Source organism: Cibotium barometz, chromosome 23, assembly GCF_041138505.1.
Source record: "Cibotium barometz isolate CiBa-2024 chromosome 23, ASM4113850v1, whole genome shotgun sequence".
In the NCBI taxonomy this organism is placed as follows: Eukaryota; Viridiplantae; Streptophyta; class Polypodiopsida; order Cyatheales; family Cibotiaceae; genus Cibotium; species Cibotium barometz.
In genome coordinates this window covers 55332089-55476267 of record NC_141068.1, presented here as the reverse complement: position 1 = coordinate 55476267, position 144179 = coordinate 55332089, and the positions used below count along the sequence as shown (strand labels likewise).

Here is a 144179-nt window from a genome sequence, read left to right as displayed (position 1 = left end):
TTTACCATGGAATCTTGACAATTGGTTGTGTAATGCCACCACCTTAATTCCAGCACAATTATATGATGCCAACACAGAAACTAACGAGCAAGACGGGTAAATTTGATTGTTTTTCCTTTTCGAACTTGAAAGAAAACCTTAATCAAACAAGATCTCTTCACTATTATTCTCATTGTTTTTGCCCTTAACACAAACACTTCTTTTGAAAGCCTTGTCTGCATGGTGTAAGGAGTTGTAAATTTGGATTGGTTTTCATTTTGTGAGATGATGGAAGGGCAAAAGTTACTTTACAAGTGGGTCCGCTGCCCGGCTTTGGCCAAAAGGCATTTTTTTTTCACCCATGGTATGAGGGTAACCATACCCAAGCTCACCAAGAAGCTCGAAACGAGCAGATGTATGTGTGATTCCCAATGGATTTCGAGATAGAGCTATGAGAGTAGCTGGTTCTCCCACAAGTGGTGGTGTGCATGGATTGATGCCTTTCTCGAACATTGTGGTGGTTCAAAAAGGACAAGGGTGGATTCACCTAAGTAAGTGATGCTCAAGAAAACTTGGTGTCTATATTGGGTAGATACGGCACATGCATGTTGACACATGCAAGTGGGTCTAGATGCGTCGAGTCGTATGATGACACTCCAATGTATCATTGAGGGGGAGTGTTGAGAGATGCGTTGCATGAGGGAAATGCTAAATTGTATGGGTGATGGGTTAGTAAGAACACCTCGCTAAAGAGGGGGTGTTAAAATATGTAAGCTTAGTTTATGCATGTGTGGGAAACCACCCTAGAGATGCAAGATATTGTGAAAAGATAAGAATGCCACATATGATATTGTATGGTGTGTGAATGTTGAGAGCCACATTCTCTTATGGTGTGTGAATGTTGAGAGCCACATTCTCTTATGTTGAGAGCCACATAAAAGAATGTGGAAAAGTGAGTGCCACATGGCATGATGATGTGTAAAGTGGGATAAGGCTAGAAGGCCTATATCATTATATGATTTACAACATATTGCAATAGAGCTATTGTTGAGTGTGCAATCTCTCTCTCTCACTCTCTCTCTAGTCATGGAGTTTCTTGTGTGGTTTAATCTACCTTAATCTTTATGCTTAATATATGTTTATCTACCATGATCAATCTCATATTAGGATTGTCAACATTTTGTAGATCTCTTTTAAGAGCAACAAGTAGAAGAAGATTTCATCCTTCCATCTCTATGTGTGCATTCTTTATTGTTGTGAGACTGTCTGTGTGCTTATAAGAGCTCAAGCTCTCTCTCCTCCCTCAATATTTTCATGGTATCAAGAGCTTGGTTCAAGCTAAGGAGCTCAGCGGAGCAAAGGAAGCTACGAAGACAAAGGACGCAATACATAGGTATAAGAGCATCATCATCTCTTTCCCTTTTTATTCTGGTACGACACCCCTTAGGTAGCTTTGGGAGCTACATGTCTCCGACTGAGAAGCTGTCTTTGTAGGTGCGGAGGTACTTATACTGTGCATTATACTTTGTATTAAAATATTTGGAATTGTCTCTATCTGAACTCTAGTTATTACATACAGCAATGCACTTTGGGTGTGCAGACAGTGATTATACATGTATTGTTGATTACAGGTGTATGTACGTGTACTCTAGTTATGTGTTTTGACATACATTTTGTGCATAAGTATTGTTATAGGAGGTATAAAGACCATATTAGGGAGTTTGAAAAAATCCCATTACTTTGGGAATTTTCTTTTCAATCTACTTTTTGGTGTCTTGGAGGATACCAATTCCAAATTTGTCGGAGAATGTGGATTTGGAACCTACGCTTCAAGGGCTTTCCAATGATATGTTACATGAGGGGGTTTTGACAAAGTCTTAAAAGAATTCACCATGCCCCCCATTTTTTGATTTTGCAAAATGGGAATTGGGATTTTTCCAAACTCCCTAATATGGTCTTTATAGCAAATATTGCTATCTTTTAGGTTGCATACAGAAATTATCGGTTTGTAAATTTTTGGTTGTTACAAGCAGAGATGTCTGACAACATTAACTAAATTATAAGTGAGAAGCTTGATGAAAACAACTTTCGTGCCGCGCGAAAGTTTAGAATGAACAAATTCCTGATGGGAAAAGTATTTTAGGACTATGTTGAAGAAGACAATGAGGAGCCTTTGGAATTGTGTGAAGAGAACTCTACTCAAGCATAGATAAAGGCATTTAAAGACTAGAACCAGGGTGCAAGAAAAGTTGTGTATTAGCTTTGAATCGGTGTGATAGACACTATAATAGGGTATATACATGATGCCAACACTCCAATAGTACTTGCATGGCAAAACCCAGTGAAGATGTTCCAGATAAATATAAAGTCAAGGAAGTTACATCTAGCTCAGGAGCTATATATAGTGGAGAAGAAGAACATGTCCATCAATGACTATGCATTGAAGATCAAGGGTATTGTTAAATCCCTTGGATCTATTAATATCTCAATGGAAGACAATGACTTGGTGAGAATCTATTTATATGGGCTTGGTAAAGAAAACAAGCCATTCAAGACCTCTATTGTTGTTGTAAACATCTCAGTGGAAGATAATTGAATGGGATTGGTAAAGAATACAATCTATTCAAGACCTCTATTAGTGTAATGCTCCCAACTTTTAGGATTTGGTGTGTATGTTAATAATAGAAGAGAAGTCTTTGGGTGAAGACTCTTCCTCCCATAGGCCTTGTACTCAAATTCAGGTAGAGGTAGAGGTCACTATTGAGGCCAAGGTGGTGGCCATTTTGGAAATTAGAATTATGAACAGCAATAGTCCAATTAGAATTATAAACATCAACAGTCCAATGATTCACAACAAATAGCAGTAGCTAACACACATAAGTGAAAGAAGCCAGTCTCAAGGCCAGGGGGGCCAGAGGCCAAGTAATTAGTAAAGATAGCAATCATGATCAGGTTCAAAGAATTGATTTTAATATGGCAAACTAGGTCACTTTGCAGGTAGAATGTCACAAGAAGTAGAGTGACATAAACAATGCAAGTTGTAGCAAAACAATTGTGCATCTTCAAGTGAGCATGCTAAAGATAGATGTGAGTATTTTTTTGTTATACAGCACATGTTGAATTCAGTGAGACTACAAATGTATCCACAAACAATGATGATCTATGGTATGTGGATTCATAAGCCTCTAACCACATTACCTATCATGATGAGTGGTTTGAGATGTCAAAAATTTAAAAAAACTAGGCTATGTAGAGACGGGGGATGACACAACTCATCCTATTGCTCACATTAGGAATGTGCCATTAGCTATACAAGATGGCAAGATGAGGTACTTGGTTGATGTACTTCATGTGCCTAGCATAACAAAGAATTTGGTTTCTCTTAGGCAAATGATTGAGCAGGGTTTGTAGGTACACTTTAACCCTAAGGGTTGCTATGTTAAGGACTTCAACAACAAATGCAAAGGGAAAAAGAGTGGACATAATGTTTACTTTAGATGTAAGCATGCCTAAGATGAAAGCTGCTATGTTTATATAAGGTACAGGTGTTGTGGCCAATAAGATATCTAGCACAAATGTATTCATCATGTGAATGAGTAGTGATTGAAGTCTATCTAGAATTCAAAAATTGTTACAGGTTTGCCAAAGATTAAGGTGTATGGAATGTATAAAGTATGTGAAGCATGTCAGTTTGGAAAGCAAACAAACAATGTTTCTAAATGACAAGAATGTGAGTAAGAAAGCACTTAATGTGGTGCACTCAAATGTATGGGGGCCGACAAAGATGGCATCAATGGGAGGATATCATTACTATGTATCTTTCATTGATGTGACCACACAAGGAAGGTGTGAGTCTATTTCATAAAAGAGAAAAGTAAAGTGTTTACTCACTTTCAATATTTCAGAATGTTGCCTGAAAAGCAAATAGGTTTGCAGGTTAAGTGCCAGTTAGATGGAGGAGAGGAGTACTCTTCAATGAGTTCATTGAGTACTTAAGGAAGCATGGAATTAAGAGAAAATTCAAATGCAGGTACACCACAGCAAAATGGTGTTGCTGAGAGGAGGAATAGGCACATTGTAGAGGTTTCTTGTGCATTGATGGTTGAGGAGAGCATGCCTCATTATTGGGCTGACGCAATTGTGATTACAATTTATATTTTATGAACAGGACGTGACTCTAGAGAAGAAGTATACTAGCAAAAACATTATAAATAGGATCCCCACAACATCAATGCACAGTGTGACTCTAGAGGAGAAGTATACTGGCAAAAAACCAAATTTGTCACACTTGAAAGTGTTTGGATGCATTACATATCTACACATTCTAGATGACCTACGTGGTAAGTTGGATATAAAGGCTAAAAATGTGTGTTTATTGGTTACTCCTTTGAGTAAAAGGAGTACAGATGCTATAACCATGCCACGCATGGTATCTTTGATGAGATGAGTGTCAGGCGTTTTTCTGAAAGGTGTTTTGGTCTTGTGTACATATGGATGCATGGCATGTGTGAAGACTTGGCCTTTGAATGCATTGGCAGATGTACAGGGTAGATGGTTTTGTTTTGAGCTTATACAGGTTTTTCCGGAACGTGGTCCACTGGAGGTGGTTTCAGCCATTCGATGGCTTTGAATGTGTGCGCGTCCAAGAAATAAATGAGCATTGGAAGGTTGTATTTGAAGGTGTGGAAGCATGGAGAGCAATTAAATATTGATGGGGCCAAGGTTGCCTTGAAATTGGTGTGAAATGTCAAGTTTGGATGGGCATATGCATGGTCCCGAAGGAGATGGCACAAAAGCATGGTGTGAAAAGGAATGTGATAGTGGCCATCCTTGAGGCTTTAAACAAAATAAAAAAATAATAATATTAACGTGGCCAACAAAGCAAAGACCACGTGGAGCTTTACCTTGCTGCCAGCATGAGCCTCTGGAAAGTTGGCGAAGAGTGGTGTCGACGTAGAAAGTGGCCGCCTTGCAAATGAACAGGCCTCTCTAGTGAGCAGCCGCCACAGCAGGTGACTGAACAGAGGGGCTGCCCTTGAAGCTGGCGGTGAAGAGCAAGAAGAGAAACGCGCTGGTGTGGAGCCGGGGGCTTCTCTGGCGAAGATCGTGGCTGCAGTGGTGGCTGGCGAAGGCAGAGGGTATGGTAGAAGGCTGGCGGTTGTGAGGAGAGTCGCCTACGAGACAACTGGTGCAGCTGCTGGCAACATCGAGGGAAGCCGCCTTTGAAGTGGGTAGCGCAAGGCAGGTGCTGGATGTTAGAGTGTTTGTTTTGGGTCGTCTCGGTGCTGCTGGTGAGAGCCGCCTTGGTCATGTTGCGAGAAGGCTGCTCTGGTGATTGTGCAGAGGGATAGTGCAGGGGAGTGGCCGCCTTGTGAAGAAGGAGGATGCTGCTCGAGTGATCGTGCAGAGGCTGGTGGGGCTGATAGCACGTCAAAGAGAAGAAGTTCAAGGAGCAGGTGGTGCTTAGGTTCGTTGTGAGGCTAGCAGAGGATTAGCACACACACACACACACACACACACACACACACACACACACAGAGAGGTGTTGGTGTAGCTGCTGCTGGCGACACACACAGAAGTGATGGGCTGCATAGAGAGTTGAGGGTTAGCTGGTGGGGCGCCCTCTGAAGAGAGAGTGGCCGGGTTCTTTCTGGTGTGATTGGCACAGCAAGCAAGCGAGAGGTTCGCAGTGATTGAGGATGTGGTGTATCCTCAGCAATGACAGGTCAGAGTGTTGATGTGTTTGTGTGGTTGTTGCATAGGCTTGGTCGTCAGACGCAAGGTTGAATTCCAGAGGCAGTGTGGCTGCGGTCGAATTCCCTTGTTGGCAGTAAATCCAGGCCTGAGTGTTTGTATGGTTGTGTGAGTAAGGCTTCTGTGTCGGGAGAAGCTTGTATACAATGTTGATTTGGAATTTAGTTGATGGGTGTTTACCTTGTCTATGGTGCCCCTGTTTTGTGCTGTCTTTATGGTGTGGGTGGTGTGGTGAACTGTGAGAGAAGTGTTCCAGCTTGTGTGGCTGGTGGTGCCCCCGTTTGTAGTTGTTGTATCGAAGTTGGGAGGTGAAGGGCTATAAAGGCATGGTCTTTTTTTCTTGTTTTCATCTCACAATGAGCAATTGGTATACTGCTATAAAAGACACGATTGTTGGGGAGATCAAGGTGCTTAATAAACATCACGTTAAACATGCTTTCATTGTTATGGAATTTTCTAAACAACTTGAATCATATGAAATAATCTTAGGATATGATTTCATGAGAGAAGTCAAGATGGTACACATGACTAGTCTAAGAACCATGTCTACCTCCAATTCGATGATTTAATCACATAAGGTTTGATCTTGTTTATTAGTCATGTACATCCTATGGGTTATTTGAAAATCATTTGACACCACCATCCATTCAGTTGTACCATTAAATTATTGTTATACTTGTAGAGAAGAGTTCGATGTAGGGAAGGATCCACCCTACACAATGGATGATGTGGAAAACAAGCCACAGAAGCTGAAGATGATCTAAATTGGATACACATGATGGCCATAATTGATAGTTGGGGAACAAGAAGGTCTACATGGGTTACACTTGATGGTGAAGAACTCCTAAAGGTTATACCATTACAAATGATCCATGCTCTACACTCTGATATTAAAGAGATCGGATATAGTGAGCTTAAAGCCATATGGGATGACTCTAACATAAGCACCGATGGTGATGAGTCTGAAATGGATACCAAAATCAACACCAACTCTATGAAAAACCATGACTAAAACACAACTGAAAATATCAAAAGAAACCTTAGGAAGTGAAATTAAAACATAAACTAGCAATTATAAAACCGAACTAAGTCCCGATCTAAAGAAAGGAATCAGCATTCTCAAAAAACCATGGAATATCTGAAAAAATGGTAGAGATGTAAACGATATGCAACCAATCATCATAAAAGGTTACAACAAGAAAGGAAGAATACTACCCAATGGCCACAATATGTTAGTACATTTGACGCACATTATAAGTTTATTAACAATTGGGGAGAGGAATTACAAAAAGTTATGTTTGCCACCCTCCTCCCACTAAGTTAATAGCTAAAATGGATATCGTTGATGAACCAAAGCTTAGTCATTCATCTAGGCAAAAGAAAAATAAAGAGATGGCCTAAAAGGAGAAGAAAGCATAAGCTACAACTAAACTAGCTAAAGGAGATAATAAGCCAACATTTGACTTACGCCCTACATCGACGCACTATAATTTTTTTTACAATTGGGATCACAAGTTAGTGTTTAATAATGCCACACAAAAACCAACAAGTGAGGTAGGAGGATTCTACAATGGCAAGGTTGAAGTTTAAAAAAAAGTAAACTTAGCTAAACCTTGGAAAGACCCTAAATGAGTCTTTATAGAAAAATACCTACCCAAAGTCAGGAAGCAAAACTCATTTCTCTCCTCAAGGAATATAAGGATTGCTTTGCATGGACTTACCACCATGACATAAAGGGAGTACCTATTGAGGTTGTGCAATACACAATCCCCATGTTATGCTAGACCTATCCACCACTAATGACTCTATCCTATGAATCCCAAGTTCACCAAAATTATTAAGCAAGAGATCAACAAGCTTATTGAATGTGGATTCATCTCTATGAGATTTAACACTCAGACTAGGTTTCACCAATTATGGTTTATATCCAAAAAGAATGGACATTTGAGATTATGTGTCAATCTCAAGAAGGTAAATGTGGTTACAAGAAGAGACCATTATCCTTGCCATATTCAGAACATGTTCTCGAACATTTAGCTTTTGGCAAGGAAGAATACAACATCTTAGATGTATACTTGGGATATAAGCAAATTTCTATTTCTCCTGAGGATCAAGCTAAGATTGCTTGTGTTATAGAACATGGTGTGTTCTCTTTTATAGAGTTATGCCATTTTGGTCTCACAACTATACCAGCCACATTCCAGTGACTTATCAATACTTCTATTAAGGATTTTCTAAGGAAGTTTCTTAAAGCTTTCTTAGATGATTTATGCATTCATTCATCATGGGAGGAGCATATATCTTATTTACATAAGGTATTTAAACAATTCACACTTTATTGCATATCCTTAAACCCTTTTAAGTGACAATTTTGGATAAAACATGGAGTCATCTTAGGGCATATAGTGTTTAAAAATGGAATCTCCATGGATGAGAGCAAGATAAAAATTATCTTAGAATTACCCCCACCTGCAAACTACACATGATTCCAAAGGTTTATGGGGTAAATAGGTTACTACAAATGGTTTATAATCTTCTATGGCAAGATTGCTCATTCATTGTAAAAGCTTCTCATTGTACGTGAGTGGACAAAAGAGTGCCAACATGGCTATGATACGTTAAAGCAAGCTCTGGCTAGCACTCCAATCTTGCGAGTGCTAAAGTGGGATATTGTATTCCATGTGCATATAGATGCTTCTAACTTTTCTATTGGATGCATCCTAGCTTAGCTAGGTGAGAACACAAACTAGACTATCCTATAAGTTTTGCTAGCTGACAATTGTGTGAGGCTGTGAAGATAAACCATACCACCATGAAACATAAAGGATTCACTATGGTGTATACGGTGAAGAAATTTTGGCATTACCTATTAGCTAATAATTTTGTTTTCTATGTTGACCATCAAGCATTATTATACCTTGTTAATAAACCATGCTCCATAGGGAGAATCACTAGGTGGTTGTTGATCCTTCTTGAATTGATTTTATAGTGGTTGTGAGACCTGGCAAAAAACATGTCATGGGGCTGAAATCTATCTCCTGTACTACCTAATGTGAAGAAGCACCAATTCGAGTAGATGATGATCTACCTCATGCTAGACTATTCAAGGTTGAAGCTATACTAGAGCTAGAGTGGAGTGGAAAAATTGTTAACTTTCTAGGTAATGGATTTCTAGAATTAAAAAAGATACATTTTAATAGCTACAAACTATGTCACAAAATGGGCCAAAGCAAGAGCCTCAAGGACGGCAACACTCTGGCCATCCTTTTTATGAGAATATTATTACCCATTTTGGGTTTCCTTTTGAAATGGTAAGTGACCAAAGAAAGCACTTTATAAATGATGTAATTAAATATCTTACCATAACATTCATGATTACACATCACAAATCCATGCCATACTACCACAAGCAAATGGTTAAGCTAAGAGCACCAACAAAGTCCTTATTTCCTAATTAAAACTATTGTGGCTCAATGCAATGATTGGGAATTTAAGCTCATTGTAGCTTTATGGGCATATCACACCTCTTAGAAAGTTGCAATTGCTTGCACAATATGTCAAGATGGTATATGGGGTTGAGGCACTAATACCTTGGAAATTAATGATACCTAGCTTAAGGGTAGCAATAGTTGAGAGACTTAAAGGTAATAATATGTTGAGGCAGAGACCGATTGTTCATTCTTAAACAACTTACTTACGAGAAAGAAAGATAGATTATTGTGCAAAACATGTTAACTGACAAGGATCATCCAAAAAATAGTTTGATAATAATCTCAAGATTAAAGAAATTAAGATTGGAGATATTATACTTATGTATGGGGTTCGTAGTAGCTAGCGAGAAAAAGAAGCTCAATATATACAAGGAAAGAACCCTTTAGAGTTTGTGAAATAATGCCCCAAGGTACCTTGCATGTTGAAACTCTAGATGGAGTTGAAATACTAGGTTTCCTTAATGGGAGTAAGTTCAAAAACTACTATGGCCCTCTCATCAAAGAAGCCTTGCAAGAAGCTACACATAATAAGAAAGTAGTCAAGGGAAAAGCCGAGTTAAAAATGATCCATGCTTGACAAGAAGAAAAAGAGTGATAAATCTGACAACAAAAACAACGAGAAGCTAGCCTCAAACTTATAGCACAAGCCTTGGTCGGAGAGGTTAAAGGGGGAATAGATGATCACATAGCACCTCTTCAAACACCCATAGAGTTGACTAGTCCTTATGGTAAAGTGTTCTATAGACTAAGTGCATTACTTGATACTAGAGATAATACCAATTTACTTTCTTTCAATGCATGAAACCAATTGGGAAAGACTTGACTCACACATACTTCTTTGAAAGTGAAAGGTATCAATGGTAGAAATACCAAGGTACTTGGAATACTATAAACTGACCTATATTATGAAACAAGCACTTAGTGAGAGACTCCTTGGTTATGCCTACAAGAACACTAAAGAAACCACTAATAGTTGGTCATAGGTGGATGAAAGATGTAAAGTGCACTATTGACCAATCACAAAAAAGCGTATCTCTATGGAGGAATTTTCCGCCCCCACTACTTAGCCCTCCTTTACACGCAGCTTGTCGCCTCTTACTTCATCGAGAATCACACAAGAAAACCTCACCATTGTCTAAACCTATAGAAATCTCTTCCACCTCATCATCCATTGATCAACTAACTCCTTTTCCCCCATGTTGTCAAAACCTCCTTATTATTAAAAGAACCAACCATCCCAATTTGCTAAAAATTAGCAATCCCAATCCATCTTCAAATGGGTTCCTAAAATTTCTTCCCTCTTCTTGACCAGGCTTGTCTTGTCCGGATCCGCGTCAGAATGCTCACTCAGGAGCAGGATCTTTTGCATTGTCCCCACAACATTCCTTGTGCACTCTGCACAAGCTTGGTGATTTGCTCTCGGACCCTCTGTTACCCTGCCCATTATTTTGGCTTCTACTTATGTTCTGGCTCGGCATTCTTGCATGTCACCGTCTTGACAAGTCCTTGCGATCTTGTCACACCCATCACTAGTATTGGCTTTTCTTACTGTTTTCCTACCCATTGATCCACTTTTACCATATTCACCACACTGCATCAGTTCTTGTTATAATATGGGGTAGTCATTTTGTCTATGCCCTGGGGCACTACAGTAGTAGTATCATATCAGCCCGACTCCCCTCTGTCCAAACCTTCCACCTCCTCTTCCATAGGGTCTGTTATTTTGAGGCCCGATGGCAACTTGGTTGATAGCTAGGACCTATTGTTACGGCTCATGGTGCTACCTTTCCACCATTGTCGGATTTCTATTCTAAGTGTTGTAAAAACACATGTCAATAGGGTGGTTGCTCTTTCCACATATAGCACATGGCTGCTACGTGCTTTTTATCTAACACTCTTTCTTTGTATGGCCTTGATTATTACACTTCGTGCACCAAACATTAGGTCTCAGTCCGGATCCTATGAGACCTTCGGTAAGCTTGGCTAGGGTGGCCTTCACTTCTTCTTGAACATCCACTGCCTGCTTCCTGCCTTTCTTCTTTCAAGGCTTTTACTCTTTGGCATCCAAATCCTCACTAGAATCTGATTCTAAGGTGTCTTCACCAGAATTTGACTTGGAAGTTTCTTTTTCCTTTTGTCCATCTTTTTCGTCTTGGGGTCCTTGCTTGTCTGCTTTAAGATCCCCTCGGCTTTGGTTTCTTCTGCCACCACTTGTTCAAAGCTGAGAGTCTCCAAATCATATGAAATTACCACCATTTGGAGCTTTTCTCTTAGTCCTCTCAAGAGCCACTGACTCAGTGTGGTTGGGGCAGGTTTGTTGGGTTGATCCAAATGCATTAGCAGTGCTCTAAATTCTACCGCATAATCCTCTATTGGCCTCTTCTTTTGAGTCAGCCTTTGTAGCTTTTCCAGTATTTCTGTGATGGTCTTATCTCTCTGAAATCTTTTCATGAAAGCCTTCTTTAATTCCTCAAACATTTGGAAGTGCTCCAAACCATATTTAGCATACCAGCTGGCTGCTCTGGTGACCTTGCCACCTAGAATTATTGCAAAGTACCCTGTATTTTGCGACAATGGAGCTCAAGTGGCCAAGAAGGTGTTCTCGAAGGCAAAGATGTGAGCATCTCTAGATCCTCCTCACTCTTGCCCTTAAATTTTGGGTATTTGAGAGACATCCTTCCCACAACTACCAGTTCTTCTTCTTCTTGATCTTCCTACCTCTTGTTTTAAAGCTCCTGGTGCTCTTCCTCTCCCTCCTAATTTCTTAGAGGTTTTTGATTCTACCATTCTTGATGGCACGCAATCCCTTCCGGAAGTCTTCTTGGATGATGTAGTCATCCTTCACTTCTTGAGGCCTCCAACTGCCTATGGTGGTACCGTATTTCCCTGAGCTTTCTTCATTCTCCATGCACTATCCATTGCACTCCTATGACTCCCTCGTGAACATACCCACCAACACAAGGACAAACGCACTTCCTCTCTTGATCTACCCGGACTAGCTTTTCTATTCAGACTTCATGTGCATAACTAGTCTCTACCTTCTTGGCGTACCATTCCCTAGAGCAGGATCGCCATATGTTGTTCCGGGCCACCTAGTCGTCGGCTTTTGAAGAGAGGTGACTAATGCAACTATACCCAATGCGATAAGCCAACACTAGTGCGTTGGAGGTGCCAGTCTGCCTAAGCTTGGGGAGTTAGTCATCATGACTACAAGTAGGTTAGGTCCTTCATGATTCTAGATAGGAGTTAACATCCAGACAGGAATGTGTAAATGTCTGGTCGACTTGCATGGTTTCAGACCACCTAGTAGGCTCCAGAGGAGACGCGACTAATGCAACTATGCCCTATGTGATAAGGTAATTGTTGAGATTCAAGCTTGATGTCAGCTTGTGCCAGTTGCACTATGTGCTGGCATGTTAGGTAGTAACATGTGTGAGACATAAATGACCATGTCCAGCTGGTCATAGTGTGTGGACAGTAGCTAGGGTTAGCTATGTGTGGACACAACACATGTAGTGTGTTGTAGCTTATGGATTATGGCTTTATGCATTGTGTGATAAGGGACATGGCTTCCCTCTATGGTTAGGGTTTGCTTAATACATTAGGGTTTGCTCCTCTGTGTGTGTCTCCTCTCCCTCTACCTGTTTTTCATCATGGTATCAGGGCCTGGTGCTTTCTATTAGGGTTTATGAGTGAGTGAGAGAAGAGGGAGAAGAAGCTATGAAGAAAAGCTACGAAGCTTGCCATTGGAGCTGTGAAGCTTGGAGCACATCAATTTTCACCAAATCTGAGAGCTTGGCCTACCGGGTAAGGAATACTAAACATCCTTGAGCGGATTGCATGTGCAAAAACACAAATAACATCAGATTTGAGTTGCCCAAAGTAAAGGAAAATTTTCTGTTTTGCAAGCTCTCCATTGAAGCTTGAGTGTGGTGAATGTATGAGGCAAATGGTTGCAAATCTAGCAAAGATTCATGTATTTGACAAAAGGGAATGTGTTGGCAACTCGTGCAAGCCCTAGAATGAATTTGGAGCAAGTTTAATGCATTGGAGTGATTGGAAAATTATTGTTTTGAAGCCCTCACAAAAACAGAGAATAGAGGTTCAATTTTGATACAATTGGAGCCGGTCTTTTGCAAAAATCAACACATTGGTGGATTGTGTGCATGCCTAGGAGTGTTGGGAACCTATATATGCCTTCAATAGCCACAACAAACTAGCTAATTCTCCTCTACAACAGGAGGCGCGGCCTGAAGGCCAGAAACAGGGTAGAAATCTCATCACATAGCAAAGTGGATGTTGAGATGGACGCATTGGTCCAGCCACCACTGCCGCTCGAGATTGCCACCTAGCCTTGCGCCAGCCTTGCCGTCTAGTGTATCCGTTGGGCAACAAACTCTTGGGCATGAATCCTCTTTCTTGTAACAACCTTGTAACTGATCTTGCCAATGGGTAGTACCTAGGCAGAGGAAAAAGAGGAAAGGGGAACTATCCAAGCGATACAGGATAGAGAGGAGAGGGGACAACTAGGTGTAATACGGCATTGTACTTTGGGCTAAGCCTTTGCTCTAGTGATACAAGTGATTTGTCTATACAATTCTCCATTTTCTATACGATATAAGTCTATTTGATTCCTAGTTTGTGTTAAGCACTTTCTTGTCTGGATATGTATTCTCACTGGGATCTGTATTCAGAGGCATTCATATCTCGACGTGACTCCTATCTGGAAATAGGATCAGGAGCCACGTCAGGAATCCTATCAGATGCAGAAACTGACCTCTGTGCTTACATGACTGACTCTCTTAGCCTAGGTAGATTGGTGGCACAACGCATCAGCATTAGTGATGAAAAACAGGTAGAGGGAAAGGAGACACACACACAGGAGCAAACCCTAACCATAGAGGGAAGCCATGTCCCTTCTCACACAATGCATAAAGCCATAATCCATAAGCTACAACACACTACATGTGTTGTGTCCACACACAGCTAACCCTAGCTATTGTCCACACACTATGACCAGCTGGACGTGGTCGTTTATGTCTCACACATGTTACTACCTAACATGCCAGCACATAGTGCAACTGGCACAAGCTGACATCGAGCTTGAATCTCAACAGCCCCTCTCAAGCTCATCAACCCATCGAAACTGCACGTCAATGGGCTTGGCATGTGGGGTACTTTTTCCCCTTTCCATTGTATCAATGGTCATCCCCACTACAAAAGCATGTGGCTCTGTCTGCTCTGGGATGATGGCATCATTCTCGAACACAATTTGCTCAAGCTCTCTTGGTCTTTTCCTTATCCCTTGACTACACTTCCACTCGTATATTGGTCTTCCTGTTGGTTTTGATCTAGAGTGTGCCCTCTCTCTTCTGCCAGGTAACTCCGTTGGCGAGGGGCACTCGCATTCTTACTCTATGCATGAGTTGTTGCCTCCTCACCCAAATCCTCACATCATAAGATCCCACCACTTCCTTGCACAACTTGAAATTCGGATGAGGGGCCTTTTCTTGTTGGCACTGATTCTACTGCCTGGGAGCTGCTTTACCCTTGTTTTTCTATCTGTGACCCATCTAACTGGTTCATAAATTTTTCAATATCATTCAAGTTAGATGGTCTCACCGCATCTGCCTGCATTGCAGCCTAAACCAAACTCCACATAAGAGTAAGGGCTCCTATGTTCCCTCTCTTCCTGGAGCCTTTATTGTAGGGCTTCATTTTCCCTTTTCTCCCTTTTGGCCTAGCCTTGGAAGTCTTCAATCATCTTATCTTTGTTCAGCACCTCTACAGCATGCACTTTCCTTAATGCCTCCACCTACTCTTATATTTTCTTGAGCTCACCCCTGATGCCTCCACCCACTCTTATCTCTTTTGCATGTGTTTTTCTTGTGGCATCCAGTTGTTCCTATCTGTTCTTTAGATCGGCATGGGCTATCATCAAAGTGATGTTCAGCTCATTGACAATCATTTCACCTCATCTTCCTCTTATGTTCTTGGCAGGGGTTATGGATTCTATTTCCCTCTGGAGGGCTTTTATTGTCAATCCATCATCCTGCCTTTGTTGCTCCTTGTGTTCTGCCACCAAACCATCCAGCTCTTTGATTTGGGCTCTAACAACGGCCTCATCACTTGCCCTTTCTTCTATCTTTTTTGTTGCCCAAGCATATAATCTCGCAACTTATCATCGGGGCCATTGATGATCCTTTGTACAATACCAGCTCCTCAGGCTACTCATGCATCCTCTCCCCATCACCTTTCATCAAGGTAAACCTTTTCTTCCATGTCTCCAGATCAATTTTTAGCTACTCATTATGTGCTTGTAGTTCCTTTTCTCTTTAATGGTGCCTGCCCCACTGTGTCCTACCTCCTTGTCCCCTTGGCTATGTGTAGCAATTTCCAGGGCTCTTGTAAGGTGAGTTCCTATCAGCTTTTCTTTGTCCATATTCTTATCTTACCCCTAGAAGAGAGCCATTTGCCTACAAGTGGGTGTGGGGGATTGCATTGCCGCTGTTAGCTTCTTCTGGTATTCACCCCGCGCCTCCTTTAGGTCTTCCACTGCATGGCTTTCCCATTGTTCCATCTTCTTTGCTTCCAGTTCGTACACTTCCAAAAACTCCTCGACTCCCAGGAGTTGCCAGTCTAGCTTCTGCGCCTTGACTGGCTCCACTTTGTCTTTGTCTACCTTGTCTAGCTCCACTTTGTCTTTGTCTACCTTGGCCTGCACCTCTCTTATGATCTTGATATGTTCTTCTCTAATTAAGAGGATCTGGCCCTCAGCCCTAGCTTGGCTTTCCTTGGCCATGTCTATCTCTTTTTTTAGCTACATGTTTACCTCTTCATTCCTTGCCATAACCCCTTTTATTATTCCCATTTCTCTTCTTATCTCTTCATTCTCTTTCTGGAGCCTAAGCAGTTGTCTTTGCATCTCCTCCATCCTACCTGCTTCCCTCCTTTTTCTATCCAACTTCTCCTACAGGGGTTCTTGTTGGATCCTCATGGCCTCGATGATGCCATCCTGTTCTCTGACCACTGCAACTTGGTAATCTCATTTAGTCCATTTGTCCTAAAATTTTGTAAATAATTGAGGCATCCCTACACCCAGCCCATTTCAAAGGACTCTAGAAAGTTTGCATGCCAAGGTGCAAGGAGCTCGGCTTGTGCTTGATCCAAGCACAAGGGTTCAGTGACCATGTTTCCTTATTGTGTTTGTCCCAGGTGTGCAGGCATTCTATGTCTGTGGCCTCCAATTGTGCTTGTTTAGGATGCATGTGTTCTGAGGCTAATGATCTTCCAGATTTTGTGTGAGAATGGACTTGTCAATGTCGGCAAAGTCCTCCTTCAACTGTTAGCTAATTTTTCCTTTGATTTCTTTCCCTTCTTCTTCTCTTGATTTCTTTCCCTTCTTCTTCTCTCCAAATTTGAAAGCCCTCTTTTTTCCAGACATTATTTGTTTGAAACTCCCTTCTCGCTAGGGTCTTGCCTCTGGCTCCTCCTTGTGCCCTGTGTCTTCTTTGTTGCTTGCCTCCTCCTTCTGGCTCTCCTCCTTTTGTGCAGCTCCTAGTTGTGCTTTAAAGAGTGCTATCCGGTAGGGGTTGATCTTTGTCTTGGTGTTTGGGCAGGCGACCTTTCCAATCTAGTCTTTCAGGTTGTTGTAGAGCACCTCTACCCAAGCCACCTTCATCCATGCCTCCGTTGCCTTCACCAGTTCGAAAGCTCTTCTCGACATGCAATATGGCTTGTGGATGAGATTGATCATCTCCACCATGAAGCACATACGCTTCTACCTGTCTTCATTTGGAGTTCCTATGATTTTAAATTCTTTGGCCTTACCTTCCAAAGGGCCAAACTCCTTGATCAAATCTTCTCTGTCTGTTGTTTTGAACTCTCCTTCCCCTTCTGCCAATAGCTTGAAGACCTTAGCCACATAGAGGGGGTTAAACACCCTCTTTTCACCCGACAAAAGCGTGATTGTGTTGGACTTTTGTAGTTTCTCCATGGCTTTGTAATTTTGCTATAGCTCCCCCCAGGGTAGCTCAGCAAAATCCTTTTAGCCCCATCCTCTCCAGCCATTTGGAGTGCTTATCCACCTCCTTGCATACAGTGGAGGATAGGGACTCGAATTCTAGCACCATGGTTCCTATTTCAGTTATGCAAGGGTTGAGCGTGAGAAGGTGAGGAAAAGAGAAAAGTTAAGTCGAGAGGGAATCAAGTGTGCGCAAAGAGTTTTCAAAAGGCGATTTGGAATCTAAGCTTTCGATGGAGAAGCATTCAGCCGTTGTCTACACATTCCCCAAGGGTGGCCATAATTGCTTCATACTTTCATGATTTCCCGAGATCCTTCTTGCTATCCGACCATTAGCGCCATGCACACTGTTCACAAGGCCATTAATGGCTAGCCTGATAATAAGTGATGGTGATGTGACGTTCCCCTTCACTTCCATGCACACTTTTTCTTGGCGAAAACCTCAACTTTCCCACCTACACCATGTTGCTACTATCTACCACCTGGCTTCTCGGTATCTGTACATATCATTATCATATTTACATATGGGAAATCTATTTTTGGGCTATTTTGTACCATTTTTTATTTCTCCGAAATCCTCTCCTTCTCCCTGCTCCTGGGTGGACTTGGATTTTGGTTCGTGAAATGTCTTTGGATCAGGACCTTGACTCCTTTATGGACACCCTTTTCTTTCATCCGTCATCGGATCAAGACCTTGATTCCTTTATGGACACCCTTTTCCTTCATCCATCTCATCGAATCATGACCTTGATTCCTTTCTGGATACCCTTTTCCTTTATCTGGAATCTTTCCATAATAGGGCTTCAGCTTGTACCCATTTACCAACTTCCTGATTTTTTCACCATTCTCCAGACTCGCTAGCTCAAAAGTTCCTATCCCCAGTTTCTTAACAATCCTGTATGGGCCCGTCCATCTCATTTTCAATTTTTCCAAGTGAGGTCCCATTCTTGATGTGAACAATAGGACATCATCTCCTTCCTTTTGAAGATCTTGAACTTTGCGTTCATGTCCACTTACAGCTTTCTTCTCCTTTGCATAGTTTCTGTTGTCCAAGCATTGTGCAATTTCTTTTCATCTAGCTTCAAGAGTTGTTTAATCTTGTGCATTTCTAATTCTTCCGGAGAGAACTTTTTAGTCCACTGCTATGACACTCTGTGTTAGGAACTTCATGGGCACTACTACTTGCAGTCCATACACCATGAGTGCAACTTCGTGTCCCAGTTATTCCTGTTCTCATTTATTGTCTTGATCAAGATTCCCTTGAAGATCTTATTGGTGGACTCTGCTTGCCCATTGGCTTGTGTGGGTAGTAAACTATCGACATCTTGTGTATTATCATGTGTTGCTCCATCAGTTTCTTGATCATTTCATTGATGAAGTGGCTCCCTTGGTCACTGACTATCTCTATAGGGCATCCGAATCTTGTCATTATGGTTTAAAGAAACTTTGATACGGATGACGCCTTGCAATCTCTAAGGGCCTTGGCCTCTATAAATTTTGTGCAATAATCAGTGGGCCACCACCAAGATGTATTTGTTTCCTACCTTCTGAGCATCTGGTTTGAAGGGGCCCCCGACGAAGTCCAGACCCCACTTCTAGAATGGCTCGAGTGGCATGACTGGGTTATGGAGCATTCTGTCTACATCACTTGGTTGCCCAGCCTCTGGCACATGTCGCACTCTTTTGCAAACTTATGTGCATCTTTTAATGGAGTTGGCCACCACCACAGACCTGTCTAGAATACCTTCCACCCTATAACCTCTCTGAAAAAATTTCCACCACTTATACCTTGGTTCACTTCTGCAAAGCACAACCTATTGCTCATGCTCGGGGACACATCTCCTCAGAATCTGGTCGATGCCCATCTTGTAGAGCTACCTAGCCCACCATGAATGACTTGCTCCGAAAAGTCAGCTTTTTTCTCTGATCTCTAGACATGTACTCCCAAAAGGACAAGTCAGAAAGGAATTGTAGCATTTCATCATACCAGTTGGGTCTCTCTTCTTTTATGAGGAAAAGCTGTGCATCTGGGAAATCATCTTCCACCCCCTCCTCTGGTTCTTCTCCTGTTTCTAGTCTTGACATGAGGCTTGTTCTTGGGAGTGTGCCTTATGTTAAACTCAAATTCTTGTAACAAGAGCATCCATCTGGGTAACTTTCCTGCTAGGTTTAGTTTGTTAGGTGCACGAGAGCTTTGTGATCTACATGAAATTTTGAACTTCTTGATGGAGTAGATCATTCCCAGTGACTCCTCCGTGGTGGAGTAGTTCTTTTCCAGCCTCTACCGGCTTGCATAATAGACTTGTCTGTACCATTCATTTTATGCTTCCTACATCAGAGCATTGCCAATGGCTACATTAGAGGCATCAACAAACACACAAGTCATAGTTGGGCTGCTGGAGGATGGGATCTGTTAACAATATCCTTTTGAGATTTCGGAATGCCTCTTGACAGGATCCGGACCAAACATATTCTACATCTTCACCATCATATTGTGCAAGGGACCAAATTAATCTACTATGCCATTTAATTAGCCCTAGGAATCTTGCAAGCTCTTTGGCATTCTTGGGCGACTGCAACCTTGGCCAAATCCATAGCAAGCCCTTCTACAAACACTATATGCCCTAAGAGGGATCCACTAGTTACAGTGAAGGCACACTTAGCTGGATTCAGGCTCAGTCTAGCCTTCTTGCACTTTTCCATGCACATTGTGAGGTGTGTTATGTGTTCTTGTTTCTTCCTGAACACACTAAAGTCATCCACAAACACCCTCATGAAGGTGTGTTTCCACAAACACCCTCATGAAGGTGTGTCATCCAACACCCTCATGAAGGCACACTTAGCTGGATTCAGGCTCAGTCTAGCCTTCCTGCACTCTTCCATGCACATTGTGAGGTGTGTTATGTGTTCTTGTTTCTTCTTGAACACACTAAAGTCGTCCACAAACACCCTCATGAAGGTGGTCAAATATTCATATAATATTTTCTAAAGCATCCTTTGGAATGTAGCAATAGCATTTTTCAGACCGAATGTCATCACATTGGAGACAAAGCCCCCCCATTCTGTCACAATATTTATCTTTTCTTTATCTTCCTGTGCCATTCGCACCTGGTTGTACCCATTGAACCCATCCAACAAAGAGTATGTTTCATGCCCAGCTCTACTGGATTCAGCAAGGAATCAATGAATGGTAATGGGAATAGATCTGATATAGTGGAAGCATTTAGCTTGTGGTAATCAATATAGACCCTAAGCTTCTCATTCTTTTTTGAAACAATGACTATCGATGTGACAGCACAGCCATTCCGCCCTATCCACATGATAAATGAACCCTACCTTTAATAATTTGTCAATCTCTTCCTTCACTTGTTTGGCATAGTTTGGGTTTATTCTTGATCTACTCTGCCTACTTTGGGTTTCCCCTTCATGTCAGAATAGTTCCAAGAAAATACATCCTTATAGGAATTAAGCAATTCTAGGAGTCTCCCTCTGAATTCTTGATTCAGCTTAGCACTAATTCTGACTATCTTGGGCTACTGATCGTCTCCTAGGTTCACCTCTTTGAGCTCATCTTCTTGAACTTTAATTTTCCTTTTCTTGAACTCAGCTTCCTCCTGCTTTAAGGCCACCATGGCTTTTTCCTATTCATCCTAGCATCATCTTCCTCTTTATGAGTGCTCTCTTCATTTAATATCACTTCAGGATGAGCCACCAGAACCTCTGGGTCGTACCTCTGCACAATCCTCTCTATGTCCACTTTAAACTATAGCAGATCTGGATTCTCCTTTAAGATCTACTCTTCTACTATCATCTTCCACCCCTTCTAGGTAGTTTAGGCCCTCTGCGTGCTTTGGTCGGCTTGCCCGGTTTAGCTTGTCTTTTCTTGCCTAAAATGTAGACTTTCTTTTTTCCTCTCCTGATCGTGATCTTGTCCGTCTCCCAGTTGTGCTTTATCCTTCAGCTCTCCTGAGCCACAATCTTTCTAGGAGCATGGGATATGCACTTGCTATTTTAGTCATCTTGAGAATAATGAACACAGCAGTGAAGGCACATCTTGCCACTTCTATATGTTCTCCTCTTATTATTTCGATAGGTCGGACCCTTCTCTGGTCAACCATGCGAATTTAGAATGGTGCGGACTGCATGTCAATAATCTCTAGCTTTTTAGCCAGGCTATCTAATATTATATTTACCCCTGACTCTCCGTCAAGAATGACCTTGTCAATGTCTCACCTCTGATTTTGATGGTTACTTCTGGAACAAACGTATCACAGTCCTTGACTGTCTCCACATTTCTGTCTTTAACTATGCAGGATGATCCAGTTCCTATGCTGGCATCTGCACCAAAGTCTCATTTGGCGCTATAGCCTGAAGTAGCTTATGCCTATAATTGGGAACCATATTTAACATTTGATCCAATGTGATATTCAATTTCATCTTGCTGAGATCCTCCCACAAGTCGTATTCCTTGCTGCTTTTCTCCTCATCATCTGGCGTGCCTTGAATTCTGTACATTCTTTTTCCTTTCTCTTTTTCTTTTCTTTCATGTTCCTGAATTCTTCCTGTCAATGTTCTTCTCTAGATTCCTTCTAGATTCCCTTCCTTTTTTTCTCTTGGGACACTTTTGCTACTCTCGCCTATAATTGGGCCCAGTTGGCGGTTTAGTATTGGCCCCAGTTGGTGGTTCAAGATTAGGTTCTTTCCTACGCTAATCTTTTCTCTTTTCTTGATCAAGTTTTCTCTATTTTCCTCAAGATACTCTCCCAGGGGGCAGGCTTTCCTGCATCGTCCTCACCATTCCTTGTGCGCTCTACACTAACTTGGTGATCTATTCTCGGACCTTTTACTACCCTTCCCACTGTTCTAGTTTCTTTTTCATTTCCTGCTCGGCATTCCTACCTGTCAACGTCTTGTGATCTTATCACAGCCAATCACTTCTGGTGGCTTCTCTTGTTCCTTTCCTACATCATGGCGGCCCACCTTCACCATATTGACAAACTGCATCATTTCCTACTGGGTTTTTTCTCCTTCTCTAGCCACTTCTTGCACTTATTAATGTAGTGACCATGTTTTCTCCAATAGTTGCATTTTCATTTTTTCTTTGTCTTGTCACCTACTTTGTTTGCAGGTTTACCCAATGAATCTTATTTCAGCTTGTAACTACCCTAAGGAAAGGATTTACCTTTGTCTCTTTGTTTTGACTGGCAACAAACGCTTGATGTCTTGTACGCATGACACAACTGTTTTACCTAGATTGCTCTTCTTACAAGAGCACAAAAACCAACTCCTTAAACTTTAAGGCATTTGGATTACCTTTCATCATGGGTCTAATGGTAGAAGCAAAACTTTGATATGAGTCCGGAAACGCATTCAAGATAGAAGGCACCAATGAACTGTTAGGGTATACTTTGTTGAGATGTCAAGCTCAACATGAGCTGACACTCTCACAAGGCCCCTGCGTGACAACTCGACATTTAAATCACTGGTGGATTTTGTAGCTAGCACCGACATATCTTCACCAAAGATTCCACAACTGGACTACACTGAATAGTCCACATCTACCTACTCCACTTTAGTGTGATGGACCGTTTGTATATACTCTAGTATGTGTGTTAGTCACTTTATCTCCTTTGTAGACCTCTTTTTGTAGCAGAAGAAAAAGAACAATTTTCAGCCTTTCACCTTGTGTGTTCTCCTCTAGGGTTTGTGAGAGTGTGTGTGTGTGCTTACAAGAGCTCAAGCTCCCTTGTCCCCTGCATCTTTTCATGGTATCAGAGCCTTGTTCATGCTAAGAGCTAAGCAACAACAAGCAAGAGAAGCACAGGAAGCGGTACGAGGGTAACAGCTTCATCTACTCTCCCCCCTTTGTGTTGGCTACTACACCCTTACTGGGAGCTCTTTGGGAGAGAGGCATCGGCCAACGAACTCTGATTGAGAAGCCTTCTTCACGAGAGCAAAGCTTAAGGGTAGCTATATTATCCTTTGGACGTAATTTTTTTGGCCAAAAACACATTTCGGGCACGTCTAGGTCTCTGTTTTTCAATTCACGAGCGTTCATAAGCACTACGGATAAGTTTCGATTCTCAATAGAATTCTATTTTTGGTACTGCAAGAAGGGAGATTGGTTGTGCAGACATTGTGGTATACTGTAAAAAGAGGTCTTATAGGTGCTATTGGGTGTATGTATGCAAGTTAAGGTTACTAGTTGTATAGTTTGGGTGTAGCATAGTATCGCTATAAAGAATACAACAATTTGTGTGCAAGTCAAACAAGAGTACTGTGTTTGGTGAGTTTGTGTTGCAAACAAGATGTCAAATGATGGAATTAACCAGATTGTTGCAGAGAAGCTTGACAAGAACAACTTCCATGCTTGGAGGTTTAGATTGACAATTTTTCTAATGGGAAAAGGCTATTGGGACTACATTGAAGGTGAACATGAGGAGGCACCGAAGATACAAGGATTGGAATAAGGAGCAAGGAAAGTCATGTATTGGCTTTCTATTAGCATATAAGACACCATGATTGGGCATATATAGGATCCAAGTCACCCAAGGAGGCATGAGACACCTTGGTGAAGCTGTATGAAACTAACACCAAGGTATGAAAGATTCAGTTGAAGAATGAGCTTCATATTGTGGAGAAGAAAAACATGTCTGTGATGATTATGCCTTGAAGATCAAGGGCATTGTGGAATCCCTTACATCTATTGGTGTTTCTGTTAATGATGATAATAAGGTGGAAGTATGTGTACGTGGTCTCAGACCACAATACAAGGCATTCAAGATGTCTATTCAGACTCAAGAAAACATTCCCAACTTTACAGATTTGGTATAAATGCTGATCATTGAAGAGAAGAATTTGGGTGAAGATCAACAGTCTTCACAAAACAAAAACAGTTTAGAGTAGCATGCCTTTTACACAAGTTCGGGTAGAGGACGACTGGACGTGGCCAAGGTGGTGGTCGAACATGTAATCAGAATTATGGTTAACAGTAGGAGCAATAGTCCCGTGAATCACAATAACAACACACAGGTTGAAGAGGCCAATTCAGAGGCAAGGGGGAAGTTAAAGAGGTCGTGGTGGTAATTGGCAAAGGCAGCATAATGATACACGAGGCTGTTTTTACTATGGTAAGCTTGGACATGTGCAGGCAAATTGCTATAAGAAATAGAATGACATGTGAAATGGAAAAGTATTGTAAAATAACTATACGTCCTCTAGTAAAAATAATGAGGATAATGAGAGGTTGTTTGTTATGCAACATGTAGTTAATGCTATGTCTAGAAATGATGTAGCATCACGTAAGGATGATGTATGGTATGTTGATTCAGGTGCTTCAAACCACATGACAAGTCATGGTGAGTGTTTCAAGGAAATGAAAAGTCTTGAAAGACCAAGTTTTTTTGAAACAGGGGATGACACTACTCATCTGATTGCCCATGTTGGAGATGTGCCATTTGTCTATGCAGGATGGTAAAGTGAAGTACCTTGTAGATATATTTCATGTTCTGAACATTACAAAGAATCTGGTTTCTATTGGCTAGATGATTAAGCAAGGTTTGTAGGTGCAGTTTAACCCTGATGGTTGTTATGTAGAAGACTTTAAAGATAAGTGCAGGTTGGTTGCAAAAGGGAACAAAGTGGGTAGAATGTTTGCACTAAATGTAAATATGCTTGAAGTGAGTGCTGCAATGTTTGCAAATGGTTCAGGAGTTATTGTAGATACAGACATTTGGCATAAGAGAATTGGGCATGTAAATGTGCAGAGCAGACTAAAAAAATTATGACAGGGTTACCTAAGTTTAGGGTTAAAGGTATGCAGAAAGTATGTGAAGCATGTCGATTTAGAAAGCAAACAAAGCATGTATTTCCACATGACAAAAATGTGAGCAAAAATATACTCGATGTTGTGCATTCAAATGTATGGGGTCCTGCGAAGACTATGTCTATGGGTGGCTGCAGGTACTATGTAACATTCCTTGTTGATGACCACACGAGAAAAGTATGGGTGTATTTCATGAAGGAGAAGAGTGAAGTTTTCACTCATTTTTAGAATTTCAGAGTGATGGGGCTGAAAAGCAAAAAGGAAAGCATGTGAAGTGCCTAAGGTCAGATGGAGGGGGAGAATACTTCTCTAATGAGTTCTCTGATTTCTTGTGGAAGAATGGCATTCAGAGATAGTTTACATGTAGATATGTGAAGCATGTCGATTTGGTAAGCAAAGAAAGCATGTATTTTCACATGACAAAAATGTGAGCAGTAACGTACTAGATGTTGTGCATTCATACATATGGGGTCCTGCGAATACTATGTTTATGGGTGGCTGCAGGTACTATGTAACATTTATTGATGACCACACGAGGAAAGCGTGGGTGTATTTCATGAAGGAAAAGAGCGAATTCTTCACTCATTTTTAGAATTTCATACTGATGCTAAAAAGAAGACATGAAAGCATCCGTATAGCTATTGGGCTGAGGCTCTGTCTATAGCAGTTTATATCATGAACATGACTCCTACTATAGCCATACATGATGTAACACTAAAGGAGAATTTTACTGGCAAGAAACCTAATTTATCTCACTTGAAAGTTTTTGGATGTATTGCATATGTGCATGTGAGTTGCATACTAAGCTGGATGGCAGAATAATGTGTGTTTATTGGGTATTCCCTTGAGCAAAAGAATATAGATGTTATAATCCTGCTACATGTGAATTGAGGGTAAGCAAGGATGTTGTATTTGATGAGATGAGTAGCTGGTATGCTGCTGAAAAAGATGTTGTTGGGGTTGATGTAAGTGGAAATGTGGTTGCACAGAATGCAAGTCAGCAATCACAGTCATTGAGTGGACCAGGAGAGTCCTCATGTAGCAGTTCTATTGATAGACCATGGAGTACAGTCCTGGAAATGTAGTTGGTACATTACATAAAGATAAAGATAAAGTGGTTGAGCCCCTTGGTATGCCTGATATTTATGTAGGGCATTCTCTTGTTGATGGAGAATCTAGTGGCTCGGAGATGAGCCTTGATGAGGATCTTAGGATTCCAGTAATGAGGACACCTGGTGTAAAGAAGGCTTTGGAAGCCATGAATGTAAAGTTATGAAGATCTAGAAGAGTCAAAAAACTTGTGCAAAGGTTGACGATGGTTATGTGACACATCACTATGCTTACATGGAAAAAAATTTGATGAGGCTATTGGAAATGTGTATTGGGAGAAAGCTATGGATGAGGAGATGGATGCATTGTATGGAAATGAGACGGGATTTGGTGCCATTTCTTAAAGGCAAGAAAGCTATTGGATGTAAGTGTGTGTATAAGGTGAAACATAATAGTGATGGTAGCATAAGCACGTAAAAGGCTAGATTCGTAGCCAAAGGATATGCACATACACATGGTATTGATTATTACGAGGAGACGATTGTCTCGGTTGCAAAGATGGTAACTGTGAGAGCTGTGATTAAGGTGGCTGCAGCTAAAGGCTGGTTTTTACATCCGATGGATGTAAAAAATGTGTTCTTACATGATGACTTACAAGAAGAAGTGTATATGGATCATCCACCTGGTTTTGAGGAGGATATAGGTCACCCAGAGTATGTATGTAAGCTTCGTAAGGTCTTGTATGGGTTGAAGCAAGCTCCACAATCATGGCATGACAAGATTGTTGAGTATCTTGTCACTATTAGTTTTCATATGGCAGATGCAGATTACTCTTTGTATGTACGTAAGAGTAATAAGGGTATTGTGATCGTCACCATCTATGTAGGTGATCTTATTGTTGGGGGTGACAACTTGGAAGATATTGAGCATGTGAAAAGTCTTCTCAAAAGGAAGTTTGACATGAAGGATTTGGGAGATCTGCGCTACTTTTTGGGCATTGAGGTCATTCACACACCTGATAGTATTTGGCTGTCACATAGATAATATATATCGGACATGTTATCCAAGTATGTGATGGCTAGTTGTAAGCCAATCTAAGTGCCATTAGATCAAAATGGCAAGCTCAGTGCAGATGTAGGTTATGTGTTGGAGGACCCCACTATGTACATGAAGATTGTGGGGGGAGTTCGATCTATGTCACGATCAGCAAGCCAGATTTGAGTTACAGTGTTGGCTTAGAGAGCTAGTTTACGCAGGTTCCACGCAAACCACATCTTGACAGTGTGCGATTCACACTTCGGTATATGAGGGCCACTGTTGATTATACATTGTTTTATGCAGCAAGTGTACCATCGGAGCTATATGGGTACACAGATGGAGATTGGGCAAGTAGCATCTCAGATAGGAGATCTACTAGTGAATTAATGTTTTCATTGGGGAGTGCTGCTGTGACATGGAGCAACAAGAAGCAACCCACACTTGCCTTGTCGAGTATAAAGGCAGATTATAGAGGAGCTACGGTGGCAGCGTGTGAGGTAGCTTGGTTACGCAAGTGATTTGGGGTTGAATGTGGAGAGAAAGGTTGTTATATTTTGTGACAATCTTAGCAGCCAAGAATCCAATTTTCCATGCGCGGACGAAACACATTGATGAGCGCATTTGCGAGGAACCCAGTGTTTCATGCTCGCACTAAGCACATTGAGGTGCATTACCACTATGTTAGGGAAAGACTCTCTATAGCAGAGATTAACTTGGTCTATGTGCCTACACATGACAACATGGCAGATTTATTCACGAAGGTTTTTTCCTCGTAAAAAGTTCGAAGCTATGCTTTAGGCTTACTGCCTTTTCAGAATTGATCGGCCGTACCCTGTACGTGTTTACATCATCACTCTAGGGGGGGGATTTGTAGCATTATATGGTAGTGATGTGTGTGAACACACTTAGGACCGCCGTGCCATTTTTTCCCTCGCCAAGATGTTTTTTTTCCTGTGCGTATGTACACCCTCTTATCCACACATTTTGGAGTGTGTACTTATCTTTTATATCTGAAACACATTTGTTCGTTCTAATCTAGTGAGTTTGTGTGCTCTTAAACTTCTCTATCTTGTGTGTGTGCATTGTTTTAACCCTAACCCTAATTCTAACATTATTTACGTAAGTTTTAAAATTCAAATAAACAAGAGATGCACACCTTCAATTAACACACCATATCATAGCATAGAAACAAGAAAATACTTATCAACACAAAGAGAAGAGCATTGGGTGCAATCTCCCCCTCGATGTGTGTGGCTCCTTCTCCCACACATAGTATTTATGTCATATTTATATTTTTAGCCTTTGAAGCCAATAATTACACCTTTTCCACTTTTAGCTTTTGGCTTACATATAAATCCTTGTCCAAAGCTTCAAAGCTTTACACATGCTAAAATCTTTGTGCAATAATAAATCAAATAGACTTATATATATACCGCTACTTGTGCACACACGTACATTAAATAATCTTGTGCACATACACACATAAAATCTAGCCATATGATAGGCTACAAATGATCAATTAAATGCTATTACAAAATATGATCTTGTGCACATACACACATAAAATCTAGCCATATGATAGGCTACAAATGATCAATTAAATGCTATTACAAAATATCACAATTAGCATATAATCTTCAACTTCACACCACTGCTCAATCCACCATCCGTATGGTACCTTAATTAGTACCCTCATACAATGTATCATTTCAAGCAGTACCCTTACACATCTCACTACCTATACTCATAGACATAATCCATGTTAGTTAAATGATCAATTAAACACATTAGTTAATCCCAACGTTGTCATGAGAAATAGGTAACCATAATATCAAATCACACGTACCCCCACTGGCACGACACACATGGACGTCTCTGATATAAAATGGAAAATATAATTCTTGATAACTCGAGAGTGATTTTCGTGATAAATGTATTCTCAAATGGTCATTGAATAAACCTTATTGTTAACCCCCATGAGTATATGAAACTTAAAAGTATTTGTAATAATTGAGGGCTTATGTTGAAGAAAAACATCCATAAGAAGAAAATATTTTTATTCTCATTAAGTGGCACCAAGTGGCAAGCATTATTTAGGTTGTTTACTATCATAAATAAAATCCTTGAGAGTCGTGTTCTATAACTCCACTTTCACATCTAGCCACATGAACAATACTTATTGCGGCTACAATTTCCATGGTGAGCATTTTCTTGAGTTGCACACAAGAACTCGAGCAAATGTTCCGCATGTTCATGTATCTAGTTTTGTGGTAGAGAAAAAGGTAAAAAATGTAGATATAGATTGCATGAAAGGTGATGGGAATATCATTCATTCAAATGAAACTTTCCATCATTCACACATAATGTGACAAAATGCAAAGAACAAGGTTAGATTTACTTAATAAAGGAGATTAGTCCAATGCTTGAAGATGACCAAACGAATCAATTTCCACTTGTATAGTCACTAATAGTAAAACTTCCAAGTATAGTCTTAGGCTTGCATAATCTCATAAGCTTAAATATCCAAACTGCATAAGCATGTACTTTGATGTTTGAGACATTTAGTTTTTCATTGATACAAATCTTCATGCATGTTATGTCGAGTAGGCAATTGTTTTAAATTTTAAACTTTAAGGAATATTATTTTGTTTTCACATCTATTTCCCAGTAGGACGTCTCCATATACTCAACATAAGCTAAAAGACATAAAGATCAAGTGATGTAATTCATACAAAGTGGCATGCATACTTGATAAAGAGTGAGTTCTTTTGTTATTGATAGATGTTTTAGTGTATAAAATTATGCTTATATATGTCTGCATTTTATGTACAACACAAGGTACAAATTTAATGTTTGCTTGTCGTCGCCGATAATTATTCTATAAAACTTTCTTTCGTGGTTTGTTAGCTTCACATCATCAAATCAAGGGGAAAAAATTTCAAGGATAAACATGTGGATCTCATGATGCTCTTAAGACCTCAATTTAGGACTTAGCATTATGTCAGGAGTGAGTGCGATTTGAGTGGTTTAATTTGAGAGAGAGAGAGAGAGAGAGAGAGAGAGAGAGAGAGAGAGAGGGGAAAAAGTTTGTAACAACATAAATATGCGTAGACATCATGTACACCTAAATGCCAAGGTGGCCATAATTGATTGCTCTCTTAGTGAGTACCTTAATCCTTTCATTTTATGTGATCATGAGATTTTATAATGGTCATGCCTTATATCTTAGGTGCTAGTAGCTACCCATATGATCACGAGATTTATAATGGTCATGCCTCACATCTTAGGTTCTAGCTACCTATAGAGCTATTGACTTCATGAGTGCCTTGATGGTTGACTTGTATGAACCACTTTTGTTGATACCTCAAGCTTGGGTAACCAACACTGTACCGTGTTTTGTTGATACCTCAAGCTTGGGTAACCAATAGTGTACCCTCTTTTGGACTTGGCATGTGTAAAGAAATTACTATCAATAAAACTTGCTACGCCAAGCCTTTCACAACTATGTGAAAGGCTTGGGTAACCAATAGTGTACCCTCTTGTGTACTTGGCATGTGTAAAGAAATTACTATCGATAAAACTTGCTACGCCAAGCCTTTCACAACTATGTGATCTAGAGTAGGCGAGGGAGGGGCTGATCCATTTGGGGTTAACGAAAATAGTCTATGTGCTCATGTAAAAACTTGCTATGCCAAGCCTTTCACAACTACGTAATCCAGAGAAGGTGGGGAGGGCTGATCCATTTGGTATATTGGGTTACTAAAACACTCTATGTGCTTAGGAAATAGTGAGAATCTTTCTTGTCCATTTATAAAGGCTACTCTAGTAGATTGGCCTTGTTGATGTGTAAGGAATGCTATCCTTAACATTTACACACTTTTGCAACCCACTATAAAATGGGAAAAGTCTGGCTTGATAACTAGTCATTACTGGACGAGCAATACCCCCCTCCATCCTAGTTTCATTTGCATGTGAGGATTCAACTTGTAAGTGGCCTTCGAGAGTTTATATATTAGAATGAGGGTATTGAAAAAAAAACTTACATTTATGGATTTCGGTTGGATGAGTAGTCTAATAGTTGCTTGTTCATGATTTTAGCTCATATGTGTTAGTGTTTGGACATCCCCTCCATCCAAGTTTCCCTTGCCTGTCAAAATTCAACTTGTAAGTACCCTTCGAGAGTTTATATATTAAAACGAGGGTATTGAAAAAAACTTACATCTGTGGATTTCGGTTGGATGGGCAGTCTAATATTTGCTTGTTTATCTTTTTAGCTCATATTATACTCATTGTGTTAGTGTGTGGACATCATTGGATATTATAACATTGGAAGGTTTGTGGGCCAAAACAATAATGTTCCCAATACTTGTTTTTAAGCAGCATTAATAACATGCTAGATTTAGTGCTTTTTTAAAGTGTAGTCAGCATGAAATGGTAAGCCTATAGTATGAATGAATATAGACAAAAGTGAAGGGAAAAGAAGGTAAAGACTAGACTTCTATTTTTGGTGGCTTCACTTGACATAATACAAAATGTGCATTGTTTGTTTTACTTAATGCAGTAATGGAAAGAACAACTTTAGGTCATACGTTGTCTATTTTGAGTGGTTTAACTATATTATTGATAGAATGGAAAGGAAAAAAAGAGACATACTCCATAGTTTAGTTTCACTTGGTATAGATTAAGAAGGGAAAAAAAGGTTAAATCTTGCTTGTTCATTCACTTGGCCACATATATAGGCACGGAATACTAGCCTTAGGATGTTTACACATTTGCAGCCCATAGTAAAACATGAATAATATAACATACGGATTGAGCAACTAGCTAGTGTTGAGAGTAATATCCCTCGTCCATCCAAGTTTGTTTCGCTTATCAAAAATTTAATGTGTAAAGGTTCTTTGAGCGTCTTTACCCTTGTAAGAAAATATCAACCAGACCCATGGATTTTAGTTGGAGTTGAGCAATGGTACTTGTGTCCATTTTAGCTCATATCATTATTAGTACCAGCGTCAATTCTTGATTTAAGGGTAATCATAGTTGCCCGAACCTTATCGTAAAGGTCTTTGCCATTCTCCCTTGGCTTGTGAGGGATGATTTGCAATTAATGTGTGGAAAGAACTGGTTGTTTTCACATTGAAGCGAAATCAAAATGGGCTCACAATTTTTAAATAGTATTAACATGCTAAATTTAGGATGCCTTACATAAGAGCAATGCACATGACATGGCAGACCTATAAAAAGCATGTATACAAAAAGTAAAGGGAAAGGTTAGGTAGACTCTAGATTGCTAAATATGGGTGGTTTAAGAGTCTTCATTCAACATAGATGTGCATGATGTAAGTGGTTTAACTATGGGTTAAGTAAGAAGAGAAAGTGTTGTAATTAACTATTTGTAGTGATGTTAATTAATTGGAGATAAGTGAGAAGAAACCTGATGTACAAGATAGGGTGGCTAATGTTGACTTAGATTTGCCTGATCTTTCATAGTTAGTGCCTTTTAATGTTCTGCAAAGACCGAATTAATGTGTAATTTAAGTCTTGGGATGCGCATTAATCGAGATCATTCTTGCCGTTGTAAACAGAAATATATTCGAAAAGGGGGCTCTCTTGAAAGAGTTCGCGGGAGCTCTCATAAAAGAGAAGACGGGACCCGAAGTAAAAAGTTCGCCTCCAGATTAAGATACGGTCGAGATCCCGCGCCCTCTCTCCTAATTTAATCTCTTACCCCTTTTGTCTTACGACGAGCTTCATAAGAGCTTCCTTAGTTTTGCTTGCTGCTGCAGGTCACGGCCACGCTGCAGAAGCCCTGTGTTTCTTCTAGGCTGTCGTGATGCATACCGCCTGCACATCTTGAATCTGGTATTTTTCTGCTCCTGAAGAGCTTTGCCTCTCTCTATCTCTGGGCCCACCTTCTTGCTGCGCAGGAGGAGAATGCTATGGTGCAGACACTCTGCTGTTGTTTCTAGGCTTTCCTGATGCACATCTCTCGCAGAGCTTGAAGGAAGACTCTTTACAAAGATCAACACTCATTGTCTAGGTCTCCTTGCCAGACCCTTCGCCATGGCCGACTTTTTTTTTAGGGTTTCTTCACTGTGACTGTTCTTCCCTGATGCTCCGTATCTTGTGGACAGCTTGAAGGAGTTAAACACATTGGTTACTCCGGGTTTTTAACTACGGTTTCTTTTCTAGGGTTTCCTTGCTGCGACTGTGTTTAAGGGCTTCCTGATGCATATCGTCTGCATATTTTGAAGGCGCAGCTCCTTCCTGCTGCCGCGGCCTGTGTTTTTGCCAAGGGTTTTATGCACGGCAGATCGACAGTGGCAAGCCTTTGTCGGCTGTCTTTTCGCTTCCCTGCTGTTAAGCTCGCATATCGGTCTTAATTGGTACGTGTCTTTTTGATTTTTGCTCATTCTATAGTTATTGCCCGTTGCACCTGTCTAACCGCCACTTCATTCATGGCTTCTCGCATGCCCGCATGTATCAAACTTCTTGATTTTTGCATTTGAATATGCTTAATTTGCATCATGAGCGTGCATGCAATGCGGTTATTAGCGTCAGCACTTGCTCTTGCATTTCCCATTATAGCTAACCATATATAATGTTGGGAAAACACTTTCTCTTGCATTTTGCACTTTAGGTAATGACACATAATGTCGGAAAATCCACCCAATGTGCACACAGTGTAAGGTTCTTTTGGCATTTTACTTATTAGTGCGTTCATTAGTAAGGATGAGAGTGTGTTCATTAGCGAGATTTATAATCTGTTCATCAGCCCCACTGGTGTGCAGAGGTAGACAGGATGAAGGAAGATGTCATAGACTTGATCAGTGATGGTGAGGACAGCTGTGAAGAATCTCCAGACAGGAAGTCTCCCCGGTCTAACAACGACCAGTCTGACGTAAAAAAAGATGCTGTATCCAGGCACGTTCAAGAAAAGGGGGGAAATCAGAGTATAAGAATGAAAGTGGAAGATGTTGCAACCAACCAACACAACACTGCACCCACATTTCTCGGTGCACCTCCTCTGCCCAGAAGTGCTGCAGGTGTACAAGGGAAACAGATAACTCGCCAGTTTTGGAAGGCAGGCGATTATGAAGTACAATCAACTATAGTCAGCGTCCTCCCAAGTACTGACTGCACTGTCTCTACTCTCTGAACATTTTACTTTTCGAACAATGTTTATAATGCTGTAGCCTTGAAGTTGTTTTTGACTGGGTTTACTTGCTTTACATTTGTAATTTTTTAACTTATTCTATGGTAGTGGGATCCTTCTTTTGTCCAAACTCAAGAGTGTCTTTCTTGTTCTGTTCCATGTGTAATATGTAGCTTTGAAATCAGCCATCTTTTTAATACTTGGTATATTTTAACAATCCTCCCATTAAAATGAAACAGCGTGAGATGTGCCTTGGCTATAACCAATCAAGGTGGAAAAGTATGGTAAGGTACGCATTCAGGTACAGGTTGAGATTTTGAGGTACGTTAAATACGTAAGGTCCGTAGAAACATAAAAAATGTACTATATAGTGTACATATATATACAGAAAAATGAACGAAAAAACAATTCGTTTTTGAACATTCAACAACACAATTACCAAAATGAGAGCTCCATTTGTCAACATGTTTCTTTCGCTATCATACTCTGAGCTTTGGCTCTATAATGGCGGTGACTGCAGCGGCTGGCACCACATCATCATCTCTCGTTGCAATGATTGTATCAATGAGAGGATGGCTATGTTCGCACTTTGCATAAGTTGGCTAAAATCGGCGACGGTGGCTGGCCTAGAGTTTTTTTTGGCCCAAAATGTTTTAAAAAACTGCCACGTACTTGCCAATGAGGTGATAGCTCAAGTGGTGAAGGTGTTTGCCTAGGACCAACAGGTGCTTCCTTGGCGGCATCGCCTATAGGTGGATAAATAAGTGGCTATAGGGGGTGATGAAAAATCGATAACTACGGGAGGATCTTGGGCCAAAGGTCAGTTGCGCGGGGCCCGAAAGGGGGAGGGAAGGGGGGAAAAAAACTTGCCACGTACAGATTCATACAATACGGTACAGTACCACACTATACATTAAAACATACCTTATAATAAGGTACGTCGTACTTATGCAACCTTGACCGGTAAAGAAGGTAGTCACCAGTGGTCTTGCTAGAACTGCATTGTTGCACTATCATGCTTCTGAAGAGGTTGAAGGTGAGCGGAGAAAAGGACTTAGAAAGCAAAAACTCTAGAGGTCTTACATGATAGACATGGATAGAGACCCAATGGATAGGAGAGGATTGGGCTTGAGTAGAAACAAGCTAGGATAGTGTTGTGCAAGCGAGAGAGACCCAATGGATAGGAGAGGATTGGGTGAGTGGAAACAAACTAGGACAATGTTGTGCAAGTGAGAGATGCAAGCAACAAAGAGGGGAGGAAAAGAAGAGTTGTATATGTCACATGTGGAAGCTCTGGGAGTCTTCTTTCAGCCCTAAACACCTTTCTTGGAACAACCTGATGCAAAATGAAAGCAAAAGATGGAGAGAAGAGAGAGCTGAGTTTTCAATATATTCATAATGTACAAAAAGGTAGTACAAGTCTTGGCAAGCCCTAGGCTTCTCTTGAAAAGGATTGCCGACTCTTATGTAGCTGCAGTCTCAGTGGCCTCTCACAGGGACTTATCTGCTATGCGAGATTTGTATCACTTGGATGTTGATTTTTGCTATATATGGACTGATTTGATGGCTGGTCATTCACATGCCTCTTATGTTATCAACGAGGGTTATCTTATGAAGGATAATTGTCTATGTGTTGTGAAGGATTTGCATCCAAAGGTTATGGAGGAATGTCACGCTCCACCTTATGCTGGTCATAGAGGTATCATGCCTACTATACGCATGATTGAGAGAGATTTCTTTTGGCCAAGCATGCGTAAAGACATTGAGGCTTATGTACGTGCATGTATTACTTGCCAAAAGGTGAAATTTGACAGGCAAAAATCTCCAGGTTTGCTTTAGCCATTGCCTATTCCCTCGCAACCTTGGGAAAGTATTACTATGGATTTTATTATGGACTTGTCTCGATTCCAGCATGGGAATGATGCTATTTGGACCATTGTGGACAGGTTTAGCAAGCAAGCTCATTTCTTGTCCGTCAAGAAAACCATTAAAGCTGATCATATAGTAAAGCTTTTTCTTGCTAATATCTTCAAGCATCATGGTATGCCTAAATCCATTGTTGGAGATAGAGATCCCAGGACTACGAGCCTTTTTTGGAGGGCTTTATTTGATAACATGGGTACTAAACTTGAGTTTTCATCAGCTTATCATCCCCAAACGGATGGCCAAAGTGAAGATGCAAATTCAGCCGTGTTGGATTTGTTGAAGTATTATGTGGCAGATCAAAAGACTGCATGGGAGAAGTATCTTCCACTTGTTGAGTTTGCCTACAACAATACAATCCATGCCTCCACGGGAAAGGCTTCGTTTGAGATTATTTATGGCAGAGTGGTATTGCCATCCATTCCTCGTGCAAAGGATGAGATTTTTGCAGCTGATGAATATGGTCGTGACTTGGAAGTCGGCCATTGCAAGGTTACAAGATAAGCATAAAATGGTTGCTGACAAGCATAGAAGGGACATGCAAGTCAAAGAAGGTGATTGAATTTTGTTGAAATTTGAGAAGGCCAGGCTTCGGAAGAGGCCAGGACAAGAAGGATCATATCCTAAGCTTTCTCCTTGCTATTGTGGACCCTTCAAGGTGATTCAAAAGATCAATGAAGTGTCATACAGGCTTGCTTTACCTAGTCATTGGAAGATTCACAAGGCATTTCATGTGAGTCTATTTCGGAAATATGTGGGGCAAGATCCTGACGAGCCTCATAGAAGATCCGCCAGAGATTGATGAGCTTGAGGAGATCCTCGAGCCAGAACAGATTGTTTTTCACAAGGAGCGAAAGCTATTTGTAGGAAAGCTTTCCAGGAGATACCTTGTGAAGTTTAAAAATTATTTGCCTATTGATGCAAAGTGGGTAAATGAGGATTATTTTGTTGATTATCCCCACTTGTTGCAGGCATATCTTGAGGCTTTTCAGTTGAGGACAACTCTTTAGAAGCCCGGGGGGATGTCACCAATTGGCCGACCATTTGGTCCATCTCCAGTTTTGTGTCTCATTCGCTTGAGGCCAAGCCGGTGTCTCATGTGAAGAGGCCAGTATTTTTGCTTGACATGGACGGGAGCCAGACTGGTGCCACCCGTGTGTTAGCAGGATGGTGTCGTATGGACGGGAGTCAGACCGGTGCCACTCGTGTGTGACTTGGACTGTGTTCAATTCATGGGATTGTCATGCCATGGAAGGGCCAGTACTTGTGCCGTGTCTTATCTATGGGACTGTCACTCCATAGGGAGGCTCGTGCCTGGAACTGTGTTTTACCTATGGGACTGTCACTCCATAGGAAGACCAGGATTTATGTTTTATGTCGTGCCATTTTTTGTGCTCGACAGATTGTACTTGTTCCATGAACGGGAGATATGTCCATGATACTATTTGCACATGCACTCATGTTTTGCATGTTTGAAACTGTTTTCGCATGACTTGTATTTTTGTGTTTGCTTGCTTGACGTGTCACTTACTGAGCGGGGACGCCTGCCAGTGAGTTGTGAAGTTTGCTCTGTCTTCTGACGAGTTTTGTTACGTGTGAACAGGTGGTAAGTGTATTGCACTTGTTGGTTTAATAGTTTATTTGTAACCTTTCATTTTATAAGGTTCTAAGTTCACATTTCATTTAAAAGTGGGCACCCTTTAGGGGCACCCACATATGGGCCAAGGTGGGGAGCCACACTTAACCCTTTGTGTGTGTGTGGGTGGGTGCATGGCCACCAACCCACACTACACCATGAAGCTGGCTGTCCCCATGCAAATGTGGGGAGCCGGCCAGCTGTAATTGTTTAACTCCCCTCCAACATCTACAAAATAGAGGCGACCACATGAATCCGAACTAGCTCGCTGAAGCTCCCGCCTCCACCCTGCTTTGCGCACCCGCCTGCTCGCTCCCCCTCCCTCTGTCGCCTGTTCGCCCCCCACCTCTCCGCCTGTTCGCCCTTCCATCCCCCGTCTGCCTTCGCCCCCTTCTTCTCGCCGTTGCGCTCCCTCCTGCCTCGCTGCTGCGCCTCCCCCCTCCTCGCCATTTTGTCTCCCCGCTTCTAGCCGCCTCTTCGTCTATTCGCCCCCCCCTCCCCCCTCTTTGCCTGTTCGCCCCCCCTCCCCTTTGTCGCCTGTTCGCCCCCCACCTCTCCGCCTGTTCGCCCCCGCCTCCCTTCAGCAGCGCCCCGCCTCCCCTCCCTCACGTTTTTGCCGCCCCCCCCTTAGGGTTTCTCCTTCGTTTTCGCCCCCGGGTTTTGTTTTTCTTCATTTTCATTCGGTCTTCCGCCTCTTTGTGTGCAGCCCGCTTCTTGCAGGTTTTCCGCTTTCGCCTCGCCTTCGCCTGAGCTTCAGACTCTGATGGAGACTCCTCCCGCCTCGCCTCAGAGGGACTCATCCGCAGCCCCCTCGCCCGCCCCCGAGGACATCCCCATCAAGCTTTCTCTTTCGCCGGAAGGGGAAGCGAGCCTCACCGCAGAGGTGGAACGCCTCCAGGCTCATTCCACCATCTGCCGTATAGTCGGCACTCGCCCCAGCAGAGGGGAGGTCAGGGATCTTCTTCAGGCTCGCCTTCTTGCAGATGTGGGCAAGATCCTGGATGTACAGCTCCTGGGCCGGGGCCATTATCAGATCGAGTTCGAGGCCGCCCAGAGCGCTGCCAAGGTCCTTGCCATGAGTCCTCTGGACATCAGGGGTGCTTGGGCTTTCTTCAGACCTTGGCAGCATGGATTTGACCCAGCAGCGGCGGAGCAGGGAGAGCGCCTCTTCCATATTACAGTTTGTTTCCCTGGTCTCCGCCGGGAGTATCTTCCGCTCCTCTCCAGGCTCGGAGCATTGGTGGGCTCGGTACTAGAGACGGGCCCCTCAGCAGCTTCAGTGGTGGCCAAAGCAGCTGGGCTACCTTCGGTCAGAGTGTTGGTGTCTGACATCTCCTCCCTTCCTAAGGTCATTCAGCTACCTAGGATAGGGGGGGGTGGATAGATCAGAGAGTGGAGTTCTCGGGGCTCCCGAACCAGTGCTTCATTTGCAGGCAGGTCGGTCATCTGGCCAAGGCCTGCCCTCGCAGGAGACCTCGACCCTCACCACAACAGCAGGCTACTGATGGCCCGCCCACAGATTCGGCTCGGCAGGCTGCCTCAGGGACGCCTGCTCAGGCCACAGAGACCTCGGAGTGGCAGCCTGGACAGGGGCGCCGCCGAGGGAGACAGCCACAGCAGCACGCCCAGAGACCGCTGCAGCAGCAGCCACAGTCTCAGCCTCACTGGGTTCCCGTGAGGAACAGCTTTGCTCCCCTTCAGGAGGAGACCCCTGCAGTGACCGAGGACCAGGAGATGCCAGCTCCCCCTCCTTCACCCCTCCCACCCCCGTCCCTTCCCACCGCCTCGCTTCCACCTTCGCCTCCTCCCGCCCCCGCTCCGGTTTCGGCAGCGGCTCCCTCTCCACCTCCTTCGCCTCCCCCTCCGCCCGCCTCACCTTCCCGGGAGACCCTGGCAGTTCCCTGGCGCTCACCTGCAGTCCGGAGAGCGCTGAGCACTGACCTCGCTCGAGCATCACAGAGGAGACCTATGCCGATTAGGGCCTCACGGATTTCATCTATCCGGAGTCGGCTGAGTCGCCTTGGCATTAGACAGCGCTCGGAGGCCTTTGATTATACCTTTACACGGCTTTTTGGAGCAGAGGGCCCCCATGAGCCAGCACCCATTCGAGTCCATGTAGTGATACCTCCGGCCCGCGGGGAGGAGGCACTAGACTCAGCGGTGGCCTTCTCGTTCCCTCTATGTGGACCTTGTGATCGGGAGTGGACTCTAGAGCTCGCTCTCAGCACTTTGAAGACTTAGGCAGTTGAGTTTTCTCACCACATGAGCGATTTGGAGGTGACAGATGTGATAGGCCGACTTTGGGAGTTGGCTCATTTTTTCTTGGATCCCGGGAGTGTGGATACCTCAGGGATTCGGCATTTGGTCGTGCGCATAGTGGCAGACTTGGCACGCGACCCTGGATATGTGAGTATACACGAGGTTTCTCTGTCAGAGCAGGAGGCAGTCGCCATGGGCCACAGCCACTGGCGCCTGATCCGGGATTCTTGCATTACACCGGGTGGGCAGATTCGCAGCCGTTCGGATGGAGACTACTCTCCATCCAAGCCGCTTGCGAAGGCCCGCCGCACGGCTGAGACCGCATCCACCTCAGCAGGGCATCCATGAGGATCATCTCATGGAATGTACAAGGCCTTGGCGGAGCACATTTTATACGCTATCGAGGTTGCTTGAGGCAGGAGCTTCAGAGATGCCTGGTTGGTGGCAGCAGTGACATTTTGATGATGCAGGAGCACCACTTGGGTGAGAGCAGGATCCGGAGATATGGTTCGGTGATGCCTGGTAGATGGGACACTTTTTGGTCTGCAGGGTTTGGTCCTTTGGGTGGACAGGGAGGAGTATGCATGGTTATTGCAGATGTATGGCGGCAGGCCATTGTGGATCGAGGGATCATTGTGCCTGGTAGAGCACAGTATGTCATTCTGAGGATGCATGATGAGGTATTGGGTGTGCTCAACATCTATGCGCCTAATCATGCTAGTGCCAGAGCAGAGTTCTGGACTCAGGTTACAGATGCATTGCCAGAGGCCGCACATTGGTGTGTTGGGGGAGACTTCAACATGCTTGAGGACCCGGCAGATAGGGTGGGAGGCAGTCATGTTACAGTGCACGGCACGGAGCTTGCAGCTTGGGACCGGTTTTGCATGTCACTGAGCATCACTGATGCATGGCAGCATGGGGCTTTCTCCCAGTCTCAGGACAGTCTTAGTTTCTCTCGGTCGGATCGCCGGCAGGGAGGGACTAATCTATCACGGATTGATCGCTTTTATGAGGGCGATTGGTTAGGGGAGCGAGGGGGCTCCGTCGGCATTCTCGCTGGCACCTCATTTTCAGATCATGCGCCAGTTATATTGACATTGGAGGAGGGGACATGGGAGCCCAGCTTGCAGTTGAGGATCCCAAAGAGGGTACTTGCAGATCCCAGTCTCGCTGAGGATATTGAGAGGATCTGGCATGATAGTCAGTGCTCTGACCAGGATGCAGCGGGCTAGTGTGCCCAGGGACTCATTGATCTTAGCTCTTTTTTGCACGCTGCAGCTTTGACATGACTGGGAGAGATTCGCGAGCGGGAGCAACGGCTGAGACGCAGCCTTGCTTCGCTACAGCGCCTTCAGGAGCAGCAGCCTGCATGTGAGTGGGTGGCGTCCCAGTTGAGCCAGGCACGCCAGGAGGTTAGAGAGGTAGAGGAGCAGAGACATGAGTTTTACTATCGTCGTCAGGCCTCTCAGTGGACGCAGCTTGGTGATAGAGTGACTGGGGAGTTTTTTGAGATCACTGGATCCCGTCATGCGCGAGCAGGAGTCCGCCAGCTTGGTAGACCGGATGGATCGGTAGCTACTGAGCTCGGGGAGATCAGAGCCATTGCCACTGCTTTTTATAGTGACCTGCTTTCAGCGGAGCCAGCCACTGAGGATTGAGATGTTTGCAGACAGACTGTGTGGGCCCATGTGCAGAGGAGGGTCACAGACCATATGCGTACAGTTCTAGGTGCGCCTCTGTCAGAGATTGAGCTTGCCGAGGCCTTGAGGGTCCTGCCGCGACATAGTTGCCCAGGGGAGGACGGACTGACGCCGGCCTTTTTTATGCGCTATTGGGACCTTTTGGGGCCAGGCCTCCGCAGGGGCTTTCAGCATGTTTTGGACACTGGGGTGATGCCGCCGCAGAGCTTTTCAGAGGGCTTGATCTATCTTATCCCCAAGGGGGAGGGAGTATCAGATGACATTCGGCATTGGAGGCCTATTACGATCCTCAATACTGTCTACAAGGTCTTAGCAAAGGCCTTGAGTTTGAGGATCCAGCCCTTCCTGGGGGAGTTGATTCATGCTACTCAGACAGGATTTGTCAAGGAGCGCAATATCCTTGACAACATCTTTACTTTCTGGGAGGCGACGGCCCGAGCTAGATTTCTTGGCAAGGACTTGGTCGTGATGCTTCTCGATTTTGAGAAGGCATACGATAGAGTTGATTGGGGATTCTTAGAGGGCACTATGCTTCGCCTGGGCTTTGAGCCAGGATGGATCAGAGGGGTGGCAGCTTTGTATTCCACAGCTCGCAGCCAGGTGTTGATTGCAGGAGGACGGGGGCCGAGTTTTGAGCTGACCAGATCAGTCCGTCAGGGGTGTCCTCTCGCCCCTTTCCTTTTTCTCTTCTTTGCGGAGGCTATGAGTATGTATTTGACGGCAGAGGAGGTTGGTTTGAGAGGACTTCAGCTCCCAGTCCGGGGGGAGGATTTGCTTGATGCTGAGTTCGCAGACGACACGGGCTTATTTTTGCATGGCCAAGAGGCCAATCTTATTCGGGCTGAGCAGTCGCTCTAGGTTTTTAGTGCAGCCTCGGGAGCATTGATCAATTGGCGCAAGACAGTGGCCTTTTGGATCAGTAGTGCTCCCACTCTGGCATGGAGCTCGGACCCCGGTTTTAGATGGATTCCTCCAGGCACAGCAGTGCTGTATTTGGGATGCCAGATTGGCCTCGATTTGTCACCTGAGCAGCAGATTGCCCCGCTTCTTCTGAGCATTCGGAAGAAGCTATTGTATTGGAGTACAGCTCGACTATCCTTGGCTGGGAGGGTGGTGGTGGCAAATCAGGTGCTGTTAGCGACCATGTGGTACATTACGTCTTGCTGGATTTTCTCGAGCTCTTGCATCAGCTAGGTACAGAGGCTGATCAAGAACTTTCTGTGGTTTGGGCGGGACGGTCAGCCAGCTCGGGCAAAGGTTGCGTGGGCAGTTATTTCACTTCCGTTGGCTCAGGGCGGTTTGGGCATTATAGATCCAGTCGATCAGAGTAGAGCCTTATTGGGGAAGCTTATTGTTCGGGGGTTGCTTCCAGGCGCTGAGCCTTGGAAAGAGCTCCTCTTGCAGCGACTGCAGGCTCGGGCGCCCCCTTCAGGGGGTACTTGGGCACCAGAGATTCGCTGGATCTTCATAGAGATGAGGAGAACATGCCTCAGTAGAGGATGGGAGGACAGATTTGCTTTGAGTATCCTGAGAGCTTGGGAGCTGCTGAGACCGGGGCTCTCTCAGCGGCCTCCTTCTTGTGTTGAGGAGCGGGCCAGGCAGCCGCTCATCTGGAGCCCAGCGGTTCGTACGGAGCAGGGTCATATGCTGGGTTCTCGGCCTCGTCTAGCTTGGGGACCTTTAGCGGCAGGCCCAGCTCGTAGTTTTGGAGACTGGCAGGCTTTGTGCAGTCTACCAGAGGAGATCCAGGTGGAGAGGCCGAGTCACTTCAGAGGGGGGTTGATTATGAGGGATGATATTCAGGAGGCACTTACAGAGGAGTGGTTCACACCTCTCGAGCCAGTGGCCCCACGGTGGATGGGAGCCTTTACGCAGTTGGAGATCCTGATTGCTGTCAGAGCTAGCACTGAGGATGGCAGATGCCTCTACTATGAGATTCAGGATGAGGGCAGACTCCAGAGAGTGGAGGTGGAGTTGCCTTTGGTTGCAGAGTGCACCTTCCAGAGGATTCGGGTAGTGGCTGCCGCTTCTCGGAAGTGGCATATTGACCATGACCCTGCTGATGTGCTCCCGGATTGGCGCATATGGGCATATGCAGCGCGCCCCTTGGCCCGGCTACAGTGGGACCCCGGGGAGTACGAGTGGCATGATCCTTATGCATCCCTTGAGGCCACAGAGATCACCTTTTTCCAGTATACTATTCGGCTGGGACGGCATATTTTGACGGCGAGGAGGACGGTTTCTCCAGCGGCAGCGGGGCATTGGCGATTGCAGGGACTCTCACAGGAGTTCCTGGAGGATTTTTGGGCTCGGCTCTGGGCTAGTCGGCAGGCCCGCAGGATCTCGGCTTTTCAGTGGCTGGTCGCCCACAGGGGCTCAGCAGTTGGCACTTGGCTAGTTTACAGCGGTCTTCCGGCGGCCTGCGTCCGATGCGGCCACCCTATGGAGACACACAGACATTGCCTTTGGGACTGCCCTCAGGCACAGCAGATTTGGCTGCGGATACTGCGTATTCTGGCTCCCCTCTCTCCAGAGGGTATGTTTACGTGGGGTGCCGCTGCTTGGTCGACTTTGTCAGGGCCTGCTATGGGCTATGAGATGGAGCAGGGCAGTCAGGCCATCAGATTTATTAGGGGCCAGCCTCGCCTGGTTCCGGCACCAGATTTCTCGTCCGCCAGCTGGACACATGAGAGGGATTTACGATGGGAGCTCCTCAGCAGCCTCACCATCTGGTTCACCTGGAGGGCCCGGTGCTTTACGGCCTTTGAGGGGAGATTAGAGCCACCAGCAGAGACTGTTCGGGGGATTTGGCAGGAGTTGATCCACACCCTGCGAGGACAGTACGATCGCATCCGGGGAGACTCGGATGAGGCGATCTTACGGCGCCAGGCCTTCCACACCACTTGGTGCTGTGGCCCGTTCTACACCTTACACACGGGATCCCCCCGTTGGCACTACAGGCCACCTGTGTGGCTCTTCCCCCCCCCCTATTGTATGATTTAGTCGCTCAGTTTTTTTTATACTGATGCTTGTATTTTGCAGCACCTAGGGAGAGTCTCCCGGGCTGCCATGATGTATTCACTGCTCTTTTCTCTCTTAGGAGCAGGAGAGTTCTTTTGTAGCCCTTCGGGCGTTTTTATATAACTAATGAAAGGATCTTTTCTCGGAAAAAAAAAAATAGAGGCGACCACCCTTCGTAAAGGGGGAACCGGCGATCATTTCCGCCATCCCTCAGGTTGCTCCTTCTCGTGGCTCTCAGGCGGTTGCAACCCCTCAGGTGGCTCCTTCCACCATCTCCCAGGCGGCTGCATCTCTTCAGACTGCGTTGCCTCTTCTCTTGTAGGCAGTTGTGGGCCATCTCCAGCAGGCGCTGCGCTCCATCTTCAGCTGGTTGCGCATGCTCCATCACCAGTAGGCGCGGCTCCCTATGTTCAGCAGGCTGCGCTTGTCCTCCAGCAGGCTGTTGCAGCCACTGCAGCCAGACGGTTGCTGTTCCTACAGCTGGCGGCTGCACATGCTTTTCCTCCCATACAGGCGGCTGCCTTCCCTGCATAGCGGCTTCTCCATTCTCCTCCGATAGGCGATTGTACTTATTTTCCATCGGTGGTTGCATCTCCCTTCCATTGGTCACAGGTGGCTTTGCACCTCCTAGGTGGTTACACCTTCAACATAGGTAGCTCCTCCTCCTTCCCCTCAACAGGCTGCTGCGCCCTGGTGTCCACCACTAGTAGCTGCACACAGACACCTTGGGTATTGGCCTTCCATCTGCAAGCTACAAGTAAGTGAATTCAGATTTAAGTAAAGAACTTTGTTGTAAATCTGATAAAGAATTCCTTCTCTACGGCTAACACCCGTTCAGTGCCGGGTAGTCCAAGCTTTTGGAGAACCACGATCCAAAGGTGCCGAGATCGGGAGAGCCAGGCGTTAGTACAAGAGCGCCTGTTTGTGCGTGGTCTTGGAACACCAGTGGGGCGCTCTCTGCGGAGTCCAGTGAAGGCACAAGACCGTAGAGACTGGACCACTCAAGTGTTCACTCTACTTTGAATATCTATTTTAACCCTTTTGTTTGGTACTGTATTCATTTGTACATGGACATCATCTGGTTCTTTGAACCCATGGAGCATTGTATTTGTTAAATACTCCCAATAATATATCATATATTGAGGGGGGGGGTCGGCCCGTTCCGGCCCCAGTGCTGGTGTCCATCTATTTTATTTCATTTCATTTCAAACTTCAATTGTTATTAAGTTGTCCATTTTAAATTGTGATATTAAGTTGTGCTTTTACGCGTGTGGGTGTCCAACAGAGTCTATTTCCACTTGACGGGATCGGTTTCACGATGTGAGGCAAGGATACTCTGAGAGATGGTCGGGTGTTGAAGGCTTGTGTTGGTGGATGAAGAGGCCTCCGAGGTGGTAGATGTCTGTAGTGGGCAGCAGAAGGTGCAGTGATGCAGGCTTTGGTGACAAGGGTGTTGTGGTACTTGAGGGGTGCGGTACTTGAGGGGTGCAGTACTTGAGGGGTGCAGACTTTGGTGACGAGGGTGTTGCAGTACCTGGATGGGTGCAAGTCTGGATGTCGAAGGCACGCGTCGATGCGAGGCAATGGCTCCCTGAAGGTGAGGTTGAAGGTGAGGTGATGCATATAAACACAAACCTGCAAATGAGTGGCTTGCAGGAGAAACGTAGATATGAGGAGTAGAGAGGGTTGTTGTCTTGGGTAGATGGTGTGCTGTCGTCACAAGGTAGGTGGTGAAGAGTAGAGAGGGCTGCTGTCTCGATGTTGTTAGGTGATGATGAGCAGAAAGGGCTGTCGTCCCAAGGCGTGCTGAAGGAGAAAAACGCAGATGGTGATGTTGATGATATGATGTTGCTGGTGATGAATTATGAGATGTTGCTTATATATGTGGAAGGGCTATTGGTCGGCCTAGAGAGGGGCTGTTGGCTAGCAGCACAAGACCAAAAAGCAAATAATAATAACACCCTTTTAGGGCTGGTTGCCACACACCCCTCTCATGCCAAAAGGGGAGCATGAAAGAAGATGAGTAGCACAAGACCAAAAATCAAATAATAATACCTTTTTAGGGCTGGTTGTCACACATCCCCTCTCAGGCCAAAAGGGGAGCATGAAAGAAGATGAGTTGATGACAAAGGATACTCGGGTCACATATGAGCACATTGGTAGAAGGAATGTCTCTCTCTCTAGAAGCGAAGTGTGATAAGTTCCGAGAGGAAGATCATGATGACAAAGGTGTAGAGGGTGAGTAGGTGTACATTGTAGACAGGTGATCGTCTCCTAATGTAAGACCTTGAACGGGGCTCTCCAATGAGTAAGAAGTCCCATCCCTTTTGTGGTCGAGATCAGAGTAAGGAGAATCAACATCTGATGAGAAAGGTTGGTCCTTCAGAATCGTGGGCAGACGATCCATGTTGTGTGCTCTCGAGGCCTTCAATCCATTTGCTCACGATAGCTCTGATACCATGTGGGGGCAAAAGGACGAAAGGACTAGATGTATGAGAGATCAAAGCGAATCAACACAACATGAAATGGATGAATGAGTGTATATTTGACGGTGAATGAAATCCTGTACAAGAGGCCCTTTGATGTGAGGTGATTTTCAGTAGTAGACTGGTGAAGAAGCAAAGACGAAGTCGGACCTGAAGCACGGTCGGTGACGAAGGCTCGTGTCAATGTGAGGCAAGGGCACTTCAAGAGATGGTTGGTGTTGAAGCCTCGCGTCGGTGGATGCGGAGGCACTCAGAGGTGGTAGATGTATGTAGGGGGCAACGGAAGGTGTAGTTATGCAGGCTCTAGTAACAAGGGTGCTGCGGTACTTGAGGGGTGAAGACTTTGGTGATGAGGGTGTTGCAGTACCTGGATGCGTGCAAGGTTGGATGTCAAAGGCACGGGTCGACGTGAGGTGATGGCTCTCCGAAGGTGAGGTGATAGAGACAAACGCAAACCTGCAGATGAGTGGCATGTAGGAGAAACGCACATCTAAGGAGCAGAGAGCGTTGTTGTCCCGAGTAGATGGTGTGGTGTCACGAGGTAGGTGGTGAAGAGGAGAGAGGGTTGCTGTTCCGATGTCGTCAGGTGATGATGAGCAGAGAGGGTTGTTGTTTCTAGGAGTGTTGCAAGAGAAAAATGCAGATGTGATGAAGATCCACGTTGCTATCCCAATGTGTGCTGCAGATTAACGAAGAGGTCCAGGTTGTAGCAAAGGTAGGCCGGCAGCAGAAGATGGTGATATTGATGATATAATGCTACTGTTGTTGAATTATGAGATGTTGCTTATATATGTGGAAGGGTTGTTGGACGGCCTAGAGAGGGGTTGTCGGCTAGTAGCACAAGACCCAAAATCAAATAATAATACCCTTTTAGGGTTGGTTATCACACAGAGAACCGTTGAAAGCCTTTCCTGGTATGTCCCAAGTGGCATCGGACTCTCAGGATTGCCATTCCTCTTGGGTCTTGTGGAACACCACCAACTTCTTCCATGTCTTGTGTTACTCTCCTGCACTGTGCACACCATCAGTGTTTAGCCATGTTGAACGTGATATTGAAACACCGTTGCATGGTCACCACACCACCAAAAGATTAAGACACAGGCGATGGTTGCATCCATGCTCGATGCAGTAAGGGTGGGTGAGTGCGTCGCTAGGTCATTGGGTGCGTGCGTGCGTGAGTGAATATTTCAGAACCAGCTTGAAGCTCTTATACCAATGTCACATGCGGAAGCTCTGGGAGTCTTCTTTCAACCCTAAACATCTTTCTTGGAACAACTTGATTCAAAACTGTAACATGCGGAAGCTTCGGAGAAGAATCGGTAACTTCAATGTTGAGAAATCAGCACTCTTCTCGCGACGGAATTAACGCACAAACTGAATGAAGATGTGCACACACACACACACACACACACACACACACACACACACACACACACACACACACACACATAGAGAGAGAGAGAGAGAGAGAGAGAGAGAGAGAGAGAGAGAGAGAGAGAGAGAGATTTTTTTTCTTTTGAAGGGATGTCGAGAGAGATTTTTTTGGAACAACTTGATTCAAAACTGTAACATGCGGAAGCTTCGGAGAAGAATCGGTAACTTCAATGTTGAGAAATCAGCACTCTTCTCGCGACGGAATTAACGCACAAACTGAATGAAGATGTGCACACAGAGAGAGAGAGAGAGAGAGAGAGAGAGAGAGAGAGAGAGAGAGAGAGAGAGAGAGAGAGAGAGAGAGAGAGAGAGATTTTTTCTTTTGAAGGGATGTCGAGAGAGATTTTTTTTCTTTTGAAGGGATGTCTCTAGTGGTGTGGAAATCGCCAACCTGTTGCCTATTTTAAGACTGGGTAGGCAAAGCTTGTGAAGATTGTTAGCCAAAGCAGAAAATTGTTGCTTTGTAGCTCTATCAGAAGGCATAAGGGAGTGATCCAAAGCAAATTTCTCCCCCACAAACTGTGCTCTTCACTGATCCTAATCAAGCAATCAATTGTGAAGCAATGGCTTGAAAAGAAAAAAAATTGAGAGAAAATCTAACTCTCATACTGAATGTAGTATTCCGGTCTCCATGGCCAGTGTTTTATTTGTTGGCAGAGGGGCCACCTTGCTCGGTCTTGTCCTCAGTGCCAGGCTCACAAAGGACGCCCGCTTGAGGCCTCAACATGAGTCGGTGAGAGGAGGAGATGCAGGACCCGAGCCCATGTTGGAGGTTCTTGACTAGTCGATCCTTGCGGCCTAGCCTCCTTCCCAGGCTCAGCAAGAGGGAGGCACTTGTCGTTGGTGGCCAGTTTGTTGCCATAGGCGCCATCATTGCGCGCCTTGCCAAGAGTGTCGCTTGCCAAAGCTCCCTCGAGGCAACACTTTCCGTTGGAACTATTATTCGCATTTAGTTCCTAACGAGGAGATGGACGCCGTGGCGATCCTTCAGGTTGTTCAAGAGGTTCTTACTGATTTTTGCTCGTCCTTTGTGTTCGTGGAGCTGATGCCCCCCCTCCCCTCCCCCCTTCACTGATGTATACCATTTTATACCCCCAGTATGGTACAGGATGGAGCTAGCTAGGTTGCATATCATGATTGTATACTCCATGCATATAGCTTTGCATTCTCGTAGTAATAGAGCTCCATCCCCTGCACACCCAGATTCAGCTTTTTTATTCAGTACTTTTTCATTTTGTTGGGATGACAGAGGATACCCCATACAGGTACTCCGATTTGTCTCATAGGCCGAGTTCGGTCTTTTGGAAGACGTTAATAAAATCTTTCTTTCTTTCTTTCTTTCTTTCTCTCTCTCTCTCTCTTGTTACTTTTGTACTCCCCCATATTCATGTATTCAGGTATCCATGTACTCATGTACCCCGTTTTGACTAGTAGTATTAGATCCCCCCCTACTGATGTATTGTGGGGCTATCTCTTTTCTTTTCCAGACAGCGTATCAGATGTCACATGGTTGTAACTTTGGTCTCATAGGTCACTTTGGCCTTTTGAAGACGTTAATATAACATTTCATTTCATTTTCATCTCTCTCTCTCTCTCTCTCTCTCTCTCTCTCTCTCTCCCCCCTTCCCTCCCCTTGGTTTCATCCCCCCCTCCTTCAATCTCCTTGGGTCATTCCTAGCATCCCCTGTTGCTCTTGAGTCCCACTAGAGCAAGCAGCCCGGCCCAACCCAGCATCGGATTCATCAGTTTTCAGATCTTGTGGAGATGACCATTGCAGCCTCTCCAATGTCGGCCCTTTCCCTAGAGTCTCTTAGAGCCCTCCCTCCCCCTCCATCGTGGGGGTGCTTGTGGACTATGGTCTTCTCAGATGCCTATCGATTGAGGCTGGGAGAGTTTTCAGAGATTGTGGCGCGCCTCTGAGTTTGTGTGGTCTTCCACCACCACAGTCATAGGAAACGGGTGAAACGGGCCCCAAAACGGAGAAACGTCGTTTCTTCACGTCAATCTCATCGAAACGGCAAGAAACAGGGGCGGGGGTCGACGCCGCCTACGTGGCTTTTTTCCACCCAAAATAAAACGTAAGGCTCCGCCCATTATTACTTCGTTGCCCACGTGGCATAAATTAAAAAAAAAAAACGATGGCTGGCCCGCCCGTAACAGCATGCGATGCCCGTTGAGAAAAAACAATGGCCTTCACCTCCTGATTGTTGTTTTCTTCCCATTGCTTTCTTCTCGTTGCTCTCCTTGCAACTTGTCTCAACACCACACCATATAATCTATAGTACGAAGCTTGTTTTGTACAGTGTACTTGTACACAAGACTTGTTTCCTGTGAGTGTGACAAGTCCTAGAGCTGAGATTCAAATCCCAAAGCTCCAGCACGGTTCTCTCTCCCTTCCTTTGTCTCTTTCCCTTCCTTTCTCCCCTTCTGGAGCAAGATTAAAGTCGGACCAATCAGGTGAAGGGACATGGGGAGATGCCCATTTATGAGTAAAAAAGGAGGATTAGGTCCTGGACATTGAGTCTTGTCCGCCTCGGGACTTCAGTGAGTGTGAACTTGGAAGCGGTCATAATTTATAAGTGACTTTTGGGCGCCCAAACTTTAATGAAGCAGGAACGCACTCACTTATAAATATTGGCTAAGTCCTAAGGGCTATTTGAGCCTAGATTAGGTAATACTTACCACCTGTTCACATGCCACACAACCATGTCAGCAGACAGTTTCACACGCACGGTTCACGGGCGGGCGTCCCCTTACCCGGAACTACACGTTGGTCAAGCAAGCATGAAAACAGCATGCAATTTCAATTGCAAGCAAGCACATAAAGATGCTATGCAATGCAGCATTGGCATGAGGAATTTCCGTACATGAAACCATATAAGACCAGGCGTTTCTAGGCAAGTATATGCGATACCAGACCCAGTGGAAAGCCAATCCTCCAGGCATTTTCGGGCATGTACACAAAGGCACAAGTCCCAGCGGAAAGCCAAGTCCTCTAGATATTTCGGGCATGATAACATCAAGTCCCAGCGGAATATCATATCCAACTATACAGCATGACATGTGTCAATCACATGCATAGGCACATTCCATAAGCCATGGACACCAATCCAATATGTACATAGTGTGAAAGCAAGAGTGAACCATTCGGGTGGCCAAATGGTGACAGTAAACTTGGCATCTCAGTCTGACACTATGGTCCTAGGAATCTTGCCAATCGAGTACCAATGCCGAATGAACAATTGGTCAACATCTTCGGCGGTCACATTGGCCCTGCAAGGAATAAGCATAACAAATTTGCTAAATCTATCAACAATAGTTAAGTACTGCGTATTACGCTTACTCGGACTAGGAGGCAGATTCGTGACAAAGTCCATGGAAATGTCTTGGAAAGGATCCTCCGGAATTGGCAAGGGTTGTAACAACGCTATCTTCTTTCCACGAGGAGCTTTCACCTTTTGACAAATGTCACAGCGTTGTACATATGTAAACACATCATGTCTCATCTGTGGCCAATAGTATTGCCGTTCCAATTTCTCCAGAGAGTCGAATTCATGCCCCTATGACCACCTGTAATGGCATCATGGAGAAGAGCTGCCCTGAACGACTTCATGACACATAGTCGATCTTTGTAAAAAAGCCAACCATCGCGTATCAAAAAGTGGCATGGTCTTGTGGCATCCAATGCTTGTTCCCACAGTGCACCGAATTTCTCAGAATCCACGTATTTCTCAGAATCCGCGTCATCAAGTCCTGTACCAACAAGATCAAGTCTAGTGGTCTGAATCGTAGACACTTGTCCCTTTTTGCTCAAAGCATCGGCCACTGGATTGGCCTTTCTTGGAAGGTACTCAATCATACCACCAAATTGCTGGAATATTTGACTCCAACGGTGTTGTCGATCACTCCACTGTGCACTTGGCATTGTCTGAATCCAGCGTAACGCCTGATGGTCAGTGCGAACCTCGAAGCACGGCCATAGAGAAAATGTTTCCAATGTTTCAAGGCGTGTATAACTGCTAGGAGTTCACGATCATAGATTGAATAGTTTTTCTCAGCGGGCAGTAACTTACGAGACATGTAAGCTACTGGATGACCATTTTGTTGCAATACACCTCCAATTGCGATGTTACTCGCATCGATGATCACCTGAAATGGGTTGTCCCACGAGGCAAGTGCTAAACAAGGCGCTTCTGACAAAGCCACCTTGAGGTTCTGGAATGCCTCCAACGCTCATGGAGTCATTCGAATCTTTTGCCTTATTGTCTTTACTCCCTTCAGCAGATCGGTGAGATCTGTCGAGAGGTCAGAAAACTTGCCTGGCATATACCCACAAAGGATCTAATGTCATAGGTTGTGTAACGTGCGAAAGCTCTGGGAGTCTTCTTTCAGCCCTAAACACTACCGGAAAACCATCTGATGCAAAATGCAGATATAGAGAGAGAGTAGAGAGAAAGAAAGAAAGAAAGAAAGTTATATTAACGTCCACGGGAGGCCGAATCTGACCTATGGGACAGATTAGGTACATCCATTTACATTCCACTCTGGGTATCGATGCCAAAGAGGCATAAAACTGAAAAAAAAATAACTCAAAATGAACTCTTAAGACTCTTAAGAGTTTAAATTACAATGGGTTCTATTGCATCTAGTTCGAAATTGAGTTTCAAAATAAAAATAGCTATATTTCATCCATGGATGGATTTGTTCTTGAGGGGGGTGGTATACGGAATTCTTTAATGATTGCTTGTCCTCCTCTGTATATTGCCCATTTGCCATTCTTTCTTGCTTCTTTAACTTTATTCAGCTCTGCCGATTTGTTCTTGAGTTGTAGCGGGGTGAGTTCATCGGCTATCCATACCTTTGTCCCTTGGAGTAGAGAGAGAGAGAGAGAGAGAGAGAGAGAGAGAGAGAGAGAGAGAGAGAGAGAGAGAGAGATGCTGGAAATTCACTATATTGCTATAGTACAGAAAGGTACTCTTACACACAGCCCTAGGTTGCCTTGAAGAAAAGGTGATAACACCCAAAATTCTGTCCCCTATGGGACATCCTAGTGACCCAAACCCCTAGAGGGTTGAATGGTTACAATAACAAGCCTTGGGTGGCTTTTATAGGTCCTTGGGAAATATGAAGCGCTGGCCGACCAGCAGTCGGCCAGGCGACCGACTGGACCAAATAAAACCAACGCTGAAGCGTCTGCCCTCCACCATGCAGCCGACAGGTCCTGTAGTCAGCCGACAGCATCCTCTGGTCCTCTCCAAGTCTGCCCTAGCCAATCTGCACCGTGTGCTCCATAATCCAAGCTCTAATGGTCTTTTTTCTGGTTACCTCTGTTGGAGAATCTCTGAGAAATGTTCATGGCACATTCATGCACATGACATCCCCCTCTGCTAAACTTGATGACGGGATTCCAACGTGTTCTTGGATGACTGTCATCATCCCATTCTTTTTCCCGAAGTCCCTCTGTCATCCATTCATCCCTGGCAACCCTTTTCTCTGAAATCCCGGCCCGGTCTCCAAACTACTCTGTCACAGACTAAGATCTATGCATCTGTTTCCATCTGGTCCACAATCCATTCTTGCCCTGACTCTGAACACTGTCTTGGTCTTCGATCCTGAGAAATGAGTCTGGCACTCTCACATCACCCTTTGGAGGATAAACCTCCCTTGGAACCGTTGCTTGTGAACCTATCTGGCTCAGAGGATTGCCATCCCCTTTGGCTTTGTGGAACACCGCCAACAAACCTCCTGGGAGCTCTTCCCGATCTCTGTTCCTTGCCTTGGGCTTCGTATCAGTGTACTTTCCTGTACCTTGGACATGTACACCATCATATGGGACTGATTCAGTGTTTAGCTTTGCTGAGCCTAATGCTCTAATACCAATGTAACGTGCGGAAGCTCTGGGAGTCTTCTTTCAGCCCTAAACACGACTAGAAAACCATCTGATGCAAAACGCATATATATATATATATATATATATATATATATATATATATATATATATATATATATATATATATATATATATATAGAGAGAGAGAGAGAGAGAGAGAGAGAGAGAGAGAGAGAGAGAGAGAGAGAGAGAGAGAGAGAGAGAGAGAGAGAGAGAGATTTTTTCTTTTGAAGGGATGTCGAGAGAGATTTTTTTGGAACAACTTGATTCAAAACTGTAACATGCGGAAGCTTCGGAGAAGAATCGGTAACTTCAATGTTGAGAAATCAGCACTCTTCTCGCGACGGAATTAACGCACAAACTGAATGAAGATGTGCACACACACAGAGAGAGAGAGAGAGAGAGAGAGAGAGAGAGAGAGAGAGAGAGAGAGAGAGAGAGAGTTTTTTTCTTTTGAAGGGATGTCTCTAGTGGTGTGGAAATCGCCAACCTGTTGCCTATTTTAAGACTGGGTAGGCAAAGCTTGTGAAGATTGTTAGCCAAAGCAGAAAATTGTTGCTTTGTAGCTCTATCAGAAGGCATAAGGGAGTGATCCAAAGCAAATTTCTCCCCCACAAACTGTGCTCTTCACTGATCCTAATCAAGCAATCAATTGTGAAGCAATGGCTTGAAAAGAAAAAAAATTGAGAGAAAATCTAACTCTCATACTGAATGTAGTATTCCGGTCTCCATGGCCAGTGTTTTATTTGTTGGCAGAGGGGCCACCTTGCTCGGTCTTGTCCTCAGTGCCAGGCTCACAAAGGACGCCCGCTTGAGGCCTCAACATGAGTCGGTGAGAGGAGGAGATGCAGGACCCGAGCCCATGTTGGAGGTTCTTGACTAGTCGATCCTTGCGGCCTAGCCTCCTTCCCAGGCTCAGCAAGAGGGAGGCACTTGTCGTTGGTGGCCAGTTTGTTGCCATAGGCGCCATCATTGCGCGCCTTGCCAAGAGTGTCGCTTGCCAAAGCTCCCTCGAGGCAACACTTTCCGTTGGAACTATTATTCGCATTTAGTTCCTAACGAGGAGATGGACGCCGTGGCGATCCTTCAGGTTGTTCAAGAGGTTCTTACTGATTTTTGCTCGTCCTTTGTGTTTGTGGAGCTGATGCCCCCCCTCCCCTCCCCCCTTCACTGATGTATACCATTTTATACCCCCAGTATGGTACAGGATGGAGCTAGCTAGGTTGCATATCATGATTGTATACTCCATGCATATAGCTTTGCATTCTCGTAGTAATAGAGCTCCATCCCCTGCACACCCAGATTCAGCTTTTTTATTCAGTACTTTTTCATTTTGTTGGGATGACAGAGGATACCCCATACAGGTACTCCGATTTGTCTCATAGGCCGAGTTCGGTCTTTTGGAAGACGTTAATAAAATCTTTCTTTCTTTCTTTCTTTCTTTCTCTCTCTCTCTCTCTTGTTACTTTTGTACTCCCCCATATTCATGTATTCAGGTATCCATGTACTCATGTACCCCGTTTTGACTAGTAGTATTAGATCCCCCCCTACTGATGTATTGTGGGGCTATCTCTTTTCTTTTCCAGACAGCGTATCAGATGTCACATGGTTGTAACTTTGGTCTCATAGGTCACTTTGGCCTTTTGAAGACGTTAATATAACATTTCATTTCATTTTCATCTCTCTCTCTCTCTCTCTCTCTCTCTCTCTCCCCCCTTCCCTCCCCTTGGTTTCATCCCCCCCTCCTTCAATCTCCTTGGGTCATTCCTAGCATCCCCTGTTGCTCTTGAGTCCCACTAGAGCAAGCAGCCCGGCCCAACCCAGCATCGGATTCATCAGTTTTCAGATCTTGTGGAGATGACCATTGCAGCCTCTCCAATGTCGGCCCTTTCCCTAGAGTCTCTTAGAGCCCTCCCTCCCCCTCCATCGTGGGGGTGCTTGTGGACTATGGTCTTCTCAGATGCCTATCGATTGAGGCTGGGAGAGTTTTCAGAGATTGTGGCGCGCCTCTGAGTTTGTGTGGTCTTCCACCACCACAGTCATAGGAAACGGGTGAAACGGGCCCCAAAACGGAGAAACGTCGTTTCTTCACGTCAATCTCATCGAAACGGCAAGAAACAGGGGCGGGGGTCGACGCCGCCTACGTGGCTTTTTTCCACCCAAAATAAAACGTAAGGCTCCGCCCATTATTACTTCGTTGCCCACGTGGCATAAATTAAAAAAAAAAAAACGATGGCTGGCCCGCCCGTAACAGCATGCGATGCCCGTTGAGAAAAAACAATGGCCTTCACCTCCTGATTGTTGTTTTCTTCCCATTGCTTTCTTCTCGTTGCTCTCCTTGCAACTTGTCTCAACACCACACCATATAATCTATAGTACGAAGCTTGTTTTGTACAGTGTACTTGTACACAAGACTTGTTTCCTGTGAGTGTGACAAGTCCTAGAGCTGAGATTCAAATCCCAAAGCTCCAGCACGGTTCTCTCTCCCTTCCTTTGTCTCTTTCCCTTCCTTTCTCCCCTTCTGGAGCAAGATTAAAGTCGGACCAATCAGGTGAAGGGACATGGGGAGATGCCCATTTATGAGTAAAAAAGGAGGATTAGGTCCTGGACATTGAGTCTTGTCCGCCTCGGGACTTCAGTGAGTGTGAACTTGGAAGCGGTCATAATTTATAAGTGACTTTTGGGCGCCCAAACTTTAATGAAGCAGGAACGCACTCACTTATAAATATTGGCTAAGTCCTAAGGGCTATTTGAGCCTAGATTAGGTAATACTTACCACCTGTTCACATGCCACACAACCATGTCAGCAGACAGTTTCACACGCACGGTTCACGGGCGGGCGTCCCCTTACCCGGAACTACACGTTGGTCAAGCAAGCATGAAAACAGCATGCAATTTCAATTGCAAGCAAGCACATAAAGATGCTATGCAATGCAGCATTGGCATGAGGAATTTCCGTACATGAAACCATATAAGACCAGGCGTTTCTAGGCAAGTATATGCGATACCAGACCCAGTGGAAAGCCAATCCTCCAGGCATTTTCGGGCATGTACACAAAGGCACAAGTCCCAGCGGAAAGCCAAGTCCTCTAGATATTTCGGGCATGATAACATCAAGTCCCAGCGGAATATCATATCCAACTATACAGCATGACATGTGTCAATCACATGCATAGGCACATTCCATAAGCCATGGACACCAATCCAATATGTACATAGTGTGAAAGCAAGAGTGAACCATTCGGGTGGCCAAATGGTGACAGTAAACTTGGCATCTCAGTCTGACACTATGGTCCTAGGAATCTTGCCAATCGAGTACCAATGCCGAATGAACAATTGGTCAACATCTTCGGCGGTCACATTGGCCCTGCAAGGAATAAGCATAACAAATTTGCTAAATCTATCAACAATAGTTAAGTACTGCGTATTACGCTTACTCGGACTAGGAGGCAGATTCGTGACAAAGTCCATGGAAATGTCTTGGAAAGGATCCTCCGGAATTGGCAAGGGTTGTAACAACGCTATCTTCTTTCCACGAGGAGCTTTCACCTTTTGACAAATGTCACAGCGTTGTACATATGTAAACACATCATGTCTCATCTGTGGCCAATAGTATTGCCGTTCCAATTTCTCCAGAGAGTCGAATTCATGCCCCTATGACCACCTGTAATGGCATCATGGAGAAGAGCTGCCCTGAACGACTTCATGACACATAGTCGATCTTTGTAAAAAAGCCAACCATCGCGTATCAAAAAGTGGCATGGTCTTGTGGCATCCAATGCTTGTTCCCACAGTGCACCGAATTTCTCAGAATCCACGTATTTCTCAGAATCCGCGTCATCAAGTCCTGTACCAACAAGATCAAGTCTAGTGGTCTGAATCGTAGACACTTGTCCCTTTTTGCTCAAAGCATCGGCCATTGGATTGGCCTTTCTTGGAAGGTACTCAATCATACCACCAAATTGCTGGAATATTTGACTCCAACGGTGTTGTCGATCACTCCACTGTGCACTTGGCATTGTCTGAATCCAGCGTAACGCCTGATGGTCAGTGCGAACCTCGAAAATGTTTCCAATGTTTCAAGGCGTGTATAACTGCTAGGAGTTCACGATCATAGATTGAATAGTTTTTCTCAGCGGGCAGTAACTTACGAGACATGTAAGCTACTGGATGACCATTTTGTTGCAATACACCTCCAATTGCGATGTTACTCGCATCGATGATCACCTGAAATGGGTTGTCCCACGAGGCAAGTGCTAAACAAGGCGCTTCTGACAAAGCCACCTTGAGGTTCTGGAATGCCTCCAACGCTCATGGAGTCATTCGAATCTTTTGCCTTATTGTCTTTACTCCCTTCAGCAGATCGGTGAGATCTGTCGAGAGGTCAGAAAACTTGCCTGGCATATACCCACAAAGGATCTAATGTCATAGGTTGTGTAACGTGCGAAAGCTCTGGGAGTCTTCTTTCAGCCCTAAACACTACCGGAAAACCATCTGATGCAAAATGCAGATATAGAGAGAGAGTAGAGAGAAAGAAAGAAAGAAAGAAAGTTATATTAACGTCCACGGGAGGCCGAATCTGACCTATGGGACAGATTAGGTACATCCATTTACATTCCACTCTGGGTATCGATGCCAAAGAGGCATAAAACTGAAAAAAAAATAACTCAAAATGAACTCTTAAGACTCTTAAGAGTTTAAATTACAATGGGTTCTATTGCATCTAGTTCGAAATTGAGTTTCAAAATAAAAATAGCTATATTTCATCCATGGATGGATTTGTTCTTGAGGGGGGTGGTATACGGAATTCTTTAATGATTGCTTGTCCTCCTCTGTATATTGCCCATTTGCCATTCTTTCTTGCTTCTTTAACTTTATTCAGCTCTGCCGATTTGTTCTTGAGTTGTAGCGGGGTGAGTTCATCGGCTATCCATACCTTTGTCCCTTGGAGTAGAGAGAGAGAGAGAGAGAGAGAGAGAGAGAGAGAGAGAGAGAGAGAGAGAGAGAGAGAGAGAGAGATGCTGGAAATTCACTATATTGCTATAGTACAGAAAGGTACTCTTACACACAGCCCTAGGCTGCCTTGAAGAAAAGGTGATAACACCCAAAATTCTGTCCCCTATGGGACATCCTAGTGACCCAAACCCCTAGAGGGTTGAATGGTTACAATAACAAGCCTTGGGTGGCTTTTATAGGTCCTTGGGAAATATGAAGCGCTGGCCGACCAGCAGTCGGCCAGGCGACCGACTGGACCAAATAAAACCAACGCTGAAGCGTCTGCCCTCCACCATGCAGCCGACAGGTCCTGTAGTCAGCCGACAGCATCCTCTGGTCCTCTCCAAGTCTGCCCTAGCCAATCTGCACCGTGTGCTCCATAATCCAAGCTCTAATGGTCTTTTTTCTGGTTACCTCTGTTGGAGAATCTCTGAGAAATGTTCATGGCACATTCATGCACATGACATCCCCCTCTGCTAAACTTGATGACGGGATTCCAACGTGTTCTTGGATGACTGTCATCATCCCATTCTTTTTCCCGAAGTCCCTCTGTCATCCATTCATCCCTGGCAACCCTTTTCTCTGAAATCCCGGCCCGGTCTCCAAACTACTCTGTCACAGACTAAGATCTATGCATCTGTTTCCATCTGGTCCACAATCCATTCTTGCCCTGACTCTGAACACTGTCTTGGTCTTCATTCCTGAGAAATGAGTCTGGCACTCTCACATCACCCTTTGGAGGATAAACCTCCCTTGGAACCGTTGCTTGTGAACCTATCTGGCTCAGAGGATTGCCATCCCCTTTGGCTTTGTGGAACACCGCCAACAAACCTCCTGGGAGCTCTTCCCGATCTCTGTTCCTTGCCTTGGGCTTCGTATCAGTGTACTTTCCTGTACCTTGGACATGTACACCATCATATGGGACTGATTCAGTGTTTAGCTTTGCTGAGCCTAATGCTCTAATACCAATGTAACGTGCGGAAGCTTTGGGAGTCTTCTTTCAGCCCTAAACACGACTAGAAAACCATCTGATGCAAAACGCAAATATATATATATATATATATATATATATATATATATATATATATATGGATGGATGGATGGATGGATGGATGGATGGAGATGCTGAAAATTCAGTATATTGCTATAGTACAAAAAGGTACTCTTACACACAGTCCTAGGCTGCCTTGAAGAAAAGGTGATAACACCCAAAATTCTGTCCCAAATTCTGTCCCCTATGGGACATCCTAGTGACCCAAACCCCTAGAGGATTGAATGGTTACAATAACAAGCCTTGGGTGCCTTTTATAGGCCCTTGGGAAATATGAAGCGATGGCCGACCAGCAGTCGGCCGGGCGACTGGACCAAATAAGACCAACGCTGAAGCGCCTGCCCTGCACCATGCAGCCGACAGGTCCTGTAGTCAGCCGACAGCATCCTCTGGTCCTCTCCAAGTCTGATCTGCACCCTGTGCTCCATAATCCAAGCTCTAATGGTCTTTTTTCTGGTTACCTCTGTTGGAGAATCTCTGAGAAATGTTCATGGCACATTCATGTACATGACAGGTATGTCTGAGGTACTTCCCAGTTGACAATCTTGGCCACTTTAGCCGGATCGAGTCGAATGCCTTTAGCACTAATTATATATCCCAAGTAATGCACCTGGAACAAATAAAATTCCGACTTCTTTTCATTGACATAGAGTTCGTTGCTTTCCAACAACTTAAGGACTTTCTCCACATCAATGTCATGCTGCTCAACCGTAGCTGAAAATACGAGTATGTTGTCCAGAAATATGACAACACACTTTCCAATCAAATCCCGGAAAACACGCATCATCATGCGGTTAAATGTAGCTGGGGCGTTCGTCAAGCCAAATGGCATGACCACAAATTTATAGTGGGCCCGTTCCGTGTACGGAAGGCTGTCTTGATGTCCCCCTCCACAATCTGCACCTGGTGGTACCCACTCTTTAAATCCAGTTTCGAGAACACCTTTGCTTTATTCAACCTCTCGAGAATATAGTCAATTCGAGACATCGGGAATCTGCTCTTGATAGTCAGCTTGTTGAGTGCATGATAATCGACACACAAACGGGAAGGGGACGAGCATTTTCTGAGCGAAATCTTCCGAGCGTCCGAGCGAAGGAAAAACAAAGCTTCCAACTATGCAAAAATATGACAAAAATGGATCAGAAGAAAGCATAGTTTCACTTAGAAATATGAAAAGTATTATAGGAATGCCTATTTTATACACGACTATTTATTTGAATCTTTGGGAATGGTGAGAACATAATGGGATGGCTTTTGAAGAAACCCACATGTAGAGTAGACTTCTCTATGAAAATTCCCTTATGATCCTTCTTACAACTTTTTACTTAATAGGGGGTGACATTGAAAAACCTCTCTCAACCTATCTTCATGAAAGGGTTTCTCCAAAGAAAACTCATTGAAGCAAGCCATCAAGGTAGTTTCTCCAGCGAAACCCCTTTGAACAAGGTCTTTCAAGGTAGTTTCGCTGGCGAAACTACCTTGGACAGCACTTTTAAAAGTGACATAACTTTCACATCCAATGTCCAAATATAGTCATTCAGCCACTCAAATTGATCGAAAAACCCCATTTGAGCACATCTATGGGGTTATATTTTGGAAAACCTTGCATATATAGCATTAAATATTACATGTATTTTATGAGAGTGATATATGAGCCCAAGTTAATACTTATTTACGATAATTTAAACTTCTGTAGAAACATGTCCATAAATATCTTGTTATTAATACTATAAAAACACTTGAAAGATATTGTCATATGATATGTTTAATAAGTAATTATTTATGTATAATATTATTATATTGAGAGTGATTATGAGGGACGTTTCTTAAATGAATTATTTTTCAATACTTTTTTAAGGTAATAACAACGGTACAAAGGGATGTCTATCTATCTTACAATCTCTCTCTCTCTCTCTCTCTCTCTCTCTCTCTCGTTTGTCACCACATGTAGTTTCAAAGAGAACTATAGTTGGGTGTTGGGCTTATTTTTCTCGCTCGAAAGAATCTTGCTCGTAATTTTTTGCTCATAACATTGACGTACTCGGGAAGGGGACGAGCCATCTTTCTTCTTGATAAATAAGATCGGTGCTGCAAATGGCGACACGCTGGGGCGGATGAAGCCATTACAACAATTCTTGGAGTTGGCGGTCCAACTCCGATTCCATTGCCTTGGAAAGGCGATATGGAAACTTGCTCGGGGGTTCCGAGCTTGGGAGGAGGTCAATCTTGTGGTCCTTCGGTCTGGACGGGGGAAGCTGGGGAGGGAGGAGGGAGGCTATCCCGAAGAAAAATTTTCTGGAACTTTTAATGGAGAACCGAGTACTTCTCGGAAGCACTGGCCACCGTCTGGGCTGTGTGGATGTAAATCATTGCACACTGTGCGCCTTTCCTGACTGCTCGCTTAGCCTGCAAGTGGCTTATGAGCGGAAAGCTCGGAATTCTTGGCTCACACTTAATGGTCAATGGGGCGTTTGACACATTCCGATTGATCTGCAACGTGTGCTTGTCCCACTTGACATCAGGAATAAACTTGTGAAACCAGTGAATACCTAAAATTATGTCTGCTCCTACAAGAGGGGCAATCATAAAATCACGCACAAAACTCTATGCCCTGAATAACTAACTTAGCACCTAGAGCTTCATACTTGACGCTTGTTGTCATGCCTGTGTAAAAACCCTCAACTTGTTTGTCTACTGAAGTCAGATCGAAACGGGCACGCCTAGCGGTCTGTTTCGTGACCACATCCTCCGTGCTGCCGCTGTTAAACAAGACAACGACTCTCTAGCCACCTATGTAGCCAAAGGACTTGAGCAATTCGTTGCGCTCATACTCCTGGTCATGGACACCCTTTTGCTTATCTTCGAGCTTTCGGCTAATAATTGCTCTAACTGAAGCACCGGGGTTTGAAGAACTAGGGGTAGCTGCTGGGGTTTGTGTGGGAGCTGAGCTCACCATGGAAGCTGTGGCGGCGGCGGGCTTTGGAGGCTTCTTCGGACAATCCCGAGAAGTATGTTCTTTTGTATGACAAAAGAAACATCTTCCCTCCTCCTTGTACTGAGAAAGCTCCTCAGCACTCAACTTGCCACCAGTCTTGCCTGCCTCCGCTTTCTGGCTTGGAGTAAGCTTAGACGCATTGTTCGAGTTCTTGGAGCCAGAGGCTCTCGAGCCCTGTCTTGGGGAAGACCCCGTCTGGTTCTGGCCTTTACCTCCCCAAGGTGTTTGCCCTGGGAGAAGCCGGCTGGGAAGTCTTGGGCTTGCCACCATTATGTTTCAATCCTGCATTCTGCGCAGGCGAGAGTGCGTCTTCAAAGGTGACTGGCCTAGATTTGCATGTCAAAAACTGCCCTTTCTTGTCTGTATCAGATAAGCCTAATTGTAGACATAAAGTCAAAATTCTTTTATCAAACTGAAGGTTTGGTTGCGCGTTCTGACGCGCTCCCCTGAACTCGTCTTCGAGTCTTTGAAGGTAGTGGGGCAGTAGAAACCGTTGCTTAAGGTCGCAGACCAACTCGTCCCACTGGAGGGGCCACCTGGCCCGCATCCGACCTTGGTTTGGTGGTTGTCATTGTTCTTTTGAGACCCTTCTTCCGTTTCCTCTGCTGTGACAGATGGAGCAAAGAGCATACAGAGAGCTAGAGCAGAGTGGATCTCTATGGAGGGGCAGGATCATGGATCACCTGGCTCGCATCCGGCCTCGGTCTGGTTGTGATAATTTCCCCTAAACCGACGTTGAAGACCCTCCATGTTGAGGGTGTCTTAAGCAGGTCTCACTCCTCCCATCCTTAGTTATGCGGATCGTCTTTTGGAATGCTCAAGGGATGGGGGGTCCCTACTTCCATCACCAAAGAGGGTTCCTTCTTAAAGAGCTTCAGAGAATCTGTGTAGGAGGCCCAATTGATCTCTTGTTCCTAGAGGAACATAACCTCTGGATAGGTTGCAAGTGCAAATGTGGGAAGATCTTACTTGGACGCAGCCATACTTTGTGGTCCCTTGATTTTCGGCCCTTAGGGAAACTAGGGATCAGTCAGTGAGCAATTGCTTCGTCGGTGCTAGATTTAGGTACAATTGTGTAGGGGAGGGCACAATGGATTATAGTTAGGGTTGGGGAAGGCCGAGTGGGTCCCTTGTCTTCGACTGAAGGGGAACTAGGGAGGGGTTTGCATCTCGGTCAGTGAGCTATCGCTTTCGTTGGTACGATTGAAGCAGATTCCCCACAAGTTCGAGCCATAGCCTTAGGTTTTTTTTAAAGATCTCCTCTCAGGAGATGCCCTCACCCCGCAAGTGGAGGCGGCAAGGGAGAGAGTTTGGTAGCATACGCAGGAGGTGGTTCCCTCTTGTGCTCCCCCTTCTCTCTCATCGAGCTGCAAGATTCATGTCGTGTCCTTCCATGGGGCAAGTGTCTAGGTGAGGATGGTCTAGGTGAGGATGGCTTATTGGTCTCTCTTTCTCTTTGCCATTGGGATATAGGTGATTTCATGGCCTCTTTCAATGAGATCATGGCCTCGAGACACATGTTGGAGACTCTCTAAGGGGATGCTTCACTTGATTTCGAAGGAGGGTGATGACTGTTTGGAGATTCGTCAATGTGGCCCCATTGCCCTCTTAGGAAATTCTTGCAAAATCCTCACCAAATAGATGTCATTCATACCCTCTCCGACTTGTGGGTGAAGTTACATGGGAGGTTCGGATCCCATGTGAAAACGTTGAGAGGTATACGCATTTGGCAGTAGGGTCCCTTCCTCTCAAATAGTGCAAGAGACCCCACTTGGCAATGCAAGCCATCAGTTTGTGGGAAAACACCCCCTCGTAGCAAGCGACATTGCCTTTGGGATGGCCCCAAAAGGTAGCAGGTATGGCAGAGGATTCTCTAACCATTCACCACCGCTAGGATTGCATACCGCATCATCACTTTGGGGGTGGGGGGCAATCACCTAGGTAAGAGAGTCAGGGACCGCCCTCCACTATGAGGGCAGGCCCTTAGGCTCACACACTGCAGGCAAAGTCTATCCCAACCTGTAGAGGCATGGCTCTCTAGCACTTGTTCGAGATGGGAGATCTGTTAGCAATCATCTCTTGTCTGTACATTATGTCAGGGCCTCTGTTGTGGGTGTGCTCGCCCAGTTTTGGTGTGTCCCCATTTTTTTCTCTCTTCCATGTATTTTTCCCATTTTTTGTTTGGTGTGGGAGGCTGTTTTGTGCCTATTGGCTGTTTCAGATGCTGGCCGACTGGACACTGCTACCTGACCTGACTTGCAGTAGTGGCCGACTGGCTTTTTCATTTGGCTGATTGTGTTTTTACTGGTCGTGAGCATTTTTGATGCTGTCAGCTTGTTTTGTGCTGGCCGACTAGCAGCCTGGGGCCATATAAAATGGCCCCTTGCCCCCCACACTGTTCATTGTATATTCCGGGATTTTTTTGGTGTATATAACAGAGTTACACTAGCTTCTCTCTCTCTTGCATCTGTGTTTTGCTCTCTAGCCCCAGGTGGCTTGAAGCTTGGAGACAGTGGGACGTCGAGGGTTTGTTGATTTAGGTGCTGATTGGAGACTGTTTTGTGATTGGAGACTGTTTTGGGCTGTACGGGACTTGGAGATCGGGTAGAAGGCAACCATCATCGTTGGACAGCCACCTTGCATTCTATTTGCTGTCCCTTCTTCTTTTTTCCCACCCACCCTCCCTTCACAAGACCTTGTGAACCCTTGAGATGGCACATTTGCTTGAGATGGCTGAGAAGCACGCGAAGATCCTGACACTTCCCACATTCTCGGGGGAGTTAGAGGACGGGGAGTTACCCTCTATTTGGAAGGAATGGGAGGCAGAGGCACAGTTATGGGATCGTGTCAATGCCAGAGTCCGTTCTTTCATCTTCCTCAATCGCACGCCAGAGGTGATCAATCATATAAAGCATATGACGCTGGCCAGAGGTATTTGGCAGCATTTGGCTTCTCTCTACAACAGGGTATCACCCATGAAGAGAATCTCCTTGGTAGTTCAGATGCGGGTGATGAATCTTGCAAAGTCGATGATGATGCGGGAGCACATCAACAAGCTGTAGGCTCTTCAGCAGGAAGTTCTCCAGGCAGGGAAAGAGATCATTAGAGCATATGGCCATAACGTTGCTGTCACATTTACCCTCTCAGTACTCAGTCTTTTACTCTTCGTTGATCACAAGTGGCAGGCTCAGCACCATCACATGGGAGGAGCTTGTGCCCATGGTCTTGGACCAAGAAGAGCGATTCACGAGCCCATGGCAGAGGTTCTGAGGCCGTAATAACAACAACAAGGGCAAAGGGAAGGCTTCAACGGAGAAGTCTTATGAGAAGAAGCCCGACTTAGACTGAGAGAAACTAAAGGCTGAGAGGACTTGTAATGATTGTGGCGAGAAAGGCCACTATTGGAGGATGTGTCCCAAGCAGACTGGGAAGAGTGCCGATTCTTCAGCTTCAGCTGCAAAGACTCTAGCCTTTGTGCACTTGGAGATGTTGGACACGGATGCTTCATCTTCTTCGAGCGTGGAGGCAGTTGGCTTCACCGCAAAGGATACTCGAGAATGGATCCTTGATAGTGGTGCTTCTAGGTACATTACTCCTTCCCGCCGTGACTTCTTTCTGGATCTAAAATGGCAGTCAGGTGGCATTTTCATTGACGACAATTCCACCATACCAATACACAGTGAGGGCCGGATGAAGATTATTCCTGATGGCAGAGGGGGGAAGCATTCCTCTTGTGTTCTTTATGTCCCAGCACTTGGTTTTCATCTGTTGTCAGTGCATGAGGTGTGCAAGACTGGCTTCTGGGTGGAGTTTGAGGAGCATTCTGTTGCTCTATGGGACCGCGAGACTTGCCAGGTTGTTTGGGAAGGCGGCGTGGAGAATGGTATATACAAACTCTCCTCTTTGACAAGTTCTTAGATTGGTGATTTGTGGCACTTTCAGTTTGGCCACTTGAATGTGGATGCGCTGTAGCGAGCTTTTCGGGACGAGATGGTGGTTGGCTTGCCAGATGTTGGCAGCAGGCAAGGACGCTGTAGTTCTTGCATTTGTGGTAAGCAGCACAGGGAATCTTTTCCGAAGCATGCTGCCAGGCGGGTTTTGAAACCTTTGGAGTTGGTACACACTGACTTGTGTGGACCTATGCAGACTACATCCTTGGGAGGTTCTTTGTGCTTTATGTTACTTGTTGATGATTGTTCCATATTCACATGGGTTTATTTCCTTTCACAGAAGGACCAAGCTTTTGCTCGGTTCATGGAGTGGCATGTGATGGTGGAGAAAGAGTCTAGCTTGCAGGTGAAGACTCTTCGGGCTGACAAAGGAGGAGAATTTTCTTCCAATGCGTTCGTGAGATTTTGTGCGAAACATGGCATCAAGTGAGAGCTGGCCAATACAGGTTCGCCGTCAGAGAATGGAGTAGTTGAACGTAAGATTAGGACTGTGGTGGAGACGGCGAGGACGATGTTGGAGCATCGTGATCTTCCTCGTCCACTTTGGGGAGAGGCTGTGGCTATGGCTATCCATATCCTCAACCGTTCTCCGACGACTTAAGTACCGAACATGACTTCCTTTGAAGCATATTGTCGCAGGAAACTTGATTTCTCCCATTTCCGTGTGTTTGGGAGCGATGCATATGTTCACATTTAGAAGAAGCAGAGAGGGAAGCTCGACTCAAAGTCCCAAAAGCATGTCTTTGTGGGTTATAACTCTCTTTCCTAGGGTGTACATGTTGTATGATCCAGAAAGGAACGAGGTTATTGTTAGCAGGGATGTGGTCTTTGATGAGCATGTTCCGGTTTCCATTGTTGATGAACCGCCACTTCTTGGAGACCTAGAAGATTCTGATGATGATTTCTAGTCCATTGATCGAGCTTGACAGCCTCAGTCAGTTGAGGAGGTTGACCCTCAGCTGGAGATGAGCCCCTGCGGCAACATGAGGCTCCGCGGTCTGTTCGAGTACCCAGGTGGTTGGTGGACACCCTTCGGGAGTTAGGTGTCACGGAGCTTCTCTCCGAATGGACCACAGAGGACGGACCTCGAAGTTCGCACGGAGTCCATGATAAAAATCACTCAGCGGAGCTTTTACATGTAAACTATGATTTGATGTCTTGTATCATGCGAGACAAAGAGCCCACTTTCGTCAAGGAAGTTTGCAGAGGATACTTGGAGGAAAGCCATGCAGGTGGAACTGGATGCCATTGAGAAGAATAACACTTGGGAGTTGGTATCGAGGCCGTCGAAACGGTCTGTCATTGGTGTCAAGTGGGTCTTTAAGACCAAGTATATGTCAGATGGGTCGGTGGACAAACACAAAGCTAGACTTGTGGCTAAGGATTATGCTCAGCGGCCTGGCATTGACTATGAGGATACCTTTGCACCGATAGCGAGGATGACCACGATTCAGACTGTTCTTGCCCTTGCTTCTTCTCAGCGGTGGCCCGTATATCAGATAGATGTTAAATCTGCATTCCTTAATGGTGACATGCAGGAGGAGGTGGCTTTGAGATTCCAGCATCAATGGGGATGGTTTACAGGTTGCGGAAGGCCTTGTATGGTCTTAAGCAAGCTCCCAGGGCTTGGAATCAGAAGATTGATTCCTTCTTTCTAGACTGGATTCCAGAGATTGGTTGCAGATCCCAACCTATCTCTCTTTCAGGAACGCGGCATGGTCAAGCATGGTCACGTTAATCATCCTTTATGTGGATGACCTCATTCTCACCGGCGGTCATATGGAGCACATTGCAGTGACGAAGGCTGCCTAATCAAAGGAGTTTGAGATGATCGATTCAGGCTTACTCCACTTCTTCTTGGGATTGGAGATCTGGTAGACCCAGAGGGGGTTCTTTGTCTCTCAGCAGCGGTATGTTCATGAGTTGCTTGAGGCCTTTGGGATGGAGAATTGCAAGCCTATCACGTTGTCGATGGACCCGAACACTAAGCTTACAGTGAATGATCCTTGTGAGCCAGTTGATGCCTCTCTGTACCGGAAGCTGGTTGGTTCATTGATCTGGTTGCTGAACACGAGATTGGACTTGAGCTTTCTTGTAGGGCGGTTGAGCTCATTCATGTAGACGCTGTTGAAGTCTCATTGGGACGTAGGATTGCGGATGGACCCGAACACTAAGCTTACAGTGAATGATCCTTGTGAGCCAGTTGATGCCTCTCTGTACCGGAAGCTGGTTGGTTCATTGATCTGGTTGTTGAACACTAGATTGGACTTGAGCTTTCTTGTAGGGCGGTTGAGCTCATTCATGCAAACGCTGTTGAAGTCTCATTGGGACGTAGGATTGCAATCTTGCGGTGGCTTTCAAGGTACGAAGGATCTTGGACTCTTCTACACCGCTGGAGGTGACACGAAGGAACGAGTTCAACTCCAAGGTTGGAGTGACTCAGATTGGGAAGGAGATCTAGACATGAGGAGATCCACATCAGGCTACAGTTTTTCCCTTGGCTCAGGAGCGGTTTCATGGAGCAGCAAGAGGCAGCCGACTATTGTGTTGTCATCAACAGAGGTAGAGTACCGGGCTGCTTGTGGGGTTGTGTGGTTGTGGAGGCTGCTTGGCGAGATTGGGTTTCCACAGAAGGAGCCTACGGTCATCCAGTGCGATAACCAAGGCTGTATCGCTATTACTCGGAACCCGGACTTCCATGCCCGAACCAAGCATATAGAGATACAATATCACTTTGTTCGTGAGAAGATCTTGGCTGGTGACATCTTGCTTTTTTATTGTTTGATGGAGGACAATGCGGCGGACCTCTTCACGAAGTCTCTACCTCGGGCTATGCTCCGGCGGTACTCCAGCTCACTGGGGTTGGTTCCACATCCAGGAGCTGGGTGTTAGCAGTCATCTCTTGTCTCTACACTATGTCAGGGACTATTGTGGGTGTGCTCGCCTAGTTTTGGTGTGTCCCCATTTCTTCCTCACTTCCATGTATTTTTCCCCTTTTTTTGTTTGGTGTGGGAGGCTGTTTTGTGCCCGTCGGCTGTTTCAGATGCTGGCCGATTGGACACTGCTACTTGACTTGACCTGCAGTACTGGCTGACTGGCCTTTTCACCTGGCCGATTGTGTTTTTACTGGTCGTGAGCATTTTTGCTACTGTCGGCCTGTTTTGTGTTGGCCGACTAGCAGCCTGGAGCCATATAAAATGGCCCCTTGCCCCCCCACACTGTTCATTGTATATTCTGGGATTTCTTTGGTGTATATAGCAGAGTTACACTAGCTTCTCTCTCTCTCTCTCTCTTATATCTGTGTTTTGCTCTCTACAACAATTGTCTTCATTTCCGCTGTGCATTTTGACAAGATCATCATCAGCATAGCGGGCCACGGCATGGCACATTTGTCGAGCACGAGGCAAGGAGACCATTGAGGGCACTCACACTCGCCCCCTGCGGAGTCCATCTGTGCCATATGGACAGATATCATTCATTCCCTCCGTGACAAGTGGGGGAAGTTACAAGGAGGTTCGGATCCCATGCAGAAACGTTGAGGGCCTACGCATTTGGCAGCAGGGTCCCTTCCTCTCAGACATAGCAGGAGACCCCACTTGGCACTGCAAGCCATTGGTTTGTTGGAACACACCCCCCCCCCCTCTCCCAAAAAAAAACCTTGTATGAGGTAGTTTCCCTCAAAGAGCGACCAGCCATGGAGGGGACTATCCTCCCCTAGGTTTTGTCCTCTTTTAGAGGTTCTGTGTCTGTATTTTAGCCTACTGGTTGGTTTTTCATAAACTAATAGAAGGATGGGAAAAAAAAAGGCTGCACACATAAGTTGATAAAAAAATGGGAGACTGAGGGTCATATTTATAGGCCCCAGATTGCAATTCTATAGGTTGACAGTTGACTGCTGGTCTGTCTGCTCACAAACATCAGCAGTCAGCTTGCACTCGACCAGAAAAAGGGATGCCCAAACTTGGTTGCTCCGCTTGGGTTATGCCACCCTTTGCCTTCTTGCCCATGTTTGTTCATCTTGCCTGCTACCCAAATTGGTTCCAAATTCCAGGTTTGGTCCTACTTGCATTCATGTGTGAAAGGACTTTTATCTCGTGCACCATGTCCATGACGAAGGCTGGCAGTTGGCATTTGGGGGTCCAAATGCTTGTAAATTTTTTGATCTGCAAGGTGTATCCATATAGGATCTGGTCCCTGGACCAGTAAGTTTTGATTTACAAACCCAAGTCACTTGATTTGTAGATCACCACTATTCATCCATGATAGCTATGATTAATCCCTTTCAAATACATACTGAAATGGTGGTATGTTCTGAAAAGTAAATTGCTGTCTTACCTCTTTATGAGATGCAAGTATCTTTCCACGGTTGAAGTCTAGTATGCTGCTCTCTTTCTTGTGAGAACAAGTCTCTTACCTAGAGCCATATGTCTTACCTCTTGACAATGGGGCGCCCACTAGCATTTAAACATGCGAACATAGCAAATTTTAGAAGTTATATCCACATTTGGCAAGCTTGTTGCTATTTTTATTGAATATGGATAAATGGTGTATGCATTACTTTCGCACTATAGAATATTGAGGTTTGAGCATGAGTGTGTTTGGGTAATTGGTTTTAAGCTAGAACCTTAAAACTTAAAATTGATTCAAGCTAATCACATCTAGGGAGAAAAACGAATCTTATGTTGTTTTCTAATTGAAGCTTCTATTAGCCTTGAGTTGCTTTTGAAAAGTCGTAAAAACTCAAGCTAATCACATTGGTGTCTGCTTGAAGTTGTATTTACTATAATGGAGAGCCTATGTATAGAAGCCATGCATTTACTTTTAAAGCATCAATAATGCTTTATATCTTTTTGACTATAGAGATGTAAATTAGTCTCACACTTTTATTTGCACATGGAAAAGTTGTTGCTTTCGAGAAAGAGGTGCATGGCATCTTTGAAAAGTGCAATGATGAAAAATTGGCTTGAGATTTTCATCTCAAACTCATGAGAGGCGATTGACAAGCATGAACATGGAAGCCTTTAATGGTTATGGGTAGTCTATTTCATGTGTCATGTGTAGGCTTGGAATGACTGTGAGAAGAAGGGTGATCTTTGAAACTAGTAAATGGAGGAGAATTAAGGAGGAGTGGCTCTTTTACTTGCAAGATCTTTAGCTTAATTGCCTTTTGCTTGTTTGTCTCTTAGTAACATGTGATGTCTCTAATGACCTTAATGACCTTCAAACAAACTTATTTTGCTATATAATGTACACAATGTGTTTTGTAAATTACATAGTTGTGCATCCAATCATTTTCATATGCGTGTTTGTGATGTATGTAAATAGATGGAATGGATCATGTACGAGTTCATCCAAAGTTTCTTCATTCAAATGCTACATCACACAAGTGGGCGCTTGGAGGTATGTCTTCTCTTAATGTTTTTTTATTATTATGCCTTCTCTCTCAAGAAAGAAAAATTTATAAATTAAAATTTTAAGGTTAGACGACATGTTAACTGAAACACCTTTTAGGAGATCATGTAATGGTTTTTACATCCTTGTATCTCTTCAAATGCTATAACACTTTTTACTAACACAATAAACCACACAGTAAAATGTATATATCTACATTTTACTAATGCCCTACCATAGATCAAACACGGTGGGATACTAGAGATGCTTAGGTGATGTCTGGGATCGCCTTGTCTGGCAAGCGGACAATTATATCGCCTATCAAGTCGTGCAAGATATCAAGGATGTAGAACACTTGCGCTTGTGTGCTAGTGTTTTCTAGAGATAGAAAGAAGAGTGCACCAGAATTGCACATACAACACACCTAAGAGTCCCAAACTATTGCTTTGTATTATGCAAAAGAAAGAAGTAATACAATTGAAATTCAAGTACAAGACGTGGTTGAGAATGAAGATGTCAAATCACGGCCATGTGACCTATAGCACTTCGCGTACAGAGAAACCATCGTCTTGTACTTGAATCACACATACAACACACCTAAGAGTCCTAAACTATTGCTATGTATTATGCAAAAGAAAGAAGTAATACAATTGAAATTCAAGTACGAGACGTGGTTGAGAATGAAGATGTCAAATCACGGCCATGTGACCTATAGCACTTCGCATACAGAGAAACCATCGTTGGCAGGTACACAGGTATGGAAAAATGGTATTGGTATGGGACTTTTTATTTCAGAAAAATAAGTTCCATAAAGGTACAGGTACGGTCCACTTTAAAAAACACTTGAAAAATAGATATTTGTACGTATTTAGAGATGCAAAGTCGGGAAGGTGGCAAGGTTGCCCAAATAGCCATAAAAAACAGTAAACAGACCAGGCAAAAAAAAAACAAGCGTAAAAAAGAAAAAAAAACAGTAATCAAAAAAAAGTTTTGCATTAGTTTCGCTTGCATAGTTTCATACCGTACCGTATTTTACGTACCTCATGAGGGAGATGAGATTTGCAGACAACTCTGAGAGAAACGCTTTGACTACCCACGTATATATACGCATCTACCATCAATGCACCTAGTAATGCTATCGGCCTAGTTGTACCCGACTAGCACATGACCATTGCCTTGTCATCATTGCTATGTGGCAATGCCATGTGTCACCTGCGTTGGTTGATCTTGCTCGTTGGTTGCTAAGTGATGTGTGGTTGTGTCTTGCATAGTCAGTGTGTCACATTGTTCCCTACTTGCATTGCATTTGTCCTCAGCTGCACAATGTCCATATAAAGTGCCCTTGCATAAAAGAAAAAGACCCAAGCAAAGCTTATCCAAGTTACCAAAAATCCCAAACATAGCGAGACCACTTTGCATCCACTATGAAGGTTCAACAAAGACTTGCAAAGAAACCTACGGATGATCAACTTCCATCAGATCGAGCACTTTTAGTTTGTCCAACCGTCCATGAAAAAACACTGAAAACCACGGAGTATACTCTAGTAGCCCACAAGAAGAACACTCTAGAGAAGGGGCAAGCAAAACTCTGTGATCCAAACTCTAGCCAGTAATGCATCGACTCATATGGAGCACAAGAATTGTTTGCACCGGCTCCAATCCACCTTGAAGAAAGAAAGCAAAACCAAGAATAGTACTCCTCAGAAACGTTGCACTAAATCGGTATCCATCAGCATTGCTTGGAACTTGTATGTCGTCTTGTGGAACATACTCCAAGTAATACACCCACTGATACGTTGAAGTCAAAACCTTGATTGTTGTCAGTACAGTCTCCAAGAAATCTGTGCGTTGTGAAGATACACCAATCGGCCTATCCTCCTAGGACAACAATAAACTTGATGATATGTCCTTTGGAGGTGTTTCCATGACATCAGACACTAAAGACACTCCACCCAATGTAAACGGTAGGTGAGAAGAGTCCTCTTGAGTGATCGCCAATCAAGCCAAAGATTCTCCACTGAGTGCAAACGGCAACTGTAAAAGGCTTGGCTAAAAATTTCCTCTGCTCCTACTTGTGGCCTTATGCCATGAAGCACCTTGGGTGTGTGCTTGACCCGAGAAATGAAAAAAGCTCAGACGTGCACAATCTTGCATGATGTGCTTGGTGGAGTCACAAATTACAATAAAAGCATTGTCCAACAACTGTCTTGGCACGACCCTCTTTGAGGTTGAGGCGAGTCACCGTGGCTCCTCCATTTGTCTTGTCCTTGCCATCTTTGGCCTTGGACTAGCTACCCTTGTCTTTGCCTTTCTGCTGCCCTTGTTGTTGTTGAGTTCGAGACTTGAAACTCTCTTGCGTCTTAGGGGTTGTAGCAAGGCGAATCGCATTTGAAATGTTACGGGGCCGATGTGTACGAACACGTGCGTGCAAAGACAGTCTCACCATCCACGATTCGCTCAACTTGATTTCACCGTTGGACAGTCCTTGAGAGCATCAACAAAAGCTTCTAGAAACAAGCAAGATAGTATGTTATCAATTTGTCATGTTTCTACATAAAACGCTCCCATTGTTTTCTTCCATTTACACTCGTAATCTACGGAACTAAATTGCTTCAAAACCGCCTTGTGGTAATCATCCTAGCAAGTCACGGAGTGGTGCCTAAGTGGTTCTTCCCACCACAAGAGAGCGGCACCCGTCAAAGCCGAATGCACCAAATGGAGCTGAAAAATACATGAGCAACTTGCTGTTGCCAACGTGATAGCCATCTCACGGGTCCAATTGGTGACTTCTTTTTTGTCCATCTTCTTGCTGAACTTGCGAAGATTCAAATGCTTCAATAATTGAGCTCGTTCCTCATGAGGCATGGAGAAAGAACTTGGCAAACCAGTAGTCCCTCGACATCAAGTTGGTGATGGTGAGCGAGAACTGTTTGGAGAATCCGGTGGAGAAGGACTTCACAAAGGAGGTTGTCTCCGTGACGTGAATGGTGTGTCTACTGCGCATGTGTAGAATGATGACTGCCGGACTGGGAGCGAAGCTCATCCAATACATCTTTGCTTGTATCCAAAGGAGCGAAAAATCCTCCTCCAGAACGTTTTGCTATTTTGTCCTTGGAATCATCCAACACTTGCACCAAAGCACGGGTCCTTGTAGGTTGTAGATCCGGAATACTAGGTGCTTGAGGTGCCGACTCCATCTTGTCGAGATGGGCAGATATAGCCTCCATTTTAGCTGCCTTGATGTCTTCATGGTTAGGAGAAAATCAATGAGCTATGAATCCATGACAAATATCGAGTGAGGGATTTCATCCCTGTGCGATGAGGTAGGGCTTGGCAGGGTTGAGGCCCTGATTAACCCAGGTGCAATAAGAAAAGAAATTTGCAGGTTCCCTAGGCTCTGATACCAACTGTAGAATACTTGTGTCTATGTGCTAGGTTTTTTCAGAGATAGATAGAAGAGTGCTGCTGAATCACACATAGAGCACAGATAAGAGTCCTCAACGCACACACACGAGTCCTAAACTACTACTTTGTATTATGTACGAGAAAGAAGTAATACAATTGAAATTCAAGCATAAAATGTGGCTAAGAATGAAGATGTCAAATCACAGCTATGTGACCTAGTCGTACACTCTTGACGAGCACTTCGCCTATAGAGAAAGGCTCTATGAAGTACAACATTGAGGAAAGCAAACGAATTTGACGATTTGGCTACCCACGTATGTATATGCACCAATGCTCCTAGTTGGCCAGTAGTAATGCTGTCGGCTAGTTGCACTTGACTACCACACTATCAATGCCACATCACCATTGCCACATAACAGAGTCACATGTCACCTGTGCTATTCGACCTTGCCCGTCGATGGGTAATTGATGTCTTGCTCTACCTTGCATACTCGTAGGTGTGTCACATAGGAATGCCAAGATTTATCAAGTTATGTTTTTGAAGAGAGTTGAATATTTTGTCCATGGATGTAGGTGATTGCATGACATCATCTCACAAAGATCAAGGATTTTAGGGTATTGATGATGTCACGGAGGATAGATAATTGGTGTCTACCACTTTGAACTCCTTAGCACTCTCCTATCTAAATTTTGTGACCTCTCTCAATCTCTCCTTAAGAGGAGGTGCAGCTCCTATCACCTTTGATGAGTTGGTGGGACGTCCAAGAAGAAGGGCAAATGCAATTATTGCCACAAACTAGGTCACTACATTAATGAATGCAAGATGAGAAGAAGAGAGACTAAGGAATGTGGTGTGTCAAATGCCTCTAAATCCAAACCAGAGCAGCATCCCAATCTTGTCATGACAAAGGATATGCACGATTGGATATTCTTGATTGTAGAGGAGATGGATGACTTTCCCAATGCTATTTTTGCTTCGAGCTAGGACATGTCTCTTAGTACCTCTACACATTACTTGGTTTGGTACATTGACAGTGGTTGAACTAGGCACATAACATCCACGAGAGTTGTATTTAGTCACTTTGAACCAGTTGTGGGTGGCCGAAGTGTGTCATGTGTAGATTATTCATCTCACTAAATCAAGAGCATAGGTTGCGTGCCCTTCATCCTACCTAATGGCAAGGAAAGTTGCATATGAAAAGCAAACTAATCATGCATGTGCTGCAACTATAAATACTACAACCATGCACTTGACTGTTATGGCATGCCAGATTTGGGCATGTAAACTTTAGCAATTTATTGCTTTGTAAAAGCATAATATGGTTCAAAGTATGCCTCCCTTGGAGCCACTAGTTGGTCATGCATGTGAGGGTTGTGTATATTTGCACAAGAAACCATTCATGAGAAATGGTTCAATTAGGGCTGTTTGAAAATTATGGTTAATATATACTGATGTATGTGGTCGCATGCAGACTCCATCTTTGGGGGATTGTCTATGTTTGTCACATTTATTGATGGCTACTCTAGGTTCACTTGGATTTACCCTGAGAAGGAAAATCTGAGGTGTAGCATTATGTTTGGTTGAGAATGAACAGGGTGCAATACCCTGTGCACGGGCAAGGGGGGTGAATACATGTCCAATGATTTCAAAGCTTTCTTGCAGAGAATAAGGGGATTAAGCATCCGTGTACTGAGCGGAATTCCTATGACATTTGGAATTCAATCATTTAGATGGGAAAAGAGAAATTCCTAGCATATTGGAATTATTGGATATTTTATTTAAATTCAAAGATGAATTTTAAATCAATTTATTTTATCTATGAGAAATATTTAAATGGTAAAAGAGGAATTCCTATGACATTTGGAATTCAATCATTTAAATGGGAAAAGAGAAATTCCTAGCATATTGAATTAATGGGTATTTTATTTTAGATGAATTTATTTTATGAGAAATATTTGATGATAAAAGAGGAATCCCCATGACATTGGAATGTAATTAATTAAATGCAAAAAGAGGAATTCCCATGCATACACACCTCATCAGAATGGTGTGGTAGTCTGTAGAAGGAAGAATAAATATTCTCCTCAGAATCAGTCTTAGTGGACTTATTGCTACTAGAACAACCAAAGGCTGAATATTTGGCTTTGCTTTGGCCACAAAAGCCTATTCTGAACCACCACAAGAGGCCAACAGATTTGTCCTTGTTTACTCCTAAAGCAAGAGATAGAGATGGCCATCCACCAGATGTATGATCAAAGGCCAAGGGTTGCTACACAAGTTTTGGGTTGAGGCAACATTGACTTCGGCACATGTAACTAATAGACGCCCTACAAAATCTTTGAAGAGCATCACTCCGTTTGAAGCTTGATATGACAGGTTGGTGTGGCAGAAAGGAAGAATAGAACTTTGATGGAGATGGCCAGATGTATGATCAAAGGCCAAGGATTGCCACACATTTTTGGGTCGAGGTAGTGTTGACTTCAACACATGTAACTAACAGATGCCCTACATAATCTTTCAAGAGAATCACTCTGTTTGAAATTTGGTATGACAAGAAGCCAAAGGTTGACTATTTGCGCGTCTTGGGCTGCATGTCATATGCACTTGTGCTTGTAGAGATGAGGATCAAGCTTGATAAGAAAGCTGCCAATCATATTTTTGTGGGATACAATAGTAGAGCAAGGGTTACATGTTATACAATTTGTCTACTCACACGATCTTCACTAGTAGAGAGGTTTTTAAATGAAAAATAACTTCCATGCATGGGAGATGATCCTCAAATGAAGGACATGGTTACTACTGGTTTGCCCCTGCCATACATTGAAAATTTGGATCAGCCAGGTGATTTTCAGCAGTTACCTCGTTGGATGAGCTCTTGGGCTATATGCATGTCTTGGGCTGCACGCCATATGCACTTGTGCTTGTAGAGATGAGGATCAAGCTTGATAACAAAGCTGCCAAATATATTTTTGGGCGATACAATAGTAGAGCAAGGGTTACATGTGCTTCAGACATGGGAGATGTTCCTCGCATGAAGGACATGTTTAGTGTTGGTTTGCCCCTGCCATACTGTTGGAGAATGCACATGTCATCTGCACTTGTGCTTGTAGAGATGAGGATCTAGCTTGATAACAAAGCGGCCAAATATATTTTTGGGGGATACAACAGTAGAGCAAGGGTTACATGTTATACAATCTGTCTTCTCACAAAATCTTCACTAGTAGAGATGTTTTTTTTAAATGAAAAATAACTTCCATCTCTCTGTGCTTTAGACATGGGAGATGTTCCTTGCATGAAGGACATGTTTAGTGTTGGTTTGCCCTTGCCATACTGTTGGAGAATGCACAGGCGGAAGCATAACAAAGAGAGTAGAGAGAGCTTGTGGACAAGATCACCTGTTATAATAGCTTGAAGCTTTACAATGGCAATAGCCAGTTGAACTTGTGCAAGGGAATGGATGAAATACAAGTGAATATGAGAGGCCCTTATATAGTGAGGACAGAAGCTGGCTGATTGCATGATGAAGTTGGCTGACTGGCCCAAGACAAATAATCCATGTGAAAATAGATAAAATGCCCTATAAATAGGCAGAGTTCCATAACACTGAGATGCTTAATTCTAACACTCCCTCTGCAACTCATAGTGTCCAAGAGTCTAAAGAAGATATGCTGATGAAGATGTAGCCATGGACCCTCCAGCACTGCGAATACTGGAATCACCTCGGAGAGAGCACCCGCTGTCATGACCCTGTGAAAATGGAACAACACAAGTGTGAGCATGGTGGTTGCTGAGCAAAAATATTAAATGATTCACATTTGGGGTGCCCGGACAGAGAGAATGATATATGGACACCTCCAGGTGTGAAGGGGGGAACTAGAACATTAATATTTTAATGTTTTATGTATGGTTGCTCCTAGGCCTTAGTGGCCCCTAGGGAACTATAATGTTTATTAAAGTTGGGACCCTAGGACATTTTTGGAGAGAGGCCACTCCACTTTTGGAGTTGCATGCCTCTCTCACCTCTCTCTCTCTCTCTCTAGCTTAGTGGCCTTAGTGGCCCCTAGGGAACTTTAATGTTTATTAAAGTTGGGACCCTAGGACATTTTTGGAGAGAGGCCACTCCACTTTTGGAGTTGCATGCCTCTCTCACCTCTCTCTCTCTCTCTAGCTTTTGGGAAGTCGTGCAAGCTCAAGCGTAGGGAAGAGGAGAAGAAACGTCGACTGTTGGCTGTTGCTTTTTGCTGGAATTTTCTGTGTAAAACAAGCCGTACAGCCAGGCCGTACAGCTCTGTACGGACAGCAGGTACTGTGTATGGCTGCTGCAAGACAGGCGACTATTTTCTCTGTTGCTGACTGTTGCGACTGGAGTTGCAGTTTCAGGCAGCGCATGCAGGTACGGTTGCCACGTGGACTGGTGGTACAGTCGTACGAACAGGACAAGAGCAGGCGGTGCTGGACAGGACAGGTGCAAGTTGCGTTGACAGATACAGTCAGCAGGCGGCTGCTGTTGGGAACTGACCAGTACAGCACAGGCACCTATGGAAACTGTACGGACATGTACAATAGTGTACTACTGACCTATACGGGCCGGTACAGCTGGTTGCAGATCTGTTCAGACCTGAACAGTAGGGAACAGTGCATCTCCAGCTGCAGGTAAAGCTTTCTCAGAGCTTATTTGTTGCATCAGACAGGTGGTTGCAAGAAGGCAAGTACAGACTGATACGATTGGCTTCACGAGTGCAAAACCACGAGTTGATTTGGTAAGCTTTGAACTTGTCCATCTATCTTTCTTTCCATTGGCTTATGTTTGCTGCAGAGTTGTACTATCTGGTCCCTTGTGAGAGGAGGGGTATGGCAGATTGAAAGAGTGGAAACAGAGATTGGGCAGTGGATGTATGTTTGTGTTGAGTTGTGGAATCATGTACATGAGATATGCCAGATGTGTGCTCAAGGCTGTCCTGTTGAATGGTCTTGGCTGATCAGAGGGGAACGCAGAGTGTTGCTTTTGTGGGACACAGATTTGTGTGTGAATCCTCTGTGCTAAGAGGTCGTGTGGGTTGCCAGATTGGACATACAGGTGTATACTCCTGGCTGGTTTTGTTGTACTCAGCTTTACATCTTTTTGAAATTGAATAAAGAAATACCGGAAGGGGCGCCAAGCTTTGGGGTCAACAGGTGTCGGTTTTATTTCAGATTTGGGACACTTTAGCTCCAATCAAATTTGTTTTTATATCTAGACTACAAGTGGAAGGGTGACTGCTAGTCTACCGCACTTTGGTTTCTACCAGAGGCCGGTTTCAAGGTTCCATCCCCGGGACCCAGACCCATCATCAACTGTCTAAAGGGGGTGAGCTCGTGGTTGACTCGAGGAAAGTCATCGCTGAAAAATTCAGCAACTTGTCTGATACAGAAGACGAGTACTTTTATCATGAAGAGGAAGAGCAAGAGACCTCTCCTGAGAGAAATGAATCTGAGGATATTCTTGCAGGAGAACAGGTTGCAGATGATGAGTCAGATGAGGATGTAACACAGCCAGAGGATGTGCCTAGTAAAGAGGAAGATGATGCTCAGTTCAAAAATCGTTTGGCTGGTGTTATGGATGTGTTTATGCAGCTCACACAAAGTGAGAAGTTTGCTGAATTTATGAGATCCCGTACAGAGCCTGGAAAGAAGAAGAAGAAGGTGCGTTCTAAGAATCTTCCTCAGGGTCATAGTGGTGCCTTCTCACAGGATCCATCTCTTGGACAGTTTCCGAACATGCAATAGGTTTTTGGTGCTAACCCACAGAGTTCCTTCTTTGGACAGCCACCTATTCCTCAGCAGACTATGCATCCAGGTTATTTTGGTGGTGGCTCAGTGTTCCAATCCATGACTGGGGGTTACCCTCAGGGAGGCATGGGTATGCCAGGGACTTTTGGAGCTAATTTTCAGCCTGGTATGCAGGGGAATATGTATGGTGGTATGCAGTCCGGTATGCAAGGAAACATGTTTGGGGGTATGCAACGTGGAATGCAAGCAAATATGTATGGAGGCATGCTGCCTGGTATGCATAATGGTATGTTTGGAAACATGGTTGGAATGTATGGCATGCCAGGTGTGGGAATGGGTAATGTTGACCCTATGATGGGCATGAATGTTGGGGGCAGCAATCTTGCGTAGCCACTTCCATATGATAATCTAACGCCTATGGGTAAGACGAAAGATTATAAGGAAGGGGGAGCTGCTGTGAAATTTGATACATTAAGTGGAGCCAAAGATAAGCTGAAAGCACTTACCTTCTTACAGCAGTTTGATGCTGCTTTTTCTGGTGGTAATTACACAGAGTCCTCCAAAATGAGAAAAGCTGTCACTTTTCTCAAAGGTAATGCTTTGCAGTGGTGGTCTACTCTTCTTTTGCAGGGCATAGCACCATCTACTTGGGTACAATTTAAACAGGTGTTCTCTTCTGTATGGCTCACATCTACGTTTGAGGTGGATGTTATGGCTGCATGGCACAAGTTGGATGCATCAAAATGTGATAATCTAGAGGATTACAATAAGAAGTTTTGGGAAGCTTTACTCCCAGTTACTTCTTACCGTGCATTGCCTTTATCTGAGCAGGTAGAGAAGTATTGTTGTGGGCTGCCCAAGGAGGTGCGTGATTATTGTATTAAGACTGGAGTAACGAACATGTCACAGATGATTGAGAATGCTATGACAGCCAATGCGTTACTCACTGGAGTCTCATCTGGGTTTAAAGACAGTAAGAACTCGAGCAAGAAAGCTGAAAAATCAGGGCATGCTTCGTGTGATGCAAAAGGCTCTACAGAGATGAGGTATAAGAAGATGCCAATGCCCAAGAGAACCCCTGAGGAGAGACAGGCTTTGAGAGATGCTTAGAAATGTTTTTACTGTACAGAAGAGGGACATATGTCTTTCAATTGTCCCAAGAGAAAGTCCCAAAACGACTCTGGCAATAAAGGAGAGCCCAAGTCGAAGAAACCAAAACCTTTTGCAGGGTTAGTTCCTGATCTTGTTGGGGAACAGCCAGGTGGTGAAGAGACAGAGTTGTGCAGGGCATGGGGCAAAGTGAGAGATCAGAATGCTTTGATATTCTTTGAGACAGGTGCTAGAGCCAACTTTATTTCACCGGGTTTGGCTGGTCGATTGGGGATCCGCGTAGAGGAGATGGGGCCGATATATGAGGCTAACATGGCTTGTCCAGGGTATGTAGAACCCGTTACTCCTATCATTGGGAAGCTTAGGCTTCATTTGCAGGGTTATGTGGACAGTGAAGAGTTTTTCATCATGCCTCTTGATGGCTGTGATGTTTTGCTGGGTATGCCATGGTGCCATAGAGTACATGCGGTGGTGGATACACACAATAGGAAGATCACTCTGACTCATAGAGGGAAAGAACATGTTTTGGATGCAAAGCTTAAAGGGGAATCTGTTCCTATTGTATCAGCTTCGACAATTTCATCAGTAATGAAAAAGCATCTTTCCGCGTACTTGATTTATGTAAAGGATGCAAAAGATGATGAGTCTAAGTCTAATTTGTCTATGTTAGATAAGGACAGGACTGATTTCTTATGTGGGTTTCAAGATTGTTTTTCCGAGTCATTGCCAGGGGAACTTCCTCCGGAAAGGCCAGAAGATCATGCCATTGATCTGATTCTTGGTAGTACTCCACCAAATAGACCGCTGTACCGTGTTAGTGCAGCCCAACAAGAAGAAATTATGAGTCAGGTGCAGGAGCTTTTGAATAAAGGATTGATACAGCCTAGCTCATCACCCTTTTGCTCACCTGTACTCTTAGGGCAAAAGAAGGATGGTTCTTGGCGCATGTGTATTGATTACAGGGCGCTGAACAAAAATACCATCAAGAATCGATTCCCCATTCGGAGGATCGATGACATTTTGGACCGCTTACAGGGCTCCACAGTCTTTAGTCGGATTGACTTGAAAAGCGGGTATCATTAGATACGTATTAGATCCGAAGATGTGCATAAGACGGCATTCTGAACCACGTTTGGGTTATATGAGTTCTTGGTTATGCCCTTTGGTTTGACAAATGCACCTGCCACATTTAACAGAATGATGGATAGGATTTTCCGGCCTCAGAGAGCGTTTGTGGGCACATTCTTTGATGATATGATTGTGCATTCACAAACTGAGGAGGAGCATAGAAGGCATTTAGCCATTGTGTTTGCAGAACTCCGGAACCATAGGTTGGTTATTAATGCCAAGAAGAGTGAGTTCTTCTTGCAAGAGATACATTTCTTGGGGCATATTGTGTCAATGGATGGTGTCCGTATGGATCCATCGAAGGTAGAAGCAATTTTTAATTGGCCAGATTTGAGGACCGTGCATGATGTACGCAGCTTTTTGGGATTGTGTTCCTATTACAGGCGGTACATACGGCATTTTGCTGAAATTGCTTCGCCTCTTCATGCTTTGACAAAGAAAGCAACTCCATTTAGATGGGTTGATCGGGAAATTACAGCCTTCAAAAAGCTTAAAGAAAAGCTTACTTCGGATCCAGTATTGGTATTACCGGACCTTCGAAAGGCTTTTGTTGTCCAATGTGATGCATTTGGAAGTAGCATTGGGGCAGTTCTCATGCAGGAGGGACATGTGATAGCCTATGAGAGTAGAATATTGCAAGATGTCGAGAAGCATTTACAAGTTTATGAGAAAGAGATGTTGGCTGTAATTCATGCTCTTTCTACATGGAAACACTATTTGCTTGGGGTTGATTTCACTGTGCAGACAGATCATCAGACTTTGCGTTATTTCCTCACACAAACTAAGCTTAGAGAAGCATATGCGATGGGCAAACTTTTTGTCTATGTTCCGCTTTCAGATTGTGCATGTGGAAGGCAAAAAGAATGTTGTGGCAGATGCTTTGTCACGCAAGCCACAGGTCTCAGCAGTTTCTCTTGCTTATCATCATGAGCTTGATGAAATGAAAGAGCTGTATGCCCATGATGTTTACTTTGGCAAGTTGTATGATCAGATGTCTGAGGGTCAGCGGCATGAGCATTATACTCTCAGAGATGGGTTTTTATTGATGCATGGCAGACTGTGTGTTACCAGGCCATTGCGACTCAAGGTTATGATTGAAAGTCATGCTTCACCGTATGCAGGTCGTAGAGGTATTGACGCCACGGTAAAAGCAGTGGAGATCGTCTTTTATTGGCCAACCTTGAGAAGAGATGTTGATGCCTTTGTCAGGCAATGCATCGTATGTCAGAAGGTAAAGTTTGACCGTCAAAAGACACCAGGGTTACTACAGCCTTTACCTATTCCTGATAGACCTTGGGAGAGCATTGCCATGGATTTTATATTTGATCTGCCATGGACACAAACCGGCAATGATGACATTTGGACTATCATATGCAGGTTCAGTAAGCAGGCTCATTTCATTCCCGTGCGTAAGACGATCAAAGTGGATCATATGGTGAAGTTGTTCATCGCGAACATCTTCAAGTATCATGGCTTGCCTACGTCTATCATTAGTGACCGTGATCCACGAATGACGAGTTTATTCTGGAGAGGATTGTTTGACAACATGGGTACAACTCTCAAGTTTTCATCATCATTTCATCCACAAACAGATGGTCAGTCAGAAGAGGCTAACTCTATAGTGTTGGATCTTCTATCATTAGTGACCGTGATCCACGGATGACGAGTTTATTCTGGAGAGGGTTGTTTGACAACATGGGTACAACTCTCAAGTTTTCATCATCATTTCATCCACAAACAGATGGTCAGTCAGAAGAGGCTAACTCTACAGTGTTGGACCTTCTTAAGTGTTATGTGTCAGAGCACAAGCAACAATGGGGAAAGTATCTTCCTTTGGTGGAGTTTGCATATAACAACACTGTTTATACCTCGATGGGCAAGGCGCCTTTTGAGATTGTGGAAGGAGGGAAGAAGGTACCACCCATTTTCATAGTTTCCAGAAACGGCGTTTCTGGAGCACCGAAACGCCGAAACGTTTCGGAAACGTTTCCAGAAACGGAAACGACGTTTCCAGCTTTTATTTTTTCCAGGGTTTAAAAACCTGCGTGCTCTCTTCGCCGGCATTTTTCGGCTTCTTTCCGCCGCCTGTTTGGAGCTGCTCTAGCCATCTACCTTGCCCTCTACTCCTCTACCTCCACATCAGCCCTCTACCACGCCCTCTACCTCTCTACTTGGGGCCTCCACCTTTGCCATCTAAGCTCTACCAAGCAAGAAGGAGTCACACCTTGCTCGCAGCCTGCAGGACCAGAAAAACAGCCTCCACTTCTCGAATCTCTCCGAGTCTTCCGACCTCGAACCGCACAAGTAAGTTAAGTAACATGGCTCGGACTCCGGATCCTTTTTGGCAGCATGTGGAGCAAGTGGGGGCTTATGCAGGATCTGGTGGCTCCAGGAAATGGAGATGTAAATATTGTGGGTTGGTCAAAACGGGGAGTGTCACCCGTGTGAAGGACCATCTTGCTCATGTTCCAAACAAAGATGTAGGGCCATGCCCCTCTGTTCCTCTAGATGTTCGGAAAAGCCTTGAAATGTGGAGGCAAAAGCGTTTTGCCGTTCCCGAAGAGGAAGTATCTACAGCAATGGGTGGTCAAGAGCATGAAGCTGGTTCAAGTCAAGCAGCAGCAGCAAAGAGGGCCAGAGGCAGAGACACAGGATCAGATTTCTCCTCTACCTCAGTGTCGGGTGTGCATGCAAGGAGGACTCCTTTGCCAGGTGATGTATCACATTCACAAGACACCCCTCCAATAAATACTGTACAAAGGGCTAGCATCCAAGCAGGATTTCAAAAGCAAGCAATTGCAGAGGCAACTAGGGAGCTCACCCGGATGTTCATACGGTGTGCCATTCCCTTTCATGTGGCCAAGACAAATCAATGGAGGAAGATCATGAGGGCCATCAGCCGCATTGGATGCGAGTGGGATGGCCCTACATCTGAGGCTCTGCGGACACGAGAGCTAAAGCGGGAAAAATCATGCATAGAAGTGCAGCTAGAGCCCTTGAAGGAAACATGGAAAAAGTATGGCTGCACTATATTGTGTGATGGGTGGTCAGATGTACGCAGGAGAAATGTATACAATGTTTTGGTGTCATGCTGCAAAGGCACTATGTTTTTGAAAGCCATTGATGCCTCCCTCCCAGGTCTCACAATTACAGGTGCATTTATTTGGACACATATAAGGGAGGCTATAGTGCAAGTTGGGCCTGAGAATGTTGTGCAGGTGGTGACAGATAATGGAAGTAATTGTAAGTCTATGGGCTCTATGCTAGAGGATGAATTTCCAGCCATTGTGTGGACCCCTTGTGCATCACATAGCCTCGACTTATTGATTGAGGACATAGGTCAAATACAATGGGTTGAAGCCATCTTTTGCACCGCACGAAGCATGGTGAAGTTTGTGAAGAAGAGGCCAAAAGTCTTGAGCATGTATCGGGCCTACAACACTCTTGAGCTATTGCAGCCTGCAGCCACTAGATTTGCCTACATGTTCATTGTGCTTGAGAGACTCCTGCGAGTCCGCAGAGAGTTGGTACGCACTGTCTACTCAAATGAATGGCTAGAGTGGGATGAGAGAGAGAGCCCCAAGGCAAGAGCTTTTGTGCGTGATGTCATGAGAGAGGAGTGGTGGGTAGAGGTTGAGGGGTTGATCAAAACTCTCAACCCCATCTACACAGTGTTACGCATTACAGACATGGAGGGCAGTACTCTAGGCCTTTTATACGAGTACATGGACAAGATTGGGGAGGCTCTCAACAAGCAAGACTACTTGAGAGCAGAGCAGTAAGTCTCCTCAGTCATGGCTACCCTTGCTTTACTTCTTATCTTTATTTTACTCTTGAGTCTTTACATTGGTCTCGACTCTTGACTCTTGTTTTTTGTCCTTTTTTATCTTATGGTTTGATCTCTAAAGGGTTGATGAAATCAAGGCTGTGTGGAATCGGCGATGGGATTGGTTTAACAGGCCGATTCATGCAGTAGCACATGTATTGCATCCTTTGTGGCGAGATGAGGAGCAATACGAGAACGAGGAGCTAGAAGAAGGCTTCATGACATACATGAGGAACTTGACATCTGGTAATGTGCACATGCTGAAATGTATAGAGGATGATCTCTTGGCCTTTCACAACCAGACAGGGAGCTTTGGTCGAGAGACTGCAAAGCTTCGAGAGACTCAGCTACAGCCTGTCTCATGGTGGGAGAAGTATGGAAATTGTGCTCCCACGCTGGTAATTCACTACCCTTAACTACAGTTTACATAGTACACTGTACAATGTGCATCTTTCTTGTTTCCACTTAGTTCTAATTTCTAATTGTATGTGCATTTCAATCGAAACTCCGAAACTCCGTTTCCCGCCGTGCTCCGCACCCCCGTTTCCGAAACTCGTGGAAACTATGCCCATTTTGCATACAAAGGATAAGATCTTTGAGGCTGATCAGTATGTGGAAAACATGGATGAAGCTTATCGGAGAGTTAAGTTGGCACTCCAGAAAAGTCAGCAGAAGCAAAAGAAAGCGACAGACCGTCACAGACGTGCTTTAGAGTTTGCATTGGGTGATTGGGTTCTTTTGCGCTTTGAAAAGGCTAGACTCAAGAAGATGAAGGGTAAAGAGCGCTTATTCCCTAAGTTGAGCATGCGTTATTATGGGCCTTTTCAGGTATTGGAAAAGATTGGTGAGGTAGCCTATCGCTTGAAGCTACTAGATCACTGGCGGATTCACAATGCTTTTCACGTGAGTCTCCTTAGACCTTTCCGTGGGGATGTGCCTGAGGATGTATCAGATGAGGCTCAGCCGGAAGTTGAGGAACTTGATGAGGTTCTTATTCCAGAGCAGATACTGGCACATAAAGAAAGAAAGGTACGAGGTAAAGTTTCCCGTCGCTATCTTGTGAAGTTCAAGAACTATTCACCGATGGATGCAAAGTGGATGGAGGAAGGTGACTTAACAGATTCACCTCAGGTTTTGCAGCTTTATCTCGATGCCTTTGAGTTAGAGCCGAGTCTTGTTGTGGCTCATTCAGGTTCAGCAGAGCATGGGTCTGGAGCATTGCCTGATGCTCAAGAGGGGGGTAGCACCTCCACTCCCTTGATACAGACAGGCTCAGATGACATCTAGAGGTCGCTTGGTGCAGTTTTTGATCTCACCCGAAGGTACTGATGGCTGACAGTACATCTGTTTATAGGGCTTCTATGATATATGTGTACTAGTCACATTGGATTTTGTGGTTGTGTATGGTTCACAGTGGTATACAACTTACTACTATGCCATTGGTTTGCAGTGAATGATGTTACACGTGCATGGCTTAGAGAGATTGGGACGCTGATCTTGCCATATTGTATATTTCATTTTGGATAGTTTGCTGTATCACGAGAATGCAATCGAGGACGCTTGCCATTTTTCAAGAGGGGGGTATGTCATGACCCTGTGAAAATGGCTCAGCACAAGTGTGAGCATGGTGGTTGCTGAGCAAAAATATTAAATGATTCACATTTGGGGTGCCCGGACAGAGAGAATGATGTATGGACACCTCCAGGTGTGAAGGGGGGAACTAGAACATTAATATTTTAATGTTTTATGTATGGTTGCCCCTAGACCTTAGTGGCCCCTAGGAAACTTTAATGTTTATTAAAGTTGGGCCCCTAGGACATTTTTGGAGAGAGGCCACTCCACTTTTGGAGTTGCATGCCTCTCTCACCTCTCTCTCTCTCTCTCCCTAGCTTTTGGGAAGTCGTGCAAGCTGAAGCGTAGGGAAGAGGAGAAGAAACGTCGACTGCTGGTTGCTGCTTTTTGCTAGAATTTTCTAGGCAAAACAGGCCGTACAGCCAGGCCGTACAGCTCTATACGGACAGCAGGTACTGTGTACGGCTGCTGCAGGACAGGCGACTGTTTTCTTTGTTGTTGCTGACTGTTGCAAGCGACTGCAGTTGCAATTTTAGGCAGCGCAGGCAGGTACAACTGCCACGTGGATTGCTGGTACAGTCGTACGGACATGACAGGAGCAGGCAGCGCTGGACAGGACAGGTGCAGGCTGTGTTGACAGATACAGTTAGCAGGCGGTTGCTGTTGGGAACTGACGAGTACAGCACAGGCACCTGTCGAAATTGTACGGACAGGTACAATAGTGTACTACTGACCTGTACGGGCCGGTACAGCTGGTTGCAGATCTGTTCAGACCTGAACAGTAGGGAATAGTGCATCTCCAGCTGCAGGCAAAGCTTTCTCAGAGCTTATTTGTTGCATCAGACAGGTGGTTGCAAGAAGGCAAGTACAGACTGATACGATTGGCTTCACGAGTGCAAAACCACGAGTTGATTTGGTAAGCTTTGAACTTGTCCATCTATCTTTCTTTCCATTGGCTTATGTCTGCTGCAGAGTTGTGCTATCTGGTCCCTTGTGAGAGGAGGGGTATGGCAGATTGAAAGTGTGGAAACAGAGATTGGACAATGGATGTATGTTTGTGCTGAGTTGTGGAACCATGTACATGAGATATGCCAGATGTGTGCTCAAGGCTGTCCTACTCAATGGTCTTGGCTGATCAGAGGGGAACACAGAGTGTTGCTTTTGTGGGACATAGATCTGTGTGTGAATCCTCTGTGCTAAGAGGTCTTGTGGGCTGCCAGATTGGACATACAGGTGTATACTCTTGGCTGGTTTTGTTGTACTTAGCTTTACATCTTTTTGAAATTGAATAAAGAAATACCGGAAGGGGCGCCAAGCTTTGGGGCCAACAGGTGTCGGTTTTATTTCAGATTTGGGGCACTTTGACTGCTAGTCTACCGCACTTTGGTTTCTACCAGAGGCCGGTTTCACCCGCCAACATGTTTCCTTGAAACAAAATGCCACCACGAACAGCCAGGAACTTTGCTTGGCTACGAATTCCCACACAAGTGTGCAGCGAATAGATGATGAGCTGTTGGACACACCGTGTCCATAATCCCCAATAGTGGACGGAAAACACACCACGTCCCAAAAGCCTCGAACAATGAACTCGGAACAAATCTAGTTCATAATCTCTGCTAAACAAAAGATAACCATGTCCTGCCAGATATCTAACGCTTGGAATTTCGAATCACGGTTCCCATGCTCTAGTAAGTGGAGCTGTAATCAATCCCCTCTTACGTCCACAAGCCTCCTCTAGCTGGAAGGACATGGGGGGAATCGCATGTGTACTAGAGAAGTACACCATCTGGGTCCTCTTGAGTCGGAAGCGCCCTAGAAGTGGTACTAGAATCTGTATCATTGTCGCGTCTTTGCCCTTTCTCTGAGATGAAGCCTTGCCCTTGGTCTTGTCCTTCTTCTTGGACGAACAGTCCTTGGACAGATGTCCTCTTCTCTTGTAAGAGAAGCAGCGACTCCGACGTTTCTTCTGAATTGAGGAAAGTGCTTGGTCAGAACCTGTTGACCGACACCTTCAACTTACCCTGTGAGACGAGGACGGACTCTTACTCCAATAGTAGGGAGCTAAGATCAACAAAATCCAACTGAGTGGATGTGACTTGGTACCGCAAAGATTGAGAAATCACATCATAGTTCGGAGGAAGCTTGGTTAATGTAAGAGCTGAGCAGAGGACAAAGCAGCACCCATAGCCAGTAATTGGTCATGGATAATCTTGGCCTTCATTTGAAACGACTGCATGGAACTGCCTTCTACCTTCAGGGAATAACAAAACGTAGAGCTACTCTTGCAAGGTAACTGTCCTCATCGACGAATCTCGAGCACAAAGATCCTCCAATTTAGACCATACCTGATGAGCACTGGTGAGAGTTTGCATGACCGGTGAGACCTCCTCTGTGATGGTCCGCACAAGCACTGAATGCGCCTTCAAATCCTGATTCTCCCAGTCTTGTAATCCTGCAAGGAATTCATCCTCTTGATCATGAGTCCCACCTCCTAGAGTTCTGAGGACGCTTGGGCTTCCCCTCAGTGCCATGAACAATATCCCGCAATACCTTGTGGATGAACCAAATCTGCATTTGAAGCTTTCAATGGGCATAGTTGGGTCCGTTCAACTTGTCATCCTTGTTCGTATAGGGGGGAGCCATACCCACAGCAACACGAAACACAAATCTCCGCTCTCAAAGACTCCTCTCAAGTGCTTTCCAACGAAGCAAGGCTCCAGAACCAATCAGCCCCCTCTCAAATCTGAGAGAGCCGGAATCTGGACAGCAGCAAAACAATCCAAGAAACCACCGGGAACGTCCTACCGGAAGGGTAGGGACTCGTAGAGGAAGAGGAAGATGTATAGCCACTTGTCTGGCAACTCCACACGCAAGAAGCTCACCACAACTGTTGCTGATAACAGAAAATGCAGCCAAAAAATCCAACGCTTGCCTCTGTAGACGGAAACGCAGCCAAGAAACTTCACAGCTTGCCTCTGTAGAAGAAAACGCAGCCAAGAAGATTGGCCGAAATCAAGAAGAGGACTGGCTGGACCAGAAACGCAGCAGAAGATTGAAACACAGCCACGGTTTGGGACTGATCTGCAGCAAGAACGAGCTATGGAAGAAAACGCAAGGCACAGATGAAGAAAATGGCGAGCTGAATGCAATGGAGCAGCTCAATAGCCTAAACCTAGGTGAATGATACCGTGTTGGAGAATGCACAGGCGGAAGCATAAACAAAACTAGAGATAGAGTAGAGAGAGCTTGTGTACAAGTTTAAAATTTCTTGAAGCTTTACAATAGCAATAGCTAGCAAGAGGATGTTGAACTTGTGCAAAAGATAACCATGTCGTGCCAGATGTTTAATGCTTGGAACTTCGAATCACGGTTCCCATGCTCCAGTAAGTGGAGCTGTAATCAATTCCCTCTTATGTCCACAAGCCTCCTCTAGCTGGAAGGACATGGGGGGAATTGCATGTGTACTAGAGAAGTACACCATCTGGGCCCTCTTGAGTCGGAAGCACCCTAGAAGTGGTACTAGAATCTGTATCATTGTCGCGTCTTTGCCCTTTCTCTGAGATGAAGCCTTGCCCTTGGTCTTGTCCTTTTGCTTGGACGAACAATCCTTGGACAGATGTCCTCTTCCCCTGTAAGAGAAGCAGCGACTCCGACGTTTCTTCTGAATTGAGGAAAGTGCTTGTTCAGAACCTGTTGGCTGACACCCTCAACTTACCCTATGAGACGAGGACGGACTCTTACTCCAATAGTAGGGAGCTAAGATCAACAAAATCCAACTGAGTGGATGTGACTTGGTACCGCAAAGATTGAGAAATCACATCGTAGTTCGGAGGAAGCTTGGTGAGGATAAGAGCTAAGTAGAGGACAAAGCAGCACCCATAGCCAGTAATTGGTCATGGATAATCTTGGCCTTCATTTGAAACGACTGCATGGAACTCCTCTGTGATGGTCCGCACAAGCATTGAATGCGCCTTCGAATCTTGATTCTCCCAGTCTTGTAATTCCGCAACGAATTCATCCTCTTGATCCTGAGTCCCACCTCCTAGAGTTTTGAGGACGCTTGGGCTTCCCCTCAGTGCCATGAACAATATCCCACAAAACCCTGTGGATGAACCAAATTTGCATTTGAAGCTTTCAATGGGCATAGTTGGGTCCTTTCAACTTGTCATCCTTGTTCGTATAGGGGGGAGCCATATCCACAGCAACAAGAAACACAAATCTCAGCTCTCAAAGACTCCTCTCAAGTGCTTTCCAATGAAGCAAGGCTCCAGAACCAATCAGCCCTCTCTCAAACTTGAGAGAGACGGAATCTGGACAGCAGCAAAACAATCCAAGAAACCACCGGGAACGTCCTACCGGAAGGGTAGGGACTCGTAGAGGAAGAGGAAGATGTATAGCCACTTGTCTGGCAACTCCACACGCAAGAAGCTCACCACAACTGTTGCTGATAACAGAAAATGCAGCCAAAAAATCCAACGCTTGCCTCTGTAGACGGAAACGCAGCCAAGAAACTCCACAGCTTGCCTTTGTAGAAGAAAACGCAGCCAAGAAGATTGGCCGAAATCAAGAAGAGGGCTGGCTGGACCAGAAAACGTAGCAGAATAGTGAAACACAGCCACGGTTTGGGATTGATCTGCAGCAAGGAGCTATGGAAGAAAACGCAAGGCACAGATGAAGAAAATGGCGAGCTGAATGCAATGGAGCAGCTCAATAGCCTAAACCTAGGTGAATGATACCGTGTTGGAGAATGCACAGGCGGAAGCATAAACAAAACTAGAGATAGAGTAGAGAGAGCTTGTGTACAAGTTTAAAATATCTTGAAGCTTTACAATAGCAATAGCTAGCAAGAGAATGTTGAACTTGTGCAAGGAAATGGATGAAATACAAGTGAAAATGAGAGGCCCTTATATAGTGAGGACAGAAGCTGGCCGATTGGCCCAAGACAATAATCCATGTGAAAATAGATAAAATGCCCAATAAATAGGGAGAGTCCCATAACACTTAGATGCACAATTCTAACACATACATTGAAATTTGGATCAGCTAGCTGATTTTCAGCAATTACCTCGTTGGATGAGCTCGACATGCCTCAAGATTTTGAGGATGTTGAAAGGGAAGAAATTCAATAGGTTAGAACAGTCCCGACTCCAAAGATGACTTCTCGGGACACTCGAGGGTTAGGTAGAGGGTAGAGTTTGCTTTTATGAGTAGTGTCATGGATATGGTAGAGCCACGTACTTATGAGCAAGCCAAAGGCATTTTACATTGAAAAATGCAATAAAATCAAACATGGGATCTTGTGGATTTGCCACTTGGCAAGAATGTGATTGGTTCTAAGTGGGTTTATAAAGTCAAGTGTAAATCTGATGGCAATAGTCGGATAAAGGCTAGACTTGTTGCCGAAGAATACTCTAAGGAGAAGAGAATTGACTATGATGAGACTTTTATTCCCATTTCAAAGATGACAATTGTCAAGGCGGTAACTGCTTTAGGAGTGTTGGAAACATGGATCCTCCCACTTCCCGGGGGGTCTCCCATCCCAGTTATGTTCCTGTACAAGCGCGCTTAACTGAGGTCTTCCACAAATTGGTCTAGCCATCCAGACCCCAAAACCTTAAGGTGTTAGGTGACCTCCGGTAATCCAATTTGTAGAAACCTCAACTTGCCAAGATTCAAACCCAGTCTCACCACGTGAGCTGGTTCTCTCTAGAAGTGTGGATTGCATCTCCAACACCCTTCCTCAAGCCAGACTTTGGTTGAGGTCTTAGCTTCCAAGCTCACAACCTGGGCTCTGATACCACTGTTGGAAACATGGATCCTCCCACTTCACGGGAGGTCACCCATCCTAGTAGCCATCCAGACCCCAAAACCTTAAGGGTGTTCGGTGACCTTCGGTAATCCAATTTGTGGAAACCTCAACTTGCCAAGATTCAAACCTAGTCTCACCACGTGAGCTGGTTCTCTCTAGAAGTGTGGATTGCATCTCCAACAAGCAGTACATCATGTTGGACATTAAAACTGCATTTTTGAATGGTGAACTTCAAGAAGAGGTTTATGTGTAGCAACCACTTGGATATGAGATTGTAAGACACAAAAAATATGTGTGCTTGTTAAGAAAGGCTCTTTATGGTTTGATCCAAGCTTCTAGAGCTTGATATCAAAAGATACATGCATGTCTAAGTAGCCGGGGGTTTCAGAATAGTCTAACTGAGAGCACTCTCTACATTTGAAAGAAAAAAGAAGATATGGTCCTTGGTGCTAGGCTTCATTAGGGTTGAGTCTGCCTTGTATCTCCGGAGCTCTGACAAAAACTTAACACACAAACCTTTGTATGAATGTATGCTGTGTGTGTGCACGTGGGGGGTGTGTGTTTGGGAGCATATATTGATATCAAGTTCTACACCCACTATTGGGCATTGATGACGTTAGTGGGGATGTTGTAGTATCTAGTCCATACTATGCATGACGGAGTTGATGGTTTATTGTCTTGTGGATGACTACCATTAGGTTATAAATTGCACTTTCTTATAAGGTGAATTTGGGCATGTTCTTGGATTCATCTAGGTATATATATATCATATTGCTCTATGTAGATGACATGATCATGACATGGAATAATGTAGAGGACATGCTCTTGGATCACGACATGCTGTTGGATCGTTTTATGTCAGAGGAGGTGAAATTCACTTTTATGGCTATAATGATTTAGATTGGGCTTGTGATTACGATGATAGATGACAATCCACAAGTGGATTGTTTATTGTTGGGCAAGTCACCGATTTCTTAGCTTAGCAAGAAACAATCCACTATGGCGGGCTATCGTCATGTGAAGCCGAGTATAGAGCAGTCTTCACTACCACGGCAGAGTGCATATAGTTGAGGGGGAGGTTGGTTGACATGGAAAATGCAGAGTGGTGGACTCCTATTCTCACATATAGTCAGTGCTATTGCCAATTGTTTATAATGCACAGATAAAGCACGTTGAGGCCCATTATCACTATGTGCGAGAGAGACTTTACACAGGCGACATCAATCTTGACACAACAAATCAGCAGGTGCAAGATATGTTAGGTCTTGTCTATTGTCCAACTCTAGACATCTTCACCAAGGGGCTTCCTAGAGGTAAGTCTGAAGCTTTTTGCAAAGCTTTTAAGTTTGGTATAGTTTGTGATCTGATGTGACTCATTACATTCACATTTCCATTACAAGGGGGATTGTGAAAGATATGATATTGGAAATGTGTATTATGCACACAGTTGCATAGAAACGCGTTTCATACAGGTTCGAAACGTACGAAACGTTTCGAAACGTTTCGTCCTGTATGAAACGCGTTTTTTTCATTATCCAATTTTTTTTATTTTTTTATTTTTTTATTTTTTTATTTTTTATTTTTTTTTGTGTGTGTACAATGTAGAGACGGATTGCATTGAGAGTTCTCTCCCAGGATTGCAGTTCAGGGCCTTGTGAGAGAAACTGGAGTACATGGGCTCTTTTTCACACGAAAATGAGAAATAGACTCTCCTCAGCACAATTGGAGAGGCTTGTCTTTTGTCATTGCAATCTCTGATTGCTAGAACAAAAGGGTCATCCCATTGAGCCTCGCCAAGTGAATCCAGATAAGATTGATATCATGAAGTGCAAGGAGATTCCCGACATTCCTCAGGAGGAGAGAGACATCTATTCTATGCTCTATGAGATCATGGCTCCGGCTCGCACTACAGGATCTTCTCGAGAGGCTAGTACTAGTGGTGCACCTGCACCTCTAGAGGATGAGGCATTTGAGGACTCGGCTACCGGCAGTGACCTTGAGAGTGAGGCTGCAAAGGCAAAAGATGCAGATGAGGATGAGCATGAGGATGCAGATGAGGATGCAGATAGTAGCTAGCAGCTGCTGCCAGTATCATTTTATTTGGACATGTTATTTAGTTTGAACTTTGGACATGCTATTTATTTTGATCTTGGATTTTGAGTCATGACTCATCACCCACGTGGTGATCCTTTTGATTTCTGCTTAGTCATCAGTAATCACCCACGTGATTTGTGATATCATCATATCTTACATGTATTTTGTTTTTATTGAAATGAATTCAATGTGGTCTCTTATAAGTTATGTCAACAGTTTTTTCTTTTCTATATTTCAAGTTAAAAATATACATGTTTTTTCTATTTTGTATGAAACCTTTTTTTACCCGTTTCTTACCTTTTATGAAACGTTTCAAAACGTATGAAACCCGTTTCATACCTGCCGTTTTTGAAACGCCTGGCAACTATGATTATGCATTAGTATTAGTTTGGTGACATTTTTCCTAGCAATAAGTCACATATAGACTATGATTTGCAGTTTATAAAATGACCATTGGATTAAAAGCCATGTGTCATGATCTCTTTTAATCTTGGTTCTAGTTAGGACTATACACGCATAGCTGTTGGGGTGTATGGTTGACATGTACGTGTGGTGCTTTCATCTTGTACTTGCACATTCTGTGTCTCTGAGGTAACCTATTCCAACATATCTCCCTCTTCCTTGCCTGGTGTAATTGCAAGGATGACTCAAGTGCGAGTCTCGAGAGATGGTCCCTAGAAAGTGTATATACATGCTGGTCTAGAAGAGGGCATTTGTGACCCAGGGTACTGCCCCAATCTCTGCTAGGACAGTACCATGTGGCACTGATGCTTTGCTCAACATCATTAGTTGTAGTCTCCCTATGCTCTTTGAGGACTCCACACCAAGAAACAGTCCCCTAAAAGGTGCACCATACATCGCTGTCAGTACCAGAGTGCCAAAGAGCCATCTCTTGGTATGGGGATCTTGGAAGTGGGCCTGAAAGCACTCTCTCCAAGCATACTAGGGATGCATAGCCCGCCAACTGAGCCTCAACGGCCACTGTCATGCAGAAGCATGGTCCTGTAAATGTCACCCCAAGGTATGCATACGACTTAATGATCTCCACTTGAGATCCTTTATAAAGGAAGGATAGCCATGATGTGACCTCATATGATGTATTGAAGACCATGACCTTGGTTCTGCCGAGATTGACTGTGAGGGTTCTCTCATCACAAAGCCTCTCAAGTGCCTCTAGATGTCTCTGTAACCCCTCGGCTGAATCTGATATCAAGACTATGTCATCTGCATATAACAAGATGAGTACTACCACGTGAGACAATGTTGGAACTTGAGCCTCTACCTCCAAATCTGTCCATGAAAGTTGATATCTTACCATTGTACAGGCCAAAGATGTGGGAGATAGTGGGCAGTTCAATGTCCATGTGTGTACATGAGAGAGAGAGAGAGAGAGAGAGAGAGAGAGAGAGAGAGAGAGAGAGAGAGAAAAAGAAAGTTATATTAACGTCCACGGGAGGCCGAATCCGACCTATGGGACAGATCAGGTACATCCATTTACATTCCACTCTGGGTATCGATGCCAAAGAGGCATAAAACTGAAAAAAAAAACTCAAAATGAACTCTTAAGAGTTTAAATTACAATGGGTTCTATTGCATCTAGTTCGAAATTGAGGTTCAAAATAAAAATAGCTATATTTCATCCATGGATGGATTTGCTCTTGAGGGGGGTGGGGTACGGAATTCTTTAATGATTGCTTGTCCTCCTCTGTATATTGCCCATTTGCCATTCTTTCTTGCTTCTTTAACTTTATTCAACTCTGCCGATTTGTGCTTGAGTTGTAGCGGGGTGAGTTCATCAGCTATCCATACCTTTGTCCCTTGGAGAGACCTTGTTTGCTTCATCACTGCTATTTTCTCATTGTTGTCCATATAGGAGACTTTTGCTTGTGTACCCTTTACTATAATAGAGATAGGGTCTCCTAAGTCCACGAAGGGGACTACTTTGCTCAGTTGTGCTGTAAGTACATCTGTATCTAATATGTAGTCTTCTCGAAGCTCTTGAGCTATGTCTGCCCTATCCCAGCCTTGAGGAAGACCACCGACTCTGAGAGAGAGAGAGAGAGAGAGAGAGAGAGAGAGAGAGAGAGAGAGAGAGGCTCCATTCATTATGCCAATTGATTTTTGTTTCGTTTCTCTCAACAGCAATAGCAGAGCTTCTTGACAATGCTATAGATGAGGTACGTCATCTATTTTGCCTTGCAGATTATTCTCTGATATTCTTTATATTTTAAGGTTATTTAAAAGCATTGTCTTTACTGCTGGCGCTTTGTTAAAGGTTTCAAATGGGGCGACCTTTGTTAGCGTGGACAAGGTTACAAACACTCTTGATAATACTCCTGCATTGCTGGTACAAGGTATGCTTTTTTCTAATTAGACAATGCCCTACTACAATCAACATCATGCAGCACATAATCCATATGTTATCAGTATGTACCTGTATTCTCATAAAGATAAGAAAATTGTATTGTTGCAGATGATGGAGGTGGAATGGACCCTGATAACATGAGACATTGCATGAGTTTAGGTTATTCACGAAAGACTTCAAATATGACGATCGGACAATGTATGCTTCTGTTATCTGTTTTTATTCAAGAAATAGTATCTCTTAAAAAGTGTACACAATAATGTGGCATCCTTTATTGCTAAGAGGTTTGACTATTGATTGATCTTTCCAAAGATTTATGGAAGTATGAAATAATGATTAGAGACCTTTCATTACTAAATGTAATTGAAACACCATTGGATCAAATGCCCTATGAGTGAATTGTTGTGAAGGGGAGGAGGTTTTGGTTTAGGGGTTAGAGAAGCGCCCCGCGGGGGGGGGGGGGGGTGTTGTTGGGTGTTGGTATTTGGAGCTTCATGTGTGCATGCCTGTCTCGTGTGTAAACGCCAGTTTGTGTCTCTGTATATGTGTGTGTGAACAGCCTCTTAAGGCTATAGATAAATCATAATATTTGTGTAGTAAGCAGTGATGTCATGGAGAATGCCATGCGTCATTGTTTTAATGTGTGTGAGTTAGTCCAAAGATAAGGCCTATGCCTATGAAAGCAATGTACTTGGTGAGGTTGTTTTGTTAAATATTAAAATTTAATAGTTATTAAATAGTAAGCAGTGATGTCATGGAGAATGCCATGCGTCATTGTTTTAATGCGTGTGAGTTAGTCCAAAGATAAGGCCTATGCCTATGAAAGCAATGTACTTGGTGAGGTTGTTTTGTTAAATATTAAAATTTAATAGTGATTAATGTGGGAATAAATAAGTGCTAGGTGGTTGAGTAACTAGCATTGAATGTAAGCGTTAAATAAAGCGGTTCCAATGTGTGTGAACAACTGCTAGTATGTACAAGTCTCTTGTGTAGCAATAGCCTCTTAAAGGGCATATGTGGTGGTGTCATATTTGGCATATGTGGTGGCATCATACTTAGAATATGTGGTGGAATCTAATTTAGCATGTGGGGTGGCATCACATCTAGCATTCTTGTGTACTCCCACAATCCCCTTAATGTACTTGTTGATTATCATCTCTCTTCCTCTTCTCCCCACTATTGTGAGGTTGTTCTCTAGGCATTAGCTAACATGACTCGTGCAAGTTTGTCTCTTTTGAGCAGTGTTTCTCTCTCTCTCTCTCTCTCTCTCTCTCTCTCTATCCCTCTCTCTTTGCAGCACACAATATGGAGCTGTTCGCTCCCTCATAGCCTGCTGTACAACTGTGCTAACTCTGATTATTGACATGGTATCAGTGCTTTGGCATGTGAGAGGAGTATTCTGTCGCCTTAAGCAGTAGAGAAGAATTCTGTGGACACAATTCCATCAACACAACAGAGGTGGATTCCATGAACGCCCATTGCCTATTCTGACCTTCATTGAGCTCTTTTGTCCATTCGACATCGGTGGCCTTCCTTCAATCAGGCGTCAATCGTTTGGGGCTTCCATAAGCATTTGTCAAGTATTTTGGGAGTTTTTTTGTTGCCGGTTCTTCTTTGACCGTTGCCATGAGGTGTTCAAACTAATGCCCTAGGTAGTCGACGCCCTTGTTGGCAGCTTTGTCTCTCTTTCACAGCATTAGAAAGCCATCCAGCCAACGATGCTCAGTCAAGGGTGATTTTCAGCTCATTGTTAGACGTGCTCCATCAAGCATGCTCATGAAGGATCAAGCAGCTATGGTGGGTGATAGGTGAAGGTCATGGCTAGAGAGAGAGAGAGAGAGAGAGAGAGAGAGAGAGAAACAAAGAAAGTTGTATTAATGTCTTCAAAAGGCCAAAATGACATATGAGACCAAAATGTTACATCATGTCCATGGAACACATCATCATGGTACTGAAAGTAAAACTAAAAGAAAATGTCCATGAAAAAAAACACAGAGCCTCAAGCTTTCGTATCAACCAAGAATATCTTGCATAGGGCGTTGCAACATGGTACCCAATGCCATGAGTTTGATATGGCGGTAGAAAGTTCCGGTAGTGGGAAATGATGGCTTTGATTCTCTTGAGGTGACTGGAGTGTGGGTGGCAGCCACTATGTCGGGGGCGTCGGGCTTTGCATAGCTCGGTGGCTCTGCCTAATGTCACTCCTCTCGGTCGGGCTCCTGCCTGAGTTTGGAGGTCGGGGGCAATGGGTGGATCATCTCTCGAGGCTCTAGTCAAGAAGAAGTTAGTGAGAGCTCTCTGTGCTCATCCTCGGGCGGGTGTAGTTGATTTGGCCGCAGAGGGATTCCCTGTGTTGGCTTTGATCCTCTTGAGGTGACGTGAGCGTGGGTGGCGGCCACTATGTCCGGGGCGTCGGGCTTTGCATAGCTCGGTGGCTCTGCCTAATGTCACTCCTCTCGGTCGAGCTCTTGCATCAGCTTGGAGGTCGGGGGCAGTGGGTAGATCATCTCTCGGGGCTCTAGTGAAGAAGAAGTTAGTGAGAGCTCTCTATGCTGGTCCTTGGGTGGGTGCAGGTGATCTGACTGTAGAGGGATTTCCCGTGTTTGCGGAGCTCTAGAAGAAAGAGCGCCAAGCATCTCTGGTCTGGAAAATCCATGATCCTAGAGTGTGGTCCAAATCCCTTTCGGAACAGGCAGTGGCACCTCCCCCTGATCTCATAGTATACTGCGCATGTGCATATATAATGAGTCTCTGTCTTAGCCTCTGTATGGCAAAGCTGGGATGGCTTGCCCTTTGGTGGAGTTGCTCTTGTCCCATATCTAGCTGTCTCCACTCTCAACTGCAGATATGTCCAATCGCATACCGCACCCCGAATGAGAGATGTGTATCCATGTATATGATGAAGCCGTCCTCCATCATGTGAAGAAGATTGTCTTCGTAGAAAGCCATCATCGTCCCTAGGGGTTGGAGGGGTGGATGTCAGGTCCTCTGAGTATCCAATCTCACAATGTCCTTCCTGATCACCTTGTTCAGTTCTACGCGGCTTAGAGCAAAGGAAGGGGCCTCTATGCTATACTGAAACGGTGGGAGTGCCCCCATCTGCATGTCATGCATGCCAAACCGAGTGCTTGCCTGTGCATACCAACATTGCGTGTCTCCATCAAGTGCCAGTTGTCTCGAGGACTCTATGGCAAGCCGAGGTTATATATCTAGCTCCCATAATTTGTGCCAGTATGTCACTGTCTGGAAAAGAGCCTCTGTCCTTATAGGGGCAGTCCCCATCTCCCCATCTCGGTTCGCACAATGTCATGTGGCACTGAAGGCTTATTCTTGAGAGAGAGAAAGAAAGAAAGAAAGAAAGTTGTATTAACGTCTTCAAAAGACGAAAATGACCTATGGGATCAAAAGGTTACATAATATCCATGAGGTACATCATCCTGGGTACAAAATAGTAATAAAGAAAGATAACAAAAATCTGATGACGTTAGTGGGGATGTCGTAGTATCTAGTCCATACTATGCATAATGGAGTTGATAGTTATATAGTCTTGTGGATTGACTACCATGAGTATATAACATGCACGTTCTTTAAAGGTGAGTTTGGGCATGTTCTTGGATTCATCTAGGTGTGTATATATATATATATATATATATATATATATATATATATATATATATATATATATATAAAATCTAATCTAGGTACATGAGCAAAGAGCTCTCATATCACCCTAATACATGCCTCATGTGCTGCTATGACATGGTGCTCAAGGTGGTAAAACTGAGTTGGCGCGAGAAGGTCCTGCGATAATGGGAGATGATGGCCCGGATCCTCTTGTGGTGGCATGGCTGTGGGCGAGGGCCATGGGGTCTGGGGTGTCGAGCTCTGCATACCTCCGTGGCTCTGTCGAGTGTCACACCTCTCGTTCGAGCTCTTGCACTAGCCTGTGGTCTGGGTATGATGGGTGGATCGGCCCTTGGAGTGTTGGTATGGAAGAAGTCGGTGAGAGCTCTCTGTGCTGGTCCTTGAGCAAGTACAGCTGATCTGGATGTCACTAAGGACTCCCTGTGTCTATGGAGCTCTAGAAGAAAAAGTCCCAAGCATCTTTGATCCTGGAAGTTCATGATCCTGGAAAGTGGTCCAAACCCAGCTCGGAAGAGGCAGTGGAACCTCCCCCGAATCTCATAGTATACAGGGCATCGATATATGAAATGATCCCAACGGGCTCTGTGTGACAGAGCTGGCATATCCTGTCCTCTGGTGCGGCCACCCTAGGCCCATATCTGGCAGTCTCTACTCTCAGCTGGTGGGACGAGGTGCGGATCTGGCCGATCGCACATCTCACCCCAAAGGATAGGTGTGTGTCCATGTAGCGTGGGCGGATGATGAACCCATCCACTGTTAGGCATAGGAGGTGATCTTTGTAGAAGGCCATCTTCGTCCCCAGTGGACGACTAGGTGATTTCCATGTCCTATGAGTATCCAGTTTAACAATGTCCTTCCTGATAACCCTGTTTCGCTCTGTGTGGGCTGATAGCAAATGACGGGGCCTCTATGTTGTACTGGAACGGGGGGAGTGCCTCCATCTGCATACCATACCGTGCATGCCAAACCAAGTGTCTACTTGTGCATACCAACACTCTGTATCTCCCTCAAGTGTTAACTGTCTCGAGGACTCCAGGGCTAGCCGGGGGTATCTATCAAGTGGAAGCTCCCATAGCCTATGCTTGTATGTCACTGTTTGGAATAGAGCCTCTGTCACTATCGGTGCAACCCCCATCTCTGCCCGCACAATCTCATGTGGCACTGATGGCTTACTCCTAATCATGCGTGAGATCATCGCCACTAGGGGCCTCTCCATCGGCTTTCACCCATCAGATACCTCCTTTGTATCTGGCTCGGCCGACTCTCTCCTCTGTCTCCTCTTGTGGTATAAGCCAGGATCGCAGATGGGGGCGCACCATAAAGTAGTGCAGGTGTAACTAGAAGTATCAAATAGCCAAAGCTTCGTCCTCGGCTCCTAAAACTGTATCTGTGAGCATTGCCTCTCTAGTGAGCCAAGGGCTGCATATCCCCTCATCAATCTAGCTTCGGCCGCCTTCCGCATCGAGAACTGAGGTCCAACAAAAGTAATCACAAGGTATACATTTGAGGTAACATACTCCACAGACTCTCCACTGTATGTAATCTGTATTGTAGATCTACTTTTCCACTGTGCGGAGGTTTTAAAGATCATGATCTTGGTCTTTCCAAGGTTCACAGTGAGGTCCCGGTCCTCGCAAAAGGCCCGTAATGCATCCAAATGCCTCTGCAGCCCTTGTGGTGAATCAGAAATAAGAACAATATCATCTGCATACAAGAGGATCGGTATCAGGACTCCTGCCAAATGTGCTCCTGATCCTCCCTGTTTGTCTATGTAAACCAAGATGTCGTCAATGTATAGACCAAATAGAGTAGGAGACAAGGGGAAGCCCTGCTTCACCCCGATAGTGTTGTGTGTGATCTTTGAGTCACCTCCTGGAGCCCGTACTCTCCCTGTGACTGACTAATAGAGTGTAATGATCCCCCAAAGCATCTCTACTGGCACTCCCATATCTTGCAGTCTCCTCATCAGTCTGGCCCGTGGGACGGTATCAAAAGTTGTGGAAATCCACAAAGCAGTAGTATATCCGATGCTCGTGAGCTCTCCCCTCCTCAGTGATCCCCTGTAGTGTAAAGATATGATCTAGTGTGGAGTGCCCTCTCTTGAAGCCTGCCTGCCTCAGTACTCTGAGTCTTTGCTCCTCGGACCATCTACTAAGCTCATGCTCCAAAATTGAACCATAAATCTTGGCCAATCCAAGGTGTGACCAATCATGATAGTCTTGTAGTTGTTGGGGTCCAAGGGGTCACCTGCTTTCAAGATAGGTACAATAGTATTCGATGACCAGTTGTTGATGGGGAAGCCCTCACATGTTAACCAGTAAAGGGTCTAGCGTGTCCCTAGCATGGGAGAAATTCTCGGTGAGGAGTCCATCATGATCCTGTCAATAGCTTCTCTCACCATGCTGAGGTGAAAGAAGGAAGAGTGTGGGGACAAGGTTCAGGTGGATGGGTTGTTCGGGGGCATGGTGGAGAGAGGTGGCATAGGTGTGCCACGTGCTGGGTGAAGTAATCGGAGTCGGAAGGCGATGATCCTGGAAGATCCTCCAGGCCTCCCTACAGTCCCTTCCAAGAAATAGTTGGTATAGCTCCTACTCAAGCGTGGCTAGGTAGGCTCTCTTCTTTCTCTGTGTGAGACGTCGAAAGATCACTCGCGCCTGTTGGTGAGTGGTGGATCCTAGCGCCATCTCCCGATGTAGACGGGCTCGGGTATCACGACATTCCTCATCGTACCAGCTATTCTATGGGACAGTCCCTCCTAGTGATGTAGGGGTGGTTGTGGAGTGCGGGAAGGCGGCTGCAACGGATGTATAGAGGGTGGGGTAGAGGTGTGTGGTAAGCTCATCAAGTGGGATGTGGGGGTCGAGGTCGGAGAGGATGTGGTAGACGTGATCAGAAATGATGGAAGAGGTCTCTCTGGTGAAGTGGTATGTCGAATGGTTATGGGGCAAAGCAATGGTTGGATGGTGTATCGGCATGTGAGGGAGAAGGCCAGGTATGCATGGTCGTCTGCAACACCGATGGGGCGAGGTGAGATGGTAAATTCTGGAATGAGTGGGATCAGAGGGAGGGATCCCATTAGATAGTCCATTGTACTGGCTCCATGTCCGAAGGGGTAGGAGGTGAAGGAGTTGGATCTAGGCCATCTAGCCAGTCCATTATAAATGGCTAGTCTATGAGCCCTGTCGAGGGCTAAGAGATGCTCTCCATAGTTTGTGCGGGCTGCCGTATCCTGTGATGTCCACTCTAGATCTGTACCCACCGTATCAATCTCTTGGTACATGGGATCATGTGTCTCAAAGAAGGGTACCTGTGCACCTGCGGTGGGGGCATTGAAGTCTCTAGCTAGGAGGATGTCCCCTAGACGGGAAAACTTCATATTGTCATCATAAAGGGGAAGGTACGGGGACTCTCCATGGGTGGCATATTTAGAAGTGGAGGGTGCAAAGTAGCACACTGCAAGGTAGATGTCTCGGGCCCTCTTTGTCTGGATCCTCACCCACAAAAACCGTGCAGCCTCAACTTGTCCGACCACCTGTATCACATGTTGAAGCTCCTCCCTGTATAGTAAAGCCACCCCTCCCGACCCCCGAGTACCCCCTACTATGTGTGGGTGTGGGCGATGAATAGACTCCCATCTATATCCTCTTACCTCTGGAAGCAGACTCCCTTGGCATTGACGTGTCTCTGTGTATAAGACCAAGTCTGTCCCTATAAATGTCTCCTCGAACAGACTTGCATCTATCCTCAAGGCGCCATTGCAGTTCCAAACCGCAATCTCTCTCTCTCTCTCTCTCTCTCTCTCTCTCTCTCTCTCTCTCTCTTTCTTTCTTTCTTTCTTTCTCTCTCTCTCTCTCTCTCTCTCTCTCTCTCTCTCTCTCTCTCTATATATATATATATATATATATATATATATATATATATATATATATATATGTAAATGATGCTTACCTTTGTTGCTTGCTTAGCCCTGGAGTCTTCACGACAGTTGCATCACAGGGAGACGGACCATGTTGATATGCACAGATGACAGCTTGGTATGAGACCTGTGAAATGCAGAGGTCTCATACCGAGAGAGAGAGAGAGAGAGAGAGAGAGAGAGAGAGAGAGAGAGAGAGAGAGAGAGAGAGAGAGAGAGAGAGATGAAATGATATATTAACGTCTTCAGAAGGCCAAAATGACCTATGAGACCAAAAAGGTTAGAACAATTGGTGGATCTGATATAATGTCTGTGTAAGAAAAGCTAAAAACAACTAAACAACTAACTGAAACTGAAACAACTATGAGGAAAAGTACGGTACTAGGAGCTCCTAATGGATAACATCTGGGAGGAAAACTCTAGCAACAAAGGTAAGCATCATACACATCACTATCCAAAGATGTCTATGGCGGATATCCTCAATGTCCTCCATGGTGAGTACTCTGACTGGACGTCTCCCATGCCGCGCTAGTATGGTCATGATCCTCTGTTGTAGTCTCCGTCGGTGTCGAGATGGGCCTCTCATCTTGGGGTGCCTGGATCGCCCCAGCTCTATAGTCCGATCAATCAGTGTACCTCTGGTGCGGCTATACTCTAGGGCTAGCTGCAATGCCTGCTGGCCTGACTGCTCAATCTTTGGTCGAAAGAAGTCTGTAATCTGCCTCTGTAGGTGTCTCTCCCTCTTTGATCCCCTCCCTCTCAGGAGACCCTCTCTATGTCTACGCAGCTCCAGCAAGTACAATCCGAGGCATCTCTGATCCTGGTATCTCATGACTCTAGAAAGTGGTCCGAAACCCTCTCTAAACAGGCAGTGAAAAGGGCTTCGTATCTCATAATATACTGGACAGTGACATATGTCATGTAACTTTGTCTCTCGCTCCATCTGGCACAGTTGACAAATCCTGGCCTCTGCTGGTACTCCTCTGAATCTGCCAGTCTCAATCTCTAGCTGGTGTGAGGATGTGCGCATCTGACCAATAGCACATCGTACCCCATGAGAAAGGTGAGTATCCATGTAGCTGGGTCTAATCACAAACCCATCCTCCGTGAGCTGGAGAAGATGATCTCTATAGAAAGCCATCTTCGTACCAAGTTCGTGTGTCGGTTGTATCCATGTATTCCTAGTGTCCAGCTGAGTCAAGTCCTGCCTGATAAGTTTGGTAATCTCTGCCCGTGTGAGAGAGAGGGAGGGTGCATCCAGGGAGTACTGAAATGGAGGTAGTTTGTCCATACTAAAGCCATGCAGTTGAAACCAAGCTGTCATGCAGTTGAAACCAAGCTGTCATGGAGTACTGAAATGGAGGTAGTTTGTCCATACTAAAGCCATGCAGTTGAAACCAAGCTGTCATTTGTGCATACCAACATGATCCGTCTCCCTGTGATGCCAACTGTCGTGAAGACTCCAGGGCTAAGCGAGCATATCTGTCTCTAGGGAGAGCCCTATAAAGGAGACTGATCGAGTGAGTGCCTCTACTACCAATGGGGGGGCAGCCATCTCTGCACGGATAATATCATGTGGTACAAAGGCCTTGGCCCTAATCATCCGGGAAATCATAGAAACCAAGGGCCTCTCCATACGTCTCCAGCCATCAGTGCTACCAATTCGGCTGTGGTGATCCACTGAGGGTCCCCATATCTCCACTCCATATAGCATGGCTGAAGTGACCAGAGCTTTGTTCGAGGTTCTTGAAACTGAACCTGCGAACACATCCTCTCTAGTCTCCCCAATGCTACATAAGCTCTGGTCAATCTGGTCTCCGTTGCTCTCCTCAAGGAAAATAGTGGGCCACTAAAAACCACACCAAGGTAAGTATATGCATCTGTATACTCCACTGTCTCCTGACCATATGTAAAGGTGGGTACTGACCTCCTAACCCACTGTGCTGTGGTGTTAAACACCATCACCTTGGTTTTACCAAGGTTAATAGACAATCCACTGTCCTGTGCAAACGTGTGCAATGCATCCAAATGACGTTGCATCCCCTCTGGAGAATCTGAGATTAGTACAATATCATCAGCATACAATAACAGTGGAATCCATGTCCTTGCTAGCTGTGCTCCTCTGTCACCCTCCCGCTCTACATAGTCCGAAACCTCATCCACATACATCCCAAATAAGGTGGGGCCAGCCCTGTTTCACCCCAATAGTGGAGTGAACCATCTCAGATATACCCTGAGTAGTACGTACCTGCCCCACAATTGTCCTGTATAAAGCCATGATTCCCCAAATCAGCTCTGTGGGCACTCCCATCTCCTATAGTCTGCGCATTAGTCTGGCTCTCGGTACTGTGTCAAAAGCTTTGCGGAAATCCACAAAGCAACAATAAATCCTCTTGCCATATAATCTGCCCTCCCCAATATGAGTGTCAAGATATGGTCAAGAGTGGAGAAACCTCTCCTGAACCCTGCCTGCCCTGATGCACGTATGCGCTCTCTCTCTGCCCATCTACTCAACTCCTGCTCAAGAATAGATGCATATAATCTAGCCAATGTGTGACCAATCATGATGGTACGATAATTACCAGGAAGCATGGGATCTCTTGACTTGAAGATAGGCACAATCGTGGACATATTCCAAGTCTCAGGAAAACCCTCACATATGGCCCGGTTAAACATCATAGCAATAAGCTCTGCAAGCATATCTCTGGCATGAATAAAGTGCTCTGCTACCAAACCATCATGATCATATGCTCTCCGAGTCCTCATCCTGTCAATAGCTTCCTTACCATCTCAGCAGTAAAGAAAGCACATGTCTCTGGGCATGGCTCCAATGGGTCTGGCAGGGGCAGCTATCTTGGTGCTGTGTACAGGGATGCTGCATACTCACCCCAAATCTTTGTGGAGGTAATGTCTGGTGATGGTGAATGCTCATGGAATAGTCTCCATGCCTCGCCTGGGTCCTGACTCATAAATAACTAATACAAATCCCTCTCTAACTGAGCAAGATAAGCCCTCTTCTTCCATCGCACTAGGTGCCGGAAGGTAATCCGTGACTGTCTGTGAGTGGTAACACTCATGAGCACCTCTCTCTGTAATCTGATCCTCATCTCTCTGCACTCCTCATCATACCAACTGTTCTGGGGCATGTTCCCATATCGTCTCCGTGTAGGCTGACTATAGAGATATGCATCTGACGCTGCAGCATGAAGCGTCTCTATCAATATCTGAGTGAGCTCATCTAATGGCTGTCCCGGCTCCTCGACACATAAGCGTCTGTATATTTCATCCGTGTACACGGTGTCAGTCTCCCTCGTAAAGGTATAACGAGTGTGTGTGGAGACTTGTCCCAATGGAGCGATGCTGAACTGAAATGTGAGAGTGAAGCACAAGATAGCATGATCCACTGCTGTTTCAACCGGCCTAGTGCGTACCATAAAATCTTGAAAAGAGGGAATGAGACTGGGCTGAGCCATAACATAACATAGTCCACTGTACTAGCACCATGCTGATGTGGAAAGCTAGTGAAACCGCCCGTTGTCGGGAATCTCTGTAGGCCATGCAGGATGGCCAATCCATGTGCAGTCCCCATGTCTATCAAATACCGCCCATACACTATATGTTCCTCATCCTGTGAGAGTCTAGATAGGCCCATATCCCTAACATCAAGCTCCCTCAACATCTCCTCTGAGGTATCATAAAATGCTATCTGGTTATGGGCGGTCCTGGCATTGAAGTCCCCCAAGAGAATGATGTCACCACCGAACTCCCAAATGTCATCATCCAAAATAGAAAAGGGAGATTGCCCGCTAGGTGATGCATACACTGATGTACTAGGAGCAAAATAGCATATAGCAATGTAGAGATATGTGCCTGTCTCTGCCCTCAGTCTAACCCACATGTACCTAGCCTGCTCATCTCTGCGGACTATATGTATCAGTGGCTGTAGCTCCTCTCTAAACAATACTGCCACTCCTCCTGAGCCCCGTCCTCTATGCTCTGAAACGAGTCTCTTGTCTACATGCTGTCTCCCATCGGTATCCACTAACATGTGGCATGGACTGTCCAGGAGCCTGATGCGTCTCACAGTAGAAGATGATATCCCTCCCAGTGAAACTATCCTCAAAAGCTCCTACATCAAGGCGTAGAGATCCATTACAATTCCAAGTAGCAACTTTGAGTGTAGTCCCATAGGTGTCGCGCCGTCATGAAGAGCGCCTCTCCATAATCACCACTCTACCATCTCTATAGAAGGCCACTTTCCCTTTCTCTCGGGCTGGCCTTATCTCGGGCATAACTTCTTTCATGTGGGCAAGTTGCGAGAGTGTGAGGTCATCTCCAAGAAATGTTCCCGTCTTCTTGAGTGTAGGACGTCTCTTCAAGAAGTCCTTCTTCGCTTCCATGGAGGGAAAATGAATGATAAGTGCTCTCTCCTTAGAAGATTCCCCACTACCTTCTCTCTTCTTTCCCACTCGCCATGCCTTTGTGTGCATGGCTTCAATGCTCCTTGGTTTCTCCTTCCGCATCATCACGGTCTTTTAGACCGGACACTCGTACATGTAAGGCCCGGGTCTTCCTCCTTTGCTCCTCTTCAAGGGTCATGTTGATGATGGTGGGAGTGGGGATGGGTGCTGATTCTTTACCTTTACCTTTCTTGGCGACCTCGATCCATTTCTCTGCCTCGTCCATCTTCTTTTGTGTCTTTGTGATCACCTCCACCCATGAAGATGTCGTCTTTTATGTTGCTCCTCCTCTCGAATGATCCTCATTTGTTCCTTGATGGTATTCAGCTCTTCAATTAAGGAGGGCTGAAATTTTCCATCCTCAAGCTTGCTTTTTGAAGTGGCAACTCCTTTTTGAGGGCTGAGATTTCAGATTGTTCTCCACCTTCACGAGCTCCTCTTTAAACCCGGTCTTAGCCATGACTTTTTGCAAAACTTCCCACAGCCAATGGATTTAATCCATGACACCAACGCGAAACAGCAGCAGCAGGGAGAGAAATGAAATGATATATTAACGTCCTCAAAAGGCCAAAATGACCTATGAGACCAAAAAGGTTACAACAATTGGTGGATCTGATACAATGTCTGTGTAAGAAAAGCTAAAACAACTAAACAACTAACTGAAACTAAAACAACAACTATGAGGAAAAGTAAGGTACTATTAGCTCCTAATGGATAACATCTGGGAAGGAAAACGCGAGCAACAAAGGTAAGCATCATATACATCACTATCCAAAGATGTCTCTCATCGATCGATGGCGGATATCCTCAATGTCCTCCATGGTGAGTACTCTGACTGGATGTCTCCCATGCCGTGCTAGTATGGTCCTGATCATCTGTTGTAGTCTCTGCCGGTGTCGGGATGGGTCTCTCATCTTGGGGCGCTTGGACCGCCCCAGCTCTATAGCGCGATCAATTAGTGTACCTTTGGTGCGGCTATACTCTGGGGCTAGCTCCGTATTGTGTGGTGCAAAGAGAGAGAGAAATGAAATGTTATATTAACGTCTTCAAAAGGCCATAATGACCTATGAGACCAAAAAGTTACATCATGGTGGATCTGATACAATGTCTGGATAAAAAACTTGAAAATGAAAAATAAAGATGATACTACTGGCACCTAGAAAATGAAACTGGAACAGGAAGGTAAACAGAAACCCTTATAGGGTGTGAATATAGTGAGGGGGGGGGGGTACGCTATCGAGGTGAGTGGAGTACAGTGAGGGGATACAATATCATATGGGACGGGGGGGTACACTATGGAGGTGCCTCCATCTCATAATATGTGCCGCATCGGACGCTGGCGGATCTCCTCAATATCCTCTGTGGTCAGCACCCTGATTGGGTGTCCCACATGTCTCGCAAGAATAATCCGAATCCGCCGCTGCAACCTCCGTCTATGCTGGGATTTCCTCCTCCGTAGTCGTGGGCGTCTGGACCACCCAAGCTCAATCGCACGATCAATCAGTGTACCGCTGGTGTGGGCGGTATCCATGTCCTGCTGTGAGAGAGAGAGGTGATGAGTACAATGCCTTTTTGTAGGTCTAAAACCACATCTTATGACTCAATACAATTGCGCGCGCGCGTGCACACACACACACACACACACACACACACACACACACACACAAACACACACGTGTTGCCACATGGCAGACTTATCTCCTCATAAGAGGTGTTTTATGTGCATACGCACAGTAACAAATATAAGGGCTGTATCACATTGATGAAGCTCCGGATATCCCAACAAACCCCCCTTCAAGGTTGTGAGACCATGTCTGCCTATTTGTAAACCCCAGTTTGTGTGTCCATGTGCATGTGCATGTGAACACTCTCTTATGAGTGTGAGTGTATGTGTGTGTAGTGAGCAGTGATGTCGTGGAGAATGCCATGTGTCATTGTTTTAATGTGTGACCTAGTCAAAAGGTAAGGCCTATAAAAGCAATGTATTTGATGAGGTTGTTAATCAATTCGCTATTCATCGACTCATGCAAGTTTCTCTCTTGAGCAGTGTTTCTCTCTCTATCTCTCTCTCTTTGCACCACACAATATGGAACTGCTCGACCCCAACATAGCCTGCTTAATCCCCACAGCCTGCTGTGCAACTGCTGGACATAACATGAGTCATCATGCACACAACACCACAACATATGATCCATAATGCATGAGATGACATGTAAGCAATATTTATCAATACATATAATGCATATCACTCATAATTCATGACACATAACTCAAACCATGACATGATAAACAAACATATGGCTCAAAACAGGACCCATTTCTAGATTTTTTTATTTCTTTTTGGTGAGGTTCATTTCTTTCATCACACACACCTCATGGTTTAAAGCAAGGGAGGGAGGAGGAGAAGGGTTTTGTGGGTTACTGGGTGGGTGAGTTGGTCGAGGAGGGGAGGTGCTCGGGTTTGAGCTTGCCCCCCGCAAGGAAAGGCACAAACACGTCAACCGATGGGCTAGAGCTGATTAGGCTCATTATCTATTGAGTTGCCAGAGAGATGCCTGTATTAAGTTTACCTCGTGGAAGCAGGAGTGAAGGTTTCTAAGCTTGTTTGTCATCACTGTTGACCGCAATGAATATTCTAACGTAGTTAGATTTGTGACAGATTTCAGTTAATATTGTGGAGAAGTCATTAGATTTTCTAGCTGTAGTGCATTCAATGTAGTCAAGGAGGTTATGATATTGATAGTGAGATCATAATAAAGCAACTGTGCTATGTTGCATGGTGGTATGTTGCACGTGTGTATAGACTTCAATTTTTCCTTCCATGAGACAGTTTTCTTTCTCCCGTCACCACATTGGATTATTGGATATTGATTGATATGGTGACATGCTGATTACATTAGTTTTGTTCTTTCCAGATGGAAATGGTTTCAAGACCAGCACGATGAGATTAGGTGCAGATGTTATTGTTTTCAGCCGTTGTGTGCGAGACAGGTTTGCTATTTTTCTTCGTTAATTTATGTTATGATAAGCGCTTAGCAGAGGAAGCTTATTAATCCTTTAGGTTCTCCTGTTGTATAGTTCTATTTCACAGGTAACCTAGACATTACTGATTGGTCTCTTTTCTCTTCTGTTCGTTAATTCTTTGTGTTTTCTGTACATTTTGATGAGTGTCCCTGGTTTTCAGGTGCACTACTCAAAGTGTGGGTCTACTTTCATACACGTTTCTTCGAGCTACTGCGCACGAAGATATAGTAGTTCCCATGGTAGCATTTTCTCTTTTAAGGTGTTTTAGATTTTAGCTCCATTGAATTAGTTAAAAGTGCCAACCCTGCTTGGTGAATTTGGACCTGAAGGTTGATTTTGAGTTATTGGATGGGAAGCCCAAGATGCTCATACGGTCTACCCGAGAAGATTGGCTAAAAAACTTTTCCACTGTGCTACAGTGGTCTCCTTATGCTACTGAAACTGAGCTTTTGAAGCAGGTAAAACCAACTTCACTAGGAAAGTATGTGCTTTCAGTATGTTTGGCAAAAAGTCACCATTTGGATAGCTCTGCTTTTTTTTTTTTGGGTATGATAAAAAAGAAACGAGTATGCTAATTTTAGGCTCACTATGTCAGATTCAGTTTTTAACACACTCTGCATCAGGCGTAGCATTGCCCATCAGCATGTCTGCTGACGTGAATGTGTGTTCCTAATGTGAATCTTCTGTAGTTTGATGACATTGGGCGGCATGGAACAAAGTTAATTGTTTACAATTTGTGGATGAATGATGATGGTGATCTAGAGCTGGATTTTGACACAGACAAGCAGGTAAAGCGCATGCAATTTTTTTTTTGTTTACCTTTTTTTTTTGCTTGCAAGGCTAGAAGGATGAACTAATTTTTCTTACATCAATGTAGACATAAAACTGCTTTTTGTGCTCAAATGACACATTGCCTTGCATTTGGTCATATTAAATGGTTGCATGGTCTTTTTTGCAAGAAAACAAACTTGCTTAATGTGGATTTACTTTCATACCCAAGCTTGCTTGCTTTCTCTTAACACTTCTTTCAATCTAGGACATTCAAGTGAGAGGTGCTTCAAAACTGGATAAGAATGATGCACTGCAAAAGCAGTTAACAAATAAGCATATTGCAAACAGACTTCGATTCTCTTTACGGGTGAGTCTTGAGCTGGTTTTGCGTTTTCTACTTCACTTGAACCTATGTTTGCATGTAATTGTCAAACTGAGTTGGCAATGTTTCTTTCCCACTACAGGCTTACTCTTCTATATTGTACTTGCAAATGCCACCAAACTTCAAAATTATTTTGCGCGGCAAGGTTGTTGAGCATTTAAGCATTGCAAATGATCTCAAGTTTGCAGAACGTATCTTGTACAAACCTCAGATGGGAAACGCAAAGGATTTTGCTTACAAAGAGGTAAGAACTTTACCGCTCTCCTCTACAATGCTCCTGCCGTTCAGGACTTCTGAGTTACATATTACATTTTCTGTGTTGTTGGATAAGCCACATTCAAGAAAGGGTGTAACTGTTGCAAATTGGAAAGGAACTGCTAATTTACTCCAATACTTGAGAGTAGTGGCTAGGCTCCAAGGGTTGAAACCCATCCAAAACCAATAGGCTGCAATTCGAAGGAAGTACTACAACAATCTGCCCAATAATGCACTGATTTGTAGCTGGGCAACCTTTCAATATGATATGCAGGGATGCATCATCAATGTCTCTATTTAAGGGTTCTCTATCTTCCTGTAAGATCAGCCATGTAATCCTATTCGAGAGGAGGTGTACATCCATGTTTCTCCGCATTCACCTTCAAATTCTATTCATGGAGGTGGGGGAAAACTGGGTCTTCACTCCGGGAACAAGAGTATGCAGGGTATGAGTGAGTCTTCAGCTCCTCCTAAGGCAGTGAATACTCAAGACCATATCATGGCTGAACGCAGGAGGAGAGAAAAGCTAAGTCAGTGATTCATAGCATTGTCTGTAATCCTGCCTGGATTAAAGAAGACGGGCAAGGCGTCTGTCCTTGGGGATGCAATAAAGTACGTCAAGAACTTGCAAGGGCGGCTCAAAGCACTGGAGGATCAGGTTCCTAAGATGGTTTCCGTGGCTGTACAGAAATCTGGTAAAGGCTCTGCGGATCCAAGTTTAGTTTCAGACACAAAGAAAGATAACCTTTAGGGTTTCTGCGGCAACCTGATATTCAAGTGCGAGTGATTGAGAAGAATGTGCTGATTTGAGTGTATTGTGACAAGATGAAGAGTGTCATTGTGAAAGCTTTTGGGGAGCTTGAGAAGCTGCAGCTATCGGTCATCACAAGCGGTGACTGGTCCGCTTCCAGGTTACAAGCGGAAGGCTGATTTTTCCGGGTTCATCACGCGGAACACTGATCCGGTCTGGGTTGGCAAGCGGAATATGTATCCGCGTCTGGGATTAGCAAGCGAGGGTGTCGGGGGAGCTGGGTGCTGATCCGGGTGCGGAATCGGTAGGGTGGCGGAGATGGATCTGAAATTTGGCTCAGCTGCGGAATTGGAATCCGGTTGACAGAGTTTGGGTGGTGTGGATGCCGAGTGGAAGCCGGAAGTCGTGCGTGCGGAATCTGATTCCGGGGCGGCTGGCAGAAACAGCGATCCGGAGTCCAGACGGCGGATGGAGTTTGAGAGTGAGTTGGCAGTCCGGGTGCTTCCCGGATCGGCAGTTGGGTACTCCTGGAATCAGCGTGCGGACTTTCGAACTTTGCACTGAATGGAAGGTTTAGCAATGCGCCCTTTACTACTTGTGCGGGTGGGAACTGGTTGCCGATTGTGGTTGGCGTCCCCCCAGCACTCACCACGCCTCATCTTGTCTTGTTGGGGCGCTTATGGTCATAGCAAAGTGAGCCTGGTATGTGTCGCCATAGTTGGTGAAGATGAGAGGGTGCCTGCCTTTTGAGTCAGAACTGTCCAGCTCTAGGGCAGCGGCGGTATCGGCACATTCAACACAAGGCTATGGCGGCCCTTTCGGAGAAGTGTGCTGAGGTGGATGGCCTCTGCAGAGTTGCGTCTTGAGCTTCTTCTTTATCGCCTACAGCCTCCTCAGCAAAACAAGTATTGCAACTAGTGCTAGTACAGTCGTGGGCACTTCCCCATGCGCCAGCTCTCCAAATGGGGTTCTCTGTGTTTTCCTTTTTCTTTTGTGGTTTCTCTGTTAGGGCAAGAGGCCACTAACACTTTGACGACCCACGAAAGGGGGTTCTCTATCGTGGGTCGCCAAAGTGTTAGTGGCCTCTTGCCCTAACAAAGAAACAACAAAAGAAAAAGGAAAACACAGAGAAAACCCAAGGAGTATCCATTGCAACATCTCACAAAATCCCTAATCGTGAATGCTCTAATACAACAACACACACACACAAACTCTCTTAGTGAATGATCCCAATGCCCAACCACATAAAGTAGGTAGGCACACCTAACTTTGGCATGCCGGCTCTATAATAAAGTGCACCGTTCTGCTAGCTCTGACATTTGGCAGTGCTGACATGCGGCTGTCCAGCTGTTGCTGCGGTGCTGGCCCGCGGCTCAGGCTAGCCTACGGCTAACAATTTGGAAGTATCCATGGAATATCATCGTCATGAAAAACTTAAACTGAAATAGGAAACCTAGTAGGTGAAGCATAGTCACAGGGGACGGAAGGGACGGACTGTTGGAACGGAGGGACGCCGAGTCGGGACGGTTCAGGAACGGGGACGGCAGGGGACGGTTGGACGTCCCCCTGGAGGCGTCCCTCACTAGGGACGGTGAAGGGGACGGCAGTGGGAACGGGGACGACTGTGGGGGACGGCACTGTGGGGGGACAGCAGGGAGCCATTCTGTGCAGTTAGACTGGTTTCTATTGCCCGTTTCTAGCCGTTTGCTGGGCCGTTTCTAGCCGTTTGCCTTGGCCGTTTCTAGCCGTTTGTCTTGGCCGTTTGGGGAGGCCTTGAGCCTTTGAGGCCTTGAGGCTTGGGCCTTGGGCCTTGCCTCTCTCTTGCCTTGAGGTTTGGCCTTTAGGCTTGGGCCCAAGGCCCCAAGGCTTGGCCCTTGCTTCTCTCTCTCTCTCTCACTTGCCCTTGTCTCTCTCTTGCCTATCTAATATCTATATAAGAACAAGGCTACAAGGCTACAAGCACACACACACCCCTTCAAGTTTTCAAAGTTCAAGCAACTCTCTCTCTCTAGTCTCTCTCCCTCAAGCTTCTTCTAACTTAGTAACTTCCAACTTCCAAGCCTCTCATATACTCTCTACTATCTAGACTCTCTCTCTCTCTCTCTTCGCCCTCTCCGCTTCGCTTCTCTCTTCCCACCCGCTTTCTCTCTCTTCGCCCCCTTTCTCTTCGCTTCTCTCTCTGTCTCTCTCTGCCTGCATTTCGCTCGCCTGCACCTCTGCGCCCCCTTTCCCTTCGCCTCGCCCCCCTTTCTCTTCCCACCCGCTTTCTCTCTCTTTGCCCCCTTTCCCCACCCATCCTTGCTCAGGCCCCCAAGGCAGCAACATAACTCTCCCCTGCACCTGTAGCTGAGCATCTTGTAGGTCGCATTTTCTGAGTCTCCCCCAAAGGGGAGAGGGTACCCTTGAGGGGGGTATCGTTCCACCAACAGCCCTCTCCTTTATCAGCAGCAACATATGGAAAGTAAGAAGTCTTTTGCCTCAGTTATCGCTTCACGATTACCGCCCATTCCTCCACCCGTGAGCAAGCCGACACCATGGGAAGCCTACCTCATGCAAGAACTGAAGAAACTCCAGGGAGAATTAGCAGCACTGAAACACGAGACTATCAAGAAAGATGAACAAATCAACGAACTGAAAGTGCAAGTGCAAGCCATGAAGACGAAGCAAGAGGAAGCACGAGAAGGACCCATACCTACAACACTACAAACAGAAACGACAAACCATGTTTCGAAGGTAAATTCAGTTAACTCACAAGATTTTGTTAAAGAAGTCATATCAGCGGTCAAAGAAAAGGAACGAATGGAAAGTAACAAAAAGGTAATCAGAGTCGGTGGTCTTTCTCAAGGCTGGGATAGGGCAGACATAGCTGAAGAGCTTCGAGAAGACTACATATTAGATACAGATGTACTTACAGCACAACTGAGCAAAGTAGACCCTATCTCTATTAAAGCAAACAAGGTCTCTCCAAGGGACAAAGGTATGGATAGCTGATGAACTCACCCCGCTACAACTCAAGAACAGATCGGCAAAGCTGAATAAAGTTAAAGAAGCAAGAAAGAATGGCAAATGGGCAATATACAGAGGAGGACAAGCAATCATTAAAGAATTCCGTACCCCACCCCCCTCAAGAGCAAATCCATCCATGGATGAAATATATCTATTTTTATTTTCAATCTCAATTTCGAACTAGATGCAATAGAACCCATTGTAATTTAAACTCTTAAAGAGTAAGAGTTCATTTTGAGTTATTTTTTTTCAGTTTTATGCCTCTTTGGCATCGGTACCCAGAGTGGAATGTAAATGGATGTATCTAATCTGTCCCATAGGTCGGATTCGGCCTCCCGTGGACGTTAATATAACTTTCTTTCTTTCTTTCTTTCTTTCTCTCTCACCTCTCCCTCAAGCCTCTTGAGTCTTCCAACTTCCAAGCCTCTAGGCCTCTCTCTCTCTCTCTCTCTCTAGTAGACGTTACAGCTTTCTTTCTCTCTCATTTTGTATCTACTTAATTATTAATACAATCAACCGTCAACGCCTTCACTCTTTGATTGGCGTATTTTGTTAATATGACTCAAAAGCTTACCATTTTATGTAAATTTGTGCTCATTTTGATGCACTTCCAAAGTAGAATAAGTGTAGAGTAGAAAAGCTTTAAAAAAAGTATTTTTTGAGTGTCGTTCCCTACTTATGGCCGTCCCCCGTCCCCGTCCCCGTCCCCCGTTCCTTGTGACTATGAGGTGAAGTTGAGACTGAAACCGATCCCGTCAAGTGGGAATTGACTTTGTTGGACACCCACACGCGTAATAGCACAACTTAATATCACAATTTGAAATGGACAACATAATAACAACTTGAAATTGAAATGAAATAGATGGACACCAGCACTGGGGCTGGAACGGGCCGACTCCCCCTCTAATATATGATATATTTATTGGGAGTATTTAACAAATACAATTCTCCATGGGTTCAAAGAACGAGATGATGTCCATATACAAATGAATACAGTACCAAACAAAAGGCTCGAAGTAGAACGACCACTAGCGTGGTCTAGTCTCTACGGTCCTGTGCCTTCACTGGACTCCGCGGAGAGGAGAGCCGTCGGCCGCCTGGCTGTCACAGTCACTTGGCTGCAAGGAGGAGATGGAGGCGCCTAGTAGCTTGCTGTAGACAGGCGCACAGTCGCCTGGCTGCAGTGGAGAAGGGGCAGCCGCCTGGCTGCAAAGCACAACTTGCAGGAGATAAAGCGCACAGTCGGCTGAATGAAGTGGTAGTGCAGCCTGAGAGGAGATGGCAGCTAGCCGCCTGTAGAGTAAGAGGAGCAGCCGACAGCCTGTGGTGTAGCCGCCTGATGGATAGGGAACGCCTGGCTGCAGCCTTCGCCGTCTGTGGTGCAGAAAACAGCCGCCCGCTGAAGGACTAGCACAGCCACCTGCGGCAAATACAGCCGCCAGCAGAGGTGGTGGAGATGGCGTCGCTTGAGAACATGCACAGAAGATGGTCGCCGGCTGATGATCTCCACGAAGGGTGGTCGCCTCTACTATAGATGTTGGAGGGGAATTAACGATTAGTGCTAGCTGGCTCCCCATGTTTGCATGTTGGGCGGCCAGCTCTAAGGTGGTGTGGGTAGGTGACCATGCACCCACCCCCACACACACACAAGTTAAGTGTGGCTCCCCACCTTGGCTCCTAAGTGGGTGCCCACTCTTAAGTGAATGTGAACATATAACCTTATAAATTGAAAGGTTAGAGAATAAAGTATTAAACCAACATGTGCAATACACTTACCACCTGTTCAAACTCGTCAGAAGCCAGAGCAAACTTTACGACTCACTGGCAGGCGTCAGCGCTCAGTAAGTGACACGTCAAACAGGCAACCACAAAAATACAAGTCATGCGAAAAGAGTTTCAAACATGCAGAACATGAGTGCATGTGCAAATAGTATCATGGACATATCTCCCGTTCATGGAACAAGTACAAAATATCTGTCGGCACAAAAATGGCACGACAAAAAGAACATAAATCTTGGTCTTCCTATGGAGTGATAGTCCCATAGGTAAAACACAGTTCCAGGCACGAGCCTCCCTATGGAGTGAGTCCCATAGGCAAGACACGGCACGAATACTGGCTCTTCCATGGCGTGACAATTCCATGGGTCGAACACAGTCCAGGTCATACACGGGTGGCACCAGTCTGGCTCCCGTCCATACGACGCCATCCTGCTAACACACGGGTGGCACCAGTCTGGCTCCCATCCATGTCAAGCAAGAATATTGGCCTCTTCACATGAGACACCGGCCTGGCCTCAAGTGAACGAGACACAAATCTGGAGATGGACCAAATGGTCGGCCAATTGGTGACAGAGTCCTAGAGGTAAATGCACATAATAAACAGGGGAGCATCAACTGTATGCAAGCCAATGTGGTAGATCTGGTAAGTTATTATTCGGCCACACAGGGTAAAATGTCCATTAAACCTTTCGTGACTGCAGAGTGAAGCTGGTTCTTGATAAGCTGTTTCCGATGACACGGAAAAATGCCACCAAGCCCTTGTATGTTCCATGAGACAATCCTCATGAAGACAAGAACTAAAAGCTGCAACCAGATCTGGTGGTTGATGAAGAAGGACCACCCCCTTTCAAGGCGGGAGTGTGTCTTGCATAAGGAGGGAGGGGAAATTCTCCAAGGAGAGGTCCTCCTTTCCTTCCTATTTCGGGGAGAATTCCCTTCTTAAGAATGGGAGAAGAAGGGAAGCATAATATAGCGTCATCGTTACAATCTGGCTGTAATGCGAAGTGTGATGTATAATCATCATTACATTTCTGTTGCACTGCATCCTCATCACCATGATAATCCAAGTGCAAAGAATCGTTGTCCTATGCAGTCTACAGAATCATCATGTGTAGCCAGGGATGCAAAGGGTTTAGGGTGTTCCATGGAGTAGCATCATCATTACATCTGGCTGTAATGCAAAGTGTGATGTATCATCATCATTACATTTTTGTTGCAATGCATCCTCATCACCATGACAATCTAAGTGCAAAGAATCGTTGTCCTATGCAGTCTGCAGTATCATCATGTGTAGCCAGGGATGCAAAGGGTTTAGGATGTTCCTGTCACGTGCATCCCGCACTTGGATGCCACGTAGACATTTCTGTACAGAAAGGTGCAGGACCTGGGATGGTGAACTGGTCCCATGTGAGTCCACGACGAGTCAGCCAGGGATCCATCTCAGATGTCCGAGGTCAGGTGTGCATTGTCCTGCACAGGAGTCTAAGGTTAGGTGTGCACTGTCCTGCACATGAAACAGTGCCAGTCCGCGCTGTGAGTCTCCCTTTGGAATGATGTCAGTTGTTCTTTATATTTGGTCTGCCACCAGATGTCAGACAGCTGTGTAGATGTAGGTATGCAGTAGGTTTGGACACGGGGAAGGCTATGGGCCACCCCAAGGGGGGCCAAGCAGCCCCAGGACTTGCCCACCAGCCCAAGGAGGGGCTGGGCAGGCTGTCGGCCAGCCCAAGAGGGCTTGGCCAAGCAGCCGACTGGCTTTTGGGCCATCCCGGCCAGTTGGCTAGCCCATAGGGCAGCCCGGACTGCAGGCGGCTAGTGCCCAGGTGCTGCCCAGTAGCCTGCGCTGGCCTGGACAGCAGCCCACAGAGGCAGCCAGGACAGTCCAGTGTGAACGTGGGAATTTTCAGATTTAAATACTATTAAAACAGGTCGTGGAGGGAAAGGTGAACTAGCCGACTGCTCCTGATGGGGTAGTATAAATAGTGGAGCTCAAGCCAAGGGAATTGCTAAGCAAAGGGGTGGAGAACTGAAGGTCAAGGGCAGGGTATTCCCAGCCGAGAAAAGGTCCAAGATTGCTGTATTTTCTTTCAGATTCACGTCATTCTAATAAAGCAAATATACCATCTGTGGTGGGGGCCCTACAAAGGGTGATAATACTTATTTCTAAAAAAATTTGTCAGGACCTCCTTTGTATGGCTGACCATCTTTCAAATTTTCCTGCTTAATTTGTCTTAAAAATTAACTCTTAATTGATTTAAAGTAATCTAGACTAATCAAAATTCACTTATAAAAGAGAAAACATTATAAAAAGTTTAATTCCAATAATTATCACTTTAACTAGGATAAAGAAGGGTTGATTCTAAGAAGAGAGAGGGGAAAAGCCTTTCGTTCAAGGCATAGCTTCCATTTATCACTTCAAACAATCATAAACATTAGAAAAACATAAAATCAAGAAAGAAAATTACAAGAATCTCTACTTACAGAGTTTCTTGGAGCTTTCCTTTGGCTTGATGGTTTGAGGGTTCAACTCAATTGGGACCCAATACTGTGTCCTCTCCATCTCTCCCTCTCTCTCTCTCTCTCTCTCTACTTTCCGCACTTCTCCTTTCAAATTTGTGCGTTAATTTCCATCGCGAAAAGAGTGCTGAAATTTGAGTTTTGAACTTATCGATCCTTCTCCGAAGCTTCCGCATATTACAGTTCCATTGAGTACATAGGTGCCGGTGGAAGTCTAGGGACACCTGCCATCCCTAACCATCACATATCGGTATCCAGGTACTTCCAAGTTCTGACCAAAAGAAGCTCCTATGGAAGAGCGAGAAATTTGGGAGAGATCGGAGTAAGGCATTGGTCCTCTGCCACAGGGTCAAAAAGTCCAGCCAGTACTCCAAGAAGAACATTTTCCGCAGGCCAAGGGGAGAAGGGCTGCAGGCATGTGCTTTTGAGATATGTGGCGTCTGGGGAGTTGAAGTCAGCTCGTCCAAGTAAACATGCATCAAGAAAGTGCATATTTAGTTTCAAAGGGAGGGCTGCCAAAAGCCAATCTCCTAATGAGAGTGTTCGTTTCATCGTTGATATCGCTTTGGGGGGATGAGAGTGTTCGTTTCATCGTTGATATCTCTTGTGAAAAATTGATATTTCTCACGGCTTGAGGGAGTGGAGAAGGATTAATCTGGCTTGGGAGGAATTCATAATGCCAATCAAGGGACAGGCATCCGACTTGAACATAGTAGGAGTTTTCCGTATGCTGGCGCATGCAGCAAAGCAGGAGGGGCAGGAAGAAGTAAAGAGAGACAAGGGGGGGTGGAAGAGGAGTGCACAGCAATGAGAGGAAGGAGGAAGGTGAAGGCGAGACAATTGTAGAGGGCAAAGGCAGAAGGTAGGCAGGAAAGATGCGAGGCAGGAGCAATGGCGGGCAGGAGAGAGGGCGGAAGGCTTGAAAACAGGCGAAATGGCGAGCTGCAGGTGGAAAGTGCTCATTGGGGGGGGGTGTGGACAGCAGTAAGGGGAACTCAATCCCTTTTCGGTAACAATTTGTTTACTAATTCTTAGATACAACGGTTCACAAGTCCTTTTGTATATCGCTGAACATCAACATAGTCCATTTCAAGATGGAAAGAACGAGAGTTGGACTGAGGCCAAGACAAAAGTATACAAGCATGGAAAGAGAATTGATCTACATTTTTCTATAGACATCAACTGTAGATTTCTAGAAGTTTTGGGCAGCTGCTGCTATATTGTGTTTGCAAAGAGCTCGTGGATGATGTCAACTAGTTTTCAAGAATCAGGGTTGTTGAGTAATACCCTAATCTTTGAAAAAGTTGTCATGGCTGGGTCTGCCTTCACCTTTGAAAAAATGTTAGAAACTTGGTTTATTGGTTTATCTATGAAGATTTGTTTCTCTGTTTGCAGCGCAGAGCGAGCTTGCTCGCTTCTGACCCCGGCTCGAATAACAAAACCAAAAATTTGTCTACTACGGTGACATACATACTCTTGGGCATTGATGACGCGAGTGGGGATACGAGAGAATGTAGTGCTTGATGGAGTGGATGATTTTTAAGCTTTGTTAGTGTCCTCTCATAGAGTCAAGATCGCACTTGGGTTTTTGTTAAGTTTGGGAAAAAACCTGAACTTTCCTTTGTTTTTCTTTTTTTGCCATAGAAGCGGACATGAAGATTCCTTTTGAAGTTTTCGTCTTAAGTTGTGGCCAGCTGGTTTATATTAATTCTTTCTATGCAAAATGATACATTTGTTCAACCAGCTACTTCATCTTGGAAAAATGATATAAACTCGGTTCGATGGTTTATTTATGAAGATTCTCCTACTACGGGTGACTCATCTTTATGCATGCCTGCACATACTTTTGGGCATCGATGACTTTGTTTCTTTTGTTAAGTTTGGGAACTAATTTGAATTTCATTTTGGTATCAACTATATCGCTCGCTGAAGCTCCCGCCCCCTCCCTGCTCGCGCTACCTGCACACTTGCGCCCCTTGCCTACCTGCCTGCTCCTCGCGCCCCCCTCTTTGCTCGCGCCTCCCCTTGCCCCCCCCCCCCCCCCCCCCCCGGCGCCTGCCCTCGCTACTGCGCCCCCCTCCCTCGCTGTCCTGCCCGCCGCCCTACCTCGCCTTCGCGCCCACCCCCCCTCTGCAGCGCCCCGACCCCCCCGCTCCGCCAGCTCTTTCTCCCCCCATCCCTCTTGCGCGCAGATCCCCCCCCCCCTCCCAGGGCTACTCCTTCGCTGTTTCGCCCCCCCTCCCTTTTCTTGCTGATTTCCGGCCCACAGCTGCTTCAGTGGTGGCCAGAGCAGCTTGGCTACCGTCGGTCAGAGTTTTGGTGTCTGACATCTCCTCCCTTCCTAAGGTCATTCAGCTACCTAGGATAGGGGGGGGATGGATTGATCAGAGAGTGGAGTTCTCGGGACTCCCGAACCAGTGCTTCATTTGCAGGCAGGTCGGTCATCTGGCCAAGGCTTGCCCTCGCAGGAGACCCTGACCCTCACCACAGCAGCAGGCCTCTGATGGCCCGCCCACAGATGCGGCTCGGCAGGCAGCCTCCGGGACACTTGCTCAGGCCACAGAGACCTCGGAGTGGCAGCCTGGACAGGGGCACCGTCGAGGGAGACAGCCACAGTAGCACGCCCAGAGACCGCTGCAGCAGCAGCCACAGTCTCAGCATCACTGGGTTCCCGTGAGGAACAGCTTTGCTCCCCTACAGGAGGAGACCCCTGCGACGATTGCGGACCAGGAGATGCCAACACCCCCTCCTTCACCCCCCCACCCCCACCCCCGTCCCCCCCCCCCCCCCCCCCCCCCCACCGCCTCGCTTCCACCTTCGCCTCCTCCCGCTCTGGTTTCGGTAGCGGCTCCCTCTCCACCCCCCTCGCCCCCTGCTCCTCCCCCTTCCCCGCCCGCCTCACCTCCCCGGGAGGCCCTGGCAGTCCCCCGCCGTTCACCTGCAGTCCGGAGGGCGCTGAGTACTGACCTCGCTCGAGCACCACAGAGGAGACTTACCATGCCGATTCGGGCTTCACGGATATCAACTGTCCGCAGTCGGCTGAGTTGCCTCAGCATTAGACAGCGCTCGGAGGCGTTTGATTACGCCTTCACACGGCTTTTTGGAGCAGAGGGCCCCCATGAGCTAGCACCCATCCGAGTTCATGTAGTGATACCTCCGGCCCGCGGGGAGGAGGCACTTGAATCAGCGGTGGCCTTCTCGTTCCCTCTATGTGGCCCATGCGACCGGGAGTGGACTCTAGAGCTCGCTCTTAGCACTTTGAAGACTCAGGCAGTTGAGATTTCTCAACATGTGAGCGATCTGGAGGTGACAGATGTGATAGGCTGACTATGGGAGTTGGCTCATTTTTTCTTGGATCCCGGGAGTGTGGATGCCTCAGGGATTCGGCATTTGGTCGTTCGCATACACGAGGTTGCTCTGTCAGAGCGAGAGACAGTCGCCATGGGCCACAGCAACTGGCGCCTGATCCGTGATTCTTGCAGTACACCGGGTGGGCAGATTCGCAGCCGCTCGGATGGGGACTACTCTCCATCCAAGCCGCTTGTGAAGGCCCGCCGTACGGCTGAGACATCATCCATCTCAGCAGGTCATCCATGAGGATCATCTCATGGAATGTACAGGGCCTTGGCGGAGCACATTTTATACGCTATCGTGGTTGCTTGAGGCAGGAGCTTCAGAGATGCCTGGTTGGTGGTAGCATTGATATTTTGATGATGCAAGAGCACCACTTGGGTGAGAGCAAGATCCGGAGATATGGTTCGGTGATATGCCTGGTAGATGGGACACCTTTTGGTCTGCAGGGTTTCGTCTTTTGGGTGGACAGGGAGGAGTATGCATGGTCATTGCAGATGTATGGCGGCAGGCCATTGTGGATCGAGGGATCATTGTGCCTGGTAGAGCACAGTATGTCATTCTGAGGATGCATGCTGAGCTATTGGGCGTGCTCAACGTCTATGCGCCCAACCATGCTAGTACCAGAGCAGAGTTCTGGACCTAGGTTACGGATGCATTGCTAGAGGCCGCACATTGGTGTGTCGGGGGAGACTTCAACATGCTTGAGGACCCGGCCGATAGGGTGGGAGGCAGTTATGTTGCAGTGCACGGCACGGAGCTTGCAGCTTGGGACCGGTTTTGCATGTCACTGAGGATCACCGATGCATGGCAGCATGGGGCCTTCTCCTGCTCTCAGGACAGTCTTAGTTTCTCTCGGTTGGATCGCCGGCAGGGAGGGACTAATCTATCACGGATTGATCGCTTTTATGTGGGCGACTGGTTAGGGGAGACAGGGGGCTCCGTCGGCATTCTCGCTGGCACCTCATTTTCAGATCATGCGCCAATTATCTTGACATTGGAGGAGAGGACACGGGAGCCCAGCTTGCAGTTGAGGATCCCAGAGAGGGTACTTACAGATCCCAGTCTCGCTGAGGACATTGAGAGGATCTGGCATGATAGTCAGTGCTCTGACCAGGAAGCAGCAGGCCAGTGTGCCCAGGGACTCATCGAGCTTAGCTCTTTTTTGCACGCTGCAGCTCTGACATGGCTGGGAGAGATTCGCGAGCGGGAGCATCGGCTGAGACGCAGCCTTGCTTCGCTTCAGCGCCTTCAGGAGCAGTAGCCTGCATGTGAGTGGGTGGCGTCCCAGTTGAGCCAAGCACGCCAGGAGGTTAGAGAGGCAGAGAAGCAGAGACATGAGCTTTACTGTCGTCGCCAGGCCTCTCAGTGGATGCAGCTTGGTGATAGAGTGACTGGGGAGTTTTTTGAGATCACTGGATCCCGTCATGCGCGAGCAGGAGTCCGCCAGCTTGGTAGACCGGACGGATCGGTAGCTACTGAGCTCGGGGAGATCAGAGCCATTGCCACTGCTTTTTATAGTGACCTGCTTTCAGCGGAGCCAGCCACTGAGGATTGAGATGTTTGCAGACAGACTGTGTGGGCCCATGTGCAGAGGAGGGTCACAGACCATATGCGTACAGTTCTAGGTGCGCCTCTGTCAGAGATTGAGCTTGCCGAGGCCTTGAGGGTCCTGCCGCGACATAGTTGCCCAGGGGAGGACGAGCTGACGCCGGCCTTTTTTATTCGCTATTGGGACCTTTTGGGGCCAGGCCTCCGCAGGGGCTTTCAGTATGTTTTGGACACTGGGGTGATGCCACAGAGCTTTTCAAAGGGATTGATCTTTCTTATCCCCAAGGGGGAGGGAGTATCAGATGATATTCGGTATTGGAGACCTATTACGATCCTCAATACTGTCTACAAGGTCTTAGCAAAGGCCTTGAGTTTGAGGATTCAGCCCTTCCTTGGGGAGTTGATTCCTGCTACCCAGACAGGATTCGTCAAGGAGCGCAGTATCCTTGACAACATCTTTACTTTCTGGGAGGCGACGGCCCGAGCTAGATTTCTTGGGGAGGACTTGGTCGTGATGCTTCTCGATTTTGAGAAGGCATACGATAGAGTTGATTGGGGGTTCTTAGAGGGCACTATGCTTCGCCTAGGCTGGATTAGAGGGGTGGCGACTCTGTATTCCACAGCTCGTAGCCAGGTGTTGATTGCAGGAGGACGGGGGCCGAGTTTCGAGCTGACCAGATCAGTCCGTTAGGGGTGTTGCCTTGTCTCTTTCCTTTTTCTCTTCTTTGCGGAGGCTATGAGCATGTATTTGACGACAGAGGAGGTTGGTTTGAGAGGACTTCAGCTCCCAGTCCGGAGAGAGGACATGCTCGATGCTGAGTTTGCTGACGACACGGGCTTATTTTTGCATGGCCAAGAGGCCAATCTTCTTTGGGCAGAGCAGTGGCTCCAGGTTTTTAGTGCAGCTTCGGGAGCATTGATCAATTGGCGCATGACAGTGGCCTTTTGGATCAGCAGCGCTACCACTCCGGCATGGTGCCCGGACCCCGGTTTTAGATGGATTCCTCCTGGCACAGCAGTGCGGTATTTGGGATGCTAGATTGGACTAGATTTGTCACCTGAGCAGCAGATTGCCCCGCTTCTTGTGAGCATTCGGAAGAAGCTTTTGTATTGGAGTACAGCTCGACTATCCTTGGCTGGGAGGGTGTTGGTGGCAAATCAGGTGCTGTTAGCGACCATGTGGTACATTACGTCTTGCTGGATCTTCTCGAGCTCTTGTATCAGCCAGGTACAGAGGTTGATCAGGAACTTTCTTTGGTCTGGGCGGGACGGTCAGCCAGCTCGGGCAAAGGTTGCATGGGCAGTTATTACACTTCCGCTGGCTCAGGGAGGCTTGGGCATTATAGATCCAGTCGATCATAGTAGAGCCTTACTGGGGAAGCTTATTGTTCGGGGGCTGGTTTCAGGCGCAGAGCCGTGGAAAGAGCTTCTCTTGCAGCGGGCTCGGGCTTCCCCAACAGGGGGCACTTGGGCACCAGAGATTCGCTGGATCTTCATAGAGATGAGGAGGACAGGCCTCAGTAGAAAGAAAGAAGAAAGAAGAAAGAAGAAAGAAGAAAGAAAGAAGAAAGTTATATTAACGTCCACGGGAGGCCGAATCCGACCTGTGGGACAGATCAGGTACATCCATTCACATTCCACTCTGGGTATCGATGCCAAAGAGGCATAAAACTGAAAAAAAAAAAAAAACTCAAAATGAACTCTTAAGACTCTTAAGAGTTTAAGTTACAATGGGTTCTATTGCATCTAGTTCGAAATTGAGGTTCAAAATAAAAATAGCTATATTTCATCCATGGATGGATTTTCTCTTGAGGGGGGTGGGGTACGGAATTCTTTAATGATTCCTTGTCCTCCTCTGTATATTGCCCATTTGCCATTCTTTCTTGCTTCTTTAACTTTATTCAGCTCTGCCGATTTGTTCTTGAGTTGTAGTAGGGTGAGTTCATCAGCTATCCATACCTTTGTTCCTTGGAGAGACCTTGTTTGCTTCATCACTGCTATTTTCTCATTGTTGTCCATATAGGAGACTTTTGCCTGTGTACCCTTTACTATAATAGAGATAGGGTCTCCTAAGTCCACGAAGGGGACTACTTTACTCAGTTGTGCTGTAAGTACATCTGTATCTAATATGTAGTCTTCTCGAAGCTCTTGAGCTATGTCTGTCCTATCCCAGCCTTGAGGAAGACCACCGACTCTGATTACCTTTTTGTTACTTTCCATTCGTTCCTTTTCTTTGACCGCTGATATGACTTCTTTAACAAAATCTTGTGAGTTAACTGAATTTACCTTTGAAACATGGTTTGTCGTTTCTGTTAATTCAGTTAACTCACAAGATTTTGTTAAAGAGGATGGGAGGACAGATTTGCTTTGAGCATCATGAGAGCTTGGGAGCTGCTGAGACCAGGGCTCTCTCAGCGACCTCCTTCGTGTGTTGAGGAGCGGGCCAGACATCCGTTCATCTGGAGCCCAGCGGTTCGCACAGAGCAGGGTCATATGCTGGGTTCTCGGCCTCGTCTAGCCTGGGGACCTTTAGCGGCAGGCCCAGCACGTAGTTTTGGAGACTGGCAGGCCTTTTGCAGTCTCCCAGAGGAGATCCAGGTGGAGAGGCTGAGTCACTTCAGAGGAGGGTTGATTATGAGGGATGATATTCAGGAGGCACTCACAGAGGAGTGGTTCACGCTTTTCGAGCTAGTGACCCCACGGTGGATGGGAGCCTTTACACAGTGGGAGATCCTGATTGCTGTCAGAGCTTGCACTGAGGATGGCAGATGCCTCTACTATGAGATTCAGGATGAGGGCAGACTTCAGAGAGTGGAGGAGGAGTCGCCTTCGGTTGCAGAGTGCACCTTTCAGAGGATACGGGTAGTGGCCGCCGCTTCTCGGAAGTGGCATATTGACCCCGACCCTGCAGATGTGCTCCCGGATTGGCGCATATGGGCATATGCAGCTCGCCCCTTGGCCCGGCTACAGTGGGACGCTGGGGAGTACGAGTGGCATAATCCTTATGCATCCCTTGAGGCCACAGAGATCACTTTTTTTCAGTATACTGTTCGGCTGGGGCGGCATATTTTGACGGCGAGGAGGATGGTCTCTCCGGCTGCAGCGGGCACTGGCGGCTACAGGGACTCTCACAGGAGTTCCTGGAGGATTTTTGGGCCCGGCTCTGGGCTAGTTGACAGGCCCGCAGGATCTCGACTTTCGAGTGGGCTGGTCGCCCCCACAGGGACTCAGCAGTTGGCACCTGGCTTGCTTACAGCGGTCTTCCGGCGGCCTGCGTTCGATGCGGCCACCCTATTGAGACACAGAGACATTGCCTATGGGACTGCCCTCAGGCGCAGCAGATTTGGCTGCGGATGTTGCATATTCTGGCCCCCCTCTCTCCAGAGGGTATGTTTACATGGGGTGCCGCTACTTGGTCGACTTCGTCAGGGCTTGCTATGGGCTATGAGATGGAGCAGGACAGTCAGGCCATCAGATTCATTAGGGGCCAGCCTCGCCTGGTTCCGTCACCGGATTTCTCGTCCGCCAGCTGGACACAAGAGAGGGATCTACGATGGGAGCTCCTCAGCAGCCTCACCATCTGGTTCACCTGGAGGGCCCGGTGTTTCAGGGCCTTTGAGGGGAGACTGGAGCCACCAGCAGAGACTGTACGGGGGATTTGGCAGGAGTTGATCCACACCCTGCGAGGACAGTATGACCGCATCCGGGGCGACTCGGATGAGGCGATCTTGCGGCGCCAGGCCTTTCACACCACCTGGCGCAGCGGCCCCTTCTATACCTTACACACCGGGTCCCCCCGTTGGCATTACAGGCCACCTGCTTGGCTTTTCCCCCCTCCTATTGTATGATTTAGCCCCTCAGTCTTTTGTACTGATGCTTGTATTTTGCAGCACCTAGGGAGAGTCTCCCAGGCTGCCTTGCTTTGTTCACTGCTCTGTTTTCTTATGAGCAGGAGAGATCTTTTGTAGCCCTACGGGCGTTTTTTATATAACTAATGAAAGGATCTTTTCTCGAAAAAAAAATAAAATTCATTTTGGTATACCCAACCTAAGATTTTGTTGTATGATATAGGTATCTGTGATCACAACTATTGGATTTGCCAAAGAAGCTCCGATGGTTAGCGTGCATGGATTCAACGTTTATCACAAGAATCGTCTCATTATGGTACGTGCTTACAAAGGCTTTCGCCAAGTTTTTATTATTACGCATACCATCCCCCTTCCGCTCCCTTAGTGCTTCCCTTATTCTCTCCTCTTCTTGCCTAAAGAAAAGAGGAGGAAAAACCTCCAGCAGCTTTCCTTTAGTTTATACTGCCTTGGTTTAAAATGCATTCTTATTTGAGTCAATACTGAAATTTTGGGTTTTGTCCGTTGTAGCCGTTCTGGAAAGTTTTCCAAGAAAATAGCAGCAGAGGAAGGGGTGTCGTTGGTAAGTGCTCTTGTTACTGGTTCTTGAAGGAGGGTTTAACCTATTTCTCTCAGATGAAAGAGCCATAAGATCTCTATCTAAAACAGAAATTTGAATAGGTGTATTGGAAGCAAACTTCATGGAGCCAGCACATGACAAGCAGGACTTCGAGAGAACACCAATCTTGCAACGTTTAGAGACAAGGCTAAAGCAAATGACCATAGAGTACTGGTGAGTTCTAGTTCCATGAGTTTGAAGAACTTCTACCTTTACTGTTTATCTTCTAAAACACGTTTTTTATTCCTTTAGAACTCTTTCTAGTGAATGTGTTTTGCTTCCAATCTTCCACATGGTAGAGTTCTTTTATGGGCTTCTTGGATCTGTGTGTCTGTTGCTTTTGTATGCTTGATATAGCCGCTTTTGACTGATAAGTATGGTGTTTAGCTGAGATTGACCTTATTTCCTGTGATACTCGAGAAATTTTATCTCCTGTGATACTTGAGAGAACTTTATCAAGCCTCTTATGTCTGATAAGTATGGTATTTGGCTGAGATTGGACTGTGTCTCCTGTGATACTCGAGAAAATTCATCGAAAGTTTGTGTAAACACTCGTTCCAAGGAGAAACTTTCTGATTGTACTAGGCTTTCAAAAACTTGGATACAGGTAATAAGATTAACATGTACTGGATCTGCATCAGTTTCCAAACAAGAAATTTGTCTGAACGCCCAGCTAATTTGGATCTATTGAGCTTAGCAACTTCTCCTATGCAATGTTCTGGGCTATCTCAAACACAAATGAATTAGCAGAGCGTCTGCAACTAGCAGGGAAAGGAGACTTCTATCAAGTAAGATAAATCATACAAAGGGAGATCTCAAACCAAAAGGTAGGGAGATCTCAATCAATCCGGAGCACTATACTGTGATAAAAACCCCGTAGGAGTGGAGGAGAAGTAAATACCATGGTGGAACACTCTCTCATAAATCTGCTGTGCTTTGTCTAGAAGCTCCCTGTATGCAGGGCCAGATGGCCAATAGAGTGTGAACTATGTGACTCCATGTACTGCAAATACATTGGGTGTCAGCATCTGGCCTTCCAGATATTGTATGTTGCAATAATTTCACAGGTGGTGTCAATACTCAGTGAAGATGGTGTGTATCGTGACGGGGGGATATTTTGAAGCAAACATCTCTGAGCTATGCTATGCCCCTTACCCTAAAAAAGAAGCTCTGGGACAAACTGAGTCAACCATGCAATAGTACCCCAAGTAATATAGATTGGATCACTTCTCAATCCGCCCAAGAGCTGGGTTATAGATACCCAGATCCTTTGTGATCGTCTGCACTCCCATAATAAGCAGTACACTGTCTCAGATGGAGCTGGGCATGTAGGACAAGGGGGGTCCACGCCAAAAATAGTTCTCCATTGGTTCGTGGGCAACCCACCATTCAGAAACAGCCAGAAGAAGTAGGATACGTGGCTCCTCCTGTACAGTGCCAGAGTCTTACCAAAACTTCTCTGACTGGGGGTTAATGTCATATGCTTCCCAGTGAGGGCTAAGAATGGGAACTCTCTGAGTCTGTCCAAGTGTGAGCAACCTGGCTGTACGCATAGTGTAGTAACTAGTTGAAGAAAGGTTAACTCCTCATGTGAGTCCATTCCCACTCAATGTGGATAGTTGAAGAGTGGGGACTCTCTGAGTCTGTCCAAACGTGAGCAACCTGGCGGTACGCATAGTGTAGTAACTAGTTGAAGAAAGGTTAACTCCTCATGTGAGTCAATTAACACTCACCAGGGCCCTAATGTGGATAGTTGAAGAAAGGTTAACTCCTCATGGGGTTAGTTGCATGAGTCCATTCCCACTCACGGGCCCCAATGTGGATATCGTATAGCGCATCCACCATATAGCCATAGGCACCACGAAGCATGAGTAACCATCACTGGAGAAGGGTCAATATACCAACGCTTCCCCAAGCTGGATGGATCATAGAGCCAGGTGTGATCACGTGTACATCACATCTCTCCATCCGCCATCCATATTGAATGGAATAGAAGGTGCAACCTCTTCCTCCTATCGTGATCCAGTGGTTAGGTATAGCTGCATCAATCCGTGCAATCCGTCAATGACTCCCTTTGAGATGCTGGGTAGATGCCTCTCTCTAAGGCTTTGGAAGACTTCTAAGGTTCTTCCAGTCTGGTCACTGCATCTCTACCAACCTGGCCATTGCGTATGTCCTGTTGCACCTAGTGGTCTGCCAAGATCATCACCGGTAAGGTTGTTCCACATAATGGGTCGCCTGTCAACCTCATCTACTGATTTCGTGGGCCTGTGATTAAAAAATATCCACATACTATCCCAAGCATGGATGATGGTTGTGATGGCTCTCCAGGATACATCTAAGGATATGCCACATGAAGAAATCCTTCCAGGGCTTAGTACTAGGAAGGAATCTAAGCACCAGCTTGCAACACAAAACTTTGCACTAGATCTCTGGATCAATGATGTTCAATCACCCTTCGCGCTTGGGAAGGATAATAGCTTCTGAAGCAGGTATTTGATGTGCCATCAAGCCCTGACCATAAGAAGTTGCGGATAGTCTCATGCAACCATGGTCAACCACGGTCAAGCTGTGGCAAGCACGTAGTTTACCATGAGGACTCTAGACGCCAAATCGAGCTTCCTGGAGCTCCAATAAAGGATCTATTTCTTTATTTTATGCTCATGAGCACATGGGGACACTGTTGGGTAGTTGTAGTCTATCAGGACCTGGCAACCAAGATATTTGGTAGTGTGTCCTCTCTCAATCCATGTGAAGCCATGTGTGCCCCAATCAAATCCTCTCAGAGTCATTGACCAGAATTTATCAGACTCATGCCCCTTTATAAAAGCCTGTGTTGCTAGACAAAACTCTTCCATTGCAAAAGAAAAGACACAGTGTCTCAAGATTGATATATCGTTAGCCAACATAGTTTCTGCAACAGTGAGATACAACATGGAAGCTAAGGGGGTAGCCATGCCATACAGATTTAAAGATCTGGAAGTGCTCACCTCAACCTCCACAAGAAAGCATAGGTTGATGTATCATTAGCCAATTCAGAGTCCAGAAGCTCCTTTTTCGTGTGTGGAAAGGCAATTTCAATCAAGATACTCCAGCACTGGAGTGTAGAAAAATGCTTATAGTTTTTGCCAATGAGATGCAACAAGGAAGCTAAGGGGCAGTTATGCTGTAAAGAGAGAGAGATCTGGAAGCGCTCATCTTGACCTCCACAACCAAGCATAGTGCTGGGAGCCTCCCGAGTCCCGATAAAGGCAAGAGAGAGAGACCTTTGATTGAATCCTGAGAAAAGCCCTCCGCGCGAGGGTACCTTCTAAGAAGTCCACCTCCACTCTGTCATAGGCTTTTTCAGAATCAAGTAGCAAGATGATACCGCCTCCCAAAAGGATAACATGCTCTCAAGGATGCTTCTTCCTTAGAGGAATCCATTTTGTGTGTCATGAATGATCTTCTGTCAGTGGTTGCAATCTCATGCTCACCGCCTTGGCAAGAATTTTGTATGCAGTCCCAAGCAATGTGATAGCCCTCCACTGGGCAATTTTAGTCTTTTACCAGCCTTCGGGATGAGGTGGATAAGACCCTCGGTAAGAAAAGGAGGCAAAGAGCCCGTGCTTCACATATCCTCTAACGCCACAGTAATCTCCTCCCCATTTTCATCCTAAAAACTCATGAAAAACGTGGGAGAGAGGCCATCATCCCCATGACATTAACCATGTGGTAAAACCTCAATCGCATGGCTAAGCTCATCTGGAAGAAATGGGGCATCAAGTATCTGAATTCAGTATAGGCAGGGATTCCCAAACCTTTTGTTGTGCCCTATTGCTACGAGGGGAGTGAGCCTTTACAGATAACAAGCGGGGAGTAAAAATCAGAGGCAATCCTCCTGACCATGTCAACTCTGAGTGGAGCACTCCCTGCACGTTCTGCAGCTGTCTAATGCATTCCCTGTCATGGCAGAGACCATGGGCATCAAAGAAATGCTTGTTACATCTACCTCTCATGTGAATCCAGAATGAATGTACTAAACTCTACATGCTGCTCAGAAATGGGATCTCATGTGATCATTAGGTGGATCAAGAGCGGGTGCATGTCTCTCAGCCTGTCTATAAACCCAGACAAGATGAGGTTGGTTGGTTTGTTTTTTTTTTGGGGGGGGGAGTGGGGGAGTGGGGATTGTGACATCTCCTAGTGTTGGCTCTGGGATAGTGTCTGGCAATGTAGCCATGTCGAGAGACACAGCATTCGTCCAGTTTATTGGCAATCACCAAGATGCTGAAAGGCATGTACATCTGACTCATCTGCTTGCACACTCTTCCCTATATCACCATGCAGTACATCCTCATGCAATAAATCCCCATGTAATACATCCTGTTGCGAAGGTGACGCGTCGCCATTCGTAGCTGTTTTACTTTAATGGGATCTCACGTGATCATTAGGTGGCTCAAAAGTGGGTGAGCATCTGTCAACTCGTCTGTAAACCCAAACAAGATGGGAAGAGAGGGGAGGGGGGGTGTTTGGTGGCGTCTCCTAGTGCGACCGTTGGCTCTAGGATAGTGTTTGGCAATGTGGCCATGTTGGGAGACACGGCATTGGTCTGGTCCACGGGCAATCCCCTTCCGCTGTGTCTAAACAAAGAGCCATCTTGTTGTGTTGGCAACACCACATCATGATCTGTAATGTAGGGGTCAATGATGAGTATCTTGACTCGTGGTACTCCTTCAACACTGTTCCAATTTCCAGCCTGAGAGTGGGAAGGATGAGAGACTTGAAAATCTTTCCAAGGAGTGATCTTTTGACTTATCAAAATCTGCATGTAAGGTCGTAGCTCTTTTTTGGAGAAAAGGATTGTTCTCCCGGCCGGTGAGGGTGGAGGATGATTGGCTTGGGCAGAAGCCATAATGCCAATCAAACGGCGGGCCACTGACTAGAACATAGCACTACTGGTACTCCTTCAACACTGTTCCAATTTCTAGCCTGAGAGTGGGAAGGATGAGACCTGAAAATCTTTCCAAGAGTGATCTCTTGACTTATCAGAATCTGCCTGTAAGGTCGCAGCTCTTTTTTTGAGAAAAGGATTGTTCTCCCGGCCGGTGAGGGTGGAGGATGATTGGCTTGGGCAGAAGCCATAATGCCAATCAAATGGCGGGCCACTGACTAGAACATAGCAATTTTTTTTTGGGTATGCTGACGTAGGTAAAGGAGCAGGAGAGGCAGGAGGAGGGCCTTATCTGCGCAGGACAAGGGAGAAGATGGCGAGAGGCAGAGAAAATAGAGAGGAGGGGGATGTGAATTGCTGGCAGGCAAGAGGGAAATGCACAGAGAAGAGGGATATGGCAGGTAGAAGGAGAAGGGGAGTAATGGCGGCAGCAGGAAAAGAAGATGGTGGGGTGGAAGCACAGAAAAGAGGGGGAATAGCGGGGAGAAGGACAAGGGGAAGAGTGGCAAGTGTGCAGGTCAAGACATACGGGGAGCTGCATACTAAGAGTTCTGAAACAATACCAGGGACAGCACATTGCATGCAAGATTTCTACTTCTGAAACACAAGACAACATAGATCCACTTATCAGCTTGAGCTTCTCTTATGAAACATAAGTCCTTTTTGGCTATTTAAGACCCACTTATACACTGCAGCTACATAAGCATAGAAATGAGTGGTTCCTGCACTCCGATGAACTAATTTGAGTACGAGTTTTGCAGGTCAAAGCTGGTTGAGAAATTATTGAGTGGAATCTACAGAAGGATATGCAAACCCAAATTCCTATTGTTTATATTTAATGATATGCTGGCTCGACTTGCCTTTCTCATTGAGGTGATGGGAGTAGCGTTGCAGACTGCCTCCCAACCTTGATCCACGATAAACACAATCATCGTATCTTCTTGTTAATGCCAGGCACCTCTGTATCATCATTAGCAACCTTCCATCCATGCCTTCCACTTATCATCACTTTCAGTTTGCTCATCTGCACAAAAGAACCGATAATGCCATCCCAAGTAACCTATTGGTCCCAATCATTACCCTACAAATGCACAGTGATCCTTTATGAATTGATGCAAGTAACCTACTGGTCCCAACAGAGCTTTCTGTATGCTGTCAAATTGCTAAGAAAGTCGTAGAAGGCACCACCTCCTTGGAATAGATGATAAGATGTGGAATGTAAGACTTTAAAGAATTAAATTTGCGATATATGGCTCATGGCTCATTAGAATCAAAAAACCAGTTCGCAGAAATCAAGCAAGAGCTGCTTGGGATTCTCCATAGTAGTAAATTAAGAGACTTTTGGCTTCACTTTTTACAAAAAAATTCAGCCTGAATCTTTATCATTGCTTTGTGAATTTCTGTAAGGCCTGTAATATAGCTCCAACGGTGAGATTGATTACCCGGTTTAGACATGTGCGGAGGATGAGCTCATTTGGTCATGTAAACTGGATGAGAAAATTTCTTCTCCTCTTAAGAAGTGATAGAAATTCATGAGATTTGTCCACTAAGGCAAACATATCTTTTATAAATTGACGAGGACCTATGCTCGGGCACTGATGATGTGTTTCAGGATGCCCCACACGTCTATGCTTTGTGAGTAGACTCTTGTGTACTCAAAAATAACCTGAAAGTAAGCTTGAAAATAACCTCAACTAGCTTGAAAATAACCTCAACTATCCATGAAAGTAAGCTTGAAAATAACCTCAACTATCCAACAACTGCTATTTCTATATTTTGTTGGCTTTGGTATGTCCTGAGTGAAATCTTGGAATGTGCTTGACGAAGCTGCACAGCTACAAGAAAGGAATGTTTGTGTGCCATGGACTTCCTGCTTGGCTGCCTAGAATTTCTGAAATGATTTTACTTCTGCAGGAATCTTCATTGTAATCTGATAGGTTATCAAGCTCCCAAGCAGTCAAACAAATTCCGCTCTTCTACTTCGCAGAGTGCAATGGCTACAGAAACTCCAGGTGCTGCAGCAAGTCTTTCTTGCTACTTACAAAGTCTGAAAAATGTGATAGGTTTAACCTCGTGGTTTAAGCAGGACTGAATCAATGGGAAGCTAATGGTGCTATGCACACACAAAATGAAGGTAGGCAAGGTGAAACTTCAGCACCTTCAACTCCACCTCAGCCAGGAACAGATGCAGCCATCAATCAAATGGAATTACTAAATTCTAGTAAGAATGTAGATCAGAAGCCTTCTGTTGTTGTGGAGAAAGGCAAGACATCAGGATCTACTGGTGGCAAGGGAGCTGTAGATTCTCTCGACTCTCTTTTGGGAAAGAGGTCAGCTGATGATATCAATCAAACAGGATCATTGAAACGTCAAAAGATTTCCAATCAGGTTGCTTTCATACAAAACATGTTTGAAATTTGTTGGGCTTAGGAGTATGTTGGTTCTGAATTGTGCTTGGGTGCTGGTAAATTGCTACTTGCAGCAAGCAATCGTAAGGGTTAGAGATGGCACAGTCATTACAGCAGCAAATCCCAGCTTTAGTCTAGAGGAAGCTCTGGAAGAAATGGAACAACTGAGGGCAAGGTAAAATAAGTAATGGAATGGCATACTTTTAAGTATTTCTCTGTTTGTGGTTCTAAAACTTGACCTGGATTTTCAGGTGTGAGGATTACAAGTCCCGTGAAGAGGTTTTGAAGTCAAGGGTGAGGCTCTAAACCCAGCTCTATCTAAGGTATTATGAACAAATGTAAGAACCTCCTGAGTTTGTAGAAATATGGGCTGACAAACCTCTCTTTGAGCAGGTTGCAGAGTTGGAAGGTGAGTTGCTCGAGTTCAAGTGCAAGTACAGAGCGCTTGTTGGAAAACACCCCGAGATGAAAAAACCAAAAGAAGAATGCTAATAGAGAGGAGTAACGAGAGGAGTGCCCATGTACGAGTCCATGAACCTGCTACCTGCTATTCATGAGTTTGCCTATTCACGAGTTTCTGCACTCTTGAGAGCGGCTTATTTTGTTCAAAACGTGGAGCTTTCCATGGCTGGGAAGTAGCAAGGACTTGATCCTCATTTCACCATGCCAAAGGAATTTGTATCATTTTGCAGCAAAGAGAAATTCTGAAATTCTGCATTGTAATGTCTGTTTGAGACCACTTAAATGTGTTGTCCTGCAGACGTAGCCAATTCCAGTCTTCAAAATTGTAATTTATCTGAACATGGATTTCTTGATACCATGCACCCTTAAACTGCGTGGGAAATGAGTTGCTCTGCATCAGATGAATGCCTTTTTGCTATTTTGACCGAATGGTAGTTGAGAGGCCTGTAGTGTAGGGATTTGGAAGTCTGGCTTGTATCACTCAAAGAAACAGAATGTGAAACACTGAATTTTTGTAACTGCTGCATCAAGATGTATTAGGCGACATCAACTGAAACATTCCAAAAAAAAAAGGTTCAAGTGCCCTATTTGTTAAATATCTTGCTCGCTCAGCTACTGAACAATTTACAACAAACTGGTTTATTACTAAAAAGTTACTAGCACTAATTCAAGAACCAAGGTCATCACTACTTTATTTCAAAACTCCCGCTCCTTGTATAATAACTATTGCTTTCAAGGAGTTCATGGTATTTGTATTTTGCAAGAAATAGTATGTCATTCAGGTTTTTCAATAAAATTGCGTAATAATCAAAGAAGCTTGCACAAAAAAGTCTTTTTGATAACCAAAATCAAACATGAGTTGAATAATAAATGAATCAAATAGTAGCTCAATCGATAGTATAAAAAGTACTATGAATAGTAACGATCACTAAAAGAACAAATGTTATTGGATACAAAGGTTGTTTACCACTTTGTAGGTTAACATGGTTTTATCTTTTGTAAGACGTTTTGTTGTCTTACATACATGAACATGTAAAGTAGTTGTACTTTGTGCTTAATGTCAAATAGTGAAAATTTACGGGCCATTGTACATGCAAGATTGGTGGGCGTGATGTGAAAACTAGTGATTTATATGGGTCATTTTTACAATAAGGTAAACATTCTTGCAATGGTTTTCTTGTGAGCATAATTCTTCTCCCTTTTCGTAAGAGAATCATCATTTTACATGCTATTTAATCTTGCTTGCTTGAAAATAGGTTTGTTTGTAGGTTTTTTTAATTATTATTTTTTCTTCTCTTGCCTTATGTAAGAAAATAGAATAGAATCATCGTAAAGAACTGCCTCTTTTGTCTCCATCTAGACAATAAGAGCTCTTTCTTCATCTCTTTAGCAAGGAATATTTTAGTGTGAATGGAGTGAGGCCACGGCACACAAGTTACGATAGGAAGTTGCATTAATGATCGGAAAGTAGTGTAAGGCTTAGCTTTGTTTTTTCGTTCATTCCAAGCTATTGAGGTGGCACTTTAAAAAACATATGCATTTGGAATAATGATCGGAAAGTAGTGTAAGGCTTAGCTTTGTTTTTTCATTCATTCCAAGCTATTGAGGTGGCACTTTAAAAAACACATGGCTTTGAAGTCTTGGATATGTTTGTTTATTGTGCTTGATTTTTATTTGGAGTTTATTGAGGTAGAAAAAAATCTTAGTTCTTTGGTGATTATTAAGAAGTTAGAGTCTAAGTGACTTAGATTGCCAAGGATGAGCTTGGTAATTGTGATGAGGAGTGCAATCCACTCCAAAAACACGGGTATAAGCTTAGAGTATTGTGAGCTCTGAACTTGAACATATTTGGAATGTAAACTCTTAACTTTAACATATCTGGTATAATTGTTGATGATTATTTAGCTTAGGACTTAGCTTCGTTTCTTTGTTCATTCCAAGCTATTGGGATTACCTAATATTTGTCGACGTTGATTAGGTCACACTTCGAAAAACACGGTTTTGGAGCCTTGGATGTGTTTATTTGTTGTGTTTTATTTTCATTTGGAGTTTATATTAGGACATTCTATTTTCATTTATTCGTAGGATAAAATCTTGGCTGAGGTCACACTTCAAAAAAACACACGATTTTCGAGCCTTGGATGTGTTTATTTGTTGTGTGTGGTTTTCATTTGGAGTATATATTAGGACATTCTATTATCATTCATTGGTAGGATAAAATCTTGGCTCTTTGGTGATTTGCATAAATTTAAGTCAAGAATAAGCTTGATTAGGATTAGATTCCAGTTCAAAAACATGAGCATTGAGCTCCATTAGATTGAATTAGAGTGAGCCTGTAAATTTTTGCTCATGTATATCATAAATTTTATGCATTGTTAAAA

The 144179-nt window shown here is 45.1% G+C and overlaps 1 protein-coding gene across 13 annotated transcripts; it reads left to right on the top strand.

Moving 5' to 3' along the window:
• Positions 1-32727: 32727 nt before the first annotated feature.
• Positions 32728-142394, top strand: LOC147626114 (protein MICRORCHIDIA 2-like). 13 transcript variants are annotated; one of them, XM_086817683.1, is made up of 22 exons: positions 32728-32845; positions 32944-33019; positions 33350-33543; positions 33949-34287; positions 72979-73053; positions 99901-99935; positions 100034-100112; positions 100232-100321; positions 115060-115135; positions 115329-115407; positions 115498-115626; positions 115858-115956; positions 116205-116306; positions 116404-116565; positions 133603-133695; positions 133908-133959; positions 134058-134169; positions 140843-140940; positions 141015-141316; positions 141411-141511; positions 141588-141630; positions 141730-142394. In XM_086817683.1, the coding sequence occupies exons 4-22, from the start codon at positions 33960-33962 to the stop codon at positions 141826-141828; spliced, it is 2154 nt and encodes a 717-aa protein (XP_086673809.1). In that variant the 5' UTR covers positions 32728-32845; positions 32944-33019; positions 33350-33543; positions 33949-33959; the 3' UTR covers positions 141829-142394. The 13 variants fall into 13 exon arrangements, with proteins under 13 accessions (XP_086673809.1, XP_086673807.1, XP_086673813.1 ...); XM_086817681.1 differs by having other exon boundaries at positions 32779-32845; positions 33412-33543; XM_086817687.1 differs by lacking the exon at positions 33350-33543 and having other exon boundaries at positions 32784-32845.
• Positions 142395-144179: the final 1785 nt, after the last annotated feature.

What these genes read in the sequence shown, in the direction of transcription:
- LOC147626114 (XM_086817683.1), top strand. Translation starts at nt 33,960, where the DNA reads ATGAAGGAAGATGTCATAGACTTGATCAGTGATGGTGAGGACAGCTGT. An exon ending in TATAGTCAGCGTCCTCCCAA is followed by an intron (nt 34,288 to 72,978) that starts GTACTGACTGCA and finishes GTATGTAAATAG; the next exon opens with ATGGAATGGATCATGTACGA. An exon ending in AATGGCTACAGAAACTCCAG is followed by an intron (nt 140,941 to 141,014) that starts GTGCTGCAGCAA and finishes TGGTTTAAGCAG; the next exon opens with GACTGAATCAATGGGAAGCT.